Genomic DNA, 144,179 nt, shown 5'->3' on the forward strand with positions numbered 1-144,179 from the left:
TGTAGGCTTATGCATATCTTACAACCCATTACCAACTTGAAACTGTATCTTGGATGGATGTGTTTTAATAAAGATCGTATCGGGCCCATCCAGGTACAGACTGGTGTTTAGCTTAGGGAATACTTGTACAAAGGATTTGCATGCCAATGGGAGCTAGTAGGACAGGAAATATGACCTCAGATGGCTCATGGGGGGGAAGGGGAGGAAGTCTGCTGACCTCAGAAGGCTCATGGGAGGAAGGGGAGGAAGTCTGCTGACCTCAGAAGGCTCATGGGGGAGGACCAGTGATAGATAATAGGAAAGGCTATGCTCCAATCGGAATGTACATCCTGTGTATAGGCACTCCCCATTGCATTGTTCGGTGGGAGGGGATTGACTTTATTCATGTGGGGGGCATGTGTGTATTTTTAATAAAACCAGGGGCTGAGTCTGAAACCGGCCTTATGTGAATTCAACCATCATCCTGAGAGTGTCGTTTGATCATTCTAGGGTAACGGAGCTCCATCATCCCCACATTTCAACAGAAGCTAAAAGTAGTTGGATGGGCAGGAATCGTGTAGTTTAGCTACAGTCGTGGTAAGCAAGATTCGCACAGCTTTATGGGGGATTTCTGTGCATCCAACTGCGAGTACTCACGGTAAGGAGAAATTCGTTAAAGCGAATTTCCAAGACAGTTTGGCGAGCCTGGTGGATACTAACGCGTATTCTTGCATAGCTAACCAAGCACGAGGGGGGAATGGGCCATCATGAACTAGCAAAAAGTATGCCGGCACATTTCAGGTCTCTCTGCCATTAAGAGGATCGCTTTTTGCACGTTCGTGTGGCTGATTTCGCTCTTGGTTAGCTAACAAGAATTACCGCTTAGCAAGGACCTAGTTTTTTGTCCTAAACTCTTGATTTGTGGGTGAAAGACAAGGGTTTGTCTCTGCGGAGAGCAGCAGAGGGGTGGGTTTGGTTGGCTGGATTTGGTCAAGTTTAAAAATCTTCCAACCAAAAATTAAACGGGTATATGTTTTAGTGGGTAAAAGTTGTTGCATGTTTAGGTAAGTATTTGCGGGTTGTAGGTACTGTGGTGATTGCTTTACCCCCCTCCACGTGAGGTCATTATTACAGTGCTGAAAGGTTTAGGTTAATTGTTAACTGCTGTAAGATCTCTGTGTGTATGTAGTCTGTGCAATGTTTTGTGGTACTACTGCTCCCAGCAAGCATGCAGCAGGGGGTCCTTTCTGTTACATGTGCATGTTAGTGTGACATGTTGGTGTTTTATATCTGTTCTGTGATTGTGCCAAATTGTGTTGTATGTGTACTTCATATTGTTGTGCAATTGTCCAGTGTATGTTCTGTCCAAAAGTCTGTTTTATGTAAGAGGTTAGAGGCAATTTTGAGGCTAGAGTCTGCCGTGTGCTCCTCTGTGGGGGGCCATTCTAGTGTTACCATGTGCTTCCCTGTGGGGGGTCATTTTCTTGACTAACCACATGTACTCCTTTTGTTTGGTGGCCATTTTGTTAATGACCATGTGCTTTCCCTGTTGGTGGCCATTTTGTTGACTACCACATGTGCAGTAATCTCTATGCAATGTGCATGAAGTTTCCTATATGCATTTGACCCATATTGTGTTTTTAATCCAAATTTTTTACAGTTTCATTTGTTTGCTTTTAGCTTTAAATTTGCGTATTGCCAGCCAATTTAAAGTGTGTTAAGCGAGTTTTTCCCTCACGTGTTCCACATTTAGTGAGCGCAGTGAAGTCTGGGTTTTTGCACATAGATTTCTTGTATAGTGATTATGTTTTTCTTGTGTTTTTTCTTGTTAAAAGTAGTTCCTTATTGTAAAGCGGGTTTGTTTTAAAGCTGCTGCGTTGCGTGTTTTGCGTCCAGCAGACTTTTTGTGTAAACGGTTTTAGGTGGTTGCAGTGAAGATCGCGTGTGTAGCGCAGATAGTTTAGCGGTGCTGATAGGATTGATTTTCGCGTCAGCAACGGGTTATTCTTGGCGCAGTTTTTTGGTTCACCTCTGTGTAATTGTTTTACTGTGACACGTCCCGTGTTTTTCATAAGGATCCACTTTGTCCTTTTTAACAGTTTTTCAGGTTGAAAAAGGGTTTTTCTGTGTGTATTAGGAAAGTTTTTTTCTTTACACAAATTTCCTAAAGGTCAGTTAGCAGGTTTCCGGCCAACCAGTGACCCCTAAGTAACATCCAAGAACCCCTCTTTTTGTTTTGACTTGTGTTAGCTACTGTGTGCAGGGAGAGAAAAGCCACTTTCATCATTGTGCGGTGTGGCCTGCCAAACACAGTGGGTGATGAGAACCACATAAATTGCGCTGTGCGAGTGGGCTGTCCAGGGAAGTATAACACTTAGCCTGGTTACCACAAACACTTCGGGTGGTCAGGATCACATAAATTGCGCTGTGGGAGTGGGAGGTGTGCTCTCAGTCTGACTGCCACTTGATGCGCTTCGGGTGATCGATAAGTATCACATAAATTACGCTGTGCTGGGAAAGTGGTGGAATCAGGCCTCTCGGTAGGATCCCACCGAGTGCTCCAGGGGGTAAACAGGTACCCGGACGCGGGATATATACCAGTGACTAGTCACGATGGGCAGTAGTCAGTCCATGAAGAGAGAGGGGGAACCAGCCCTCTTCAGGGTAAGGACAGCTGCACAACTGATGAAGGTGAGTTTGGGGGGGAAGTCTACAGAACCCCTCAAAAGGTGGAATAAATGGTCGAAGGGTACCAGATGGGAAATTCCCCGGGAAGGTAGATTTGACGCATGGAGGTGGGAAAAATTCATCTCTGAATTTGGACCACGAATGCAGGCGTCAGAACTAGAGATCGCACAGCTATGGCTTCACAGGTCAATCCGATTAGGGAAGCAGGGCATACATAAACTGGTGTCTGTCCGGAAGAACCAGGTGATGTATACCTGGCCTCCAGAGGGAATAAAACAGGAGGATCCGGTGTCAGAGGTGGAGGAAGCTCTTTCAGGGCTGACTCTACTAAGGCAGGCAGGATCAGGGTCTGCTGGGGTTCCCGAACAACCAACAGTGGCTGAGAGAAGTATAACTGCACCTGTCTCTTCTGTTAGTGACGTCACTCTTGATGTACCTTCTGTGTCTTCTGTATCTATGCCTCAGCCTCTACCTCTACCTCTCCCTTCTTCCTGCTTCACCCCAGCTCCTTCTGTTTCCAACTATGAAGCCTACTCAACAACCGATTTGCAGACTATCTGTGAATCAAGGGGAATAGACACCCGGTTAAGAAACAGGGCGGATTGCATCAAAGCGCTACGAACCACTGATCAGACCCCTGCCCCCCAGCTATACCCTGATCTGAGGGACCTCAAACCTGAAGGTGCAGTAAGCGAGGTGGTTAATCTAAGCCCACCGATGAAGCTGGGCCAGCCCTTGCACTCTTCCCGGACCGAGGCCTATCCAGTCAGAGTGCAGCAATTTGAAGGTCCTCCCAATGCACAGGGGGAACGGACTTTAGGGGAACGGGTAGTTTGGCATGTCCCCTTCGCCCCGGCAGAGATCCGCACTATTCTGGCTGAGCTCCCGGACTATCGAGTCAATCCGAGAGGATTTGCTCGAATGTTTGGACAAAACCAGTTCAGCTATGGTATGAGCGGGTCAGATTGTGCCCAGATCCTACGGGCAAAGGTGGGCATGGAAGTGGCCAGTACAGTGATTGCAGGGTGCTCTATAACCACGCATGAGGAGATGACTTCAGGGGGCAAAGAGTTCTGTACACAGCTAAAGGCAAAGCTTCCAGAAATGTATGGTGCTACCTCTACTACGGACATGATGAAGCTCACCCAGGGTCCTAATGAGGAAAGCGCCTGCTTCTGGCGCCGTCTCAAGCAGACGGCACTGGATGCGGATCTGGAAGTTGGACCTGATGCTCCAACTGAAGGGGTAAAGGTGACCGCGACGCACATTCTGTTGCGGGCCAAATTTTTGGAAGGTATCAATATTAAAATTCGGGAAAGGCTGGTTCTGGCCCGACCCGAATATAATGAGATGTCTATCCCTGCTATCCTTTCCACTCTTGCGGCAATAGAGAGGGAAATGGATAGAAGAAAACAAGACAAGGCCAAAGTTCTTATGTCCCAGACCCCACACGAAAAACCAAGGGATCTGGGTCACAGGAAGGATAGGCCCCCACCCAGGTGCTTCCAGTGCCACCAAACGGGGCACATGAGGAGGAGCTGTCCCCAATTACCTAAAGGTCAGTGGCAGTTCATTCCTGATGAGTCCTCCGCCCCTATGACCACCATGGTAAGTAACTCCTATGAATTCTCATAGGAAGTTGACAAATCGGTGTCGGCCCAGATCCATCTTTTTCTAGAGGAATTAAAATATCCCCTCCCTTGCCTCACCGACACCGGTGCAGCAAGAACGGTCCTGCGAAAACAGGACATCCAAGGCAAGGTACCCCTCTCAGGGGAAAGCCCTCCTAACCCCTACTAACCTCACTATCAAACGATGCACTATTCTTAACCCAGCTTCTCTTCTTCCTCTGTTGGAAGATGAGAAGGGGGGGGAGGACAGCAATGACAGTGCTGAATTTTGCAACACGACTAACAATACTAACACCTCTTCTGCTAACATGTCTTCTTTGTCCACTACTAACCTCTGTTCCAAAGGACACGACTGCATTTCTTTGGTGGAACTGGAGTCAGCGGCGACACACCCCATATCATCCCGAGAGTAACGGTAAGGTTGAACGTCTTAACGGAATCCTTAAAAACAGGATCTCCAACATCATGGCCGATACCCAAAAACCTTGGCCTGAGTGTCTCCCCATTGCCCCCTATTCCATCCGGAATGCCCCTCGGCAACCACATGGGCTGTCACCCTACGAGGTGTTGTTTGGGGGACCTCCCAAAAACAGGGTTGTACTTTCCTCAACAGTTGTCGTCTTTGCATTCACAGCTTACAGGTTATGTGCAATCTCTGCAACGGGAGCTGCAGAAGATACACCATCGGGTTCGCGAATCGCTCCCCGATCCAAATGCAATAACAGGTGTTCTTTCTATTGAGCCAGGTGATTGGGTCGTCCTAAAGAAACATCAAAGAACCGGACTCGAGCCACGGTTCACCGGACCATACCAAGTCCAGCTGACGACACCTACCTCACTCAAGCTCGAGGGACGAGACAACTGGGTGCACGCAAGCCACTGCAAGAAGCTTTTCAGCTACACCAGAGAATGAGGGGTGTCATTTTCCTTTTTCTTTTTGTTTGTATGTCATACATGTGTGTGAACGGAGGAAAAGACGGCAGATACCCCAACCTTTTATTTAAAATGCACCTGCGTTTAGCCAGAACCGCCAACAAAACCAACTGTTGGGTATGCTCTAAGCCCCCACCCAGTCATCACATGTCCGCAATGGCCGCTGTTCATGCCCTATATGACATCCGCGTCGGCATGAAAAAGCAAGGGACCCCTGGTCAGCCCCCACGTAGACATTTGTCGGTAGAACTTAATGACACATTTTTAGCAGGTAACATCAGTTTTAGCACCAATATTAGCTCTAGCTCCTGTAGGACCCTCGTCAGTCCATTATGGGTAACTGGACAGCTAGGCAGCACTCAGGTGTGCTTTAACATCAGCTTTGGCACAGGTAACAAGTTTGTTGGGACTACCACCTGTGAGGGAGGTATAACTGTCAATCTGACTAACCAGACTTCCCTTCTGAGTAACCACACTGACCGACCAGACCACGTGTGTTGGAAGGACGGATGTGATGTGCAGACTGAGGGAGCAATCCCCCAGTCTGTGCAACTGTTGCTCAATGCCAGAGGCCGAACGAGGAACTCCTCCTGCTCTGCTCTGCTCTGACAGGTCCATACTATTTTCTGTGTGGTTCGGCAGCCTATAGAACATTTCCCCAGAATGCGAAAGGTTCGTGTGCCCTCATAAAGCTAGTCCCCGCATCCTATGTAGTGATGGATCATGAAGAGTTGATGGTCCACAAGAAGGTAAGGATGGCAGGGAGAGTTCACAGAGAGCTGTTCTCTGAGGGCGACCAGGCATGGGCTTGGTTCCCCTCATGGACAGGATGGGGAATAGAACTTATGAAGCGCCTGAACAATTTTTCTGTCATCGTGGATAGTATGTTTAACGAGACCGTAGAGGCTGTCAGAGAAATTGCCCAAGAACAACGGCAGATGGGAATTTTAGTGCTTCAGGAGAAGATGGCCCTTGATTATCTTTTAGCCACCAAAGGGGGGTTCTGTGAGTTCATCGGAGAGGATTGTTGTACTTGGATAGAAGACACCGATGACAAGGTCCAGGCCCATATGGACAAAGTTATTGAACTACAGGGAAAAGCTAGAGCTATAGCTAGTGAGGGTTGGAATCCGTTCAAGGGTTTGGGAGGATTGGGAGATTTCCTGTTCTCCATCGGATCTTGGTTGAAGGAAGTGGGAGTGTATGTCCTGATGCTTCTCTTTTTCATCTGCCTTTTATATGCCGCGGTGAGATGTTCCTGTTGCCTCATCGACCGTGTAAGCCAAGCTCGGGCAGACGACCACATCTCCATGCCCGCTCCTGGGATTCCACTCCAACCACTGATCGGAGGAAGACCTCACCAACCAACCACCTTCTCTACAGATTACGTCCTGGCTTCCCTCTAATTTATCTCTCTGAAGACCACATTCTCCAAGACCTTCAAGCAAGCTTCAAGCCTCATCATGGTTTGTGTCTGCGATTTGGAAAACTGTCTGGGTCGAGACCAGCCTTGTGTGGCCCCGTCTGCAGGATTTGAGAATCTATTGCTGGATCTCCCCAGACCACCGTGGGATCACAAGCCTTATTCATACCACAAGTCTGTTTGTGGTTTTTGCAAGAGCCTTCCTGTAGTGAAGGTTCCAACGCTCTTGAGGATCATTGCTTCAATCAAGCCTGTTTGCGTCGAGTCTGCGTCGGGTCTTGTTTTTCAGGTACCCCGTGGAGCTTTATTCTCAGGGACAACTACAGGAACTCTTTGAGGTTTGAGACTACACCCATCAAGCTGAAGAAGATCAAGAAGGGACACGAGGAGAATATGATAAAACAGGAGGGAATGTCATGGAAATTTTGTATTGTTGGTCGAACTTTAAATGTGTCATATATGAGTGTTATTCATATGTCTCTCGTGTGGCTTAATTAAAGCTCTGAAGGCTGCAATTGGGCCATGCGCATGTACAATGTATGTATTACAGTACTCAGCTTGGTAATGGATGAGATGGCAGATCTGCGCTTATAGACCGGCGTGTATACCACCACGGCATTCGATGCGAATGTCGCTGGCAGTAGACCGTGGGCCTGTATCCACATATCAGCAGCATAGTACCACATGGGCTTCATAACGCAAGGCGCCAAGCGGTGTGAACTCCACGTGTAGGCTTATGCATATCTTACAACCCATTACCAACTTGAAACTGTATCTTGGATGGATGTGTTTTAATAAAGATCGTATCGGGCCCATCCAGGTACAGACTGGTGTTTAGCTTAGGGAATACTTGTACAAAGGATTTGCATGCCAATGGGAGCTAGTAGGACAGGAAATATGACCTCAGATGGCTCATGGGGGGGAAGGGGAGGAAGTCTGCTGACCTCAGAAGGCTCATGGGAGGAAGGGGAGGAAGTCTGCTGACCTCAGAAGGCTCATGGGGGAGGACCAGTGATAGATAATAGGAAAGGCTATGCTCCAATCGGAATGTACATCCTGTGTATAGGCACTCCCCATTGCATTGTTCGGTGGGAGGGGATTGACTTTATTCATGTGGGGGGCATGTGTGTATTTTTAATAAAACCAGGGGCTGAGTCTGAAACCGGCCTTATGTGAATTCAACCATCATCCTGAGAGTGTCGTTTGATCATTCTAGGGTAACGGAGCTCCATCATCCCCACATTTCAACAGAAGCTAAAAGTAGTTGGATGGGCAGGAATCGTGTAGTTTAGCTACAGTCGTGGTAAGCAAGATTCGCACAGCTTTATGGGGGATTTCTGCGCATCCAACTGCGAGTACTCACGGTAAGGAGAAATTCGTTAAAGCGAATTTCCAAGACACTTTAGGGACTCCAACAGATAAAGAAAGAGGGGAGGAGGAGGTAGAATTGTAAGTGACACTGCAGAAATAGACAGGATGGGAACCAACATAAAGTAAAGTGCAGAGACCAAAGAAGTGGAGTTTTTTTTTGTTTTTTTTTGAGGAGGGGGTGGTCAACTGTATCAGAGCAGCATAGAGGTCCGAGAGTAGCATAGATTCGTAACTATTGGGTTTAGCCATTAGTAAATTGTTTTTGAGTTTTTGGAGAGCAGTTTTTGTGGAGTGTTGAGGGAAAAATCCAGACTGAAGGAAATCAAGAGGTGGTAGCTCAGTGGGTTGTAGACCAGGAGCTCAAGGAGTTTGGAGGAAGGCAGTGAGTGGGTGGAAGCAGTAGAGAACAATTTAAAGAGTTTGATATGTGTTTTAAGTGAAAGTAAATTAATTTTTTTCAAATGTTTTAGTCTTTGTTCCTTTATATAGTAAAAAAACAAGTGGTGGTTAAACACAACCAAAAGAAACTCTGTCTGTATCTAAACTTAATTTGGCTACAGTGTTGCATGAGCTAGTAATTGTCAACCAAAGTATCACAGCACTGAAATGTAAAAAATGGCCTAGTAATGAAGGCGGTAAAACATGTAAATGCAAGTTTTAATATGTCATCAGTGACTGCAGTATGCCACTGTGTAATAATAAGATGCATATATAAATTGGTACCTTTTAGGCTATTACACGTTTTACATGTTATTCAGTTTTCTTAAGCTTTGACATTTTCAGCAAACAGTTTAACTAAACGGCCACTTATTTTCTGTGAGAGCTTTATAGTTATATAAACATTGATTGTTGTTTGATATGCTCAATTAAATCTAGCAGACACTGAATTCAATACATTTTGTTGTTGGCTATTTAATACACTTTAAAACAAATACTATGTATAGTATCTGTGTTTATATATTATATAGACTATCTATAAAGTTTAATGAACAAACCACACTCTGACCTTCCATCAGCGCATTTCAACAAGTTCTGTATATTCCAGTCAATGGAAGCCTAATCACTACCCGTCAGCAAAAGAAAGCAACAAGAACAAAGCAGAAACTACTTTCCCAGTCCCTGGAGAGATCAAAGCCAGAATCCAACACAGTGCTTCATAGAACAAAATATTTGTCATATTTGCCTTATTTCAAAGCTTGGTCCAAGCTGTAATGTTGTTGTTTTCTTTCTGGTATTTTATCACAGTGTAAAGGTTATTGCTTGATTATATCTACCATGGCATTTTACTGTAAGCTTTATTTCATATTGTTTCTATGACCGTATAAATAAAATGAAGTGAGCATAATGTATTTGTGACATATCAACATTACATTTCACCTAATGCACGTCACTATGCTTTGCTATTGTAAATGTTTCTAGCAAATGTGCTTTACCCAACAGGGCTACTTTAATCCCACATCTCCAGCAGCACATACCTTTCCTTTGGTTCCTCCACAACTCTACTGAGTATCATGAGCCAATGAATAGATGGGAAAAAAGAAAGCAGTACTTAAGAAAGGTTTTGGCTTGATCTGTAGTTCTAGAGTCCAGTTTAAGGTAGCATAGTGTGATCCAGGGTGTCAAAGGTCATCATCCCTCAGAATAGCAGTATGCATGCTTCATTTCACTGGAACAGTTTAGCCGATAAGCTGTATTTGTACCAGGTTTTTTTGTGGATCACTGATCTCACCCCCATCCATTCAAACAAGCTAAGAGGTGGGAATGAGAAGTGCTGAAATAATGAAATAATAATGTTTCATCAACCACTCCTTTAACCAGTTGCTATCATGCCCACGGGCGGACTGACCATGCGGGCATTCGGACATTGTCCGAGGGCCCGGGGTCAGTAGGGGGCCCAGTGAGAGGCTCACTGGGCAAAATTCACTAAGCGGTATCTTACCACATCCGAGTATGTGGTAGGATACCGCATAGCATTTAAAAAAAAAGTTTGAATTCACCAAAAAACGCTACTAAAATACCACATGAGTTATTTTATCAAGTCATGCAGTATTTTAGTAGTGAAAACTATGCATTAATGTTTCAGCTGTTAGCGAGGTTCCCCACTGACAGTTGAATGTAAAAGAAAGAATTGCCGGCAATTAAAAAAATTATTTAAAAAAACGGCATTGGGTTCCCCCTCCATCCATACCAGACCCTTATCCGAGCATGCAGCCCGGCAGGTCAAGAAAGGGGGGGATGAGCAAAAGCCTCCCTCCTGAACTATACCAGGCCACATGCCCTCAACATGGGGGGTGCTTTGGGGCAGAGGGGGTCCCCCCCCCAAAACACCTTGTCCCCATGTTGATGGGGACAAGGGCATCTTCCCCACAAACGTGGGCTGTGGTTGTGGGGGTCTGCAGGTGGGGGGCTTATCGGAATCTGGAAGCCATTTTTAGCAATGGGGCCCCCAAACCCCCCCATGTGAATAAGTATGGTACCGCTACCCATTCACAAAAAAAAAGTATAGCGTGAAAAAAGACAGGAGACAGACTTTGACAAACCCACAGCAGAGAGATACAAAACAGCATGTCTCCCTAGTAAAACACAGTACATAATAAAAAATACACAGCACACACCTAACCCTTTGATCGCCCCAGATGTTGACCCCTTCCTGCCCAGTGTCATTAGTACAGTGTCAGTGCTTTTCATTAGCTGGGGATGTCAGTGGCAGTTAGTCAGTTCCCACCCAGTGTCAGAGTCTCGCAGCCCCACTATAAGTCATTGATCGCCGCCATTACTAGTATAAAAAGTAAAATTCCAGTATATATACCGCCATTTGTAGCCATTATAACTTTCACATAAACTAATTAATCAACACATATTGATATTTTTTTTTAGCAAAGACATGTAGCAGAATACATTTTGGGCTAAATTTGAGAAGAAATTTGACTTTTTATTTTTTTTTCTATTGGAAATGTTTTATAGCAAAAAGTCAAAAATAATGTTTTTTTTTTGTTTATAGTGCAAAAAATTAAAAACGCAGAGGTGATCAATTACCACCAAAAGAAAGCTCTATATGTGGGGAAAAATGGCCATAAATTTTATTTATGTACAGTGTTGCATGACCAAGCAAATGGCAGTTAAATAACACAGCGCCATATCGCAAAAAATGGCCTGGTCAGGAAGGGGAGTAAATCCCCTGGAGGGCAAGTGGCTGAAAAATACCTTGGGTTGTATACTTTTTAAAATGTGGTAAATTTGTGGATGTTTCCAAAAATATGATAGGTAGTCAGGACATTAGATGTATAATTTATGCTGATAGAAAGAAAGCCCGAAAGTACTTCTTGGATATTGAACTTTTCTATTTGACTAGGCTGCAAAAAAGCCTTACCTATGTGGTACCCCCATGCTTAAGAGGAGAAATAGAATGTGTTTTGGGGTGTAATTGTAAATATGCCTATGGGAGTGAGACATAACTTGTTAAAATGACAACATTGTGAAATATAATCAAATCCTGTCTACTTTCTTCGTTTTCCAAAAAAAGTGACAAAAAATTATTAGTTGATAGATGCCAAACTTTATATATGAGATGTATGAAACTCTCTGGACATTTAGTGTGACTAATTAGTCTTCTGGACCATATAATCTAATCATGTTTTACTGTCAAATTACTCTGTATTTTCTTCTACATGTGGGTGAGTAATCATGATTAATGTAGTTTAAATATAGCAGAAGTTTTGAAATACGAATAAATATTACTTTGGTAGTGAGCTGTATTGGTTCAGGAACGTTGATTCTGCTTTATAATATTTGCTAAAATATTTACAATATGTCATAAAGCTAATGAGCTGTTGACCTGGGTGATATCAATTTAATGGTTTTACTCACTTAAGCCTAAAAACTGGAATGGTTTATGATAGCAAATAAAAGGGATCTGATTTTCCAAGCTCTGTCTTAACTATATTTATGATGTCTCTGTAAGAGAGGAGCTGTTTTCCCCAGCATCTGTAATTGTTGGTAAAATGCCATGAATCCTTTACAACCACATAAAAGGACTGCCAGATCCTTATAATGGATGTGATTAGAGATGTATATCTTCTTATTCCCTGGGGTATTCTGTCTAAATCAGATTTATTTTGTATCTTAAGGTGGCCATACATGGCTGAATGAGAGAAAAAAAATGAACATATTTCTCCATCCACAAGTGAGGTGGATAGAGGAATCCTCCCTGCTAAGATATGGTATTCTGACAGCAGGGCTCCTCCAATGATTGAGAAAAGTTTTCCAATAATCCTATTCAACAGAGGTCAATCTAACAACCCTGCTGAACCTGCCAAATTGTATTCCATCTATGGCCAGCTTTAAAGTAAATGTTTGTTATATGTTTTGATTGTATGTTGTGGAGAGAGGGGGTCACTGCCTAGGCTGGTTGTAATGAGACATTATAGATGGAATACAGTGTCGTAGAGATGTGAACTCACAATTTATGAATGTGATGGTTGATCTAATTATCATTACTACTGGCCTTTCTAAGTTTTCAGGAACAAGTGACTCATGCTATGCTGTCCTACTAACGGTTAGCCCACAGCTAGCTAACAAACCAGACAGAAGCAGCATTGTGTTTCATTCTAAAACTGAATTTACTTATGCGAATAGTTCTGTAAAACTGCAATACAAACACATAAACTGAATATACAATATGCTCGTACACATGTCTCTTATAAATGCATACAAAGAACACGTTTCTTACAAACACCTACCTACAAATCACATTATATATATGGCAATGTGATCTAAATATATATGTGACTTTGACAAACACAATAAAAGAACTTACAGACATATGTGTATCCAGAGCTTTTTCTCTAAGAACAGGTGCAGGAACTCCCCCTTTCAAGTCATCCCTTGTTTCAGCCCCCAAACCACCACTTAGCACCACTCCTTCATTCCACCCTTTACCCACCTCCCAGTACCACCCCTTTTAGAGAATACAGAACCAGGTATCAGTTTTGTGGTGCAAATAATTTGTATGGAATTTGTAAACAATTTGTTTTCTTGTTTGTTAACAAGAAAAGCAGTAAAACAGGTTCCCTGAAGGCAGCATCAATACACTCCCCCAACAGCAATAGACTCCCCCAACAGCAATAGTCCACCCCAATAGGCAACAACAGACCCTCCTGCAACATAATAACCCCTCAGCAACAATAGGTCCACCCCAGCAACAATAGATCGCCCAGCAGCCAGAATCATTAGAACTTCCAGCAGCCAGCAAACAATGATCCATCCCTCAACTGTAGATCCATCCCAGCCACAACTGATTGCCCCAATATCAATAGATCCCCCAACACACCCCAGAACTCCTTGTTGTCACATGCTGGAGGTGTCAGAACTGCATTCCCCCGCATTTCAGCTGAAAAAAAGCCATGTGTGTATTAAAAGGAGAAAGGAAACCTTCACTGCTGTGTGTTTTTGGAAGCTAAACTGGAACTGGACTGATGTGTGAGTGAGACTTCCTGATTCCTGTTTCAAAAAAGGATAGAATGCAATTACAGTAAATTCCCAATAGATGGCTCCCTACTCAACACAATGACACAATGTTGAGACCATGGTTATTTAATTAAGGTATTGTATTAAAATATAAATATTTGTAATTTTTGTATGTTACTTAATTAAAAAAAGGAATAGAATAGAAAAACAAGTTTTTTATAGTGTAATTTGCATTTTTTTAAGTGGTACTATAAAAGTGCTAAGGGTTGATTTACTGAAGGCAAATAGATTGTGCGGTTGCACTCTGCAAGGGCATTTTCTCCGGAGCTTAGTAAATTAAAGAAAAGACATAAAAAAGAGTGATGATGGGTGGAAAAAAAGCTGGATCTGAACCAGCATTTGACTCTTAGCACTGTGAAAGTTCAGGTTTCTGCCCTTTCTATCTTGTTTTGGTGAACTTTTGCCTCTTAATTGGAAATTGCCATCTAAACCCCTCGGAGAAAACAAGACCATATTCTTTGCAGCCATCACCTTTGCAAGGTGAGTATCAGAGCTAGTGGCCATATATTGCAAGGAACCCTTTCTGGTTTGGGATAGGTATAAGATGGTGTGGAGGCCTAGGACTTCCTACTTGCCCAACCTTGTACCTAGTTTGTATTGCCATCCTTACCTGTGTTAGCTTGACTAGCCTTATTAGGAAAAAAAATTAAAACCTATAAATAAAAGTATTTAAAATTTGTAAGTATGTAAATAACAAAATGTACATACCTGTCACACAACACAACTTTCCATCTATGACAGCTTCTGACCACTATACCATAGAAGGAACATTGAAGAAGGGCAGGAGCATATGGTTGTAGGATTATACACTTATTCTTTGCTGATGCCTACCTTTCCCCTTCACTATAGGATTTCCCCTGTCCATTTACTGCTGTCTGTGTTGTTGAAGGGAAGGCAGTCTATGACCATTTTATTTTCTTCAGCTATGCCTCCAGTGATATACCTTGCTGCCAAGTGCCTGGGATGCTTCCAAAGCAGAGAAATTATAGACATTCTTGTCTATGTGCACCACAACCACTATATTATTAATACTATAAAAAGATATGAAAAAAAAAATAATTTAAAAATAACAAGTATAAACAAAAAAATTGTGGATAGAGGAATCTGCTACTCAGGGACAATCCAGGCTATGAAATTTCCGTCAGAATATATGGAAGGGGTTGTAGCGCAAAAGCTTAGACAAAGTGGGGATCAGACTAGCAGGTTTTCAGGTGGTTATAGTTCTGCTCTTTGTTTGTAGCTCCAGATGGCAGCTGATGTCTGCTACCATCTAAATCTGTATTTGTCAGCCACTGGTCAATACTTGTGGACTTGTGTAATGTCTTGACTCTGTCCGATTGCCACCCAACATATACCTGAAGTATATATTTTTTTGAATATTTTGGGAATAATTGAAGATACTGGAATGGCAGGGGTTTCAAAGAACATGGGGTTTTGTTTTGAAATGTTTTTGTGCTATCTGTTTTGACATTTTATTAAAATTGTCAAACAATGCAGTATGTTACCGCAAAAAAAGAAAAAAAAAAAAAGCTCACAAGCTAAACAAGGAAACCGTTGTGCCACTGGCCAATTTCTAGTTGGGGACTTTAGGTTTACTTATATTAGGTTTACTTATATTTTTTTAGGTGAACTTTTCTTTAGTTTTAAGGTCCTGCTGTGGTTGTTACTTCCAATTCAATTCTGGCCTATTACTGCTAGATACAAAATCAGGTGATCACAACCAAAGCTAGGTAAGTAGTAATGAATCAAATTGGGTGGAGCTGCTGATAAATGTAAGCTAAGCTAAATACAAAAGTTAAAAAATCAATTCTACAGCCAAATATGTGCAAAATGTGCAATCCCTGTTGCAAAGTACAGGGATTAAAGGCATCCCTCAAGCATGGTATTTAAAGAATTTGTGTATTCTCAGTGTTGTCTTCAAATCTACATGAAAATACCCTCTTCTCAAGGTTGTTTTTTTTTATGTTTTTTATTAGTACATGCCCACATGGCAGCTTCCAGCTCACCATGGCCTTTTTTTTTATAACCAATTTTTATTAACATTTTCCAATGACAAGAAGTAAAATACACAAAACAGTAAGTCAACATATATATTTTAACATGACAAAGAGGTCATAAATACAGAGGGGGCCCCCATATGACAACAAATGTAAACAGGCTTCTTGACCGTAGTTGTGCATATACGGTATAATCATAACATTTAGAACTCCAATAATTCAAACAAAAGAAATAAGGAGAAAAAAAAAAGGGAGAGAGAGAGAGAAGAAAAAAAAGGGGGGGGGGGAGAAGGGGGGGAAGAAAAGAATAGCACAGTACTAGACTTCCAGAAACATCCATTAAAGCTGTTCACAAAAGTTTTAGGGGCCAAATAGCAGTAGGAAAAAACCCATGTGCATACACTGGCACAAATTGCGAGCACTAAACAGAGAGACCACCCAGAAAGGCTCATGCATCTGCTATTTCAGAGGAATAAAACATCCATCCTTGCCAAATATCTTTAAATTTCTCCCCCTAACCTCTAATCAGGTGGAGCCAACGCTCGGCATCCATTATTTTATCTACTTACCGTTTCCAATCTGACAGTGTAGGGCAATCAGAACATTTCCAGAACCTTGGGATCATAGATCTGGCCGCACTCAGAAGATGGGGTATAACACTGCCTGTAGGCCTTCATAGAGGTTGGGTTAACATTAAAGAGTAAACAGAGAGGGGATTGTTCCAGAGGGCCCAAAGACAATTTTTGTATCCATGGAAAAACTGCAGCCCAAAAGGGCGCAATTTTAGGGCAAGTCCACCAGAGGTGGAGAAAGGTACCTACAGTAGATGACCACAATCTCTCCAGCAGAGGGGGTTAGCGGTGGGAAAAATTTGGGCCAAGTTGGATGGGGTCCAATACTATCAAGTAAGAAATTTATAAGAGGATTCCTGAATACGGGAGCTGATGGAGGAGGAGTGTACTATTTTAAAAATCCTATGTATCTGCTGAGGGGAAAAATCAAGGCCTAGTTCTTTCTCCCATTCCTTCACAAAATAGGGAGTTGATATAGAATACTCGCTCAATACCAGTTTATACATTTGCGATAATAAAGTCTAGAATTAGGAAGCGCGGTATACATACGTTCATATGCTGTAAGGGTCAGTCTAGAACGTAGTCTAGGGAGTAAAGATTTAAAAAAGTCATTCAGTTGGCGATGTCGCCATGTAGCAAAGGGAAAGGTTCCATATTTAGAGAGCAACAGAGGGAGGGGTAAAAGGACACCCTCAGGAGCAAGCTTAGCGCAGGAATAATCCCCCATCAGCACCCCAGGAACTGAAAAATCAAATGTCCTCCACAGGGAAAAACCATGGGTAGCCTCCCAATGGGGCCAGCGGAGAAGTCTCAGGCGCATACAACCCAGTCCCATTCATTCTATCCCAAACTGTCAGGGTAGTACTTGTCAGTGGGGAGGTCCAGTGGGAAAGGCCTCTACAAGTCTTCGGAACCCAGGGGGCACCCGCCAGATTTCTGCCTGCCATTTACTTCTCCAGGGCAACCCATTATTTCCTCAGGGAATCGTGCCGCCAATTAAGAATGCGTACCAAGGCTATAGCCTTGTAATACAGGGCCACATCAGGAAGTCCCACCCCACCCTCCAGTTTGTGTCTCTGCAAAATATCGTATGCCAGTCTAGGATATTTATCATGCCAAATAAAAGTCAAGAACGCTCTACGAAGTCGTTTGAAAAAGGACTGGGGTAATGAAATAGGTACGGTGTACAAAAAGTACAATATCCATGGCAATATCATCATTTTCAGAATGTTTATCCGACCAAACCAAGTCAAGGGAGGATTAAGCCATTGTTGCAAATCATGCGAGATAGAAGTCAATAATTTACCATAGTTAAGGTTATATAAAAGCTGAGTGTCATAGGAGATCTGGGTCCCCAGATATAGTAAAGAGTCTGTCCGCCATACAAAAGAAAAGGCTTGTTGTAGTGCCTTAGCTAAAGGGGGGGCATGGATCGGCAAAAGAACCAATTTATTCTAGTTAATTTTAAAATTGGAGATGATGCCGAATTGTTGAAGCTCCGCCATAAGAACCGGTACAGAAAAGAGGGGTCTCAACAGATAGAAAAAAAGGTCATCCGCATAGGCTGACAACTTATGCTCCATAGATCCTACATGGATCTCCGCAATCTCTGGGTGGGAACGAACTTTCCGCAAAAAAGGTTCCAAAACAAAAGCAAAAAATAAAGGGGACAGTGGGCAACCCTGTCGAGTTCCGTTATGTATATCAAAACAGGAAGATAGCACTCCATTCACCTTTACATGGGCATTAGGAGAATTATATAAGGCTAGGATCCAACGCATCATGGGTTTCCCCAAACTGAGGCTCCGCAATTCTCCGTCATATAAGTCCAGTCCACCCAATCAAAAGCCTTCTCAGCATCCATAGAAAACACTACACTAGGTGTCCGATCTGGGCAACTTTGAGCCGAATGCAAGATATTCAAAGCCCAAATAGTGTTGTCTCAGGCCTCACGACCCACTATAAAGCCAGTCTGATCCAGGTGGACTAGGCCCGCAACAGGGTTCTGCAGACACAGAGCAAGGATTTTGGCCAATAACTTAGTGTCAGAGTTCAGAAAAGAAATGGGCCTATAATTGGCACAGTATTGAGTGTCCTTTCCAGGCTTAGGCAGAATAGTAATGTGAGCCAGGAGTGCCTCTGGGGGTAAGGAATTGGCCAAAGTAAGGGAGTTAAGGTAAGTACATAAAGGGCCAGCAAGAAAGAAGAATTTTTTTTTTATAATATTGATTAGAGAAGCCATCCAGTCCTGGGCTTTTTCCCAAGGGAAGGGAGGCAACCACCTTCGACAATTCCTCCAGCGTAATCAGTCGTTCAAGTTCTTCAACAATCAAAGTGTTAATGTAGGGAGAGGGGAATTTTTTAGATAATTGCGTATGGAATGGAGCCGAGCTTCAGGGTCCCCACTGGGAGGTGTACCAGGGAGATTATATAGAGAGGCATGAAACTGCTAAAATAAATCCGCAATGGAGTGAGAGTCTTCTACACGACCCCCACCAGTAACCAGACTTTAAACATGGCATACGGACTGATGCTTTTTTAGTTGCCGAGCTAGAAGAAGGCCACATACAGTATGTTTAGTTTCCAGAGCATGAATCTTATCCAGCAGTTCCCCAAATTCCTTCATCTTCTTCCTCTTACGCCTAGAACCATGGGCGATCAGTTCCCCCCTAATCACTGCCTTATGGCCCTCCCAAACCACCTGCATTGATGTGCCGCTAACAGAATTAATCTCAAAATAATATTGTAAGGAGTGGGAAATTCCCTCAACCACCATCGGATCATCCAACAAATTCTCATTAAGTAGCCACACCATTTCAGTCTGGTAGGCAGCCGAAGGGCAAATAGAGAGCACTACAGAAGAATGATCAGATATGGTAATGGAGCCAATAGAGGATTTAAAACGGGAGTAAGAATCATGTGTCTTAGAATAGTAACTAAAATCTTTATCCCGAGGATGCATTACCCTCCAGCTGTCCACCAGGTGAAGTTCCCTCAAAAGTCGCCTAACATGTCTCAGCACACAAAAAAATAAGGAAGCTCTGCCAGAAGACGCATCCAGACAGGGGTCCAGGGAAACATTAAAGTCACCCCCCAGAATCACCATACCCTCTCTAAAATCTTTCAGTTTCTTCAGGATGACTGACAAAAAGTCAACAGTGTGGACATTTGGAGCATAAAGTGTAGCAAAAGTATATGTATGACCATACAAAGAACCCTTCAAAAATATAAAGCAACCTTCAGGGTCAATCAATTGGGATAAAAGGAGGAATGGACAAGATCTGCTGATAACAATCAAGACCCCCCTGGCCTTGGCCACAGGAGAAACACCATGATGCCACTGATCTAAAATCCCAAGGGGCATATGCGGGTTCAATTTGGCAATGAAGTGCGTCTCCAGTAAGAAAATCACATTTGGGGGACAGATGCCAGAATTCCTGCCAAAGGCGACCCCTCTTCTGGGTAGAGCACAACCCGCGGACATTATAGGTCGACATTCAAAGTGGTCAGTTTACTAGCCATGAGAACAATATATGAGAAAGAGCATATACAAACTGGTAATTATTTCAAAATCTCTATTTAGCCAAATAAAGCACACTGGGTAGATATAATAAAACAAAAAAAGAGGGATTACGGCTCTACAGACATAGAGATGGAAACCAGCAGAAACCATAAAAAAGGAAAAGAAAAAGGAAAAGAAAAAAAAGTATAATACAATCCGTAAAAAAGCGGATCGCCTAAAAAGATGGTCCCCGTGGGAAGGAGGAAAAGAACCACTCCACAGGGGGTCCTCCCCAACTGCAAAAAGGCAGAGTATAAGTCCTCCACCGGAGGACCAGCCTAAGGTGCAGGATGTGCCCGAGGACACAGCAGGGGTGTCACCCGGCCACCCCGGGACAAATATAAGAGAACAATATAATTTACAAAACAGTATAACCAGCAGCAGAAACAGCAGCATTATAAATATTACAGCGTACATGTACACAGACAGATACATACACATATTTAGATACATACAAGCTCATACACACGAGCACATATACATCCCCCATTATATTTCACAGAGGCCACTAAGGCTTTTTGAGAAGACTAAGTGCAAACGTTAGGGTAAATGTGTTCCACTTCTACCACAAAATGAAGAAAAAGAACACAGATCTTGATAGATCAATCAGGCAGAAGGGCTATATGAACCCTATCCAATTCAATTACGTCAGGAGCAGAGTCCCCCAAAATCTGGCTAAACAGGCCCTGAGTAGTAGGAAGGAGATCTGAGGCATGGGTAGCTTCAGACAATCTGTCTCCTGTCTCTATTTTCGTGATCATCAAGCTAGTCCAGTAAAGTATTAAACATATCTTCATGATGGAGAACAGTCTCCTGTATAGTTGGAACTGTTTGCAAAACTTCTTCATGAGCAGTCTCCTTTGCCTCAACTCTATGTCCCAGTGCCACTGTGTCCTCCCTGAACCCCTCTATGGCCTGCTTGCATGAGAGTTCCACAGTAGTAATCAACTGCTGTATATCAGCCTTAGTTGGGAGAGCTCTGATATGCTCCCTGATATCCCATTCACCCTCAGTGACACCTAACTCCGCCAGAGGGGATGACCCAGCAGCCAATCTTGGGGGGATGAGGGGCTAGGACACTGTACCTGCAAGAAGAATGATGGTGCAGGGGAGCCGCCACTATCCATAGGAGAGGAGAGCAGGGCAGCCTCGTGGTCAGGCGCCATCTTGGCCGTGAACCCGGAGCCGGCCTGATGTGTGGTGAAAAAAGTTTGCAGCTCGCTGTTCCGCGATCCGCCACCTCCGGGTGGGTGGGAGGAGGTGCGGCATTTAGGAGGCATGAAATGGGGGAAGCAAGGGAGCTGGGAGCTGCTGCTGCAATGATATTTCTGTCCCGGGTGGCCGGAGCTCAATGTCCAAACGTTTTCACACCATGCCGCTCAGGCCACGCCCCCACCACGGCCTTTTTTGACAATACTTTGTCTATTAGCCTTGCAAAGGGCCAATATTTTGTATCAAGGTTTTACCTCCTTAGGCTTCTGTTAGGTTCTATGCTAAGTTTGGGTTTCACAGACTTTGCACAGGATTCAACAAACTACGTGTGAAGTGAACCCAAGCAGATTCAGGCATCTTAATAAAAGCATTTAGTATGAGTTGTACTATTTATTACTTATTGTTTGAATTGTTATAAAACATGGTGATAACGTTGAATAACAGGAAGGATTTTTTAAAAATTGGAAGATGGAGAGATTTCTATGAAGTTTAGTGCTTATAGGAATTTTCTGTAGGAATTGGCAAATCTGAAGGTAGCGGTAATATAAATTGCTTGGAATTTGGGATCAGTGTAAGGAGTCAAAGGATTTGAAAGTCTGTTTGGAGACTAGATCTTGAGATGAGGTAATCCCATATTTTTTCCAAATTTGGAATCAAAATTTGGGATAAGGCATTCTATAGTGTCAATTGTGTTTATAATGTTTTGACTAACTGTTGAAAGGAGCATATGTAGATGAATTGTATTCCAAACATTTACAGTTACTTGTATGATAGAGTGGGAAGAGGCATTCCCAGTTTAATAGTTATTAAAAATAACTTAGGGCCATTTCCAGGGAGGAGATTTTGTTTGGAGAGGGTCTCCACCAACATTAAATCAAATCTAGCAGAGCAGCTTTAGCCTTGAATGAACAGCTTTTGGCAGGCTGGCTCAGGCAGACTGTTTGTCATCCTCCCCCATTCCACCTTCTTTGAACTACTAGAAGCAGGAGCCAAGTGCCTTGACATCATGCGCACCCTCCTAGACCAGCCCCACTGAGTCTGAGCTCAGCAGACTAATTAATGGCAGGTTCTGGAACTGCACATTTGCAGTACAGAGCAGGGGATAATCTGGAAAATTTACAGGAGCTCTTCTCATGTCAAAGAACATTTATGGATAGGAGAAAAGCAAACTTTCTTTTTTTCTTTTTACAAACTATCCATAAATTTACAGATGTTTGGAAACCCTGGGTTTGGTATGTCATTTGTGCAGAACAGACGAGGATGTTAAGAAGAACCAACATTTTGAAACTTTAATTACCTTTTATTTTTAAAGTTTTACATATATTTTACACAGAAGCATCATAAACCTAACAGTTCTGATATCAGCCTCTGAAACATTGCACTCAGACTGGTAATAGAAAAATTAGCTGCCTGGGTCAATCAGAGCTTCATTGTTTTGCACACTACTGAAAGTCAACAATCTGAACTAGATCAAATTATGACCTTATTAGTGATCACTGGACTGGCCGTGCTCTGTGGACAGGCACCTAGTCTTCACAAAGGGTTTTACTTTTAATACAATTACAAACCTAATTGCAGGTAAATATTTGGGTGTTTTCCTGGAGTTTAACTTTAAATATTGCTCCAATTTATTGCTTATTTACAAATCTTATTTCAAAAAGTCAAGCACCAATATACTATTATCTATATATTTCTTTCAAACATAAGTCTATACATCTTATATAATGAAAAATGCATTTTTTTTTATGAAGAAAATCAATAAGATAATCCTCAGGGAAGGGCTTTTGTGTTTTCATGCAATTCATATGCTTGTTTTAGTTTTCCAATTTTTGCTTCATAGAGAAACATAGATGTTGTTTGCCTTTTTTAAAGCAATTTCTTATTGCAGCCATTCTATATACATCTGTTCATTGTTCACATCACTTTCCAGTAAAATAGCCTACTGAGAGAAGAGTGGTAGCATGCTTATAATTGTGTATGAGTCTGACTGAGATTCAGCTCTGATATCTCTTGATGAAATCACACATTCCAAGTAGTGATATTGTGTTTTCTTAAATGACAGAGAAGTGTCACTTCACTTATTTCAGATTTAAATGTGCCAGACGGGCCTACCTAAGAGTGAGCCATGAATAATGTGGACTTTTTCTAAAAATACAGTCACTCCAGGTAAATTTAAGATATAAAGATAAATGTATTATATCTATATTGCTATATAATCAAATGTAACTGTGCAAGTCCACCTTTTTCAATTATTTATTCAGGGCTGTACAACATCACCTGACAAACTGTAAATACAAATAAGAGGGATTATAGAAAACACTGATGTATATTTTATATAAACTGAGTATAACAATCCTAAGATCAAAAAACAAAAAAAACCCCCAGAAAATTCAGGATAAGGTTAAGAGTGTCATGATTAGAGATGAGCGAAGTATTCAAAAATTCGATTCGACTGAATCGGCGAATTCGTGGAAAAAGTTTGATTCGAGTCGAATATATTCGCTGTGAATTTAACTTAAAAAAGGGTGTTTCTAGGCTTCAGAGAGACTTAATATTAGTGCTGAACACTGTACCTTTAATTTAAATGCCCTTGGAGTCTGCTGGGGAAGAGAAATAATACTGTCAGTCAGTATGACATGCAGATGAGTGCCGTCGATCTTAGAATCACCGCACACTTCACTCATTTGGGCAGTCACGGGGCCAAAACCAGAGTGTGGAGCCACAGTGTGGCGGTGGAGGCAGCAGCAATGGGAGGCCATACAGCACCCTATGACAAAAATGGAAACCACCAGCAGTGTGAGGAGACCTGAAAGTGGCACATGGCAGAGTGTGGCGATAGAGACAGCAGCAATGGGAGGCCGTACAGGGACCCATGACACACTCTGGACCTGGCAGCAGCGTGAGGAGGCGGTACAGGGGCCCATGGCAGATTACGGGCCTGGCAGCAGCATGAGGAGTCGGTACGGGGGCCCATGGCAGATTACGGGCCTGGCAGCAGCAATGGGAGGCCGTACAGGGACCCATGACACACTCTGGACCTGGCAGCAGCATGGGGAGGCGGTACAGGGGCCCATGACAGATTACGGGCCTGGCAGCAGCATGAGGAGTCGGTACGGGGGCCCATGACACACTCTGGACCTGGCAGCAGCATGAGGAGGCGGTACAGGGGCGCATGACAGATTACGAGCCTGGCAGCAGCAACTTGGACAGGAGGACGTTCAGCTTCTGCACTGTCTGGTGCGTGCTCGCAAACTGTTGTCTCTTGGAAACGGATTCCAAGAAAGACTGCTGACGGAATCCGTGAAGAGGAGTAGCAGGAGAAGGAGCATCTGAACGAGCGGAATATGCCAACAAGCGACAACAGGGGCCCATGACAGATTACGGGCCTGGCAGCAGCATGAGGAGTCGGTACGGGGGCCCATGGCAGATTAGGGGCCTGGCAGCAGCTATGGGAGGCCCGTAATCTGCCAGCACCCTATGACAAAAAATGGAACCCACCAGCAGTGTGAGGAGACCTGAAAGTGGCACATGGCAGAGTGTGGCGATGGAGACAGCAGCAATGGGAGGCCGTACAGGGACCCATGAGAGACTCTGGACCTGGCAGCAGCATGAGGAGGCGGTATAGGGGCCCATGGCAGATTAGGGGCCTGGCAGCAGCTATGGGAGGCCCCTAATCTGCCAGCACCCTATGACAAAAAATGGAATACACCAGCAGTGTGAGGAGACCTGAAAGTGGCACATGGCAGAGTGTGGCGATGGAGACAGCAGCAATGGGAGGCCGTACAGGGACCCATGAGAGACTCTGGACTTGGCAGCAGCATGAGGAGGCGGTATAGGGGCCCATGGCAGATTAGGGGCCTGGCAGCAGCTATGGGAGGCCCGTAATCTGCCAGCACCCTATGACAAAAAATGTAACACACCAGCAGTGTGAGGAGACCTGAAAGTGGCACATGTTTGGGGCATGATTCATGGCGGATTTAGTCAGTTGTGTCAGGAACTGGTGGTTTGAAATCCAGACTAATCCACGCCTGATTCATTTTCACAAACGTCAGTCTCTCCACACTTTGGGTGGACAGTCGTGTCCTCCGTGGAGTTGCAATACCTCCTGCCGCACTAAACACGCGCTCCGATGCCACGCTACTGGCCGGGCATGACAGCCTTTCAAGGGCAAATTCAGCTAGTTGGGGCCAAAGGTCAAGTTTCGTTGCCCAGTAGTCAAGGGGATTGTCTACCTCGGTTGGCAGGGTGCTGTCCAAGTAGGCCTAAGCCTGTTGTTTGAGGTCCTGCTCCAGGTCCACCTGATGCTGCTGCTGCTGCTGCTGCTGCTGCGGCTGGTTAGTAGTTTCCTCACTGCGCTGGTGAAGAAAGCTACTCATCATCGACTGCAGACTGAGGCAGCCGCTGCTGGTGGAGCTGCCACTGCTCCTACCACCCCACCCCTCCCCTGCTGCCATGGCAGCGGAACGCGAGCGCACAGGGCCCACAGTGTCTGAGGATGGACGTTGGTGCAGACAGGCAGAGACCAGCTGACTACATAGGTGGTTTTTATAGTACGTTATTTTGGCCTCCCTCTCAGCAGGTGTGAAAAAGGCCACCATTTTTGAACGGTAGCGAGGGTCCAACAAGGTGGACAGCCAAAAGTCATCCCTCTGTCTGATGGTTATTATTCGGCTGTCGCTACGCAAGCAACCGAGCATGCTATGGGCCATTTGTGCCAAGGAATGCGAGGGACTCCCTGCCTCCATCTCCACAGCATACTGCCACGGTGCGTCTGGGTCCTCTGTCTCCTCCTCCTCCTCCTCCTCTACCAGATGCTCCTGCTCCTCCACTCCTGTCCGCTGAGTGGAAAAACCACCCATTTCACTCAATAATTCCTGAGCACCAATGTCCTCCTCTACCTCCTCCTCTTCTTCCTGTCCTGCCCCCACAGGGGTCATGTGGCGTTGAGATCTGTGCGCCACGTCTACCGCACCCTGACCAGCCATTGTTAACAGCATTTGTTCCAGGACGTGCAACAGAGGAATGACGTCGTTCATCCCATAGTCCTGCCGACTCACGAATAGCGTGGCCTCCTCAAAGGGCCTGAGCAAGCGCAGGTGTCACGCATGAGCTGCCAATGGCTGACATCTAAGTTACACAGGGAGTACCTTTATCTGCTTTTAACATCAGGAAATCTGTGATGGCCTTTCGCTGTTCGTAAAGGCGGTCTAACATATGTAGGGTTGAATTCCACCTTGTTGCAACGTCACAGCATGAGGAGTCGGTACGGGGGCCCATGGCAGATTACGTGCCTGGCAGCAGCAATGGGAGGCCCGTAATCTGCCAGCACCCTATGTCAAAAAATTCTACACACCAGCAGTGTGAGGAGACCTGAAAGTGGCACATGGCAGAGTGTGGCGATGGAGACAGCAGCAATGGGAGGCCGTACAGGGACCCATGAGAGACTCTGGACCTGGCAGCAGCATGAGGAGGCGGTATATAGGGGCCTATGGCAGATTAGGGGCCTGGCAGCAGAGATGGGAGGCCCGTAATCTGCCAGCACCCGATGTCAAAAAATTCTACACACCAGCAGTGTGTGAGGAGACCTGAAAGTGGCACATGGCAGAGTGTGGCGATGGAGACAGCAGCAATGGGAGGCCGTACAGGGACCCATGAGAGACTCTGGACCTGGCAGCAGCATGAGGAGGCGGTATATAGGGGCCTATGGCAGATTAGGGGCCTGGCAGCAGCTATAGGAGGCCCGTAATCTGCCAGCACCCTATGTCAAAAAATTCTACACACCAGCAGTGTGAGGAGACCTGAAAGTGGCACATGGCAGAGTGTGGCGATGGAGACAGCAGCAATGGGAGGCCGTACAGGGAACCATGAGAGACTCTGGACCTGGCAGCAGCATGAGGAGGCGGTATATAGGGGCCTATGGCAGATTAGGGGCCTGGCAGCAGCTATAGGAGGCCCATAATCTGCCAGCACCCTATGTCAAAAAATTCAACACACCAGCAGTGTGAGGAGACCTGAAAGTGGCACATGGCATGAGACACTGTGGACCTGGCAGCAGCATGAGGAGGCGGTATATAGGGGCCCATGGCAGATTAGGGGCCTGGCAGCAGCTATGGGAGGCCCGTAATCTGCCAGCACCCTATGTCAAAAAATTCTACACACCAGCAGTGTGTGAGGAGACCTGAAAGTGGCACATGGCAGAGTGTGGCGATGGAGACAGCAGCAATGGGAGGCCGTACAGGGACCCATGAGAGACTCTGGACTTGGCAGCAGCATGAGGAGGCGGTATAGGGGCCCATGGCAGATTAGGGGCCTGGCAGCAGCAATGGGAGGCCCGTAATCTGCCAGCACCCTATGTCAAAAAATTCTACACACCAGCAGTGTGTGAGGAGACCTGAAAGTGGCACATGGCAGAGTGTGGCGATGGAGACAGCAGCAATGGGAGGCCGTACAGGGACCCATGAGAGACTCTGGACCTGGCAGCAGCATGAGGAGGCGGTATATAGGGGCCTATGGCAGATTAGGGGCCTGGCAGCAGCTATAGGAGGCCCGTAATCTGCCAGCACCCTATGTCAAAAAATTCTACACACCAGCAGTGTGAGGAGACCTGAAAGTGGCACATGGCAGAGTGTGGCGATGGAGACAGCAGCAATGGGAGGCCGTACAGGGACCCATGAGAGACTCTGGACCTGGCAGCAGCATGAGGAGGCGGTATATAGGGGCCTATGGCAGATTAGGGGCCTGGCAGCAGCTATGGGAGGCCCGTAATCTGCCAGCACCCTATGTCAAAAAATTCTACACACCAGCAGTGTGTGAGGAGACCTGAAAGTGGCACATGGCAGAGTGTGGCGATGGAGACAGCAGCAATGGGAGGCCGTACAGGGACCCATGAGAGACCCTGGACTTGGCAGCAGCATGAGGAGGCGGTATAGGGGCCCATGGCAGATTAGGGGCCTGGCAGCAGCAATGGGAGGCCCGTAATCTGCCAGCACCCTATGTCAAAAAATTCTACACACCAGCAGTGTGTGAGGAGACCTGAAAGTGGCACATGGCAGAGTGTGGCGATGGAGACAGCAGCAATGGGAGGCCGTACAGGGACCCATGAGAGACCCTGGACTTGGCAGCAGCATGAGGAGGCGGTATAGGGGCCCATGGCAGATTAGGGGCCTGGCAGCAGCAATGGGAGGCCCGTAATCTGCCAGCACCCTATGTCAAAAAATTCTACACACCAGCAGTGTGTGAGGAGACCTGAAAGTGGCACATGGCAGAGTGTGGCGATGGAGACAGCAGCAATGGGAGGCCGTACAGGGACCCATGAGAGACTCTGGACCTGGCAGCAGCATGAGGAGGCGGTATATAGGGGCCTATGGCAGATTAGGGGCCTGGCAGCAGCTATAGGAGGCTCGTAAACTGCCAGCACCCTATGTCAAAAAATTCTACACACCAGCAGTGTGAGGAGACCTGAAAGTGGCACATGGCATGAGACACTGTGGACCTGGCAGCAGCATGAGGAGGCGGTATATAGGGGCCCATGGCAGATTAGGGGCCTGGCAGCAGCTATGGGAGGCCCGTAATCTGCCAGCACCCTATGTCAAAAAATTCTACACACCAGCAGTGTGTGAGGAGACCTGAAAGTGGCACATGGCAGAGTGTGGCGATGGAGACAGCAGCAATGGGAGGCCGTACAGGGACCCATGAGAGACCCTGGACTTGGCAGCAGCATGAGGAGGCGGTATAGGGGCCCATGGCAGATTAGGGGCCTGGCAGCAGCAATGGGAGGCCCGTAATCTGCCAGCACCCTATGTCAAAAAATTCTACACACCAGCAGTGTGAGGAGACCTGAAAGTGGCACATGGCAGAGTGTGGCGATGGAGACAGCAGCAATGGGAGGCCGTACAGGGACCCATGAGAGACTCTGGACCTGGCAGCAGCATGAGGAGGCGGTATATAGGGGCCTATGGCAGATTAGGGGCCTGGCAGCAGCTATAGGAGGCCCATAATCTGCCAGCACCCTATGTCAAAAAATTCAACACACCAGCAGTGTGAGGAGACCTGAAAGTGGCACATGGCATGAGACACTGTGGACCTGGCAGCAGCATGAGGAGGCGGTATATAGGGGCCCATGGCAGATTAGGGGCCTGGCAGCAGCTATGGGAGGCCCGTAATCTGCCAGCACCCTATGTCAAAAAATTCTACACACCAGCAGTGTGTGAAGAGACCTGAAAGTGGCACATGGCAGAGTGTGGCGATGGAGACAGCAGCAATGGGAGGCCGTACAGGGACCCATGAGAGACTCTGGACTTGGCAGCAGCATGAGGAGGCGGTATAGGGGCCTATGGCAGATTAGGGGCCTGGCAGCAGCAATGGGAGGCCCGTAATCTGCCAGCACCCTATGTCAAAAAATTCTACACACCAGCAGTGTGTGAGGAGACCTGAAAGTGGCACATGGCAGAGTGTGGCGATGGAGACAGCAGCAATGGGAGGCCGTACAGGGACCCATGAGAGACTCTGGACCTGGCAGCAGCATGAGGAGGCGGTATATAGGGGCCTATGGCAGATTAGGGGCCTGGCAGCAGCTATAGGAGGCCCGTAATCTGCCAGCACCCTATGTCAAAAAATTCTACACACCAGCAGTGTGAGGAGACCTGAAAGTGGCACATGGCAGAGTGTGGCGATGGAGACAGCAGCAATGGGAGGCCGTACAGGGACCCATGAGAGACTCTGGACCTGGCAGCAGCATGAGGAGGCGGTATATAGGGGCCTATGGCAGATTAGGGGCCTGGCAGCAGCTATGGGAGGCCCGTAATCTGCCAGCACCCTATGTTAAAAAATTCTACACACCAGCAGTGTGTGAGGAGACCTGAAAGTGGCACATGGCAGAGTGTGGCGATGGAGACAGCAGCAATGGGAGGTCGTACAGGGACCCATGAGAGACTCTGGACTTGGCAGCAGCATGAGGAGGCGGTATAGGGGCCCATGGCAGATTAGGGGCCTGGCAGCAGCAATGGGAGGCCCGTAATCTGCCAGCACCCTATGTCAAAAAATTCTACACACCAGCAGTGTGTGAGGAGACCTGAAAGTGGCACATGGCAGAGTGTGGCGATGGAGACAGCAGCAATGGGAGGCCGTACAGGGACCCATGAGAGACTCTGGACTTGGCAGCAGCATGAGGAGGCGGTATATAGGGGCCTATGGCAGATTAGGGGCCTGGCAGCAGCTATGGGAGGCCCGTAATCTGCCAGCACCCTATGTCAAAAAATTCAACACACCAGCAGTGTGAGGAGACCTGAAAGTGGCACATGGCATGAGACACTGTGGACCTGGCAGCAGCATGAGGAGGCGGTATATAGGGGCCTATGGCAGATTAGGGGCCTGGCAGCAGCTATAGGAGGCCCGTAATCTGCCAGCACCCTATGTCAAAAAATTCTACACACCAGCAGTGTGAGGAGACCTGAAAGTGGCACATGGCAGAGTGTGGCGATGGAGACAGCAGCAATGGGAGGCCGTACAGGGAACCATGAGAGACTCTGGACCTGGCAGCAGCATGAGGAGGCGGTATATAGGGGCCTATGGCAGATTAGGGGCCTGGCAGCAGCTATAGGAGGCCCATAATCTGCCAGCACCCTATGTCAAAAAATTCAACACACCAGCAGTGTGAGGAGACCTGAAAGTGGCACATGGCATGAGACACTGTGGACCTGGCAGCAGCATGAGGAGGCGGTATATAGGGGCCCATGGCAGATTAGGGGCCTGGCAGCAGCTATGGGAGGCCCGTAATCTGCCAGCACCCTATGTCAAAAAATTCTACACACCAGCAGTGTGTGAGGAGACCTGAAAGTGGCACATGGCAGAGTGTGGCGATGGAGACAGCAGCAATGGGAGGCCGTACAGGGACCCATGAGAGACTCTGGACTTGGCAGCAGCATGAGGAGGCGGTATAGGGGCCCATGGCAGATTAGGGGCCTGGCAGCAGCAATGGGAGGCCCGTAATCTGCCAGCACCCTATGTCAAAAAATTCTACACACCAGCAGTGTGTGAGGAGACCTGAAAGTGGCACATGGCAGAGTGTGGCGATGGAGACAGCAGCAATGGGAGGCCGTACAGGGACCCATGAGAGACTCTGGACTTGGCAGCAGCATGAGGAGGCGGTATAGGGGCCCATGGCAGATTAGGGGCCTGGCAGCAGCAATGGGAGGCCCGTAATCTGCCAGCACCCTATGTCAAAAAATTCTACACACCAGCAGTGTGTGAGGAGACCTGAAAGTGGCACATGGCAGAGTGTGGCGATGGAGACAGCAGCAATGGGAGGCGGTACAGGGACCCATGAGAGACTCTGGACTTGGCAGCAGCATGAGGAGGCGGTATATAGGGGCCCATGGCAGATTAGGGGCCTGGCAGCAGCTATAGGAGGCCCGTAATCTGCCAGCACCCTATGTCAAAAAATTCAACACACCAGCAGTGTGTGAGGAGACCTCAAAGTGGCACTTGTTTGAGGCATGATTCATGGCGGATTTAGTCAGTTTTGTCAGGAACTGGTGGTTTGAAATCCAGACTAATCCACGCCTGATTCATTTTCACAAACGTGAGTCTCTCCACACTTTGGGTGGACAGTCGTGTCCTCCGCGGAGTTACAATACCTCCTGCCGCACTAAACACGCGCTCCGATGCCACGCTACTGGCCGGGCATGACAGCCTTTCAAGGGCAAATTCAGCTAGTTGGGGCCAAAGGTCAAGTTTCGTTGACCAGTAGTCAAGGGGATTGTCTACCTCGGTTGGCAGGGTGCTGTCCAAGTAGGCCCAAGCCTGTTGTTTGAGGTCCTGCTCCAGGTCCACCTGATGCTGCTGCTGCTGCTGCTGCTGCGGCTGGTTAGTAGTTTCCTCACTGCGCTGGTGAAGAAAGCTACTCATCATCGACTGCAGACTGAGGCAGCCGCTGCTGGTGGAGCTGCCACTGCTCCTACCACCCCACCCCTCCCCTGCTGCCATGGCAGCGGAACGCGAGTGCACAGGGCCCACAGTGTCTGAGGATGGACGTTGGCGCACAAAGGCAGAGACCAACTGACTACATAGGTGGTTTTTATAGTACGTTATTTTGGCCTCCCTCTCAGCAGGTGTGAAAAAGGCCACCATTTTTGAACGGTAGCGAGGGTCCAACAAGGTGGACAGCCAAAAGTCATCCCTCTGTCTGATGGTTATTATTCGGCTGTCGCTACGCAAGCAACCGAGCATGCTATGGGCCATTTGTGCCAAGGAATGCGAGGGACTCCCTGCCTCCATCTCCACAGCATACTGCCACGGTGCGTCTGGGTCCTCTGTCTCCTCCTCCTCCTCCTCTACCAGATGCTCCTGCTCCTCCACTCCTGTCCGCTGAGTGGAAAAACCACCCATTTCACTCAATAATTCCTGAGCACAAATGTCCTCCTCTACCTCCTCCTCTTCTTCCTGTCCTGCCCCCACAGGGGTCATGTGGCGTTGAGATCTGTGCGCCACGTCTACCGCACCCTGACCAGCCATTGTTAACAGCATTTGTTCAAGGACGTGCAACAGAGGAATGACGTCGTTCATCCCATAGTCCTGCTGACTCACGAATAGCGTGGCCTCCTCAAAGGGCCTGAGCAAGCGGCAGGTGTCACGCATGAGCTGCCAATGGCTGACATCGAAGTTACACAGGGGAGTACCTTTATCCGCTTGTAACATCAGGAAATCGGTGATGGCCTTTCGCTGCTCGTAAAGGCGGTCTAACATGTGTAGGGTTGAATTCCACCTTGTTGCAACGTCGCAGATCAGGCGATGATGTGGAATTCCGTTCTGCCGCTGCAGCTCAAGGAGGGTGTGCTTTGCGGTGTAGGAATGGCTGAAATGCATGCAAAGTTTACGTGACATTTTAAGGATGTCTTGCAGTGGGATGGTGGATTTTAGGAACCGCTTGACAACCAGATTGAACACGTGAGCCATGCATGGCGCATGGCACAACCTTCCTTGACGCAGAGCAGACACCATGTTCTTTCCGTTGTCGGTCAACATGGTTCCGATTTTCAGTTTGCGCGGAGACAGCCATCTGTCGATTTCTCTGTTCATTACACTCAGAAGTTCCTCCCCTGTGTGACTACGTTCGCCAAGGCATACCAGGTGCAGAACAGCGTGACACCGTTGCGCCCTGCACATGTGATATGCCGGTCGGGTAATGGGACTTGGCACGGGGGTGGCGGCTGAGGACACGGCGGAAGAAGAGGTGGTAGAGGCGGACATCTTTGCCGGACCAAGGATGTGCAAACGTGGAGGCAAAAGCGGCGTGACCTGTCCAAGTTGCTGGTGCAGCTGTGACGGCACCACGTTCACCCAGTGGGCCGTAAATGACATGTACTGTCCCTGACCGTAGTTACAGCTCCACACGTCGGCGCTGCCGTGCACTTTGGCAGAGACCGACATGCTCAAAGACTGGCCCACCATGTCTTCTACATGTGAATGCAGGGCTGGCACTGCCTTTTTGGCGAAGAAATGACGGCTTGGCACTCTCCACCGCGGCGCGGCACAAGCCATCATTTCTCTGAAAGGTGCTGAGTCCACCACTTGGAAAGGGAGGGACTGCAGCACCAGCAACTTGGACAGGAGGACGTTCAGCTTTTGCACCGTCGGGTGCGTGCTCGCAAACTGTTGTCTCTTGGAAACGGATTCCAAGAAAGACTGCTGACGGAATCCGTGAAGAGGAGTAGCAGGAGAAGGAGCATCTGAACGAGCGGAAGATGCCAACGAGCGACAACTCCCCTCAGCAGAGGTGTTGGAGCCTTGACTGGCTGATGGAGGGCGATTGACGTCGGGTGACGGAGCAAGTAACGGAGCGGGTGATGGAGCGGGGGCTGGGGCGGGCAGAACCGCCGTATCTTTATCACGGTTTTCCCAGGCCACCAAATGGCGACGCTGCATATGCTGCCGCAACGCTGTAGTCCCAACATGGGCCCCCTGGCCACGCTTGACTTTCTGGCCACATAGTCGACATACGGCTACGTTTACTTCCTCGGGCGGCTTGACGAAAAATTGCCACACCGCCGAGTAGGAAACTTTGCCCCCGATACTCCTCACTGGCTGACTGCTGCTTCCTCCGTGCACACCGGCACCACTACTGGCCGTGGTGGTAGGCTGCAGTGGAGCTGGTGCTCTACTCCGTGGCCATTTGGCTCCACTGACACTGCTTCCACTGACACTGCTGCGACCCTGCTGCTGTCTCCTGGGCAACCCACCGACTGTTTCACTCACTGCCAAGCTGCCACCCTCTTCTCCTGATGATGCGGAAGAAATTGCCTGATGACGACGAGGCTGCCAAGTGCGATCAACCTCCTCATCATCAAGTAGGGTCTCCGCCTCACTACTAGCCCCCTCGGCTGCGTCTGGGTCAGGAGACAGACCTGTCTCTAGACCGGCTACCGGGCCACTCTCCTCGCCACTACTTCTTCGCCTGGCTGCTGAAAAGGCGGATGTCTCCCCCCGTTCCTGACCGCCCTCTGTTAGCTCTTCCTCACTGTACAGTGGGGCTGAGCCCACAGCATGCGATACTTCGCTTGGTGAGGGAACACCAAAGGACAGGGGCAGGTAGAGGACACGTGATTTCAGTGGGCTTGGTCCCGGGCCATGCCAACTAACGGTTGTGTCTGACGTACCCACCGACCGTTGGCTGTAGGTGTCAGAGGTGACCTGGGAAGAGGAAGACGACCGAGCCAACCAATCGATGACGGCAGGGTTGTCGGTGGAGACACGACCGCTGGATGACACCGGGAGCACTGGCCTCTGGCTGCGAATAGTGCTGCCTCGACCCCTTCCTCTGCTGCCACGTCTGCTCGCTCCTGAAACATTGCCTCCTCTGCCACTCCTCTGCATGTTGTCTGACATACTCTTTAATTAAACGATTATGTGTCCCTGAGTAACAATTCTGTGTCCCTGAGTAACAATTCTGTGTCTGTGCGAGTAACAATTCTGTGGCCCTAAGTAACAGTTCTGTGGCCCTCAGTAACAATTCTGTGTCCCTGATTAACGTTTCTGTGGCCCAAGTAACAGTTCTGTGGCCCTCAGTAACAATTCTGTGTCTGTGCGAGTAACAATTCTGTGTCTGTGCGAGTAACAATTCTGTGGCCCTCAGTAACAATTCTGTGTCCCTGATTAATGTTTCTGTGGCCCCAAGTAACAGTTCTGTGGCCCTCAGTAACAATTCTGTGTCTGTGCGAGTAACAATTCTGTGTCTGTGCGAGTAACAATTCTGTGGCCCTAAGTAACAGTTCTGTGGCCCTCAGTAACAATTCTGTGTCCCTGATTAACGTTTCTGTGGTCCCAAGTAACAGTTCTGTGGCCCTCAGTAACAATTCTGTGTCTGTGCGAGTAACAATTCTGTGTCTGTGCGAGTAACAATTCTGTGGCCCTAAGTAACAGTTCTGTGGCCCTCAGTAACAATTCTGTGTCCCTGATTAACGTTTCTGTGGCCCCAAGTAACAGTTCTGTGGCCCTCAGTAACAATTCTGTGTCTGTGCGAGTAACAATTCTGTGTCTGTGCGAGTAACAATTCTGTGGCCCTAAGTAACAGTTCTGTGGCCCTCAGTAACAATTCTGTGTCCCTGATTAACGTTTCTGTGGCCCCAAGTAACAGTTCTGTGGCCCTCAGTAACAATTCTGTGTCTGTGTGAGTAACAATTCTGTGTCTGTGCGAGTAACAATTCTGTGGCCCTAAGTAACAGTTCTGTGGCCCTCAGTAACAGTTCTGTGTCCCTGAGTAACAATTCTGTGTCTGTGCGAGTAAGAATTCTGTGTCTGTGCGAGTAACAATTCTGTGGCCCTAAGTAACAGTTCTGTGGCCCTCAGTAACAGTTCTGTGTCCCTGAGTAACAATTCTGTGTCTGTGCGAGTAACAATTCTGTGTCTGTGCGAGTAACAATTCTGTGGCCCTAAGTAACGGTTCTGTGGCCCTCAGTAACAGTTCTGTGTCCCTGTGTAACAATTCTGTGTCTGTGCGAGTAACAATTCTGTGGCCCTAAGTAACAGTTCTGTGGCCCTCAGTAACAATTCTGTGTCCCTGATTAACGTTTCTGTGGCCCCAAGTAACAGTTCTGTGGCCCTCAGTAACAATTCTGTGTCTGTGCGAGTAACAATTCTGTGTCTGTGCGAGTAACAATTCTGTGGCCCTAACAGTTCTGTGGCCCTCAGTAACAATTCTGTGTCCCTGATTAACGTTTCTGTGGCCCCAAGTAACAGTTCTGTGGCCCTCAGTAACAATTCTGTGTCTGTGCGAGTAACAATTCTGTGTCTGTGCGAGTAACAATTCTGTGGCCCTAAGTAACAGTTCTGTGGCCCTCAGTAACAATTCTGTGTCCCTGATTAACGTTTCTGTGGCCCCAAGTAACAGTTCTGTGGCCCTCAGTAACAATTCTGTGTCTCTGCGAGTAAGAATTCTGTGTCTGTGCGAGTAACAATTCTGTGGCCCTAAGTAACAGTTCTGTGGCCCTCAGTAACAGTTCTGTGTCCCTGAGTAACAATTGTGTCTGTGCGAGTAACAATTCTGTGGCCCTAATTAACAGTTCTGTGGCCCTCAGTAACAATTCTGTGTCCCTGATTAACGTTTCTGTGGCCCCAAGTAACAGTTCTGTGGCCCTCAGTAACAATTCTGTGTCTGTGCGAGTAACAATTCTGTGTCTGTGCGAGTAACAATTCTGTGGCCCTAAGTAACGGTTCTGTGGCCCTCAGTAACAGTTCTGTGTCCCTGTGTAACAATTCTGTGTCTGTGCGAGTAACAATTCTGTGGCCCTAAGTAACAGTTCTGTGGCCCTCAGTAACAATTCTGTGTCCCTGATTAACGTTTCTGTGGCCCCAAGTAACAGTTCTGTGGCCCTCAGTAACAATTCTGTGTCTGTGCGAGTAACAATTCTGTGGCCCTAAGTAACAGTTCTGTGGCCCTCAGTAACAATTCTGTGTCCCTGATTAACGTTTCTGTGGCCCCAAGTAACAGTTCTGTGGCCCTCAGTAACAATTCTGTGTCTGTGCGAGTAACAATTCTGTGTCTGTGCGAGTAACAATTCTGTGGCCCTAACTAACAGTTCTGTGGCCCATAAGTAACAGTTCTGTGTCCCTGAGTAACAATTCTGTGTCTGTGCGAGTAAGAATTCTGTGTCTGTGCGAGCAACAATTCTGTGGCCCTAAGTAACAGTTCTGTGGCCCTCAGTAACAGTTCTGTGTCCCTGAGTAACAATTCTGTGTCTGTGCGAGTAACAATTCTGTGTCTGTGCGAGTAACAATTCTGTGTCTGTGCGAGTAACAATTCTGTGGCCCTAAGTAACGGTTCTGTGGCCCTCAGTAACAGTTCTGTGTCCCTGTGTAACAATTCTGTGTCTGTGCGAGTAACAATTCTGTGGCCCTAAGTAACAGTTCTGTGGCCCTCAGTAACAATTCTGTGTCCCTGATTAACGTTTCTGTGGCCCCAAGTAACAGTTCTGTGGCCCTCAGTAACAATTCTGTGTCTGTGCGAGTAACAATTCTGTGTCTGTGCGAGTAACAATTCTGTGGCCCTAACTAACAGTTCTGTGGCCCTCAGTAACAATTCTGTGTCTGTGCGAGTAACAATTCTGTGTCTGTGCGAGTAACAATTCTGTGGCCCTAAGTAACGGTTCTGTGGCCCTCAGTAACAGTTCTGTGTCCCTGTGTAACAATTCTGTGTCTGTGCGAGTAACAATTCTGTGGCCCTAAGTAACAGTTCTGTGGCCCTCAGTAACAATTCTGTGTCTGTGCGAGTAACAATTCTGTGTCTGTGCGAGTAACAATTCTGTGGCCCTAAGTAACAGTTCTGTGGCCCTCAGTAACAATTCTGTGTCTGTCCCTGAGTAACAATTCTGTGGCCCTAACTAAAGTTTCTGTGGCCCTAAGTAACAATTCTCTGGCACTCAGTAACAATTCTGTCTGTCCCTGAGTAACAATTCTGTGGCCCTAATAACGTTTCTGTGGCCCTAAGTAACAATTATCTGGCACTCAGTAACAATTCTGTCTGTCCCTGAGTAACAATTCTGTGGCCCTAATAACGTTTCTGTGGCCCTAAGTAACAATTCTCTGGCACTCAGTAACAATTCTGTCTGTCCCTGAGTATGAATTCTGTGGCCCTAACTAGCGTTTCTTTGTCCCTAAGTAACGATTCTGTGGCCCTAATTAACAATTCTGTGTCCCTGAGTAATAGTTCTCTGTCCCTAAGTATCGTTTCTCTGTCCCCAAGTATCGTTTCTGTGGCCCTAACTCTGTCCCTGTCCCTAATACAGAGCGGTCTGCCTCTGTTCAATGACTGCAGGCAAATGAAGAATTCCAAAATGGCCGCTATTTATAGCTCGACCATTACACAGTGCTAGCTGGCTGGCTGCTGATTGGCTGATGCGATCACATGTCGTTGAGGAATGCATTATGGGTCAGCGCGCCTTGTCTGCGCGCCTTCCCAGACATCCCCGCTCCGTCGCCGCACATGTCAGCCGCCATTTTCGGAAAAATTTCGATTCACGCGTCCGAATTAGGCTATTTTTCGGATTCGGCGCGAATCAAAATTTTTCCGATATTCGACTCGAATTCCACTTCGGCTACTTCGATTCGCTCATCTCTAGTCATGATCTATAAAACCACCACCTCCTAATCTGCTGATCCAAAGTAACCAAAGGGCCAGACTTTCCACAAAAGAAAGGAGGGGGTAGCAGCAGGTCTGTATTATCCAGTACTATCCAAGAAGAGTTGGTAGTACAGTATGTAGCATACAAAGATCAAGGAAGTAAGACAAATTAGGAGGAAGGGAAGCAAGAGCAAAAGATAGAAAGGGTGCAAGCGAAGAACAAGAAGCAAAAGTGGATCCCCCTTGGGGAAAGCTTTTCATACATATATGAACTATACCTTCCAAACACCATATTAGTTATATCAAGATTGGGAGCTAGAAATTGGAGACATAACAAATATTTGTCCATAGTCGTAAAGAACTGTCAAAGTCTTCAAGCTTTCCTAAACGTCTCCTCTGAATTATGTAGGGTGGAGGAAAGATCTTCCATAGAAATAATCTTTGCCAATTTAGTATACCAACAACTTTGGTAGGTGGAGAGGACTGTTGCTACAGTATAGGTATACAGGCGTTTTTTGTGTTTAACATATAGATAGTAAAAGAGCCTTGTGTATTGAATTCGGTCAGAGATGTACAGCTGCATTTATGCTCAAATCGACCTGCGTACGTTATTTAATCATAGTGATTACATTATCCCAAAAGTGTTGGATTTTTTAGCGAGATCAAAACATGTGTTCCTGTTTCAGTACTGCACCTCCACCATGCATCTGAGTTATGAAGATTCATTTTGTAGAGTATGTATGGCACCTTGTACCATCTTGAATCCCAACTCTTGGAATTAGTTAGCGATAGAGGATTTATGTGAAAGGTATAACATTTTCCCCTTTGCTGGATTGTTAGTTGAAGGCCTAGCTTGTATTTCTATTTTTGGAGAAAAGGGGTCAAAAATTCTGTATCCAGTATGACCAGTTGTTTATAGAAGAGTGAGTGTGTATGGGGATTAGGCTGTCTAAATCCACTTTTTTAATTGAAAAAATGATACATTGGATATTGCATTTTATTTAGATACAGCAGGCATATCTGCATATTAGCACTGTGATACCCCCAGAAAAATTGTACACTATGAATTTTTCATTTTACTGATTTTGCCCAGCACAAAGAAGCAGGCTTCAGTTATCACTTAATAGACGGGAAATAGGTGACTTCTTATATTCAGCTTTTTTAAAGCATCCACAGACATGGAAAAAGAACACATTTGTTAAAGGTTAGGGACATCTAAATATTTATAACAAATTAGTTATGCCTGGAATTCAACTTTAAGTATTGCTAAACAAAATTACTGATAATATAGGCTCTAGTCAGGCAGCTTTTAAACATACTTCTACACAAAATTCAATTGCATATATGCATTACAGGAATGTTGCAAGGATCTCATTATGCGGGAAATCCATGCAATTTAATTAAAGAATGGTCAAGTAAATCAAATTGATATAAAGTCATGCAACAAAATTGTGGTTGAAAAATAATCATAAATATTGCAAAATTATTACAATATACATATTTTTAAACTGAACCTGTGTAAGACTATGAGCACTAAAACAATTACATATACTAGATAAGCAATAAAGCATTTTAAAACAACCCTAATTTCTTTTGTAGCTGTAGGCATTGTGGAGAATTTAATCTTTACAATAGAGGCACTGAAATCTCAGCTTCTTTTCCCTTTACTTTCTATAGAAAGCAGAGTTCAGGAGACCTGCCATCTCTCTAATGTAAACACATAGGAGGTGCTTGTAGGTTTTAAAAACAAATGGAATCTGACTTTGCTATAATTGTTTGGGGAACATTATTTCACAGTACAAACAGCTAAAGTGGTCACTGATGGCTTTATTTACATTTACCTTTACTGCTTGTTAAGAATATTTAAATATTTTATTGTCCCAGGCCTGGGTATAGGTGCACTTTAAATTGCAGACAACCTGACAACCCTTATAGGGAATAATTGTATTTTTTGCAAATTCCATCTCTGCAGGAATTTCTTATGAAGGACAACGAGCACACATATTGAGCTGCCATCAGCACTATAAATAATATTATTAATTTAGATAGTAAGAATGGTAAAATTCAAAAATTCGGTGATATTCATTTTCCTTGGATATTGGAAGTGAAAGGAAAATGCATCCTATTAATGATGCTTCACACACAAACATAGAAAACATAACTGTATACCTAAACTGAAAAAGGGTTATACATAACAATTTGAACATGTGCCATTATCAGACATTCAACACAGTTTTCTTGGCAAAGTCAGAACACATTATTTCTAAGGGAAAATTATTCCTGTTATATGAGAGTGCACAATGGGAGCTCACCACACACATTACAGTCTGATGGTACAATTTCATCTTTTAAAATAGATACATAAAATTTTGACATAATTTAGACACACAAAAAGATCAAAGTGAACTGATAACACCAAAAAAGAACACGGGCTCTTTGACAGAGGTCATCCACTTGGTATGGAGATAAAAGGGGTCAAACATAGAGTACATATCAGTGGTGACAGTACATCCACCATAGAGATATCCACATACGTAGGTTTCAACACATGTGCTTCCACATTATGAACAGTTACTAAAACCATATTTGTTGAGTTCAACATGTATACTGTATACACTATAAGATGGGTACATTAGTTATTCCTAGCAAGTAACTAGCAAGTGAAGGACTACAGTCCAAAGTTGAATCTGTCTTCTAAATATAACATATGCAGTAGGTAGTGTTAGAAATGGCATAAAGGATTTTAAAAAGGAATGCACCTTACTAAAATATCATAGTACAATAATATGGGATCCATGTTATTGTATACCTAGCCCAGTATACCTATCCTTCCAAAGTCAGTCAGAGAGGCAAAAGAATGATTAAATCAGCAGTCTGCACAAAATATCAGCCGGTGCTTCTTCATATGTGTGTGTAGCCATTCCAACCACATTCTGTCATATTTATTGGCAACCCCAATGCTGTAAGTTTTTCGAGCCTAAAAGTGGAGTTGACATCCACTATCCTTATATTTAGAGTGGGAAAGAATAGAGAAATCCTCCTGGACAAAATCTTCCTGGCCAAGAATAAAATTGTATTAACAACTCTGGTGTTGCTTGTCAACTAACATTTCAAATTAACCTAATAGATTGTACAGTCTTTAAAATTACTGACAACCGTGTACTGTGAGGGTTAGGCTACCTGGTTTACAATAAACTGAACTGACTGTTTAGGTAGATTTGTCCACTGTATAGTTGTGGGTAATCTAAACATACAGTAAAATAGATTGTATAGATATTGTACAATCAGAGTGCAATGTTGATGGCCACCTTAACTTTTATAACTAAAAAGAATATATTGACCCATATTGATGCTTCAGAAAATGTAACTGTTAAAGATGAAGGATCAGGAAAAGGCATGGTAGAATACACATGAACCTAAATGGGATCACAAGTCAGACATTTTTCTACTATGTTGCCGTAGATCTACTTTAAAGGATTCCTGTCATTGATTTGAACTTCTTCTATGAGTAAAGAAAGATTGGTACTTATTTTGTGTAGCCACATTTCCCCTAACCACCTCTATATGCTTTTACACAAAGTAGAAATTTTAGGAATCTGACATTCCTGGTAGTATCAGATCTTTGTATCTTCCACCCCTACATCATTGCAATGATGCCAGCAAATTAAGTTTTCAAAGAAGTATCACAAACATGACAGGTTCAGAACCAAGTATCTGACAGTGTCCAGGAGAGACTGGTGTAAATTTCCACAACAAGGACATTGTTTGGGGGATATCCCTGATTAAAAATAACAGAATTGTCCCTTTAATTGCAGTCATATTACCTACACATGCAGAAACAACAAGAAAAACTTGTGATCATGAACATTTCTCCTAGCTATTAAATAAATGAAGATGCTTCTGCTGGCACACATTTTATTATAGAAGAATTCCAGGGATGGCATATTTTTTTATATAGTTACATTGGTCCAGCTTTACTATGCATGCCATACTTTGCCGATGCCCCTGGAAGCTGGAAATCATTAATTTGGACACTGCTACTCCAGTGATCTCCACTTGCTTCTGAGTCCCGTGCGCCAAGGGGTGTCATTCAGAGAATACCTTGCATTTTCTTAATGTTTGGAAAGCAGTCTTTGCCCTGAGAGGCAGGAAAGTGATATCACACACTCCACCTTGTCCAATCAGAGAACAATTTGGATTCATTCAGAAAATGCAATGTATTCTCTGAATGTTATCCATGCTGAGTGACCAAAGGCTGGTTACTCAGCACAGGACCCAGACGCAAGTGGAGATCACTAGAGCAATGGAATCTACTTCAGTGATTTCCAATATCCAGGGGTATATTCCAGTTATGGTATATACATAGTTATACTAGTACAAGCTGGACCACTATATCTATTACAATTGTGTGGTCAGGCAATACTGTACCCATATGACATTTTCTAATTAGTTTTTTCACACAATTAGAGCTTTCTTTTGGTGGTATTTAATCACCACTGGGGTTTTTATTTTTTGCAATATAAACAAAAAAACAGCAGAAAATTTGAACTAAAAAATTGTTTTTCTTTGTTTCTATTATAACATTTTGCAAACAGGTATTTTATCTCCTTCACTGATGTGCATTGACAAGGCAGCACTGATGGGCACTGATAGGCTGCACTGGTGGACATTGATGAGGAAGCACTGATGGTGCTGTACTGATATGCAGCACTGATGGGCACTGACAGGTGGCACTGATGGGCACTGACAGGTAGCACTGATGGGCACTGACAGGCAGCACTGATGGGCACTGACAGGTGGCACTGATAGGCAGCATTTATGGTCGGCAATGACTGACAGCACTGACTGGCAGCACTGACTGATGGCACTGATGGGTGGCACTGATCCCCGGCATTGATAATCAGTGCCCTGATTAATATTGCTGATGTCCTCTGTGACATTTGCCGGATATCGGCAGTACTTTCCTTATGCTGTGACAGCGTGAGGAAAGTGCTGCTCATAACCGGCAACTGTATTTACTTTGTGATCTGCTGTGTCATTGAGGGAGGGAAAATGTCACCAGCAGGCATGAAGGGGTCCTGCGAGACTCTGAAACATTCCCTTGCTGTAACTATGTGATCGTTCATTAAAACTTTTGGATCCATATTGGTGATCCTTGGTGTGCTGGTGACATTCTCCCTTGCTGATTCTATTCGGTTCCAGCCGACGGTCGCTGCAGCACCCACTTATACACACAGCCATTTTTAATGCAGTAACATGTGCATTGGGATTGTTCCCTTGCTGTGTCATTGATCACGTGATAAAAGGCCGCTGTGATTGGCCTTTTACCTAGTCATATGATCAGCTGTGTCCGTAGGACACAGTGATCACTGACAGTGCCAGGTGCGCGCCGCTGGGGGCACGTGGGGGGTGCATTCTGGGAGGACATCATATGATGCTCCCCCAGAACTGGACAACCACGCTGTAGCCATCATTTGGCTATAGCACAGTTGTAAAGTGGTTAAATCAGGCTCAGATATAAATCTTCAGGGGCCATGTACCAGATATAGGTTGCTACTGGTTCTGTTCCCACTACACCTTTGAATATAATGTAAAAAAATATGGAAACCATACAAATTCCCCTGATTCAAACATTAGTAAAAATCACAAAAACCCTGACACATTTAGAATCCATGTCTCATTTCAGCTAATCATTTAGAATAGGTTTTTAACCTATTTTTTGCAGTAAAATTTACTTCAAAGCCTCTCAAGTTGGCTGATGAACGAGTATAGATTGCAGTATTCTAAGACATTCTATTGTATTTGCCTCTAATTGGAAGTTTCTTGGTATAGTTAAAGCCACTTTATCACACACTGTGAACTGCTAATAATGACCTTTTAGAAGGTGCAGCTTTTTCAGACCTATATAGCTTTTTCATCTGCTTTTTAAAAAAAAGACAAAAAAAAGCTAGCCACAGTTCAAAAGAACACCAATTAGCACTTTTTGTATGTATAGTACAGTATATCTACTCATGCCAAGATGAAACTTCTTAAAGGATGACTATTGTGCAAAATTAAACTTTTGATATCTATAAGTTTAAAAATTTATATGTACATAGTAAAATAAAAAAGTGTATTTTTTTTAGGAGCCTACACTCATATATTTGAGCTTTCTCTGTAAAACACACAGCATTAAAAATTGACATGGGATATGGAGAAATGATTTTACTCTGGATAAAATACAATGGGATGGTCTAAAAGGGGTAAGGTTAAATAAAACAGAAACATAGAAAACTCACTTAGCATAATCATTTTGCTTTTCAGCTTACCCTAAAAAATAACTCCATAAAATAGTCAATGTGACTATGTAGCAAATGTTGACTCAGAAATATTGATAGTCTTTAGTGGCTGGTTGTAAAAATGACTCTCCCCCCCACATTGGTGGTCAGTAGCTGACTGCAAAAATAATTCCATAAACATCTGTGATTAGTGTCTGGCTATACAAATATCCTCACCCCCCAGCATTGGTGATTGGTAGCTGTTTGGAACAATAACTCCCTAGCATTGGTGGTCAGTGACTAGCTGTACAAAGAACTCCCCAGCATTGGTGGTCAGTGGCTGACTGGAGCAATACCCCCCAGCATTGGGTCGGTGGCTGACTGAAAAAATAACTCCCAGCATTGATGATCAGTGGCTACCTGGAACAATAACCTCCCACAGCATTAGTGGTCAATAGCTTGCTGGAATAATACTCCTGTCCCCTCCCATCATTAGTGGTCAGTGGCTCACTGGAACAATAAACCTTCTCCACTATTGGAGGTCACTGGATGCCTGGAAGGTGCTCCTTATGTTCCTAGTGGTTTAATGGGGAAATCCATGTAAATAAAAAAATCTACCTCAACTGTCCTTCATTCCTGAACAGCTTTCTCTTCAAATAGTGAAGGCACGCACCACAGTGTGCTGCCACTATGGCAACAATGCCTTAGAGCACTTCATGAAGTCAGCAACCCTCTCCCTCTGATAGCTGGAAGTCTCTTCTGGGTATCAGAGACTGCAGCAGTTCTGATGACTGAGCTGTGAGGCATCCAATAGCATGGAGAGAACCTGCAGACACAAGACTTGAGGGCAATGGCAGAGGTAGTTATTTGGGAAATATGGGAGTTCTCAGTTGAACTGGAGCAGGATTGCAGAGAGGCTGGTCATGAAATGTAATTTTGAGGTTCAAGCTACAAAGTAAGGCCAACAGGGCTGCCTGTCGATTTGCTTGTACGTAATGCAAACCAGCAGGATTCTTCCTCCAGGCTAAAAATGGGAGAGGTTTCTAATGATAAATAGAACCACAAGTTCATGTTACTGGATCAGAACAGTTAATAATTCTACTGTAAAAAAAATTAAAAAAAATTATTAAAGCATGCACATGCATATCTTGTAGGTCAGTAACCCAAAACCACTCTAGAGATAAAGAATTCCTATTTTTTTCTGATTTTCATTTGGTGTGTGCTTCTTCTGGTTCTTTAACTTCCTAAAGCCAGGTACAACTAGGCAACTCGCATTTTCAGAAGGAGATCAACAATGGCAACCCTCATTTTTCTTTTGTCACTGGTTTACATTAAAACTGTATGAAACCAAAGAGCAAACATTTATTATATTGCAGTTTACCCATTCTTAGATGTGATTGCTGCATTTATTTTCTGTTTGAACTCTTTCTTCTATTTTCACCCAGTGATCTAGAAAGTAAGTCAGCTGTTTTTCAAAATAAGGTCTCTTTCATATGTATTAGTTTACAGGAATGAGACAAACCTTTTACCACTGACAGGGGTGCTTACAATGATCCGCTGTTATTTATGTAAAACCTATATCCCAAAAGAAAAAAAACAGTTTACTGTAACTGATTACGCAGTGTTGGCTGGAGTTTGGCTCCAGTCTGTTAGTGTATCTAAATCTAACACTCCCCTTCCCAAGAGACTGACAATGCTGCTGTTCAAGTGTGCCCCCTGTGTTCCCTCATCCAGAAGGGGGACACTCAAATGCAGGAGGTGTGTTTCATACACACTCACAAGGATATTAATGTAATAAAAATGAGACATAAGGACCACAAACTATTTGTCTTTGCTGATGATATTCTACTTACTTTTATTCATTCTCATATTTCGCTCTCAAATCTACATGGCATTTTGGACAAATTTAGTGTCCTCTCTGGCTATAAAGTTAACACCACAAAAACTGAGGCTCTGCCTGTTAAAATAGCTGATGCAGCTAAAATCTCTACAAGATAATTATCCTTAGTATACACAAACTTAGGTTAGAAAAAATACTAAAATCAATACAATCTTTATCTGTGCATTTTAAAGAATGTTATAAAAATAGGAACACTTCTGGGCAGTTCCTTACCTTACACCCCAAAATATTAAATATACCTTGATATTCACTTTTATCTGTATTACAAATATACACTCACTGGCTACTTTATTGGATATACCTGTTTAATTGCTTGCTAATGTAGTGATGTGATCATTTCTTTGCCCATTTTCCAGTGTATATTTCTGTTATGCAGTGTTTGTTTTGCCCTTTTCCAATAGAGCTGCTATGCTCTCTGGGCACTGAGGATGAGGTCATCAGAGAGAGCACTTGTGGAAAAGAGAGGGGTGTGGATTTCCTGCAGATAGAAAGCTCAGACTGTAAGTGTTGCAGCCTCCCCTCAATGAGACATGCAAAAAAGACTGCTATTGCTTTAATGTTCCTGTTTGGAAGATACTTTATGTTGGATGGTTCACTGAATGTTATTTCTTCAATAAAAGGACTTTCATATACAATGCTGTGTGGATTACTGTCTATGTAGACGATACATTTCTCAGTTGGGCTTTCACTTGTTATCCACAAGCCCCAATTGAGTGGAGGCACTAGCGCTTGTTAGAGATCTTGTCCTGATCACACATAAGGACTCTGCTCCTAATTACTATACAGGTGACGTCATCATACCCCAGTAGCCGCAAAGAGTGTAAAAATAGTGATACACTAACATAATTTGCTAATCAGCCAATCACATGGCAGCAACTCAATGCATTTAGGCATCTAGACGTGCTGAAGACGACTTGCTGAAGTTCAAATCGAGCATCAGAATGGGGAAGAAAGGGGATTTAAGTGACTTTGAATGTGTCATGGCTGTTGTTGCCAGACGGGCTGGTCTGAGTATTTAAAAAACTGCTGATTTACTAGGATTTTCACGCACAACCATCTCTAGGGTTTACAGAGAATGGTCCAAAAAAAAGACAAAATATCCAGTAAGAGGCAGTTGTGTGGATGAAAATGATGATAGAAATGTTACAGTAACTCAAATAACCACTCTTTATACAACCAAGGTATGCAGAAAGCCATCTATGAATGCAACACGTTGAACCTTGAAGCAGATGGGCTACAGCAGCAGAGGACCACACCAGGTGCCACTCCTAAAAACAGAAAACGGAGGCTACAATTTGCACAAGCTCACTAAAATTGGACAATAGAAGATTGGAAAAATGTTGCCTTGCTAGTGAGTGTTGATTTCAGCTTTGATATGCAGAGAGTAGGGTCAGAATTTGCCTAAACAACATGAAAGCATGGATCCATCCTGCTTTGTATCAACTGTTCAGGCTGGTGGTGTAATGGTGTGGGGGATAATTTCTTGGCACACTTTGGGCCCCTTAGTACCAATTGAACATCATTTAACCTCCCTAGCGGTCTGATTATGTCCATATTTCTGTGCTCAAAGCAGTAAATTTTTTTGCATGGAAATATGTATTTTTTTTATTGTAGGCCTGTAATTTTTAGGAATAACTCACTGAAATCTGTCCGAACAAGAGTCTAGTAAACATTCCGGGTAGGATAAAACTTGAAACACGAAATCATAAATTATAATTAAATAAATAATCATAAAAAATAATAATAATATAATAATAATAAATTTAATTCAATAATATAATTATAATCAATTATGATTATAATCAAACCAAAAACACTGAAATTTGAACTATAGCGCCAAGTTAGCACATCACTGAGCAAAGTCGCAAAATCGTTTTCCCCACGAATCATTATCACTCAATTCTGCAAGTGGTTCTAATTTACTATCGCTGTTCTCTAGCTGGTCTAAAACCGCTTTTGACCTAAAGGGACGCTTTTTGGATGCCATGGACGTTTCTCTGTTTCCAGGCAGAAAGAACAGTAAAAATGCAGGCAGGGCACAGGACAAAGCACTAGGGACAAAATGTATGTGAAATGGTTTGATACAGGAATGTTTTACTATATGATTTTAGTGACTTTAGTGAATGTCACTATTTGTCATTTTCAAATTTCCCACCGTTCCATCCCCCGTACGTCCCGACGCTCGCAGGGGATGGAACCCAGATGACAGATGCCGGCATCCGCCGGATTACATTGCCGGGGACACTGCAGGAGGGACATCGCAGGAGCGCAGGACAAGGTAAGTGATCGAGGGATCCCTATGCAGCGCCGCATGGTATTCCCGAGTGTAGCTCGGGGTTACCGCTTGTGTTACTGAAACTTTACCCCGAGCTACACTCGGGAATACCGCCAGGGAGGTTAAACACCATGGCCTACCTGAGTATTATTGCTGACCATGTCCATCCTTTTATGACTACAGTGTATCCATTTTTTGATGGCTACTTCCAGCAGGATAATGTATCATGTCACAAAGCTCAAACCATCTCAAACTGGTTTCTAGAACATGACAATGAGTTCACTGCACTCCAATGGCCTCCACAGTCCCCAGATCTCAATCCAGTAGAGCACCTTTGGGATGTGGTGGCATAGGAGATTTGCATAATTGATGTGCACCTAACAAATCTGCAGCAACTGTGCGATGCTATCATGTCAATATGGACCAAAATCTCTGAGGAATATTTCCAACACCTTGTTGAATCTATGCCATTATGAATTAAGGCAGTTCTGAAGGCAAAAGGGGGTCCAACCCAGTACTAGCAAGGTGTACCTAATAAAGTGGCCAGTGAGTGTATCTTTGAGGGATACCTAAAATTAACTGACACTTGCATATATGTAAAGTTTTAGAATAATTTAGTTTGGTGGGACGTCATCCTACATTTATTCAGATATTAGATATAACCTTATCTAAGTTATTGTAAATTCTTCTTATGTAAATGAAATAATGCAGGGAAATGTCTTTTCTGATATAGATAACATATGTACATTTAATTGTTGCCCAATGTTTGTACTACCACACTCGGGAAGAGAAAGTGGTTTTTAAAAAGTACTGTATATATTATTTATATTCAATCTCACCCTCAAATCTTATGATATACAGTAGGTAAAATGTTTATATCTCATGGATCCTTTCATTAATAATTGAACTCCTCAATGCACCCTAACATGATGGCTTTCATTTGTTTTTCGCAGTGTTCATGCATATAATCAAATATAAATTGTTTTTGTCCTTAAATGCTTTCTCTCTGAGGAGATAGACTCTAATGGTCAAGCTATGATCTATTTCCAGAGGACATATGAGGTTAGTGAACCTCTTGTTTTAATAACTTACAGTACAATATGAGTCACGGTATAACTTGAAGGAACTGTCAGGGACTAAAAGTACAGTATATAGCTGGTGTGTAATTTACCAAGGCAGTGAAAATGAATGCTGTCAGCTTCTCCAGAAGAGAGGAACAAAAGCTGTCAAATACTTTGAGAAAGTAATATATCACTAAAGACGGTTAATCTGGAATATATGACCTCTGGTGTCCAAGAGTTAATAGCATATTGCTTGTCGAGCTCTGATTTTACTGCACTGTTTGTTGTACAATATTCTGGATGGCTATAATTTACATATTCATTTACCAGAGAAGATAATACATATTTGCATATTTGCATTAGATGAATAACAGACCAGTGTGATGTGTATTCTCTGAAGCTCCCACATACTAAACGGGAAATCACTTTTGTTATATTTTAGCAATAATGCATTTCCCATTACTTTACACACTGCAGCAATGCAGACTACATAGATCATTCTATAGGTGGAGCAGTGTGCAGAGAGTTATCTCAGTCACTACAGCCAAAAGCAGCTGAAATTAAATGGGTATTACTATTCTGTTATATTAGCTAGGGTCATGTTCAGAAATTATCTGCTGCAGTTTAATTATCTGCTGTAGTGCTGATTACCTTCTAAACATATCAACTTGGCAAGCACTGGATGAAGACCATCTTAAAGCAGAACGTCACCCAAAAGATTGTTTACATCCCCCTCCACTGCCACATTTAGCACTTTTTTGGGGGGAAAAGGGGAGGCGGGTACCTGGTTTTGACAAGTACCTGCTCACACTTCCGGTCAGATGTGCCATGAAAATTAGAGCTGAAAATTCTCCCCCTGAAGCCTTCTGGGACACTTTACAGGTCTCAGAAGACAGCGGGACCATTCACAGAGCACAGCGCTCTTCGTGCATGCGCAGTATGAAACCTTATTGAAGATGTTGGCACCTGCACCCGAAGCCGACTGAACAATTGGCTTGGGTGAGGACCTCACTGGACCCCTGGACAGGTAAGTGTTCTTATATTAAAAGTCAGCAGATACAGTATTTGTAGCTGCTAACTTTTAATTTTTGGGGAAGCCTGGAGCTCTGCTTTAACTGCATGGGAACCTTAGCCATTAATTATTCAGTCCAGGAAGCAACTTTGATCTTATTTGCCTGAGAAGGGTCTTATTTGTCTAGGTCATGGTATAGCTAGTGGTAGTTACTAGTCACATTCAACTAAACTTGCTCAGTAATGTAATGTAATGAAGACATTTTACTACCTATCCAAACAGCTTCTTCAGCTTTATTGGTTGTCAGAAATAGTCTCAGCATTCATAGCCACATGGATGCTAGTCAAATTATTTCCACTGAAATAAATTGTGTCAAGGCAGATGTTGATTGTTCAAAACATGATGTGAACTGTATAAGTCTTTGAAACCACCCTGTTCTTATTATATAATCCAATCAAGGGTGCTCTGAAGTCTGGGAGAGGTATGGAACTGAACTGTGGAAGCCCCATAAAAAGCAAGCAGAGCACAAAGAACCAGTCACCAGTATTGCCCATGGGCTTCCTGCAGCTGATCTTTTTTCTATAACTGAGATGCCTTGTTCCATACAGTGGGGTCTATTGTTAAATGATTTGTTGGACAAGCGTAACAAGCATTTACACAGCCATCATGAATTCTGACTATGATTTGCTTAATATGTTGATTGCCTATGATTGTCATGATTGTAAGCTCTGTCTAATGGACATAATGATTTTTTCTTCCTGAAATACATTAATCAGGAAAATACCAAATGATGGCCACTAGATGAAGCTGATGATCATAGGAAATACACATATTAAGCAAAACATGGTGAGATTTTCTTGATAAAGACAAGATTTGCTTTCTTATGCTCCTGATCAATGGTAGTCTGATGACTGATGAAGGAATAATCAAGCAATAGCAGGAGAGGTTTAGAAAGTGCAGATCCACAGAATAAAAGTGCAACTTCACCTAAAATGGGAATTTCCGCTTTTCCTCCTCCTCCCCTCTTCTACCACTTTTGGAGGGTTTTTTTTCCGGAAGCGGCTATCTTTTCCAGACAAGTACCCACTCCTACTTCCATTCTTCTTGTGTAGGTGAGAAGAGCAGAAATTGGCCTGCTCACAACCTCCATTTCAGTAATGGTAGCTGCAGACTTTTAACTTTTTTTTTTGCAAAAGACTGCAGCTCCTCTTGAATGAAACAGAGGCAGGTAGATTGCTGCACTGTAGAAGTATAGCTCCCCTTCCAGCAAAGAGAACAATAAACAGTATTGACAGAAGTGGATTGGTTACTGTGCACAGGTACATCAGATTCTGTGCACACCAGTTTTAATAAATCCCCCCAATGACTCCTTAATGGTTTTCTGTAGCAGTAGGCTTTACTCAATTTTTAGGGCACTTTCACCCATAACTCTTATGCTCATAGCTATGATTGTTTTTCACCCCTGACCTTATGACCTGGGCTCCCTTTTTGATTGAGGACAAAATCTTCCCTCCCTAAATTTGGTACATACTACCTCTTGTTATCTATTTGTCATAGTCCCTGGGGGCCAGTAGAGAACCTAAGTGAACCCAGTGTGGCTCTATGAATCTTTCTAGAGAACTCACACCATTGCATTGTTTATCATGTTTTTTTTGTGTATTATTGAAGTTATAATCTATGCAATTTCTAATAAGACCACTGTGCCACTTTTATGATTGGAGAAATATTCCAACCATTTTTTTCTCTGAGATATTGGCAACCATATCTCCCCAGATGTTGGGAAGGACAGGTTATTGCTTACAACATTAGCTATCATCACTTGGCTGCCCCTGATTTTGGCTGCTAAAGTTGCTTTCAGTTTGTTTACATCTCTGCTCTCATAAGTGTTGACATCTAGCATAGTCTCAGGTATGCTTTACTGACTCCACCACACCACACACCTGATTGCCAACTCTGGGAAGGCCTCTTAGGCTGCTGTTGACTCTTTGAGGTGGTCTTACTGCTCTTACCTGCAGCAAATAGTCACCTATAGCTTCTACGTACATATCACTCTTGGGCTATGCTTCAACCATGTGGTATACTATATCCTGGTCCTCTTTCCTAGCCAAGGGTGATACCATCCTTTCACACACATAGTACACATTCAGTACTTTGGGGTTTTCATACGCCTGTATACATATAATTGCATTGATTTTTTTTTCCATAAAAGTTTTAATTGGAAAAAGAACAGGGTACATAATAATGACAGCTACAGTCATCACAATAAAAATGGGGTGTTACAGACATATCCATTGATGTATTCCCCTTTTGAGTGCTGTCAAATTAACAAAGTGTGAACATAATCAACTCTTCCAAGGAGACTGTATACCCAGATCTGATATATCAACATTTTAAAAAAAATGTTATCCTGTGGAAGAAAGTTAACAGAACAAAAGGTATATCTTAATAAAATAGATGTCTCAACAGATCTATTAAAAGCAGGACACCCTTTGTGATCCTGTCTGGCAAGAGAAAAGGAGGAAGAAAGAGAAAGATTAAAAAGTGTGTGTATGTGTGGGGGGGATTTGCATAGTTGTGCATAGCTGTGTGCCACTGGGGTCAGAGTAAAATCAAAAGGGAAGCTCATAATCGAAGGTACCCATCTCCGCATTACAGCATCAACATCTTTAAAACACTTCAGAAAAAATGTTATGTACCACAGATGGTGCTCGATACCATCTGGTTTGTAGTTTAAAAGCATTATGTTGCACATTCAGAGAGCTTTTGTGAGTCATCATGTGAATTGATTTCCAATTCTCTTCAAATAGTGAGTCCAGATCATGTTCCTACTTTAGGCAAGCACCTGACCCATGTGTTGGCTGGTTGCTAAATATATTTTGGTAGTTAGGTGACATCAAAGGATTTTGGGGGGAACCCAGACATAGAGCTGATTTTGAAAGGAGTGCAGGAGCTAGAATACAGGCATCTGATTGAGGAGGCATGCAGAAAGTGCTTAATCTGGATGTAGGTCCAAAAAGGTGTCGAATGTGGTAGGTGATAAGAATCGCAATCTCATTCGGTCTGCAAAGCAGCCCGTTTAAATGTGGCCAACACGCACCATAGGTTTGGGCCAAGAATCATCTAACAGCTTACCATTAAGCTCAGAGGAAAATTCTGGATTGAACCAGAGTGATGTGAGGGGCCCTTTTACAGAGGAGATAAAGAAAATTTTACATGCAAGTTGGAAAATTTGAAGGGTGCGATTCAGCATGCGAAAGGACTGAGTCAATGGAAGCCATGGAACTATATCCAGGGTAAGTGACTAGAACATTTGCTCCACGGATACCCAGTCCATCACTTGTGTACGGACCAGACCCAATAATATTTTTTGATATCTGGAAGACTAATACCCCCTTTGTGTTTGGGCAAAGTCAAGAGAGCAAAACTGAGTTTGAGCTTTCCTTTGCCAAAGACATGTAAGCATCATGCTTTTGAGATGGAAAAGGGGCCTTGGACCGAGAAATAGGGACAGTTTGAAGTGTGTACAGCAATCGGGGTAATATGTTCATTGTTAAGATAGCTGCCCTTCCAAACCAAGAATACCAGGTTTTGTCACATGCATTGAGATCTTGATTGATTTGAGTCAGCAGGGGCTACTAAATATGACTATAAAGATTTGACATGACATATAGGAACTAGATCCTGAAGTAAATATTGGCTCTGTCTTTCCAGGCAAAAGGTAACTGACTCTTACAATAAGATCTCTCCTCAAGAAGGAGAGAAAAAAGTATTGTCTTTAAATAAGGAGTGAAGCATTTAGAGATGAGCGAATTATTCAAAAATTCGGTTCGGCTGATTCGCCGAATTCGCAGAATAAATTTGCTTCGAGCCGAATATATTCGCTGCGAATTTAACTTATAAAAAGGGTGTTTCTAGGCTTCAGAGAGCCTTTATATTAGTGCAGAACACTGTACCTTTAATTTAAATGCCCTTGGAGTCTGCTGGGGAAGAGAAATAATACTGTCAGTCAGTATGACATGCAGATGAGTGCCGTCGATCTTAGAATCACCGCACACTTCACTCATTTGGGCAGTCACGGGGCCAAAACCAGAGTGTGGAGCCACAGTGTGGCGGTGGAGGCAGCCGCAATGGGAGGCCATACAGCACCCTATGACAAAATGGAACCCACCAGCAGTGTGAGGAGACCTGAAAGTGGCACATGGCAGAGTGTGGCGATGGAGACAGCAGCAATGGGAGGCCGTACAGGGACCCATGACACACTCTGGACCTGGCAGCAGCATGAGGAGGCGGTACAGGGGCCCATGACAGATTACGGGCCTGGCAGCAGCATGAGGAGTCGGTACGGGGGCCCATGGCAGATTACGGGCCTGGCAGCAGCATGAGGAGGCGGTACAGGGGCCCATGGCAGAGTGGCTGAGCGTAAGCAGCTAAAATTGAAGGCCATACAGAGGCCTATGTTAAAAAGTCCCCCCAGCAGCAGCGTGGGGAGACGACTATCAAGAGTCCAATGGCAGAGTGGCGGAGCAGAAGCAGCTTCAATTGAAGGCCATACACAGGCCTAGGTTTAAAAGTCCCTCACAGTTAATTCCAATAACGAACTCTACTCCTCCGTGCAATCTACTTACGAGACCCTGGGCAGGTCTGGGTCCAATTTGTGGTAGAGACTGGTTTTGTTCAGCCATGCTTGAGCGAGTAATAACAGGTCTGTGCTGCCCTTTGGTGTCTGGCTTAATGCGCACAACACTGAACGTCCCAGCGTTTGTCAACGATTTGCCGTTAAGTGATGCAAACCCGCTGAACCACGTTCATGAGGAGCCGGTACAGGGGGCCATGAATCAGTATGGACCTGGCAGCAGCGTGAGCAGATGACAGAGGCACATGGCGCAGGGTGGCGGTGTAGGCAGCATTATTCTGAAGCCATACACAGGCCTAGGCTAAAAAGCAGAAGCCGTCAGCAGCGTGAGCAGACGACAGAGACACATGGCGCAGGGTGGCGGTGGATGCAGCAGTATTTGGAAGCCAAACACAGGCCTTGGTTAAAAAGCGGAAGCCATCAGCAGCGTGAGCAGATGACAGAGGCACATGGCGCAGGGTGGCGGTGGAGGCAGCAGCAATGGAAGGCCATACAGCACCCTATCACAAAATGGAACCCACCAACAGTGTAAGGAGACCTGAAAGTGGCACATGGCAGAGTCTGGCGATGAAGTCAGCAGCAATGGGAGGCCGTACAGGGACCCATGACACACTCTGGACCTGGAAGCAGCAAGAGGAGGCGGTACAGCGGCCCATGGCAGAGTGGCGAAGCGTAAGCAGCTTAAATTGAAGGCCATACAGAGGCCTATGTTAAAAAGTCCCCCCAGCAGCAGTGTGGGGAGACGACTATCAAGAGTCCAATGGCAGAGTGGCGGAGCAGAAGCAGCTTCAATTGAAGGTCATACACAGGCCTAGGTTAAAAAGTCCCCCCAGCAGCAGCGTGGGGAGACGACTATCAAGAGTCCAATGGCAGAGTGGCGGAGCGGAAGCAGCTTCAATTGAAGGCCATACACAGGCCTAGGTTAAAAAGTCCCCCCAGCAGCAGTGTGGGGAGACGACTATCAAGAGTCCAATGGCTGAGTGGCGATCCGGGAAGTCAGCGTTGTGATTGCAGATGCAATGCAGAAATTTTATGAGGTAATGCCGTGGGTGCGAAGAAGATCATATACCGTCGTACTTCCATCCATAAGACGGAACAACCTGCGAACCGGGAGCTTTATTGCCCTGACCCACTGAGCAGCTTCTGGGATACCCAAGAGTTTGGCTTCTGTGGGGAATATGGTTGAAAACTGAAACTTAAAGGCATGTTGACGGAAGGGCACCAGTGTCAGTGCTCCGGAGGGAATATAGCTTCAAAGCTGACACTTAAAGGTATATCGACGGTCAGAGACCACAGGAAGTGGAGCTTGCGTCTTAAATCGACTGAATGTGGCAGACGTGAAACGTCTACGGGCCGTATATGAAACGGGTTGTTCCTCTTTCTGGAATAAGTGTTGGAAATGGCCACTCTTTTTGGTGTGGCGTTTTGTCTATTTAATTCCGATAACGGACTCTACTCCTCCGTGCAATCTAGTTACGAGACCCTGGGCAGGTCTGGGTCCAATTTGTGGTAGAGACTGGTAGAGAGTTGGTGCTGCAGTTTGCCGATTGTGCAAAATAAACTGACTTTCTGCTTCACAACCACTATTGTACGTTCAAAGAGTTAAATCCATTTACACGCCGGCTGGCGGTAATATTTTTTGGGTGATTAGTGCATTCCAGTGACACAAACGTACAGTTTCCAGCCAACGGCAAGCTGCAATTGACCGATTGTGTACAATAAACTGACTTTCTGCTTCACAACCACTATTGTACGTTCAAAGAGTTAGATCCATTTACACGCCGGGTGGCGGTAATATTTTTTGGGTGATTAGTGCATTCCAGTGACATAAACGTACAGTTTCCAGTCAACGGCAAGCTGCAATTGACCGATTGTGCTAAATAAACTGACTTTCTGCTTCACAACCACTATTGTACGTTCAAAGAGTTAAATCCATTTACACGCCGGGTGGCGGTAATATTTTTTCGGTGATTAGTGCATTCCAGTGACATAAACGTACAGTTTCCAGCCAACGGCAAGCTGCAATTGACCGATTGTGCTAAATAAACTGACTTTCTGCTTCACAACCACTATTGTACGTTCAAAGAGTTAAATCCATTTACACGCCGGCTGGCGGTAATATTTTTTGGGTGATTAGTGCATTCCAGTGACATAAACGTACAGTTTACAGCCAACGGCAAGCTGCAATTGACCGATTGTGTACAATAAACTGACTTTCTGCTTCACAACCACTATTGTACGTTCAAAGAGTTAAATCCATATACACGCCGGGTGGCGGTAATATTTTTTGGGTGATTAGTGCATTCCAGTGACATAAACGTACAGTTTCCAGCCAACGGCAAGCTGCAATTGACCGATTGTGGTAAATAAACTGACTTTCTGCTTCACAACCACTATTGTACGTTCAAAGAGTTAAATCCATATACACGCCGGGTGGCGGTAATATTTTTTGGGTGATTAGTGCATTCCAGTGACATAAACGTACAGTTTCCAGCCAACGGCAAGGTGCAATTGACCGATTGTGCTAAATAAACTGACTTTCTGCTTCACAACCACTATTGTACGTTCAAAGAGTTAGATCCATTTACACGCCGGGTGGCGGTAATATTTTTTGGGTGATTAGTGCATTCCAGTGACAGAAACGTACAGTTTCCAGCCAACAGCAAGCTGCAATTGACCGATTGTGCTAAATAAACTGACTTTCTGCTTCACAACCACTATTGTACGTTCAAAGAGTTAAATCCATATACACGCCGGGTGGCGGTAATATTTTTTGGGTGATTAGTGCATGCCAGTGACATAAACGTACAGTTTCCAGCCAACGGCAAGCTGCAATTGACCGATTGTGCTAAATAAACTGACTTTCTGCTTCACAACCACTATTGTACGTTCAAAGAGTTAGATCCATTTACACGCCGGCTGGCGGTAATATTTTTTGGGTGATTAGTGCATTCCAGTGACCTAAACGTACAGTTTCCAGCCAACGGCAAGCTGCAATTGACCGATTGTGCTAAATAAACTGACTTTCTGCTTCACAACCACTATTGTACGTTCATAGAGTTAAATCCATATACACGCCGGGTGGCGGTAATATTTTTTGGGTGATTAGTGCATTCCAGTGACATAAACGTACAGTTTCCAGCCAACGGCAAGCTGCAATTGACCGATTGTGCTAAATAAACTGACTTTCTGCTTCACAACCACTATTGTACGTTCAAAGAGTTAGATCCATTTACACGCCGGCTGGCGGTAATATTTTTGGGGTGATTAGTGCATTCCAGTGACAGAAACGTACAGTTTCCAGCCAACGGCAAGCTGCAATTGACCGATTGTGCTAAATAAACTGACTTTCTGCTTCACAACCACTATTGTACGTTCAAAGAGTTAAATCCATATACACGCCGGGTGGCGGTAATATTTTTTGGGTGATTAGTGCATTCCAGTGACATAAACGTACAGTTTACAGCCAACGGCAAGCTGCAATTGACCGATTGTGCTAAATAAACTGACTTTCTGCTTCACAACCACTATTGTACGTTCAAAGAGTTAAATCCGTTTTTATTTTTGGGGTGCTTATTGAATTAAAGAGTATGTCAGACAACACGCAGAGGAGTGGCAGAGGAGGCAATGTTTCAGGAGCGAGCAGACGTGGCAGCAGAGGAAGGGGTCGAGGCAGCACTAGTCGCAGCCAGAGGCCAGTGCTCCCGGTGTCATCCAGCGGTCGTGTCTCCACCGACAACCCTGCCGTCATCGATTGGTTGACTCGGTTGTCTTCCTCTTCCCAGGTCACCTCTGACACCTACAGCCAACGGTCGGTGGGTACGTCAGACACAACCATTAGTTGGCATGGCCCGGGAGCAAGCCCACTGAAATCACGTGTCCTCAACCTGCCCCTGTCCTTTGGTGTTCCCTCACCAAGCGAAGTATCGCATGCTGTGGGCTCAGCCCCGCTTTACAGTGAGGAAGAGCTAACAGAGGGCGATCAGGAATGGGGGGAGACATCCGCCTCTTCAGCAGCCAGGCAAAGAAGTACTGGCGAGGAGAGTGGCTCGGTAGCCGGTCTAGAGACAGGTCTGTCTCCTGACCCACACGTAGCCGAGGGGGCTAGTAGTGAAGCGGAGACCCTAATTGATGATGATGAGGCTGATCGCACTTGGCAGCCTCATCGTCATCAGGCTATTGCTTCCGCATCATCAGGAGAAGAGGGTGCCAGCTTGGCAGCGAGCAAAACAGTCGGTGGGTTGCCCAGGAGGCAGCAGGGTCGCAGCAGTGTCAGTGGAGCCAAACGGCCACGGAGTAGAGCACCAGCTCCACTGCAGCCTACCACCACGGCCAGTAGTGGTCCCGGTGTGCACGGAGGAAGTAGCAGTCAGCCAGTGAGGAGTAGCGGGGGCAAAGTTTCCTACTCGGCGGTGTGGCAATTTTTCGTCAAGCCGCCCGAGGAAGTAAACGTAGCCGTATGTCGACTATGTGGTCAGAAAGTCAAGCGTGGCCAGGGGGCCAATGTTGGGACTACAGCGTTGCGTCAGCATATGCAGCGTCGCCATTCGGTGGCCTGGGAAAACCGTGATAAAGATACGGCGGTCCTGCCCCAGCCCCCGCTCCATCACCCGCTCCGTTACTTGCTCTGTCACCCGACGTCAATCGCCCTCTATCAGCCAGTCAAGGCTCCAACACCTCTGGGGAGTTGTCGCTCGTTGCCATCTTCCGCTCGTTCAGATGCTCCTTCTCCTGCTACTCCTCTTCACGGATTCCGTCAGCAGTCTTTCTTGGAATCCGTTTCCAAGAGACAACAGTTTGCGAGCACGCACCCGACGGTGCAGAAGCTGAACGTCCTCCTGTCCAAGTTGCTGGTGCTGCAGTCCCTCCCTTTCCAAGTGGTGGACTCAGCACCTTTCCGAGAAATGATGGCTTGTGCCGAGCCGCGGTGGAGAGTGCCAAGCCGGCATTTCTTCACCAAAAAGGCAGTGCCAGCCCTGCATTCACATGTAGAAGACATGGTGGGCCAGTCTTTGAGCATGTCGGTCTCTGCCAAAGTGCACGGCAGCGCCGACGTGTGGAGCTGTAACTACGGTCAGGGACAGTACATGTCATTTACGGCCCACTGGGTGAACGTGGTGCCGGCACAGCCGCACCAGCAACTTGGACAGGTCACGCCGCTTTTGCCTCCACGTTTGCACGTCCTTGGTCCAGCAAAGATGTCCGCCTCTACCACCTCTTCTTCCGCCGTGTCCTCAGCCGCCACCCCCGTGCCAAGTCCCATTACCCGACCGGCATATCACATGTGCAGGGCGCAACGGTGTCACGCTGTGCTGCACCTGGTATGCCTTGGCAAACGTAGTCACACAGGGGAGGAACTTCTCAGTGTAATAAACAGAGAAATCGACAGATGGCTGTCTCCGCGCAAACTGAAAATCGGAACCATGTTGACCGACAACGGAAAGAACATGGTGTCTGCTCTGCGTCAAGGAAGGTTGTGCCATGCGCCATGCATGGCTCACGTGTTCAATCTGGTTGTCAAGCGGTTCCTAAAATCCACCATCCCACTGCAAGACATCCTTAAAATGTCACGTAAACTTTGCATGCATTTCAGCCATTCCTACACCGCAAAGCACACCCTCCTTGAGCTGCAGCGGCAGAACGGAATTCCACAGCATCGCCTGATCTGCGACGTTGCAACAAGGTGGAATTCAACCCTACATATGTTAGACCGCCTTTACGAACAGCGAAAGGCCATCACTGATTTCCTGATGTTACAAGCGGATAAAGGTACTCCCCTGTGTAACTTAGATGTCAGCCATTGGCAGCTCATGCGTGACACCTGCCGCTTGCTCAGGCCCTTTGAGGAGGCCACGCTATTCGTGAGTCGGCAGGACTATGGGATGAACGACGTCATTCCTCTGTTGCACGTCCTGGAACAAATGCTGTTAACAATGGCTGGTCAGGGTGCGGTAGACGTGGCGCACAGATCTCAACACCACATGACCCCTGTGGGGGCAGGACAGGAAGAAGAGGAGGAGGTAGAGGAGGACATTGGTGCTCAGGAATTATTGAGTGAAATGGGTGGTTTTTCCACTCAGCGGACAGGAGTGGAGGAGCAGGAGCATCTGGTAGAGGAGGAGGAGGAGACAGAGGACCCAGACGCACCGTGGCAGTATGCTGTGGAGATGGAGGCAGGGAGTCCCTCGCATTCCTTGGCACAAATGGCCCATAGCATGCTCGGTTGCTTGCGTAGCGACAGCCGAATAATAACCATCAGACAGAGGGATGACTTTTGGCTGTCCACCTTGTTGGACCCTCGCTACCGTTCAAAAATGGTGGCCTTTTTCACACCTGCTGAGAGGGAGGCCAAAATAAAGTACTATAAAAACCACATATGTAGTCAGTTGGTCTCTGCCTTTCTGCGCCAACGTCCATCCTCAGACACTGTGGGCCCTGTGCGCTCGCGGGAATTGCTTTGTATATCTGTCGCCTTAGGGGCCGCTGTCTGGCGACATAATTTTTTGTCACTGTGTAGACATCTATTTATAGGCCGATGTTTGGCCACAAAAATATATTTAGTAATAACCTAGCCGTTCAGGCCGCTCCCTGAACACCTCGGGAATTGCTTTGTATATCTGTCGCCTTAGAGGCCGCTGTCTGAACAGCTCATGAATTGCTTTCTATATGTGTCGCCTTTGAGGCCGCTGGCTGGACAGCTGATGAATTGATTTGTATATATGTACTTATTGTCCGCTGTCCGGACAGCTCATGAATTACTTTTTGTATACAGCCTTCCAAACCACTCTCAGAATAAGTCATGATATTCATGCTGTGTATAGCCTTATAGGCCAATGGTCAATCAAGTCATGATTGTTATAGTGTGTATAGCCTTATAGGCCGCTGTCTTTACAACTTTATAATTCCATGCAGTATATAGCCCTATCGGCCACTTTCTGGCATCCAGTTGCTGTAGCCCCCATCACCACACTGTGCCACGGGCCCCTGTACCGCCTTCTCATACTGCTGCCAGATCCATCCTCTGCCATGTGCGTCTTTGTCGTCTGCTCACGCTGCTGGGTTCCAGTTTTAAACCTAGGCCTGTGTATGGCTTCCGAATACTGCTGCCTCCACCGCCACCCTGTGCCATGTGCCTCTGTCGTCTGCTCACGCTGCTGACGGCTTCCGCTTTTTAACCTAGGCCTGTGTATGGCTTCCGAATACTGCTGCCTCCACCGCCACCCTGCGCCATGTGCCTCTGTCGTCTGCTCACGCTGCTGACGGCTTCCGCTTTTTAAACTAGTCCTGTGTATGTCTTCCGAATACTGCTGCCTCCACCGCCACCCTGCGTCATGTGCCACTTTCGGGTCTCCTCACACTGCTGCCAGGTCCATACTGATTCATGGCCCCCTGTACCGGCTCCTCATGAACGTGGTTCAGCGGGTTTGCATCACTTAACGGCAAATCGTTGACAAATGCTGGGACGTTCAGTGTTGTGCGCATTAAGCCAGACACCAAAGGGCAGCACAGACCTGTTATTACTTGCTCAAGCATGGCTGAACAAAACCAGTCTCTACCACAAATTGGACCCAGACCTGCCCAGGGTCTCGTAACTAGATTGCACGGAGGAGTAGAGTCCGTTATCGGAATTAAATAGACAAAACGCCACACCAAAAAGAGTGGCCATTTCCAACACTTATTCCAGAAAGAGGAACAACCCGTTTCATATACGGCCCGTAGACGTTTCACGTCTGCCACATTCAGTCGATTTAAGACGCAAGCTCCACTTCCTGTGGTCTCTGACCGTCGATATACCTTTAAGTGTCAGCTTTGAAGCTATATTCCCTCCGGAGCACTGACACTGGTGCCCTTCCGTCAACATGCCTTTAAGTTTCAGTTTTCAACCATATTCCCCACAGAAGCCAAACTCTTGGGTATCCCAGAAGCTGCTCAGTGGGTCAGGGCAATAAAGCTCCCGGTTCGCAGGTTGTTCCGTCTTATGGATGGAAGTACGACGGTATATGATCTTCTTCGCACCCACGGCATTACCTCATAAAATTTCTGCATTGCATCTGCAATCACAACGCTGACTTCCCGGATCGCCACTCAGCCATTGGACTCTTGATAGTCGTCTCCCCACACTGCTGCTGGGGGGACTTTTTAACCTAGGCCTGTGTATGGCCTTCAATTGAAGCTGCTTCCGCTCCGCCACTCTGCCATTGGACTCTTGATAGTCGTCTCCCCACGCTGCTGCTGGGGGGACTTTTTAACCTAGGCCTGTGTATGACCTTCAATTGAAGCTGCTTCTGCTCCGCCACTCTGCCATTGGACTCTTGATAGTCGTCTCCCCACACTGCTGCTGGGGGGACTTTTTAACATAGGCCTCTGTATGGCCTTCAATTTAAGCTGCTTACGCTTCGCCACTCTGCCATGGGCCCCTGTACCGCCTCCTCTTGCTGCTTCCAGGTCCAGAGTGTGTCATGGGTCCCTGTACGGCCTCCCATTGCTGCTGACTTCATCGCCAGACTCTGCCATGTGCCACTTTCAGGTCTCCTTACACTGTTGGTGGGTTCCATTTTGTGATAGGGTGCTGTATGGCCTTCCATTGCTGCTGCCTCCACCGCCACCCTGCGCCATGTGCCTCTGTCGTCTGCTCATGCTGCTGACGGCTTCCGCTTTTTAACCAAGGCCTGTGTTTGGCTTCCAAATACTGCTGCATCCACCGCCACCCTGCGCCATGTGTCTCTGTCGTCTGCTCACGCTGCTGACGGCTTCTGCTTTTTAGCCTAGGCCTGTGTATGGCTTCAGAATAATGCTGCCTACACCGCCACCCTGCGCCATGTGCCTCTGTCGTCTGCTCATGCTGCTGCCAGGTCCATACTGATTCATGGCCCCCTGTACCGGCTCCTCATGAACGTGGTTCAGCGGGTTTGCATCACTTAACGGCAAATCGTTGACAAACGCTGGGACGTTCAGTGTTGTGCGCATTAAGCCAGACACCAAAGGGCAGCACAGACCTGTTATTACTCGCTCAAGCATGGCTGAACAAAACCAGTCTCTACCACAAATTGGACCCAGACCTGCCCAGGATCTCGTAAGTAGATTGCACAGAGGAGTAGAGTTCGTTATTGGAATTAACTGTGAGGGACTTTTAAACCTAGGCCTGTGTATGGCCTTCAATTGAAGCTGCTTCTGCTCCGCCACTCTGCCATTGGACTCTTGATAGTCGTCTCCCCACGCTGCTGCTGGGGGGACTTTTTAACATAGGCCTCTGTATGGCCTTCAATTTTAGCTGCTTACGCTCCGCCACGGGCCCCTGTACCGCCTCCTCATGCTGCTGCCAGGCCCGTAATCTGCCATGGGCCCCCGTACCGACTCCTCATGCTGCTGCCAGGCCCGTAATCTGTCATGGGCCCCTGTACCGCCTCCTCATGCTGCTGCCAGGTCCAGAGTGTGTCATGGGTCCCTGTACGACCTCCCATTGCTGCTGTCTCCATCGCCACACTCTGCCATGTGCCACTTTCAGGTCTCCTCACACTGCTGGTGGGTTCCATTTTGTCATAGGGTGCTGTATGGCCTCCCATTGCTGCTGCCTCCACCACCACACTGTGGCTCCACACTCTGGTTTTGGCCCCGTGACTGCCCAAATGAGTGAAGTGTGCGGTGATTCTAAGATCGACGGCACTCATCTGCATGTCATACTGACTGACAGTATTATTTCTCTTCCCCAGCAGACTCCAAGGGCATTTAAATTAAAGGTACAGTGTTCTGCACTAATATAAAGGCTCTCTGAAGCCTAGAAACACCCTTTTTATAAGTTAAATTCGCAGCGAATATATTCGGCTCGAAGCGAATTTATTCGGCGAATTCGGCGAATCAGCCGAACCGAATTTTTTAATAATTCGCTCATCTCTACTAATTATCATTAGATGGCCTGGCTCAAACCCAAGAGATGCAAAGGTGCATCCTTTGGTGTGTCTGAGGCAGGCAACAGAATATCCACCAGGATCTCAGAGGAGACCCCACATGTGCTTCTGCAATACTATAATAGTTCAACATTGCAATGCCGTCTAAAAATATGTTGCAACAAACTGACGCTAGCAAAAGTGTGGGGGTCATGTCATTAACCAGGCTCTGCTACTCACTATCACATCTAGTTTAAGGGATGATATTTGCTCAAAGGTTCAAACAATAAATGAGAGCAGGTGTCATACATTTAAGGATAGTAAGGCTAATCACTTATACATTTGACATGATGGCTCAATGTAGAGACCATAGCAGTACCTGAGTGTTGAGCAAGGAAGTAGCAGGGGAATAAGCCTTTGGACAAAGGGATTCTCACACTGGTAAAGTCATCAGCCCAACAACTTGTTAAATTCCCTTAAGGAAGGGAGTAACCTACACCCCTCTTTTCTTTCCGCACACCCTAACTGAAAACTTCCCATTGTGCAGGCTACAGGCACCATTGTTTGCTATGACATAAGTGGCTGCATAGCATAACTGATTGCAGGTTGCTGTCAGCATGGAATTCTCCATACCAGACTGGACCCTTATCTGAGCATACAGTACAGGCAAAAGGGGAAGATCGTTGTCATTGCTAAGCAAGTTCATGAAATAAGCACTAATAATTATGAAAGAGCAGCACTGATGTGCAAAGTTAATAGTGTAACAAGCAACCAGATTGGTATCAGATCACTTGTAGGTGATTTTTTCTTGGCTGTTGAAAGTTAATGCACAATGCACATTATTAATGCTCCTTCTACTGTTTTACTGAGCAATGCTAATATAACTTGTCAAAATTGCCTTATGGCCATGACCTATTTCTTTTTTACACATTGATTTCCTTTATTTTAGAGCTAATCACATTTCATCTTTAGTTCTTTTTTTCCATGGAGAAACCAACCAGAATAAAGTGTTTCTGCAAACATTTGTTAAAGAGACATCATCACCACACCTTTCAGTTTTGCAACATATTTCCCATGTGATTATTTATAAGTATTTAAAATATTTTATGTATGTCATCTACCATTGAATGCCTCCCTTGTGTAGACATTCAAATTGGCCTAGAGTCATTGCTGGGTGCTCTCATCTTGAATGTAATACCAACAGCCCCAGAAGACTCTCAAGTAATCTATAGTAATCCCAACAGCCCCAGAAGACTCTCAAGTAATCTATAGTAATCCCAACAGCCCCAGAAGACTCTCAAGTAATCTATAGTAATCCCTCGGAAGCTTCATACAAGATTATGTAGAGTATTGGGGGCAGGGGAAGTGGTGTTATGCCAGTACAGACAGCAATTAGATTAGTAACTAATGCTGAGGGCTATGACATGATAGGAGGGAAGGAGAACTGTAGCTGTGCTAAGGAATTGACACTTTCTGGAGAAGTCAAATTCCCTAGCAAGTTCAAAGGCACATTGGAAGTGGCTGAGTATTTTTTATGGTCTCAGTGCTCAGAAGCATAGATATGCAGTAAATACCATATCTATTAATTGCAAAGTTATGACCAGATGGTATAGGACCCCCATTCATGCTCTCCAATCTCTTTCCACATCACAGTAACAAATGCTGGAGGTGCAATGCCGACAAAAGCACCCTGCGACTTCTGGGACTGTCCTCCTGCTTCTATTATAGCAATAGGCAACCAATATCATCCACTAGCTCACAGAATATTCCTGTCAAAAAATCTGGAAGCAGTCATTGTCCACCTTACATACTTGTCCAGATGTGAGGATGAGCTTTTGGTTTGGTTTGAAGTTGGGTTTTCAGTAGAGATGAGCGAATCGAACTTGGCGAAGTGGAATTCGTTTCGAATATTAGGAAAATTTCGAATCCGAAAATTAGCAGACTTCGGATGCGCGAATCGAAATTTTTCCAAAAATGGCGGCGACATGTGCGGCGACGGAGCGGGGATCTCTGGGAAGACGCGCAGACAAGGCGCGCTGACCCATAATGCATTCATTCATGACATGTGATCGCATTAGCCAATCAGCAGCCAGCCAGCACTGTGTAATGGTCGAGCTATAAATTGCTGCCATTTTAGAATTCTCCATTAGCCTCCAGTCAATCAAGAGAGACAGACCACCTGTCTGTATTGAGGGACAGAGTTAGGGCCACAGAATCGTTACTTAGGGACACAGAACCGTTACTTAGGGACACAGAACCGTTACTTAGGGCCACAGAATCGTTACTTAGGGACACAGAACCGTTACTTAGGGACACAGAACCGTTACTTAGGGACACAGAACCGTTACTTAGGGACACACAATCGTTACTTTACTTAGGGACACAGAACCGTTACTTAGGGACACAGAACCGTTACTTAGGGACACAGAATTGTTACTCAGGGACAGACACAGAATTGTTACTCAGGGACAGACACAGAATTGTTACTCAGGGACAGACACAGAATTGTTACTCAGGGACAGACACAGAATTGTTACTGAGGGACACAGAATTGTTACTGAGGGACACAGAATTGTTACTCAGGGACAGACACAGAATTGTTACTGAGGGACACAGAATTGTTACTGAGGGACACAGAATTGTTACTGAGGGACACAGAATTGTTACTCAGGGACAGACACAGAATTGTTACTCAGGGACAGACACAGAATTGTTACTCAGGGACAGACACAGAATTTTTACTGAGGGACACAGAATTGTTACTGAGGGACACAGAATTGTTACTGAGGGACACAGAATTGTTACTCAGGGACAGACACAGAATTGTTACTGAGGGACACAGAATTGTTACTGAGGGACACAGAATTGTTACTCAGGGACAGACACAGAATTGTTACTGAGGGACACAGAATTGTTACTGAGGGACACAGAATTGTTACTGAGGGACACAGAATTGTTACTCAGGGACACAGAATTGTTACTCAGGGACACAGAATTGTTACTCAGGGACAGACACAGAATTGTTACTGAGGGACACAGAATTGTTACTGAGGGACACAGAATTGTTACTCAGGGACACAGAATTGTTACTCAGGGACAGACACAGAATTGTTACTGAGGGACACAGAATTGTTACTGAGGGACACAGAATTGTTACTGAGGGACACAGAATTGTTACTGAGGGACACAGAATTGTTACTCAGGGACACAGAATTGTTACTCAGGGACACAGAATTGTTACTCAGGGACAGACACAGAATTGTTACTGAGGGACACAGAATTGTTACTGAGGGACACAGAATTGTTACTGAGGGACACAGAATTGTTACTGAGGGACACAGAATTGTTACTCAGGGACAGACACAGAATTGTTACTGAGGGACACAGAATTGTTACTGAGGGACACAGAATTGTTACTCAGGGACACAGAATTGTTACTCAGGGACAGACACAGAATTGTTACTGAGGGACACAGAATTGTTACTGAGGGACACAGAATTGTTACTCAGGGACACAGAATAGTTACTCAGGGACACAGAATTGTTACTCAGGGACACAGAATTGTTACTGAGGGACACAGAATTGTTACTGAGGGACACAGAATTGTTACTGAGGGACAGACACAGAATTGTTACTGAGGGACACAGAATTGTTACTGAGGGACACAGAATTGTTACTCAGGGACACATAATTGTTACTCAGGGACACAGAATTGTTACTCAGGGACACAGAATTGTTACTGAGGGACACAGAATTGTTACTCAGGGACAGACACAAAATTGTTACTGAGGGACACAGAATTGTTACTGAGGGACACAGAATTGTTACTCAGGGACAGACACAGAATTGTTACTGAGGGACACAGAATTGTTACTGAGGGACACAGAATTGTTACTGAGGGACACAGAATTGTTACTGAGGGACACAGAATTGTTACTGAGGGACACATAATTGTTACTCAGGGACACAGAATTGTTACTCAGGGACACAGAATTGTTACTCAGGGACAGACACAGAATTGTCACTGAGGGACACAGAATTGTTACTGAGGGACACAGAATTGTTACTGAGGGACACAGAATCATTGAATTAAAGAGTATGTCATTCAACACGCAGAGGAGTGGCAGAGGAGGCAATGTTTTAGGAGCGAGCAGACGTGGCAGCAGAGGAAGGGGTCGAGGCAGCACTAGTCGCAGCCAGAGGCCAGTGCTCCCGGTGTCATCCAGCGGTCGTGTCTCCACCGACAACCCTGCCGTCATCGATTGGTTGGCTCGGTCGTCTTCCTCTTCCCAGGTCACCTCTGACACCTACAGCCAACGGTCGGTGGGTACGTCAGACACAACCGTTAGTTGGCATAGCCCGGGAGCAAGCCCACTGAAATCACGTGTCCTCGACCTGCCCCTGTCCTTTGGTGTTCCCTCACCAAGCGAAGTATCGCATGCTGTGGGCTCAGCCCCACTGTACAGTGAGGAAGAGCTAACAGAGGGCGGTCAGGAACGGGGGGAGACATCCGCCTCTTCAGCAGCCAGGCGAAGAAGTACTGGCGAGGAGAATGGCTCGGTAGCCGGTCTAGAGACAGGTCTGTCTCCTGACCCACACGCAGCCGAGGGGGCTAGTAGTGAGGCGGAGACCCTAATTGATGATGATGAGGCTGATCGCACTTGGCAGCCTCGTCGTCATCAGGCTATTGCTTCCGCATCATCAGGAGAAGAGGGTGCCAGCTTGGCAGCGAGCAAAACAGTCGGTGGGTTGCCCAGGAGGCAGCAGGGTCGCAGCAGTGTCAGTGGAGGCAAACGGCCACGGAGTAGAGCACCAGCTCCACTGCAGCCTACCACCACGGCCAGTAGTGGTGCCGGTGTGCACGGAGGAAGTAGCAGTCAGCCAGTGAGGAGTAGCGGGGGCAAAGTTTCCTACTCGGCGGTGTGGCAATTTTTCGTCAAGCCGCCCTAGGAAGTAAACGTAGCCGTATGTCGACTATGTGGCCAGAAAGTCAAGCGTGGCCAGGGGGCCCATGTTGGGACTACAGCGTTGCGTCAGCATACGCAGCGTCGCCATTTGGTGACCGTGATAAAGATACGGCGGTTCTGCCTGCCTCCTCATGCTGCTGCCAGGTCCAGAGTGTCTCATGGGTCCCTGTACGGCCTCCCATTGCTGCTGTCTCCATCGCCACACTCTGCCATGTGCCACTTTCAGGTCTCCTCACACTGCTGGTGTGTTCCATTTTGTCATAGGGTGCTGGCAGATTACGGGCCTCCCATTGCTGCTGCCAGGCCCGTAATCTGCCATGGGCCCCTGTACCGCCTCCTCATGCTGCTGCCAGGTCCAGAGTCTCTCATGGGTCCCTGTACGGCCTCCCATTGCTGCTGTCTCCATCGCCACACTCTGCCATGTGCCACTTTCAGGTCTCCTCATACTGCTGGTGTATTCCAATTTGTCATAGGGTGCTGGCAGATTACGGGCCTCCCATTGCTGCTGCCAGGCCCGTAATGTGCCATGGGCCCCTGTACCGCCTCCTCATGCTGCTGCCAGGTCCAGAGTGTCTCATGGGTCCCTGTACGGCCTCCCATTGCTGCTGTCTCCATCGCCACACTCTGCCATGTGCCACTTTCAGGTCTCCTCACACTGCTGGTGTGTTCCATTTTGTCATAGGGTGCTGGCAGATTACGGGCCTCCCATTGCTGCTGCCAGGCCCGTAATGTGCCATGGGCCCCTGTACCGCCTCCTCATGCTGCTGCCAGGTCCAGAGTCTCTCATGGGTCCCTGTACGGCCTCCCATTGCTGCTGTCTCCATCGCCACACTCTGCCATGTGCCACTTTCAGGTCTCCTCACACTGCTGGTGTGTTCCATTTTGTCATAGGGTGCTGGCAGATTACGGGGCTCCCATTGCTGCTGCCAGGCCCGTAATCTGCCATGGGCCCCCGTACCGCCTCCTCATGCTGCTGCCAGGTCCAGAGTCTCTCATGGGTCCCTGTACGGCCTCCCATTGCTGCTGTCTCCATCGCCACACTCTGCCATGTGCCACTTTCAGGTCTCCTCACACTGCTGGTGTGTTCCATTTTGTCATAGGGTGCTGGCAGATTACGGGCCTCCCATTGCTGCTGCCAGGCCCGTAATCTGCCATGGGCCCCTGTACCGCCTCCTCATGCTGCTGCCAGGTCCACAGTGTCTCATGGGTCCCTGTACGGCCTCCCATTGCTGCTGTCTCCATCGCCACACTCTGCCATGTGCCACTTTCAGTTCTCCTCACACTGCTGGTGCTGTCCATTTTGTCATAGGGTGCTGGCAGATTACGGGCCTCCCATTGCTGCTGCCAGGCCCGTAATCTGCCATGGGCCCCCGTACCGCCTCCTCATGCTGCTGCCAGGTCCAGAGTCTCTCATGGGTCCCTGTACGGCCTCCCATTGCTGCTGTCTCCATCTCCACACTCTGCCATGTGCCACTTTCAGGTCTCCTCACACTGCTGGTGTGTTCCATTTTGTCATAGGGTGCTGGCAGATTACGGGCCTCCCATTGCTGCTGCCAGGCCTGTAATCTGCCATGGGCCCCTGTACCGCCTCCTCATGCTGCTGCCAGGTCCACAGTGTCTCATGGGTCCCTGTACGGCCTCCCATTGCTGCTGTCTCCATCGCCACACTCTGCCATGTGCCACTTTCAGGTCTCCTCACACTGCTGGTGTGTTCCATTTTGTCATAGGGTGCTGGCAGATTACGGGCCTCCCATTGCTGCTGCCAGGCCCGTAATCTGCCATGGGCCCCCGTACCGCCTCCTCATGCTGCTGCCAGGTCCACAGTGTCTCATGGGTCCCTGTACGGCCTCCCATTGCTGCTGTCTCCATCGCCACACTCTGCCATGTGCCACTTTCAGTTCTCCTCACACTGCTGGTGCTGTCCATTTTGTCATAGGGTGCTGGCAGATTACGGGCCTCCCATTGCTGCTGCCAGGCCCGTAATCTGCCATGGGCCCCCGTACCGCCTCCTCATGCTGCTGCCAGGTCCAGAGTCTCTGATGGGTCCCTGTACGGCCTCCCATTGCTGCTGTATCCATCGCCACACTCTGCCATGTGCCACTTTCAGGTCTCCTCACACTGCTGGTGTGTTCCATTTTGTCATAGGGTGCTGGCAGATTACGGGCCTCCCATTGCTGCTGCCAGGCCCGTAATCTGCCATGGGCCCCCGTACCGACTCCTCATGCTGCTGCCAGGCCCGTAATCTGTCATGGGCCCCTGTACCGCCTCCTCATGCTGCTGCCAGGTCCAGAGTGTGTCATGGGTCCCTGTACGGCCTCCCATTGCTGCTGTCTCCATCGCCACACTCTGCCATGTGCCACTTTCAGGTCTCCTCACACTGCTGGTAGGTTCCATTTTTTCATAGGGTGCTGGCAGATTACGGGCCTCCCATTGCTGCTGCCAGGCCCGTAATCTGCCATGGGCCCCCGTACCGACTCCTCATGCTGTGACGTTGCAACAAGGTGGAATTCAACCCTACATATGTTAGACCGCCTTTACGAACAGCGAAAGGCCATCACCGATTTCCTGATGTTACAAGCGGATAAAGGTACTCCCCTGTGTAACTTAGATGTCAGCCATTGGCAGCTCATGCGTGACACCTGCCGCTTGCTCAGGCCCTTTGAGGAGGCCACGCTATTCGTGAGTCGGCAGGACTATGGGATGAACGACGTCATTCCTCTGTTGCACGTCCTGGAACAAATGCTGTTAACAATGGCTGGTCAGGGTGCGGTAGACGTGGCGCACAGATCTCAATGCCACATGACCCCTGTGGGGGCAGGACAGGAAGAAGAGGAGGAGGTAGAGGAGGACATTGGTGCTCAGGAATTATTGAAATGGGTGGTTTTTCCACTCAGCGGACAGGAGTGGAGGAGCAGGAGCATCTGGTAGAGGAGGAGGAGGAGGAGACAGAGGACCCAGACGCACCGTGGCAGTATGCTGTGGAGATGGAGGCAGGGAGTCCCTCGCATTCCTTGGCACAAATGGCCCATAGCATGCTCGGTTGCTTGCGTAGCGACAGCCGAATAATAACCATCAGACAGAGGGATGACTTTTGGCTGTCCACCTTGTTGGACCCTCGCTACCGTTCAAAAATGGTGGCCTTTTTCACACCTGCTGAGAGGGAGGCCAAAATAAAGTACTATAAAAACCACCTATGTAGTCAGTTGGTCTCTGCCTTTCTGCGCCAACGTCCATCCTCAGACACTGTGGGCCCTGTGCGCTCGCGTTCCGCTGCCATGGCAGCAGGGGAGGGGTGGGGTGGTAGGAGCAGTGGCAGCTCCACCAGCAGCGGCTGCCTCAGTCTGCAGTCGATGATGAGTAGCTTTCTTCACCAGCGCAGTGAGGAAACTACTAACCAGCCGCAGCAGCAGCAGCATCAGGTGGACCTGGAGCAGGACCTCAAACAACAGGCTTGGGCCTACTTGGACAGCACCCTGCCAACCGAGGTAGACAATCCCCTTGACTACTGGGCAACGAAACTTGACCTTTGGCCCCAACTAGCTGAATTTGCCCTTGAAAGGCTGTCATGCCCGGCCAGTAGCGTGGCATCGGAGCGCGTGTTTAGTGCGGCAGGAGGTATTGTAACTCCGCGAAGGACACGACTGTCCACCCAAAGTGTGGAGAGACTCACGTTTGTGAAAATGAATGAGGCGTGGATTAGTCTGGATTTCAAACCACCAGTTCCTGACACAACTGACTAAATCCGCCATGAATCATGCCCCAAACATGTGCCACTTTCAGGTCTCCTCACACTGCTGGTGGGTTCCATTTTGTCATAGGGTGCTGGCAGATTACGGGCCTCCCATTGCTGTTGCCAGGCCCGTAATCTGCCATGGGCCCCTGTACCGCCTCCTCATGCTGCTGCCAGGTCCAGAGTGTGTCATGGGTCCCTTTACGGCCTCCCATTGCTGCTGTCTCCATCGCCACACTCTGCCATGTGCCACTTTCAGGTCTCCTCACACTGCTGGTGGGTTCCATTTTGTCATAGGGTGCTGGCAGATTACGGGCCTCCCATTGCTGCTGCCAGGCCCGTAATCTGCCATGGGCCCCCGTACCGCCTCCTCATGCTGCTGCCAGGTCCAGAGTGTCTCATGGGTCCCTGTACGGCCTCCCATTGCTGCTGTCTCCATCGCCACACTCTGCCATGTGCCACTTTCAGGTATCCTCACACTGCTGGTGGGTTCCATTTTGTCATAGGGTGCTGTATGGCCTCCCATTGCTGCTGCCAGGCCCGTAATCTGCCATGGGTCCCCGTACCGACTCCTCATGCTGCTGCCAGGCCCGTAATCTGTCATGGGCCCCTGTACCGCCTCCTCATGCTGCTGCCAGGTCCACAGTGTGTCATGGGTCCCTGTACGGCCTCCCATTGCTGCTGTCTCCATCGCCACACTCTGCCATGTGCCACTTTCAGGTCTCCTCACACTGCTGGTGGGTTCCATTTTTGTCATAGGGTGCTGTATGGCCTCCCATTGCTGCTGCCTCCACCGCCACACTGTGGCTCCACACTCTGGTTTTGGCCCCGTGACTGCCCAAATGAGTGAAGTGTGCAGTGATTCTAAGATCGACGGCACTCATCTGCATGTCATACTGACTGACAGTATTATTTCTCTTCCCCAGCAGACTCCAAGGGCATTTAAATTAAAGGTACAGTGTTCTGCACTAATATAAAGGCTCTCTGAAGCCTAGAAACACCCTTTTATAAGTTAAATTCGCAGCGAATATATTCGCCTCAAATCGAATTTATTCCTTGAATTCGCCGAATCAGCCGAATCGAATTTTTGAATACTTCGCTCATCTCTAGTTTTCAGCAATCCCAACCTGTTCACAGTTGGAAAACCTGGCAAACGAATGGGTTCTTTTGCCAATACTTTTTTTTAACAATATACTAATAATGTACTTCCTGGCTTAGAATGGTCAATAATGGGGACCTACTTATATGCCAGCTCCTTACTTACAGGCTTCCCAACAGCCCTATTGAAAATGCACCTAAATGGGTTAGTGATAGCATAGGAAGTATAGCTGATAAAATATTGTAGGCAGACGCTGTTGTCTTTAGGAATCTATTGAAAATGCAACTAAATGGGTTAGGGATAGCATAGGAAGTATAGCTGATAAAATATTGTAGGCAGATGCTGTTGTCTTTAGGAAACTATTGATTTATTAGAGATATTATATAGTGCTGACAGTTTATACATCGCTTTACATACTACACATTCACATCGGTCCCTTAAGTAGCTTTTATATTAAATTGGAAGTTTAGGCTAAATCCACTTGCCGACTGCTTAACTGGGAAAATACATCATGTTTTTGATGTTTTATACTTTGGTTATGGCTGCAGCTAGATGCCATAACCCTGGTATTGTTTTTTTCCTTTCTTTTAAAAGTGATCCGAGCAGTGGATATTCCTTCCAGTGGTTCCCAGACTTACCTGCACGATCGGTAGCTCTGGGAACTGATCCAGAACTGGCGGTGGCAAGACATAGAGATACGTGAAGGAAAGATGGCCTCATCTCTATGGCTTAGGAGGACCAGAGTGACATAATGACATCACTTCCGCTTCCAGCCGAATATCAACAAGGCCATTTTTTTCTTATACAGCAAAAGACCAAAACATTTTTTTTGATCCTTTGCTTTTAAAGGTAGAGGAGAGACATCATTTCCCCCCTAAAGAGGGCCTGTTTATATTCCTTGCAATAACAATAAAAGTGATAAAAAAAATGTAAAGGGACAGTGTAAAAATAAAAAAAAAGCAATAAAATAAATAATTTAGAATAAACATTTTTAAAGTGCATCTATCTCCCCGTGTTCGGGCGCAGTGGTGAATACATACATAGATCACGCCCACATATGTAAACGATGTTCACACAATTCTAGCACTAGACTTCCTCTGGAATTCTAAACTGGTAACCTATAGACATTTTTAAAGTGTAGTCTAAGGAGGTTTTTAAGTACCGTAGTTTGGCGCCATTCCACGAGCATGCATAATTTTAAAGCATGATATCTTAGATATATGTTTATTCAGCTTAACATCATCTTTCATATTTTACAAAAAATTGGGGTATATATTGTGTTTTTTTAATTCATTAAAGTGTATATGTTTTTAAGAAAATTTTGTTTGAAAAACTGCTGTGCAAAAACCATGTAACATAGAAAATTACAACTGCCATTTTTTTCTCTAGGGCCTCTGCTAAAATGTGTATATATATATATATATATATATATATATATATATATATAAAAAATGTTTGACTGTTCAAAGTAATCTTCTAGCAAACAAAGAATAACAGAAGAAGGCCTGGTCCTTAAGTGGATATGAATCTGCTTGAAAACACTACTTCCCATTCCTCCTAACTATGCTGGATACTGTTTGTAAAATAAATGTGTGCAAATACCTTTTCTTAAATCTGCTTTGGTCCAGTTATATGATACAGAAGCTCTACCCCCCCCCCCCCCCCACCATGTCAGGGAGCACCCAACAATGGGAGTGAATATCTGGAGCCGTGATTTTCCCTGGCAGCTTCCATTGCCCCAGCCAGTCAGTGCTTCCTCTTCTCTCATGCAGCAACTACTTACTTACACCAGGAAGCCACTGCTTCTACTGGAAGGTTACTGGACCAAAGCAGATTTTAAATTCAGTATACAGCATTAATAGGAGGGGGGGTGGCAGTTTTTTTAAGCATGTGAGTAGTTGCAGCGTGGGTTGACAGCAATAAAGATACAGTCCAGGTGCCGGTAACCTCAGAACTTGTATTGCAGACATTGCCAACTACAGACAACCCCAGAGGGAGAGAACCACTTAGGGTAACACTCACAGTTCAGTTCAGTGCAGAGAGGCTGCGGGAAAAGATGAACTGACAGCATCTGTCTTCGGAGGGTGGAATGCAGCCTGGCTGGACAGGTCTCTGAGGGGAGGCTTCAGTGCAGAATTGCGAGTGCCTCTTTACGAAGATTCCTTGGACATAGCCACCCGGGTCATCTTCTGTTTCCGCTCACGCGTAATAGTGCTTGATAGACACCTAGTTTGACACCCCTGCTTTACAGGATCCTAGTAAAAAAAATAATAAATGCACATTTTTATACTTGTAAAAAGATGTGAATTCATATTTTTTTTACAAAGGCAAACTGTTCCTTTAACCACCTCCCGTCCAGCCCATGTATATAAACGGCCGGACGGTGGCAGTGCAGGGTCGGGTGGCCATTTATAAACAGCCTCCCCGCACCCTGCTTGTGTGTGCTCCCTGGGACACAGTGGAACACCAACCGTCGGACGGGACCTCTGAGCGAGGTCCCGATCATGTGATCACTGATTGGCCAATCAGTGATCACATGCAGAGTAGTAAGCAAGATGTCATTTGTGACATAATTGCTTAACACGTGTGAAATCTGTGAATGATCACAGAGGTCACATGGTACAAGGCTATTCAAAACAGCCTTGTACCATGTGACAAGCTGTGACCAATCACAGCTCACTCAGTAGTTCTCAATGGCTACAAGAATGCAGCTAGAGAGAAGGAGGAATGATTGCTTTTACAGCCTTTATGGGTGTAAAAGCAATCAGTGTAAGAAAAAAAAAAAACTTCATCAAAATCCCAGTGGTGAATAAATACCACCAAAATAAAGCTTTATCTGTCTCAAAAAAATGCTAAAAAATTGGGTACAGTGTTGCATGACTGCGCAACTGTCATTCAAAGTGTGATAGCACTGAAAGCTGAAAATTGGCCTTGACAGGCAGGGGGTAAAAGTGTCCGGACTGGAAGTGGTTAAGTTCTTGGTGCTGAGCGTATACCAGGCAATTGTTGCTAACAGTCTGCCAAGAGCTTATTTTTTTCATAATTTTAAAGAAAAAAAATATGTGCAATAAGCTTGTGCAACAAAACTCCCTTACATTACATCACTCACATTCCTTAGATCTCTCTATCCCTATAGATAAAATAAAAGTTAGACATACATATTAGACCTTTTATCCCTGATTAAAACTGTGATGATGCTGGTCAGTTTTACATAGCTGTATTCTCTGTGGTATGTTTCCTTTTATAACAAGATGCAAAACTACTGGATATAAGTGTAGAGATGTGCTGGTTGCTTTACATCTTAAACAGCAGTTGCAAAGCATTTTTTTACCTTTTCTCTCTTTGTGAGTGACCGACAGGAAAAGCAGGACTGTGCTCTAATTGGTTGTTGCTACAGCTGAAAAGGATCCACCCATAGCAGCACTGTTGCAGCTGAATTTATGATTGGATGTGGAGGAAAGGAGAGAGGAAAAAGGAAGAAGAAGCACATGTGGGGAAGCAGACATGTTCAGGGGACCGCAGGGGCTCCTGATGTAAAGTCACAGAGTCACAGAGGCTCACTCTCTGTGCTTCTGGAACCCATAAACTGGGCTGGGAGTGTGTAGCAGAGGAATTGTTACAGGAGGACAGTGTGCAAATCAAGGATTGCCCTGCCTGACACTCAGGATTACAGTCACTCAAGTGCATGTATCTCTCAAAGTCTGGAGCTGCTGAAAGAGAGATGATTTCTACTGCTGTCTAATGCTATTTAGAGGACAAACCAGAAACAGTGAGTACTCTGTGATGAAAGGGGATTGTGATATTGCTGCATTTGCTGTTCATCTCTGGAGAATGGTCATGAGAAAGCCTGCTCTCTAATTCTCAGTGACACAGATCTTCGAAAGCCCGAGCTGCTCAGAATTAGCTATTCCTGCTGCTGATTGATGAGAGAACTCTGTCTCTGTATATTACTGGTGATTGTCTCCTCACGACTTGTGCTGTGGCTGAAGAGTGTGTTTAAGTTCCAAATCCCCACAGAAGCTTGCTGCTTTGAATATACTGAGCAAGTGTCAGTATATCAGGATTTCACCTGTATGGTAAAGATTTGTTGAAGTGTTGTTTTCTTGTATTGCAATGTTCACTGGAAGATTCTGCTTAAAGAAGACTGTGCTATCCTGCTACCCCTGGATTGCAAATACTCTCCCATGCAGAGAGTGAGCGCTCTTCCATTGATTAAAGGGCCCCAACATTGAGAGACTTTAAGTTTCATCTCACTGGCCAGTGGTTAGGTAGGATATTTCTGCTCTAGATAGTACTGCTATAACAAATGTCAATAAGCTGCTAAATCTCATTAACAGTTATTGTTTCATGTGTCAATGTCACTCTCATATGTCACCCTAGTCAGTGTGATACTAGTCAGTTTTTGGAGAATTTGGCGAGTGAATTGTGACTTCTTACTAACTGTGTTATGGAAAGTGGTATCTGTGTTTTATGTACATTACCTGTGTTAAATCAGCTAGTTCTTTTTCAGGGTTTGTCTTCTTCAATAAAACCCATAAAAAATATTCTCAGAGTGTCGAAGTGTTCTGGGTATAATCGGAGGTGTCACCAGATTGAGGTGGGAGCTGAACCTATATATCTATATATCACACCCAAGGGTGTGCTACATAACTATTTATAAAGCATTAACAAAAAAGTGAGTTAGTCAGGAGCTTCCAAAATGCAAGGAGCTGCATAAGTAAATTAAATAGTTTTTATTCTTGTCTTTGTCCTAACAAAAAAGGTTATTAAAAGGTCTATAACAGGGATGGGAGAATGTTTAGCAAAGTCCACTGGTACATTCTTTCAGGTCTACTTGGCCTCCATGCAACCGCCACAACATAGTAAGCTGCAGTTAACTGGATAGAGGACCTTTTGCTTAGGCATCCAAATCAATCCTCTTTAGATCTGGAGTTCTATTTAGTTTGAGTATAATATCTTTGTTACCAACATATTGCCATAGCAAAATCAATCTATCTGTATAAATATATGAATAAATAGTGTAGCACTGCTCCTGATATTTTCCTTGTTATGGAGCAGCACTACAATATTTATTCATATATTTGTCTGACATATGTGGAGCCATATGTAAGTTGTAGCAGCAGCTCTCTATGAAGTTATTTGGAATTAAGAATTCCTGAGTGGCAGTGCAAAAGTAATACATAATCTATCTGTATATACGTCTGTAACAGCGGAAAATAGCTCTCCTACCATTAACCACTTGCTGCCCGCAGTATAGTAAAAGGGTAGGTACAGCGTGGTCATCCAGTTCTGGGAGGGCGTCATATGACGTCCTCCCAGAACCTTGCCCCCTGCGCACCCGCTGCGGTAGGCACCTGGTGATCTCTGTGATCGCTGTGTTCTGTAGACACACCTGATTACATGTCACAATAACGGCCAATCACAGTGTCCCTTTACCACGTGATCAGCTGTGTCCAATCACTGCTGATTACAATGTAAACACAATGTGAGGCGAGTACTGCCGACAACCAGCAAGTATGAAAGGAGACATCTACACTGATAATCAGGGCACTGTTAATCAGTGCAGCACCACTTAGTCAGTTTATACCCACTGCTCCATACAGAATAGAGGTTCTGATCGGGTCTGCCTGAAAAACGGGCAGGTGGACCCGATCAGAATGTCCGTGTGAAAGATCCCTTACAGAGACTCCGACAGGGAGAAAATAATGCAGGATGTCTGTGTGTTTTATCCATCCATACCTCTGCTTTGCAGTTGAATTTCCTCTGTCCAGGCAGCCCAGGTGCAGTGTACAGCCTGTCATTGACATGAATGGTTGTACGCTGCTGTATTCCTTTATACAGTGGTGCAGTCATAAACTTGAGTACAGCAGCAAACAACCATTCATGTTAATGACAAGCTGTACACTGCACCTGGACTGCCTGGGCGGAGGACAGCCATCTGTATGCAAGAGCCCTTAATCTCAATAAAAGTAACCTGAACTTTCCCTCTGTACAATCTGTCCCTCCTCATGTCATGCAATCTATTCAAAAGAATCAGCCCATTCAAAACTGAGCACTCCATGTATCTCATTCCTGAAATCTGTACATAGTACACTCCTGAATTCTGCACTCTGTACATAACATCCTCCTGAGCTCAGCACTCTGTACATATTACACTCCTGAGCCCTGCACTCTGTACATAGTATCCTCCTGAACCCTTCACTCTGTATGTAACACACTCCTGAGCCCTGAACTCTGTGCATAGCATCCTCCTGAGCCTTGCACTCTGTACTTAACCTCCCTGGCGGTATGATTATTTCAGATTTTTGGTGCTGAAAGCGGTACCATTTTTTTGCATGGAAATATGTATTTTTTTTATTGTAGGCTGTAATTTTTAGGAAAAACTCACTGAAATCTGTCCGAACAAGAGTCTAGTAAACATCCCGGGTATGATAAAATTTGAAACACAAAATCATAAATTATAATTTAATAAATAATCATAAAAATAATATAAAAATAATAAAAAATGTAATTCAATAATATAATCAAACCAAAAACACTGAAATGTGAAATAGAGCGCCAAGTTCGCACATTGCTGAGTTCAGTCGCAAAATCGTTTTCAGTGTCTGATGACGAATTTCCCCCACAAATCATTATCACTCAATTCTGCAAGTGGTTCTGATTTACTATCGCTGTTCTCTAGCTGATCTAAACCGCTTTTGACCTAAAGGGACACTTTTTGAACGCCATGGACATTTCTCAGTTTCCAGGCAGAAAGAACAGACAAAATGCAGGCAGGGCGCAGGACAAAGCACTAGGGACAATATGTATGTGAAATTGGTTGAGACAGCAATGTTTTACTATGTAAAATGTAAAAAAAAAAAAATGACATTTTTTTAAATTTTTAAATTTCCCGCCGCCGGCGGCGGCGGCGGCGCCCGTACGTCCCGACGTCACAGGGACAGGACACAGAAGCCGGATGCCGGCATCGGCCGGAGGAGATGGCCGGGGACACTGCAGGGGACACAGCACAGGGTAAGGTAAGTGAAGAACACATGCCGGAGCAGTGCTGCATGGTATTCCCGAGTGTAGCTCGGGGTTACCGCTTTTGGTACTGAAATGTTACCCCGAGCTACACTCGGGAATACCGCCAGGGAGGTTAATACCCCCCTGAGCCTTGCACTCTGTACATAGCATCCTCCTGAGTCCTGCACTCTGTACATAGCATCCTCCTAAGCCCTACACTCTGTACTTAATACCCTTCTGAGCCCTGCACTCTGTACTTAGTACACTCCTCAGCCCTGCACTCTGTACTCAGCACAATCCTGAGTCCTGCACTCTGTACATTGCATCCTCCTAAGCCCTACACTCTGTACTTAATACCCTTCTGAGCCCTGCACTCTGTACTTAGTACACTCCTCAGCCCTGCACTTTGTACTCAGCACAATCCTGAGCTCTGCACTCTGTACTTAGTACACTCCTAAGCCCTGTACTCTGTATGTAGTACAATCCTGAGTTTTGCACTCTGTACTTAGCAAACTCCTGAGCTCTGCACTCTGTACTTGGTACACTCCTAAGCCCTGCACTCTGTATGCAGTACACTCCTGAGCTCTGCACTCTGTACATATTACACTCTGGAGCCCTGCACTCTGTACATAGCACATTCCTGAGCCCTGCACTCTGTACATAGCACACTCCTGAGCCCGCACTCTTTATACATAGCACACTCTTGCGCCCTGCACTCTTTACATAAGCACACTCCTGAGCCCAGCACTCTGTATGTAGCATCCCCCTGAACCCTGCACTCTGTATGTAGCATCCTCTTGAACTCTTTACTCTGTATGTCACATCCTCCTGAACCCTGCACCCTGTATGTAGCAATCTCCTGAACCCTGCACCGTACGTAGCATCCTCCTGAACCCTGCACTCTGTATGTAGAGTCCTCTTCAACCCTGCACTCTGTACGTAGCATCCTCATAAACCCTGCTCTCTGTATGTAGTGCATTTCTGAAACATGCACTGTGCAAGTAGCATGCTCCTCAACCCTACACTGTGTAAGTAGCACACTACACACTCCTCAACTCTTCACTCTATGCATAGCACAATCTTGAACCCTGCACTCTGTGCATAGCATACTTCCGAACTCTGCACCATGTGTGTAACACACTCCTGGTTTTTAACAATGCCCCTTTAAGACCCTTCCACTGTTTGTACAGTTTGGCCAGAACCACCATTTGATGCAGCATGCTCCCCCCCCTCAGTGGGGGAAAGGGGATCATTTGTTTTGAGGTGGGAGCGTAGTGGAGATCCTGCACATATTCATTGAGAAAAATGCCCTGACCACCAGTATACAAGGGGACTGAACAGAATACAGGAGCACACTGACCCCTAGTATGCAGGGCCACTGGCTACCAATATACAGGGTACATACTGAATTAAATAAATACCGCATGACCAAAAAAATCTCAGAAGCAATAACCATAGAGACTTTTTTTCTGGTCGCTGCTAGCATTGAAATGTGTTTCCACGTCCAACATGAATCAATAAAAACTAAAAATGCAGCGCAACCCTACACTTCCTCTATGAAAATTGTACAAATAGGCTTATAAGTGCAATGGTAAAATGTCTATATGAATATCCAGTGCAAATAAACCAATGTATTGCAAAATAGTAGTGATGGTGGCATCCTCCCTGCAAAAATATGTGCAAATAATGGTGAAACCCCCTATGTACAATAATAATAGAAGAGGTGCAAATCAAGCAGTGTATAAGAACATAGTAGTGATGGTGTCACCCAGTTAAGAAATATTGCAGAGCTGCAATGTGCTAATAGTGGTGAAGCTCCCTATATATATTCATAATAAATGTAAAATCAATGTACATATTGTACATATATTATTATGATATATGGGGGTTTCATCACTATTTGCACATTGCAGCTTTGCAATATTTCCTAACGTTTGCAGAGAGGGTGACACCATCACTACTATGTTCTAATGCACTGGTTGGTTTGTACCTCTGCTATTAGCATTGTACGTAGGCGGTTTCACCATTGTTTGTACATTGAAGCTCTGCAACTTCTCTAAATATTTTTGAAGACTGGGTGACACCATCACTACTATATCGCAATACATTGGTTGATTTGCACTGGATATTCATATATAGATTTTACCTTTGCACTTATAAGTCCATTTGTATAATTTTATAGAGGAAGTGTAGAGTTGCGCTGCATGATTTTGCTTTTTATTGATATACAGAGGAGGGGCTAATTGATTGCTATACTGCTGGAGGTTTATTATTGTGCAATTTTGGTGGTTTATTATTCTGCAATGTTGGGGGTTAAATAATGAGTAGTGCTGGAGGCTCATTACTGTGCTGTGCTCGGCAATTATTATTGTGCTGTGCTGGGGTTTATTACTGTGCCGTGCTGAGGATTACTTGTTGTGACGTGCTCTGGGTTATTTATCATGCAGTGTTGGGGGCTAATTGTTGTGTCATTTTGGGGTCTAATTGTTGTGCAATGTTGAGGGTTAATTGTACAATGGTGGTGGGGTTTAATTACTGTGCCATATTGAAGGTTACGTTTTGAGCCCTGGCTAATTACTGCGCTGTGCTAGGGGGTAATTTTTTTGTCCCACTGTGGTTAATTATTGTGAAGTGCTGGCAGTTAATTATTTTGCTGTGATGGGGTTATTGCTGAATTTGACACAAGCTGGGGGGTTTTCATTTCTGACCCCAGCTGGGCTTAATTTAATCCTCAGTTCACCCCCAAGTCTTATTTGATCTATACAAAGGGGGAAAAGTGCTATACTACAAGCCATAGACCAGGAAGAAACATCCATTTGCTGATCATGCCCACTTGCTGGCCATACCCATTTTTTTTGGTCATGCCCACAAGTGAACGTTAGGCTTTGCGTTCTGAATTAGCACTGCCACTTATACTTTAAGCACCAGTATAGCATCCCCCCAAAAAATTGTATGGAGCCACCCCTGTCAATCAAGCTCAGCATGTAAGTGTAATCAGACCAACACCTGTTGCCTGAGAATAAACCTCAGGCCACAATATTATTTGTTGCATTCTTGCTTCTTTGTTTACTGACTACAGCTTGCGTCACACTACACTGTTTGTCCATCACTTTTTGGTCTATCATTCTGGTGAAGATCTGGTGTGTGCTTAGACTCTGCACTTCTTTCCTTTCAAGGGTAACACCGTTCCCATTGTGTAGATTACACATAGGGTCCACGATCCATTTTTTGTGCGACAATCTGGTTCTGTTGCTGGTCAGCTGCCATCTGCACAGTTGTGTGTAAAGGCCACAATCTGCTACACCCACCAGTAATTTCCATCACTCCCTGCAAGAGCCTCTAATGAAGCTCCACTCTTTGCCACTTTCCTTTCAGCATCAGACCCTTTCCACTGTGCAGATAACACGTAGTGCCGTCATCAGAAATGAAGTGTGCAAGTGTCCCCATGATGAACCAAGTAAGGTCGGATGGAGCCTAGTGTGTGGCATTTATTATTTCTGGTGAATCCGCATATGACTCTGTACTCTGAAAATACATCTTGAGCGGCAACATGAAGATGTACCTGCAACTGCACTTAAGAAGGATAAGGAAGAACATCTGAGAGATCAAACCTAGAGGTACGCTAACCAAGGGTGGCAGTAAGTGACTGAACTGTTTATACCGATGTAATTGGTAATCTATTAGCATCGTAGCCACCACAGTTCCTCTCTCTCACTTTGTATTAATGTTGGACTTCCTATACAAATACCTTCATCTGAATGAGCTGAGACTCCTCTTCAAATTAGGTGGACATATATGATAATTTTATTGCTGAATCAGCTTTTTGATGTAATTGAGAACTCCTGTATTTGTTGCATTATGTAGTCCAAGTCATTGAATAGTGCCACCTTCCATATTCGCCTTTCAGGGCATCTCTCATCTGCGATCACAGACAATTATATTGGATGGGATACCCGTTTTGATCTAATACTGCCCACAGTTTTACATTTCCTGCACAGCAGCTGAATATATCCAGCATAAGCCTTTTCAAGTTAACTATGTGATATTTGATTAACAGCATGTGGAACGATGACCTATACAGGACCTAATAACCATATGATATGAAGTCTCTTGAATTGTGATTCTGGATTGCTTGTCATACTGCTAGTTTTCATAAGAGGACTATTTGAGTTTTCAAGTGGTAGATATTTATATATCCCAGATTAGCCTAATTAACTGTAGGATCTATTTGCGTTCAGCTGGCCACTGTTACGTTTCATTTGACTATCATTGAAGGTGTTATCATTACTTGGGCTTCTCACTCAGTGATGTGCATTTCAATATTTTGGCTCCTTGGGCCATTTTGATTAACATCATTGACCATATGCACACATTCTAGTTTGGATTGTTTTCTTTTAAATCACTATATATGACTGGTGTATTTCTGTCCTCTCTTGCAGGGTAACATTTTTATAAATAATTTTTTGAATTTAAATTGTAACAAATTTTTGTATAAAATTTTATGTTACTCTGCATGGGTATTTTTGATTACCAACTGTGTTCAGCTGTTAATCTTTTTATATATTTATATCAGTATACACCCACATCAACATATATAGTTTTCGATGAGTCAGAGAGCAATTATCTAGGTTTCTCTACATATTTAAGTGGCATACTGTATATTTTGTTGTGTTTTATCAAAGAGGGTTCACTATCCATTTTGCCTCTGCTGCTTCATGGCTTTTGGCATGCTGATATAGGGTAGGGGTGGCTTTCTGTGAAAAGTAATGGCATGCTGGCATATTTTTTTCTGTGCCAAATAATGGCAACAGAGTACCTGACACTGTAGTGCTGTACAGTCCACAAAAAAGGAGTAAACATTGTGTTAGGCAAAGCTGGCCTCAAGATACTGGGTATAGAGTGATTTGGGGAAATTCATTTTCTTCCATGGCAGTGGTACGTGGACTGGTATCGAAGACAGCAGTCACAAAAAATTCTGCTGACTCATTACAGTCAGTTGGCAGAGATATGGTGGGATTAGCAGAGGAGAAGAAAAAGAGCACGGGGCGGTACGAGAAAAGTATATGGTTGTTCTGCACTTTTCATGAGGAGGGAAAGGACATACACTATATTGACAAAAGTATTGGGATGCCTGCCTTTACATGCACATTAACTTTAATGGCTTCCCAGTCTTAGTCTGTAGGGTTCAATAATGAGTTGGTCCAGCCTTTGCAGCTATAACAGCTTCAACTCTTCTGGGTCCACAAAGTTTAGGAGCGTGTCTATGGGAATGTTTGACCATTCTTCCAGAAGCACATTTGTGAGCTCAGGCACTGATGTTGGACGAGAAGGCCTAGCTCACAGTCTCAACTCTTATTCATCCCAAAGGTGTTCTATCGGGTTGAGGTCAGGACTCTGTGCAGGCCAGTCAAGTTTCTCCACCCCAAACTCACTCATCCATGTCTTTATGGACCTTGCTTTGTGCACTGGTGTGCAGTCATGTTGGAACAAGAAGGGGCCAAGCCCAACCCCTGAAAATAACCCCACACCATAATCCCTCCTCCACTAAACTTTACACTTGGCATAATGCAGTCAGGCAAGTACCATTCTCCTGGCAAACACCAAACCCTGACACGTCTATCAGATTGCCAGACAGAGAAGCGTGATTTATCACTCCAAAGAATGTGTCTACACTGTTCTAGAGTCCACTGCATCCGACGCTTTGCTTTGCACTTGGTGATGTAAGGCTTAGATACAGCTGTTCGGCCATGGAAACCCATTCCATGAAGCTCTCTACGCACTGTTGTTGTGCTAATCTGAAGGCCACATGAAGTTTGGAGGTCTTTAGCTATTGGCTCTGCAAACAGTTGGTGACTTCTGCACACTGTGGACTTCAGCATGCGCTGACCCTGCCTTGTCATTTTGGCTCTGTCAAGTGGCCTACCACTTCATGGCTGAGTTTCTGTTGTTCCCAATTGCTTCCACTTTGTTATAACACTACTAACTGTTGACCGTGGAATATTTAAGAGCAAGGAAATTTCACGGATGGACTTATTGCACAGGTGGCAACCTATCATGGTACCACGCTTGCATTCTCTGAGCTCCTGAGAGTGACCCATTCTTTCACAAATGTTTGTAGAAGCAGTCTGCATGCCTAGGTGCTTGATTTTATACACCTGAATCCAATTATTTGGAGGGGTGTCCCAATACTTTTGGAAATATAGTGTATAAGCAACACAGTAAACAAGTTACTGTTCTGTGCCCTTGAGAAGGCAGAGGAAAAGGTCACATTAGCAGGTCTAATATACAGGTGAAACTCGAAAAATTAGAATATCGCGCAAAAGTTCATTTATTTCAGTAATGCAACTTAAAAGGTGAAACTAATATATGAGATAGACTCATTACATGCAAAGCAAGATAGTTCAAGCCGTGATTTGTCATAATTGTGATGATTATGGCTTACCGCTCATGAAAACCCCAAACCCACAATCTCAGAAAATTAGAATATTGTGAAAAGGTGCAATATTCTAGGCTCAAAGTGTCCCACTCTAATCAGCTAATTAAGCCATAACACCTGCAAAGGGTTCCTGAGCCTTTACGTGGTCTGGTCTGGTTCAGTAGGAATCACAATCATGGGAAAGACTGCTGACCTGACAGTTGTGCAGAAAACCATCATTGACACCCTCCATAAGGTGGGAAAGCCTCAAAAGGTAATTGCAAAAGAAGTTGGATGTTCTCAAAGTGCTGTATCAAAGCACATTAATAGAAAGTTATGTGGAAGGGAAAAGTGTGGAAGAAAAAGGTGCACAAGCAGCAGGGATGACCGCAGCCTGGAGAGGATTGTCAGAAAAGGCCATTCAAAAGTGTTGGGGACTTTCACAAGGAGTGGACTGAGGCTGGAGTCAGTGCATCAAAAGCCATCACACACAGACGGATCCTGGACATGGGCTTCAAATGTCATATTCATCTTGTCAAGCCGCTCCTGAACAACAAACGTCAGAAGCGTCTTACCTGGGCTAAAGAAAAACAGACCTGGTCTGTTGCTCAGTAGTCCAATGTCCTCTTTTCTGATGAGAGCAACTTTTGCATCTCATTTGGAAACCAAGGACCCAGAGTATGGAGGAAGAATGGAGAGGCACACACTGCAAGATGCTTGAAGTCCAGTGAGAAGTTTCCATAGTCTGTGTTGATTTGGGGAGCCATGTCATCTGCTGGTGTTGGTCCACTGTGCTTCATTAAGTCCAGGGTCAATGCAGCCGTCTACCAAGAGATTTTGGAGCACTTCATACTTCCTTCTGCAGACGAGCTTTATGGGGATGCTGACTTCACTTTCCAACAGGACTTGGCACCTGCCCACACTGCCAAAAGCACCAAAACCTGGTTCAATGACCGTGGGATTACTGTGCTTGATTGGCCAGCAAACTCCCCTGACCTGAACCCCATAGAGAATCTATGGGGCATTGCCAAGAGAAAGATGAGAGACATGAGACTGAACAATGCAGAAGAGCTGAAGGCCGCTATTGAAGCATCCTGGTCTTCCATAACACCTCAGCAGTGCCACAGGCTGATAGCTTCCATGCCACGCCGCATTGAGGCAGTAATTGCTGCAAAAGGGGCCCAAACCAAGTACTGAGTACATATATAACAAATATAATGGAACGAACACAAAGAGATACAGGTCCAACCTTATACAGTGTTACAACCCAGATATAATGTTGCAAAGCTGCTAGCATAAAAGGTATACCTCATCACCTCAGTAGTAAATATAAGTCAAAAAAATGCAGCGCTAAAAATTGTAATCTTGAAATTTAGCGCTGCATTTTTTTTACTTATATTTACTACTGAGTACATATGCATGCTTAAATTTTTCAGAGGTCCCATATTGTTCTATGTACAATCCTTGTTTTATTGATTGCATGTAATATTCTAATTTTCTGAGATTGTGGATTTGGGGTTTTCATGAGCTGTAAGCCATAATCATCACAATTATAACAAATCATGGCTTGAACTATCTTGCTTTGCATGTAAGGAGTCTATCTCATATATTAGTTTCACCTTTGAAGTTGCATTACTGAAATAAATGAACTTTTGCACGATATTCTAATTTTTCGAGTTTCACCTGTAAATGACTACTCTGGGGTTGATTTACTAAAGGCAAATAGTCTGTGCAATGCAAGTGTAGTTGCTCTAGATCTAAGAGGAAGCTCTGAAATAAGGGGAAGCTCTGGAATAAGGGGAACCTCTGCTAATTTCTATAATCCAATCATGTGCAAGCAAAAGTGCTGTTTTGTTTTTTTCCTTGAATATGATTGGGTATTCTTTGTAAAGTGAAGCTTTACCTCATTTACTAAGTTCTGGAGCAAATGCATTTGCAGTACACAGTATATTTGCCTATAGTAAATCAACCCCTTTGTGTCTTTGAGGAGAAGGAGAAAGAAAGGGGCACAATAGCACCCTTGGGGGAGTAAAATGAGGAAAATGTTGCAGTAGTAGTACCAAAATAATTGGCTGCCACGCACCCTTGAGAAGGGGGAGCAAGAAAAGGACCAATTAGCTTTGTCAAAATAAATGACTTCTATGTTTCCTTGTAGAGGAGGAAAAGGAGGAAAAAGATGCATAGATATCACAGTAAAAAGCAGCTGTTCTTTGTGGTGGATAAAACTTTCCTATTCCTACAAAACATTGTTGTTATGAATTTGAATGGGGTGCTACTTATTGCTGAAGCCAAACCATAATGTACAATTTAAAAAAAATAATAATACAGATGCAGAATATGAAGCTTGATGTTGTCCATGAGAATGGTACTCTTCTATAACACTACAGGTACATGCAGCTTAAACATATTTCTCAAGCATGTGATTTAAAGGAATGGTGCTTTTCCCTTGTTACCCTTGAAGTCACATAAAAAGAGTGAACCTCTCCCCACAGTAATTTTTTGAGACAGAATTGATTTTCAAGATTTAATGAGGTTCAGATCTAGGTTAATAGTTTTTGGACTTCACAATGGGTTTGACAAACGCCCTGCAAATCTACTTCGGAAACATTCTCTCATCCTTATCCTCAAAGAAGTACAAGAAATCTGTTATAATTCACTCCCTGAAACATTCCTCCACAGTAACTGGAAACAGACCAGCCCTTCTTTGCTGAGTTAATGGTTTGCCAGAGGGAATGATATTATGTCAACGAAGAACCTCACCTCATCATTTAGAAACAAAACAGAACATACAAAGACCTGGTTCCACTGAATTTAGTTCATATGCTCCAGAAAATACTTACATAACCTTTAAATAAGACAACGATCACTTATCAACGAGTGAAATGGCACACAGGACATCCCACCTTTTAATTCCCTTATTTTTCTTTACACCATTTCTTTTTTTTTTCTTTTTACCCCCCCCCCCCTTTTTTTTCCTCCTGCACCTTCCCATTCTTTTCCCACCACCTTTCCTCCATCTTTCCATTAGCTCCTATAATTCATTTTACCCACACCCTCCTTTCCCTCAAGCCCCTCTTGTTGTGGAAAGGAAAATGCTGCCAGTAAGCATTAAAATGCTTAATTTGTATATGCGTCTTCATTTTTTAAAGTTTGTGACAGGGTCTCTTTTATCACTTCAAGACCAAACACTTTCACCCCCTTACTGCCCAAGACATTTTTCAGTTTTCAGCACTGTCACACAATGAACGACAATTACTCAGTCATGCAACACTCTACCCATATGCCATTTTTATCATTTTCTGATGCAGATAGAGCTTTCTTTATGTTGTATTTAATCCCCACTGGGTTTTTTATTTTTGCTATATACAGTATATAGGAAAAAAGACCAAACATTTTGAAAGAAAAACATAATTTTCTTAGTCTCGGTTATAACATTTTGCAAATAAATAATATTTCTTCATAAAGTTAGACTATAGTGACATTGTACTGCTCTGATCAATGAACAGAGACACTGTATGCTGTAATGGCATACAGTTTCACTGATACTAACCAGAGCAATACAAAGTCACCACAGTAACACTGAACTGTTCCAATGACAGTAATTGGTGTCCAATCATTTTTTGTTTTTTTAATACAATGCCCAGCACTGTACTACACAGTCTTCTCTTTCACAGCCAGGGTCAATTACAGTGATCCTGTACTCTAATATGTGATTTGCTGTGGACACAGTAGCCTGGGATACATGCATCAGCGCACTCAATGGGAGAATTTAAGGGTACATCCTCCCGGAACAAGGAGGTTATATATACTGGGTGAGCGGGAAGTGGGTAAGCAAATAGAAATAGCTCCGTCCCAGGAACACACAAGAATAAACTGGATGCTTCCAAGTCTTCATATACTTACTATATTAAGATAGGATGTTGGTTATCTGTCTAGAGACATGTGTCCAAGCATTTTATATACAGTCAGGTCCATAAATATTGGGACATCGACACAATTCTAACATTTTTGGCTCTATACACCACCACAATGGATTTGAAATTAAATGAACAAGATGTGCTTTAACTGCAGACTGTCAGCTTTAATTTGAGGGTATTTACATCCAAATCAGGTGAACGGTGTAAGAATTACAACAGTTTGCATATGTACCTCCCACTTGTTAAGGGACCAAAAGTAATGGGACAGAATAATAATCATAAATCAAACTTTCACTTTTTAATACTTGGTTGCAAATCCTTTGCAGTCAATTACAGCCTGAAGTCTGGAACACATAGACATCACCAGACGCTGGGTTTCATCCCTGGTGATGCTCTGCCAGGCCTCTACTGCAACTGTCTTCAGTTCCTGCTTGTTCTTGGGGCATTTTCCCTTCAGTTTTGTCTTCAGCAAGTGAAATGCATGCTCAATCGGATTCAGGTCAGGTGATTGACTTGGCCATTGCATAACATTCCACTTCTTTCCCTTAAAAAACTCTTTGGTTGCTTTTGCAGTATGCTTTGGGTCATTGTCCATCTGCACTGTGAAGCAGCATCCAATAATTTCTGAAGCATTTGGCTGAATATGAGCAGATAATATTGCCCGAAACACTTCAGAATTCATCCTGCTGCTTTTGTCAGCAGTCACATCATCAATAAATACAAGAGAACCAGTTCCATTGGCAGCCATACATGCCCACGCCATGACACTACCACCACCATGCTTCACTGATGAGGTGGTATGCTTAGGATCATGAGCAGTTCCTTTCCTTCTCCATGCTCTTCTCTTCCCATCACTCTGGTACAAGTGGATCTTGGTCTCATCTGTCCATAGGATGTTGTTCCAGAACTGTGAAGGCTTTTTTAGATGTCGTTTGGCAAACTCTAATCTGGCCTTCCTGTTTTTGAGGCTCACCAATGGTTTACATCTTGTGGTGAACCCTCTGTATTCACTCTGGTGAAGTCTTCTCTTGATTGTTGACTTTGACACACATACACCTACCTCCTGGAGAGTGTTCTTGATCTGGCCAACTGTTGTGAAGGGTGTTTTCTTCACCAGGGAAAGAATTCTTCGGTCATCCACCACAGTTGTTTTCCGTGGTCTTCCGGATCTTTTGGTGTTGCTGAGCTCACCGGTGTGTTCCTTTTTTTTAAGAATGTTCCAAACAGTTGTTTTGGCCACGCCTAATGTTTTTGCTATCTCTCTGATGGGTTTGTTTTGTTTGTTTTTTCAGCCTAATGATGGCTTGCTTCACTGATAGTGACAGCTCTTTGGATCTCATCTTGAGAGTTGACAGCAGCAGATTCCAAATGCAAATAGCACACTTGAAATGAACTCTGGACCTTTTATCTGCTCATTGTAATTGGGATAATGAGGGAATAACACACACCTGGCCATAGATCAGCTGAGAAGCCAATTGTCCCATTATTTTTGGTCCCTTAACAAGTGGGAGGCACATATGCAAACTGTTGTAATTCCTACACCGTTCACCTTATTTGTATGTAAATACCCTCAAATTAAAGCTGACAGTCTGCAGTTAAAGCACATCTTGTTTGTTTCATTTCAAATCCTTTAGGGTGGTGTATAGAGCAAAAAATGTTAGAATTGTGTCGATGACCCAATATTTATGGACCTGACTGTAAATAAATTAGTGCTATGGACTTGACATTATTATTATTCACAGCTTTTTAGTTTTTTTTTAACAAATACTTCTGAAATTTTATATGCTTCACAGTTTTATATTATCTCTTTACAATTGTGATACTTTTTATATCAACTATATGACCTATATGTCAACTCAGTATATCTTTACAATAGTTCATTTTAATATAACATAAAATAGGATTCAGATTTGTCTTTAGATATTTGTAAAATTGAGATTGAGGTATACAATCCTTTAATGATGTGTGCTTTTTTTTGTAATCCGATTTAGCATTACCACAAGGTCACAGTATTGTTAAAATTCCCTTGCTTGAAAAGCTTGGAAATAATCCACTTTTAAAATATTACAGTGACATGTTTATTTTTATCAAATGAGGTTACATGTTAAGTACTATTAACCTTCAAAGTTTTTGCAAGTATTATAATAAAGTATATTCTATTATAAGATAGAATCATAAGCATGAGAGACAAATAGATGTAATGTACATTTATTAACAAATAGAATACTTTTTTTCAGGTCCAAACATCTACATTATATAGAGTATTGGCTTTATTTGTCCTGCTGTAATAAAAATATAAATTACTACCAGTGTCTTTTGCTGGAAAGTCCTGAAAATAAAGTGCATGTATAGTCCAAATATGTTTTTCTTTTTTTTTTTAGTTTTGGCTTCATTTGGGAAGGATTGGGAACACCTGTCAGGTTTGTACTGTATTATGTATCCCCACTAGATATATTCAGCCCTCTGTTTGTTCTGGTGATCATTATCACTGATACAGAAAAAGGTGAAGGTAAACCTTCCAATGGAGATATTTCTTCTGGTAAGAACTGTCTAAGAGGGGAATTCCTTCACTTTGTAGAGTTTTCCTCTCACTTCTTGTTTTATGTATTCTAGACAGAAAGTGAAGGGAATTCTCCCCAATGAGTTAGAAAAACAGTTTCCCTTACATGTCTGATATAGATGTAGCACAGTTCTGTATATAGTTTTTAGTTACCGTCCTGAGCCTTTAAAAGAGAAATATGGCCAACTCTTTTTTTTTTTTGGCCATGCTTCTCTTGTGGGTTACAGGCGTGCATTTACGTTTGCTTTCCTTTGACGCAGAATTAGCTGAGAGAAAGCTGTTGCCTGCTTTCAGCTGACATAGAAGATCCGCTCCAGGCTCTGGAAATATTGTTGAGATTCACCTGGATGCCTGATTGGCAGCTGGCTCAGCCTCTCAGCATGCCACTGAGAGCCAGAACCAGCTGCTTCCACCCCCTCTTCTGGCCGATGCTCCAGTAAACGCTGAAGGAGCAGATTGGAGGATGGTGACTGACAGTCACTGCTCTCCACTCTGAGCAGGCTGAAAACTGAGCGATCATCAGTAATGTGATTTCTAAGTTCTCGGACTTAGAGCTGACATGAGACAGCTGAATCACTGGACTGATGCTGCAGCATAGAGATGAGTATGTGTGTTTGTTTTTTTAAATCCTACACTTCTCTTTTAAATTGAAGCTTTGGCCCACCCCCTCAGTATCCTTAATGCTATCTTCAGAGCTCTGTAACCATGCCCAACTGTCTGAGATATAAAGGTGGTATTTTCCTACAGAGAACCCTGGGATTGCACACTACTGCCACAGTCTATGGGATAAAGAAAAGTACCTGCAAGCTCCTCTAGGTCAAACACAACAAGAGTTTTCCAAGCACAGTTATCAGCTAGACAGAAAAATATGACACTGTCTAACAATTTAGGGTGAGAAATAGAGATTTTAGTTGCGCAACATTTGCAAATATATGTGAAAGCCATTCTGCCTTATCAAGGCCCTAACTCTAATCTTTGAGAGTCTAAATCTTGGTGTATATATAACAATGGATAAATTAAGGTCAGGTATGCCTGGGGGGGTGTCTATTTATCCTTAAAGGCCCAGCGTCACACCAGAAGCCCAGCAGAACAAAATGGTGGCTGAAGACGTCCAATGCGTCCCCACGTTAATTCCAGCAAGCTAAGCAAAAAAGGCAACCTTCCCACTTTATCCCACTAGTCTTTCCCAGCACACTTATCAGCTAGATCTACCGATTGAATACAGAGTGACTGGATAGATAGGAGTGTCCTCTTATTATAAAGTGATGGTAAATCTTGCCCCCAGTAAGGGGGTGGGGCCATAGTTGGGACATAAGCCTCTTACTTGTCAACACCCCTACCTGGGCACTGGGGATGCTGAATAGTGTTCTTCAGCATGGGGGCACTTGTGCTTTGGGACAGGGAAGCCCATTTTTTGTGAACCACCTTTAGATCACTACCCCAATGCTGAAGGCAGGGTTGCTGTATGGGTCCTATACAGCTTACATGAAAGGGCTTTTCCCCCCCAAAAAATATTAAAAACAGTCACTAAAAATACACTAAAATCACTATTATCAGCAGACATAAACACAACGTGTATGAATCAGTGCTGCACTTACAATGCTTAAGGAACTACAATGCAACATAATAACATAAAACATATAAAACAAAATGTAAAAATATCAGTTTACATACATGAATATGTGAATATTTCAGCAAACACAAAAATGTTTTGCTGTGTGTGACGTCATCAAAAGCACCTGATGATGTCACACACACGAAAAAACATGTTGGGTGGAACTTAGTAATCCTGGAGTGAATTAGGCTCAATGTGAGCAGGAAGAAGTGCAGTACTGTACAGCAGTTTGGCTTTGCACTTCTCCTGGACAGTGCTGTTCATCTGCCTTGTGTTGATAATTTATGAAGGCAGTTTTTGTATTTTCAAATGTGAGTGCACTTTATTATGTTTTAATAATTCAGTGTTTAGCAGTGAGCACGGTGTTGTTTTCTCGTTTTTTTTAGCATAATCATTGGGTGATTCTTCCTGGATGGCTTTATTCTGCTGGATGATTATTAAAGCTGTTCCTTGTATGCTTAATGGAGTCATGTTGCACATGTTGGCTAAGGCAGACTGGAGAGTTACAATTTCTGTGTACAGATCACTCACTGTGCTCATTCGGGAAAGGAAGGGGCTGGTAAATGTGACATATATGCCCGCAGCAGCCTTTGGAAGGAAGAGGAGGGGAAGCAGGTAGCATTGTGGAAGAAAGGGGCACATTGGGGACCAGGAGAAACAGGAAGGATCAGATGGTGGCTAGGGAGGGTGATCAGTGTTGCAGGGGACAATTACAGGAACCAATCCCACTGTGTTATTTTCCCTGCAGCAGCTAATAAAGTTATGATGAGCTGGTCTACAAGGAACTTAATGGCCTCCACTAAAATACCTGCCTGGATTTCCTGGCTTGTGGATCTTGGGCAGCATGTAGAAGTCCCCGAGTTCTGGATTGTCTGGAATTGCATTGGTTAGTTCAGAATGTAGGTGGGCTAGCAGTGGTTTTAATGAGACCTTTTAATTGCTTGGTAAAGTCCTAAGTCAAATCATAATCCAGTTTTTTATAGTAAGTAGCATTTTCCAGCTGCCTCTGGCCCGCTTGTATATATTTCTTTGCATCCATTACAACAACTGCCCCCCCTTTATCTGCTGGTTTGATGGTGATCGCCTGATTGTTGCATAAATCATCTACAGGTGAAACTCAAAAAATTTGAATATCGTGGAAAAGTTCATTTATTTCAGTAATGCAACTTAAAAAGTGAAAATAATATATGAGATAGACTCATTACATGCAAAACAAGATAGTTCAAGCCGCGATTTGTCATAACTGTGATGATTATGGCTTACAGCTCATGAAAAACCCAAATCCACAATCTCAGAAAATTAGGATATTACATGCAATCAATAAAACTAGGATTGTACATAGAACAATATCAGACCTCTGAAAAGAATAAGCATGCATATGTACTCAGTACTTGGTTTGGGCCCCTTTTGCAGCAATTACTGCCTCAATGTGGCGTGGCATGGAAGCTATCAGCCTGTGGCACTGCTGAGGTGTTATGGCAGATCAGGATGCTTCAATAGCGGCCTTCAGCTCTTCTGCATTGTTCGGTCTCATGTCTCTCATCTTTCTCTTGGCAATGCCCCATAGATTCTCTATGGGGTTCAGGTCAGGGGAGTTTGCTGGCCAATCAAGCACATTAATCCCATGGTCATTGAACTAGGTTTTGGTGCTTTTGGCAGTGTGGGCAGGTGCCAAGTCCTGCTGGAAGATGAAGTCAACATCCCCATAAAGCTCGTCTGCGGAAGAAAGCATGAAGTGCTCCAAAATCTCCTAGTAGACGGCTGCATTGACCATGGACTTAATAAAGCACAGTGGACCAACATCAGCAGATGACATGGCTCCCCAAATCAACACAGACTGTGGAAACTTCACACTGAACTTCAAGCATCTTGCAGTGTGTGCCTCTCCATTCTTCCTTCATACTCTGGGTCCTTGGTTTCCAAATAAGATGCAAAAAGTTGCTCTCATCAGAAAAGAGGACTTTGGACCACTGAGCAACAGACCAGGTCTGTTTTTCTTTAGCCAAGGTAAGACGCTTCTGATGTTGTTTGTTGTTCAGGAGAGGCTTGACAAGAGGAATACGACATTTGAAGCCCATGTCCAGGATCCGTCTGTGTGTGGTGGCTTTTGATGCACTGACTCCAGCCTCAGTCCACTCCTTGTGAAAGTCCCCAACACTTTTGAATGGCATTTTCCTGACAATCCTCTCTAGGCTGCGGTCATCCTGGCTGCTTGTGCACCTTTTTCTTCCACACTTTTCCCTTCCACATAATTTTCTATTAATGTGCTTTGATACAGCACTTTGGGAACATCCAACTTATTTTGCAATTATCTTTTGAGGCTTTCCCTCCTTATGGAGGGTGTCAATGATGGTTTTCTGCACAACTGTCAAGTCAGCAGTCTTTCATGATTGTGATTCCTACTGAACTAGACTGAGAGACCATTTAAAGGCTCAGGAACCCTTTGCAGGTGTTATGGCTTAATTAGCTGATTAGAGTGGGACACTTTGAGCCTAGAATATTGCACCTTTTCACAATATTCTAATTTTCTGAGATTGCGGATTCGAGGTTTTCATGAGCTGTAAGCCATAATCATCACAATTATGACAAATCATGGCTTGAACTATCTTGCTTTGCATGTAATGAGTCTATCTCATATATTAGTTTCACCTTTTAAGTTGCATTACTGAAATAAATGAACTTTTGCACAATATTCTAATTTTTCGAGTTTCACCTGTATAGCCCTTCGCTCCAGTGGTGAAAAATTGTACTAAATTTTCTTTTTCTAGGTGGATATCAGGGATGTAACTCGCAGTCTGAAGCTATCAATATAGGTGTCCAGTTTTGGGGTTGCGTCCTTGTGAAGTTGCTGTTCTTTTTCTTTTTGTCAAATTCCATTGTCCTGGGATTCTTTTCATTACTGTGGAAATATTTTTTAAGCCTTGGTGTCCTGAAGAATTCCTCCATATCTGACAATAATTGCAAATAATCCAATATGGTGGTTGGGCAGAATGTGAGGCCTTTGAAGAGGATGGTTAATTCTGGTTCAGAAAGTTTATGATTTGACAAATTGATGATTCCAAGTTCCTGTTATATCCACATTTTCAGTCAGGTCAGCATTTACACAAGGGATACTTTGGGATTCTGGATTGGATTCCAGGTCAATGATAGTAGGAGGTATAGATGTTGGGTTGCTTTTATGTTTAGGTTGTATCTGAAAATTCTAATTTTCTGGCTTCTCTTTTGCTACAATACTCCTTACAATACTGTCTTGGTCAATGATGCTAAATAATTTTAGAGATCCAAAAATCTGCATAATTGTTTCAGTTGTGCAGTAAAAAGTTCAGTATTTCAACTTGAATGTCACCACAACATTTAGGTAACTAGCAGTTGGGGAGTGGTCATAGTATCCTCCAATTTTATAATGTAATGTAATTATTTGAATGTACCAATGTTAGAGTGTATTCTGTTCATGATAATATACTAAATAACAGCCAATATGCTGGGAAAATTTCTTCAGTAAGGTTGGTGTCAGATTAGATTGTCAAAAAATCGGAGCAAACTCTCATTTGTCTCCAGATACCAGCTTTAACCCTTTCCCTGCCAGAACCATTTTTAGATAATAACAATATAAATTCAGCGAGCGCTTACAATAGCAGCTAGTGCACCAAAAAGGAACCACAAACCTTCTCAATAGACAATGTAGAAATAAAAAGTGCAGAGCTATAATAAAAATTCAAATAATATTCCTAAAGGCTAAAAGAATGACATGACATGAGGTATTAACATCAATGTAAACAGACCCTAATGTGGGTGACACAATTGTCCAGATAAAGTACAATCAATAATATATCACTAGGTTTAGGTGCCAAATAGTGGTAGTATGCGATATGCGACCAATGGAAAGATTGCCCACTCACTGGAAGCGCAATCTTAATGCGCAATGATCAAATAAGCCAGAAGCGGAGGTCCCTTTTAAGGTACAGCCTGGTACGAGATCACCTCCTCTGTGAAACTGGATATCAGAGATGTCAATCAGAGGGCCCCTTTAAGGGGTATACAGCAATAGGGTCTGGTCAAAGGCTTCCCTCCTCTGGTCCGGATGGATCACCTGGGGTCCTGGGTGGATTTAATTGCTCGGTGCAGACCAAGAAAATTGTATGCCCATAGTGTAGTATGTAACAAAATTTATTGGGAAAATACAAAGAAATAGCATGTAGTGCACATACATGAGTAAACTGTAAACAATTGTGGATGAAGCAGCATCCAGGCAATTGTTCAAACTGTTCAAACTACTCAATACATTACCCAACAGGGGGAAAACCCAGATTTCTTCCTCTCCCAATGGGAGTGGAACATTTTTGGGATTCAAAAACAAAGAAAATTAGGTAAATTCACATTTGTATCCTGCACTGGCAGACTCTATTGACCAAGCCACAGGGGTTCATAAACCAAATGTGGGGGAAAGCAGAAAATAACTAGGGTGTACACAGAACTCAAAAGCCTGTTATTCCAGAATAGTCATCCAACATTTTGAGATTAGTGTGATCATCTGAAACATTTCTAGAAAAAGGCATAATACGTTTTGATTATTCCAGGCCAAAAATGACAACTTGAAGCCTGAAAACAAACAGCTGAGCTTTGAGAGGGACACATTTCTGGAAAATGCAAAACTTGCAAGGTAGACAATGGTGCATTCTTGTCGTTGAAAAGATCAGGGCAGGCGCATGCGCGGCCAGGGACGATGGCGGCTGTGATTTAGCTGAGTTCCGCTCATCCCCGGCCAGCACGGACTCACCCGACATGCGCCACTGCCTCACACAGAAAATAGGGTGTCACACTTACCTGTCACCCGGTCCGGCATCAGGGAGAGACCTTCATGGGGAAGATAGGGCGCTGGAAGCCCCCCTCCCCGCAGCCACAGGATCCGCGGCCCTCGCCGCTCCGGCGGTTCCTGTCCAGGCTGCAATCCCCGGCCTTTAATATGGCCAGGAACCCAGGGAGAGATCTCAGCCCCCCGGTGGTCACGGAGGGTACTGCACCCTCATGTACTCCAGCTTCCATGCCTGCTGCTGCCCTGATTCCGCCCCAGATGGAGGACTCTGATCCCCAGCATATAATTGGGGGGGCAGTGGAATACTCTGCACCAGGGAATGATCCTCCCTCCACCCAGATATCTCAGCAGACCATTCCGTCTCCTTCCCTCACAATTTCAGCGTTAGATGACAAGTTGCAAATTTTTTTACGCAATATTACCGCGTCTATATCCGCTGAAATTGGAAAGCTGGCATTGGATCTCAGAGGGGAAATTGCTCAGATTGGAGACCGCACGGATAAATTGGAAAATGAGTTTGATGATTTGGTGCAATACGTTCATGTTCTGGAAGAGGATAACGCATATTTGAAGCATTCTATGTCCCAAATGCAGCTCCAGCAAGAGGATCTAGAAAACAGGGAACGGCGCCAAAATCTCCGTATACGCGGTATGTCCGAATCTATTGCTGACGCACAATTACAACGTCACCTTCTGTCCTTTTTTACCGCAACTGCTCCCTTGGTTCCAGAAGCAGATTGGCGTATGGACAGGGCTCATCACTCCTTGGGCCCAAAACCTGTCGAAGGCACCAGACGTCATAGTTCGCTTCCACTTTTTTCAAAGCAAAGAAGCCTTATTATCAGCTCTTCGTCACAAATCATCTCTGGAATTTAAAGGTGACAGACTCCAACTCTTCTGCGACCTGTCCCCGATTACCCTGGCCAAGCGGCGAGCCCTGAAGCCGATCACCACACACCTTCAACAACATCATGTCCCTTATCGATGGGGGTTCCCCTTCCGGTTGGTCGTGACTAGGGACAATACCCAAGTTGTGCTCCGTGATCTTCATGAGGAGGATTCCTTCTTAAAGCGCCTGGGACTTCCACCTTTGTCAGAGGATGTGTCCCCTCTGCCACGAACTCCGTCTCGTCCATCCGCCACCCCCAACAAAATCTGGACTCCAGTCCGCAGAGGTCGGAAGATACTTTCACGTACCCCACAGCATCCACGTCACCCTCGGTCAACCGATCCGCCTGTCTGAAGATTCTCTGGGATGACCTTCCGATGTGTTTCCGGTGACGATCCTTCCCTCCTGGTTTTTACATAATTTTTCCACAGGTTTCTCTTTTTTGTCCGGCCGAACCATTGTTGGGTGCATTTTTCACTTTTGTTTTGTCTGGCCGGGCATGACGACCTTTCTGATGTCTTGGTTGTCGTGCTGCTCCCTATTCTGTCTAGCCACAGGCCTAGACGACTTGGGCCAAATTGTTGCTCCCAAGTTTATATCCTCGCGGATACTTATGTCAATCTCTGTGTTTATACCTTCCTGTGTTATTTTACTGTTTTTTGTTTTCTATTCTATTACATCGATGGTATTTCATTCATTTTTTATGCTAACACATTTGCTTCAATCCTTGTTATTTTATAATGGCTTTGAGGTTTCTGTCATATAATGTCAAGGGCCTCAACTCCATTCAAAAACGGTGGATAGCTTTGAGGGAATTTCGATCCTCAGGAGCAGACATTATTTTTGTCCAAGAGACCCATTTCAAATCATCTGGCTCCTTTCGTTTTGCCTCGAGATTTCCCCAAGCCTATTCGGCCTTTGATCCTTCTGGGAAGGCTGGGGTGGCAATCTTGATTGGGTCGCACTGCTCCCTTCGGGTTGTTTCCTCCAAAGTTGACCAAAAAGGTCGCTTCATTATTTTGGAATGTATGCTTGGTGACACTCCCCTTGTTCTGTTGAATTTATACGCCCCTAATACAGGTCAATTGCAATTTCTTTCCCAAACACTCGCTGACTTAGATTCTTTTTCTACTTCGCATGTGATTGTTGGGGGTGATTTTAATTTGATTTGTTCCCCCCATAAAGACAGGAAAGTTCTTTTTGAGTCCACACCCTCAAAGCGGCAATGCTCCTCTTCAAAATCCTTTCGTAGACTGATAAGGGAGCATTGTCTCTTTGACGCTTGGCGGATTAAACACCCCACCCATAAACAATTTACTTTTTACTCCACCCCTCACCGTAGCTTCTCCCGCTTAGATCACTTTTTCATCTCTGCCCCACTGCTTCCACTCTTGGTCTCTTCTGAAATTAACCCCATTACCTGGTCTGACCACGCCTCTCTGACTTTAAACCTTTTCTTTCCTCCTGCTATACCCAAACCATGTCATTGGCGCCTTAATGAGACTTTCCTCACTACAGACCATCTTAGGGATGAATTGTCTCGGGGACTTGATACCTATTTTACCCACAATGTTGGCTCCGTAGCTTCCTCTTCAACTTTATGGGAGGCCCATAAGGCGGTATTTCGAGGACTCTGTATTTCTATGGGCTCGCGTTTAAAGAAATCTGCGGCGAGTGCTAGGGCCTCTCTTGTACATCAACTATCTTTGGCGGAACGACGGTTGATAACCAAGCCGTCCATTTCTGGACTCCGGAGGGTAACATTTTTACGTGACCGAATTACAACTCTTGACTCCAGTAAGTCTGCACAATCCCTCTTATGGGTTAAACAGAAATTTTTACGAATTTTCCAACAAACCCCATCGTATGTTAGTCAATCGACTTAAAGCTCAGTCTCCTTCTACGATGCCTGATCTTTTAATCCAACCAAACGGAAGCCCTACCTATGATCCTCAGGTCATGGCAACCCTTTTTGGCTCATACTATGAGAAACTGTATAACTGTCTGATCACAGATCTTCACCCGCCTCTCACGCAGTTATCCTTTGATAATTTTTTTGACCCCTTGTCACTTCCGAAACTATCACCCCCAGACATTGCCACCCTTAATGCAGATGGATTGCCCTACTCCTATTATAAATCCTTTATTGGTATCCTGGCTCCTCATCTCCTTTCCCTTTATAGAGACCTTTTTAAGGGGGTCACACCCCAGACTGAATTTTCACGTGCCTATATCTCGGTTATCCCTAAACCCAATAAAGATCATGCTATTGTAGACAACTACCGCCCCATTGCCCTACTTGATTCCGATTACAAGATTTTCACTAAAATTTTGGCCAACCGACTGTCCGGGATTATTTCCAAACTCATACATAGGGACCAAGTGGGCTTTGTACCTTCCAGACATGCTGCAGATAACACCAGGAGAACTATTGATCTGGTTGATCTGGTTAACCGATCCTCCACCCCTGCTGTGTTATTGAGCTTGGACGCTCAAAAAACTTTCGACCGTTTAAGTTGGCCTTACATGTTCATGGTCTTGGAGAGATTTGGTTTCAGGGGCCCATTTGTAGCGGCCTTGAAGGCCCTTTATTCTTCCCCATTTTCACAGGTCAGATTAGCCTCTTTTCTTTCCCTCCCTTTTCAGATGTCAAATGGCACACGTCAGGGTTGTCCTCTCTCTCCTTTGCTGTTTATTCTTTGCCTGGAACCATTAGCCACCTCCATCAGGTCGAATCCGGATATTCACGGGATACATTCCCATACCCATGAGTACAAATTATCGCTGTTTGCAGACGACATTCTCCTCACACTCACGAGTCCCCATACCTCTTTACCGATTTTGCTTCAGACCTTGAAACGATTTGGGGCTATATCAGGCTACAAAGTCAACACATCTAAAACTGAGGCACTCCCAATACACGTCCCACCTGTCGCTCTATCCTCTCTTCAGGAAGCCTTTCCCTACCAGTGGTGCACCCATTCTTTAACATATTTAGGTACTAATCTTACTTCCTCTTACCAATCCATATACGAGGCCAATTTCCCTCCACTATTTATAGCAATTTCTCGCTCTCTGAAACACTGGGATGCCCCGCCCATTTCTTTCCTCGGACGTATTAACGTATTAAAAATGTCAGTGTTACCAAAACTTTTATACCTGTTTGCGACCCTCCCCGTTCCTGTTCCTATGTCCAAACTTCACTCTCTTCAGAAATCTTTCCTGCATTTTATTTGGCACAACAAGCGGCACAGGATTGCACGTTCTGTCTTGCTCTCCCCACGATCTAGGGGGGGCTTGGGGGCTCCGGATATAATATCATATTACTATGCAACACACCTTCGTTTTCTCATGTCATGGTCCACCCATTATCCTCCCAACATATGGACTGAGATCGAATCTTTGCAACTGTCCCCAGCTCATCCATGCTCTCTCCTTTGGTCGACCTCAGCAGTGGACGTCTCTTCCTTTCGCCACCTACTCCTTGGTCCCATGCATTTTTCTTTGACTGTTTGGCGGAAATGTAAGGCTAAATTTACACTGGCCTCTGATTGCTCCCCACTGACAAATATCCTCTATAACCCTAATCTTCTAGACAACATGGCCATGTCCCGGATGTCTCTTTGGGTAGTAGTGTCAGGGCAGGAGCCGAGGAACGGACAGGCAGGCCTAACAATGTAACGCACTGGCTGACGACAACCACTACCCACAGACTGAAGTCCCCCAGGGCGCGGAGTCTAAGTCCCAGGCTGCCCTTCACCAGGGCCCCCGATGGTGGGGATGGACTTGACGCAGCCAGGAACCAGGTCGCGGCCCCCGAGACACCTCAGCTGCAGTAATGGCCGCCGCCAATGGCGTGTAGCTGGTGGAAGAGACAAAAGAGTAGTCAGACAAGCCGGGTCAACAACAACAGGACAAAACAGTACAGGACAGCAGACGAGAATCACAGGTCACGAGCCGGGTTCAGCAACAGAGGGTCAGATCAAGGGAGAATACAAAGAATAGTCAAGTCACAAGCCGAATCAGATACCAGGAGAGTCACGAGAGTCAGAACAGAGTAATAGCAACACAAAGACACAAGACACAAGTGCAAAGAGCATGTGCGGGCCACAGGCTTATATGTCATCAGCCACACCCCTCTGGGGATGGACCACAGAGACCTGAAGGCATAAAAGGATTCCCATCATGCACAGCAGAATCCAAGATGGACGCCAGCACATGGAGTAACATAACCTCAGGGAAAAGGTAGGACCTTGACAAGTAGCTAACCTTTTTCAATTGCGTCACTTGGTACATCCGGTGACTCGTAAGTTACACTCATTCCCAGATCTCCAGGAAAAAGCCCTTTTATCTTCTCAACACCTATATAATTATCTTCAAATACGCCACTTTTTTTTCCACTTTATCACCTTCATTGACTCTGGGGAAGCCTACTCCCTTCGAACGTTTATGCATGCAGGGTCCCCACCAAAGGGGTATAATTTCTAATATTTATAAACTTCTCATAGAAGCCCCCTCCTTTTCCAATGATACTCACCTTTACCTGCGTAGGTGGTCTCAATTCATACAACGCGATATTGATTTATTAGCATGGAAGAAAATTTGGGAAAATGCATCTAGATCTTCTGTCTGTGTGGTTTTTAAGGAAAATATTTACAAGATCATGATGTTATGGTACAAAACACCTGAAGTTCTGCATGCTTATAATCCGAGTGCTTCTCCTGATTGCTGGCGCTGTAGTAGAGACCTCGGTTCTCTCTATCATATTTTTTGGACATGCAGCTCCATTACTCCTTTTTGGCAGGATGTTCTCGCCTTGCTGAATTCATTGCTGCATGTCTCTCTCCCACTTGATCCACTACATTTTTTGCTAGGTTTACCATTCCCAGGACTACCTAAATTATCCAGGAAACTTGCTGTACATGTACTGACCGCAGCCAGGAGAAGTATTCCTATGTGTTGGTTGTCCTCTGATCCTCCTTCAATGCCGATTTTGTACAAACTTATTGCTGATGTAAGACAGATGGAATATTTGACTGCACTACATAGTTGTTCGTTTGCTGTATTTGAGATGATTTGGCTCCCATGGGATACTTTCACTTCTTCTATGCCGGCCCACATTGCAAGGCCCTGATATCCTCCACACTGTTATTTTATGATTCCGCTGGTCCTGACCCTATTTAATTTTGCCATCTATGTACTTTTCTGTTATGTTTGTTTTCTCTTTTTATCCTTGTTAAACATGTTGTTTGTATTTCACGAAAACCAATAAAAATTGTTAATATAAAAAAAAAGAAAAGATCAGGGCAGGCATAGCCAGCCATGTCTGGCAAAAGTGTTATTTCTACTAACATAGCACTCTAAGGCAAAACCAAGAAAGCAACTACAAGCAACAGTGCTCTACTGCAGGCTTCTGGTCTACCTTTATTTCTCCATCTAGCTCTTTAACATACTGCCTCCAACTCTTTTCACCTTCCAATATGCTCTCTTTAACATTCTTTTCACTATAGTCCCCTCGCTTATGAAACTCCTTTGCCCACCCTGTCCACCCTACAACCTATACATATCACCTTCACTTCTACCCTCTGCCTATTATTATACTTATCACCTATCACCTCTTGTTCTTTCTGAATACATAATGCCATAACCTCCAAGACACACTGGGCATGTGTCCTCATATAGATCTCACTCCCATCCCACCTCTCTAACCCTGGTGCCTCACCATCTCTTAACCCCACAACTGGCACCCTCAATACAGCAGCACACTATTTTCACATCCTTATTTCAATTCCCCTGTTTTCAAGAACCAGCCCCACTTCTCATGTAGAATGTGGAATGCTTCCTCAGTCTGTAACAAGCTCACTTTTTTCAATGACCTTTTATTTTCAACTCTTTTCACCTGCTTGCTGTTTTTTAAATATGGACTTACTTACCCAGACCCAGTGGATGAAAGGAAAGTGGAGTTAGACTGCTTCTGTTCTCACAAAGCACCTTCCAAGTTCTTAGTACTCCTCCATCCCTATCCTTCTTTTGAAACTCACTCTGTTTATCTTTTTTTCTCCAGTTTACCGTTTGCTGTGAATTTATCTGCCTCCTGCACCAGTGCCATGCTTCCTTGAAGACTCTGTCTGGCTACCCTATTTTTTCTCCTCTTAAAATCACTCTATCCTCTTTGTTGGCTTCAACATTCTGGTTAATGTTAAAACACTAGTGACCTCTTAACTCTTTAACCCTGTCGCTTCTTTTGACATAAAGCAAAGTATACACGCTTCTACCCACTTTGATGGCACCACTCGTGTTCCACTTCTGCACTCTCTGTAACCTCTCAAACAACCCTAATACTTTCAATGGTCACACTCTCCCTGTCTTCAACTCCTTAACCAGCAAACAATTACCCACAGAAACCTTCACCACTTTAGCCCTTCTCTATTCTGTTACTGACTACCTCTACAACAAAATCTCAATCCTATTGTGCCCTGACTTGGACACCTCTGTTTACAACAGTTAACTCTCATAAACCATTATTGTATGTGTGGCCTGGTCTTTCTGGCCATAGCGTGCGACTGTTACATTATGTGAAGACTCCATTGGCAGATGTAAATGATCATATATGGAAATATATTTCATTTAAGGCTGGTACACACAGGCTGTATATAGTCTGGCATCGACCAGTTCAACAGAAACCGGCCAACATTTGGCTTGTGTTTACAGCAGTGTGTCTGACAGAAGTTGGTCTAACGGCTGGCTTTTATCGAAATGGCATTTTGGAAAACCAGCATCTGATCAGAGCTTGCAGCCAGTGTGTTTTCAAGGAGGGTGAGGGGTGCAGTCCCCCTGTCAGAACACAATAACTTCAGTGGAGGAGGTGGCAGCACTAACATCGATTAGTTATTACAGCAACCGCTCAGTATTTTTCTTTCAGCCCACTGAGTTGAATGAAAAAAAACAAAAAATTGCCAGTGTCTACCAGGTATAAGAGTGTGAATATTATGTGTGTGTAATCTATCTGCCTATCTTGTCATAGTGTCTGTTACTGGCATGGTAGAAATGTAATTATCAGGGTATATTCTGTTAAGCCAGGTACAAACTGAAAGTTTTTTTTTGTTCATCCAGCGGGTTGAACAAAAAACACTGACAGTTCAGCATAGCAACACAAGCAATGTTGCTGCGGTGATCTGCTGTTCTGTTGAATTTTGTTCACCCGCCAGAATTCACAGATCAATGCTTGGCTGCAAGTGCTGATTGGATGCTGGTTTTCCAGTATGTTCCCTCAACAAAAGCCAGTCTTTAGACCGACTTCTCTCTGTCAGACAGCTGTACACACTGACCAAAAGTCCGATGATTCCTGCTTTTTGGCCAGTATGTACCCAGCTTTAGTTCCAGATGATATACTAAATAAAAGACAATAAGCAGGGAGAAGAACTACAATCAGGTTGGTGCCAGATTTATTTATCTAACTAATAGGAGCAACTTTTCTCTTGCCGCCAGATACCAGCTTCAAATACTTCCCAAATACTAAATTGTGGCCAGTTGTCATTAGTGGGTAAATTGAACAGGAGAAGCCTTGTAACAGCTGCACACTTTTTTTATTTCTCTCCAAACATTCTGGCTAGTTAGCTCATTACCTCTTTGCATAAAAAGGAGAGAAGATATGAGTATCCAATCCTCAGAGAAATGGTCTAATTTGATTAGGTTAGTAAAAGCAGAAATCAGTGATGTTCAATGTTGAAAGTCTATGGAAGAGAGATACTAGAAGATAGATACTTTCCTTGTATATAAATAGATATCTGGTTTGCCATATTTAGGTTCTTTTTACTTTATAGCAATACCTTTCTGTTGTGTTCAAGTTTTCACTCAAAAGTCCAAACACTATTACCAGGTTATATATACGTGTAGATGTGGAGGATTATATAGCTACCATGTCTGTATATCACTTCAGTTAATAACCATTATAAAGATATTCTATATTGGATTTTTCTTGATATATGGTTAGAATTTTCTAATGCTCGGAGGTGTTTTTGGTGACTTCTAATAGTTTTTTTTCTTTTTTGAACTATATCTCAGCAATATTGGTACATTTAATGAAGGTGCATGAAGATGTCACAGAATACAGGAGAGGATGATGATGAGGAATAGCTGAGGTAGGAATTGAATAAGAATTCACAGCATCCAAACACCACATTTGTACATTTTCATGATGTGTTCACTCACATGCTGATTACCAGTGACCGTTCTTGAAATGGAAGTCAGCAGGAGCAATAAAAATACACACAGCTAACAAACCCCACAACTGGAAGCCTGACAGACTGGCTGATCATAATAGACCATGGCTTTATTACGGAAAACCATTTCTTTGAAGACTTACATTTGACTGTTGACCTCAGCTGGATATTAAAAAAAGAAAAACACATCATTAAAAAGCACTTACAGGAACCGTCCACACTTTCGTATACTGCTTCAAGACCAGTTACTTAAATAAGTAATGTTCTTATTTGTGGCTTCTGTGTGAAGCAATAGGATCCACATAAATTATGTTTCTTGTTATATTCCAGTGTATATGTTGTTGTTTTTTTTTTTAGGTTTGGATGGAGTAGGAAGGATTAAAAACAATGTCAACTTAGATTGTTGTCTGAGTCTTGTTTAGAAGATTTATCTTTACTTCCAGAGTCCTCACTGAAAGCTGGCCATAGATGGATCTAAGTTCAGCCAGTTTAGTAAGGACCAGCCAAATTTCATTCCATATGTTACAATGTCTGTTCTACAGAAGTCGATTGTTAGATTGACTTTTGTTAAAAGTACTTGTTGGAAAATGTTTTCGATCAGCTGCAGCTGGTTGCAACCACTGATCAGTGTATTCTGACAGCAGAAATTCTTTCTTTCAGAATACAATGTTCTAGTGGAGAGGATTCCACTGATCAGTATATTCTGTATTCTGACTGCAGAAAGTCCTTCTTTTCAGAATACAATGTTCTATGTAGTGGAGAGGATTATGCTATCGATCATGCTTTTGTGAATAGAGACATTCATGAGTTTTTTTTCCTTCAGCCCACTGCCTGAATGAAATAGATGAATCATCTATGGCCAGCTTTGGTGTCACTTTTTGCTAGGGACAATATAACATTCTGACTTTCTGTCCCAGGGTTAATAGTCACCATGACAAATGCTAACAGAATATATGCTTAGACATTGACAAAAAAAAACTGAAAAAAATTGACAGAAAAAAACAAAAAACAAAAAAACTAACAAACCCCACTGAAGTTTATAGGAGGTGGACCTTGATAATAAATTCATACAGTTTAAAATAGGACTCATAAAAGCCTTATGCAGCAGGGGTATAAAGTATGGGTCCCCCAACAAGTTTTAAGAAAAAAAAGGCCCAGGTCGCATTGCCCTACATATTTTCTGTGCTGTCACCTTCAGATTCACTTACTGATTCAATGTTACCCAACATTATTCAACCTAATTCCTGTAAGCCCCAGGTATCAAGGTTCCATCCCCACTATGGGCAGCTTTTATGATTTGCCCACCTCTGGAGAAAGTAGAGGGCTAAAATGTCATCAAATTAAACCAAAGACATCTGGAAAAAAGGTATATATATTGTGGGAACTCGCTTCAACGTGGTAGAGCTTTTAAACGTAAACAGCTACTCGCTTTCTTTTTCAGGGCCTTTTTAGCCCACTTTTATTTAAATGAAAGTTCAAACAGAAGTTTCCCACACAGGGGTATCGATCATCCACAAAACAACGGTTCAGCCTCCTGGCTTACACTCAGCTTGCTGTCTGTCTCCTGCAGACTTCTTCCCAAAAATATGGCACTTGCACACCGCTGGCCTCTAGCACACAGCTAGTCTCTAGCAGCCCCTTGCTGCTTTTGGCTTCCACCTCTCCTAGGTGAAGCCCACCTGACTTCCAGGCAGTGACCTCCTGTCTTCCGAGTGGAGCCCTCCTGACTCCTATCTGCCGGGGTGGAGCCCAGAACTCTGATCCTGACTCTCTGAAAAGGCCTGCACACACCTGTGCAATCAGTCTCCTGGTCATTCCCAAAACCTGGTCCCAGGATTGGAGATTTCATCCCTCCCAAATCACTTCGAAATCTCCAGGCTCCAGATCCCAAAATGGACCTTACAAACAAAGGAGGAAAGTGAGAAGCCACTTTCCTCCATATCAAACCTTTACCCTGGAGCCCCTCAACCTGCCTTGTTGAGAATCCAGGGTGACAGATCGCCACACTGTCACATATCCCCCCCCCTTTGTTTTGACCCCGTAGGGGGCAGAATACACAACATATATCTTCCGGCACCTCTGTGCCAGCTTTCACTTACAGGGGTCCAATCTGGTCTGACCATACCTTTCCTAAAGGGGAACTCTACCCAATGATTCCTTTGGTGTCTGTCCCCAAGCCCCATTGTCTCTCTCTTGAAATCCTAACGGGGTCCCCCTGGCCTTTCCGCAGTACCAGACCATCAGACTGTGGAGGAGACACCTCAATATACATTGGTTGTACATTCCAAAGTTCAAGCATCTCCTTTAATACTTTGGTTACAACCCAACCACTTGACTCTAGACCTAAGACCTTCCTGACCATATTTAGGGCACTGGGAACGCTGAGAGACTCACCTGCTGAGACTTGATAAGTTGAAATTTTTAAAGGGACCTCCTCCAAGCTGGAGATAACCACAGCCTGGTGCTCCACCAGAGTGCTGCCATGTGCTGGGCTCACTCTCAAAGTCTCAGACTCAGCATCCACAAGCTGCCCCTGATCATTCCCACAACACAACATGACAACATCATTTTGACACTCCATGCCAACATCACTTTTGTGGGTCACTGACAAAGTCTCTGCTGTATACACACCCTTATCTATAGGCCGTTCTTTAGATCCTCCTGCTGGCACAGCAGAAACAGTGTCCACCTTATTTTTTTGCATAAAAACCTCATCTAACAACGAGATTAGCCTTTTACCCCAACTATCCCAGTCCATTGTATATGTGCTCAATTCGCCAGTGCTCCTCAGCACCAAACCATCCGCCCAAGGAGACACATAAGAATAGACGGGCTTAGTTGTAGATCCCTTGCACAAATCACTCTGGATCACATCAGACTTAGGTAACACCTGTTTTCCAACTGCAGGTTGCAATACCTCACATCCACCACTTTGCTCTGGTGGTGCTTCCTGAACTACCCACACATTTGCATTTTTGCCAGGCTGCATTAACCTGCTGTTCACCTGAACACTTTCAGTATTCGGCTGCACCAACACACTCCTATTACAAGGTGCAGTTCCACTCTGCTCCACCAGAGTGACATCGCAGTTGTCCAGGGCAACCTCCGTCTCCAATACACGGAGACCCCTGGAGATGTCTAAGGACACCTGTGCTGTCTTACCACCAGTTGCTATGGGAAATGACCCATCTTTAATTACAGCTTTTGCACTGCAAGAGCTCAGGGTTTTCCCAACAGCAGTACATTTCTCATCACCAACAAAATCAGCCTTTGTAGCTCTTGTGGGCTGTACTAGCCTACTACCAACCTGCAACTGGCACACATTGACATCACTTGCTTTTTGAGAACCAGGCACAGGTTTTACTTTAATTCCTACCTCCCCTCTGTACAAGGCACTGCACAGGGAAAAGTCACTCTCAAAAGCACATTCAGTGGCCCAACTAACCGGGGTCACTCCTACATCAGAATGGACAGTCTCATAACCAGTCCTTCTCAACATGACAGTCCCAGCCATGGTTTTATCACACACAGTCTTACCCACCACAGTAGTAGGTGTCGCCATCTTCATTTGAGTGCGTTGTCTCATAAACGCATCCTCAACTGCACTTTCCTTGGCAACTTTTCCCTTGCCCCAAGGTGAAGTAACAGATGCCCCCATAGGCTCCATGGACTCTCTGGCACCCCCTGCAGGCCCAACAGGAACTTCCTCCCTGTTGCCAGAGGCAGCCGCCAACACTTTCAAACAAGAATCTGGGCTTGATGTTGTAGACATTTGCCCAGTATCAGCGGTATTCCAGAGTCTGGGACAGGAAAAGATCCCAAACCTTTACCCTGGAGCCCCTCAACCTGCCTTGTTGAGAATCCAGGGTGACAGATCGCCACACTGTCACAATATTTATATACAATGTTCAAAAAAAATTAAAGGAACATTTTGAAAACACATCAGATCTCAATGGGAGAAAAATATCATGCTGGATATCTATACTAATGAGACGACGGATGGTGTCCTGGGGTATTTCCTTCCAGATCTGGACCAGGGCAAATAGGATATCCCAGAGGTGTAATTTTGGATTTAGGATTTGGATTTAGGTCAGGCGAGCATGGGGGCTATTCAATGGTATCAATTCATTCATCCTCCAGGAACTACCTGCATACTCTCGACACATGAGGCCGAGCATTGTCGTGCACCAGGAGGAACCTAGGACCCACTGCACCAGTGTAGGGTCTGACAATGGGTCCAAGGATTTCACCCCAATACCTAACGGCAGTCAGGGTGCCAATGTCTAGCCTGTAGAGGTCTGTACATCCCTCCATGGATATGCCTCCTCAGACCATCACTGACCCACCACCAAAACGGTCATTCTGAATGATGTTACAGGCAGCATAACTTTCTCCATGGCCTCTCCAGACCCTTTAATGTCTGTCACATGTGCTCAGGTTTAACCTGCTCTCATCTGTGAAAAGCACAGTGGCAGACCTGCCAATTCTGGTGTTCAATGGCAAATGCCAATCGATCTCTAAGGGAAATTAGCACAGGGCTCACTAGAGGACGTTGGGCCCTCAGGCCATCCTCATGAAATCTGTTTCTGATTGCTTGGTCAGAGACATTTAAAGCAGTTGTGTGCTGGAGGTCATTTTGTAGGGCTTTGGCTGTGCTCATCCTGTTCCTTCTTGCACAAAAGGAGCAGATACTGATCCTGCTGATTGGTTAAGGACCTTCTACGCCCCTATCAAGCTCTCCTACAGTGACTGCCTGTCACCTGGAATCTCCTCCATGCTCTTGAGACTGCGCTGGGTGACACAGCAAACCTTCTGGAAATGGCACGTATTGATGTGCCATCCTGGAGGAGTTGGACTGCCTGTGCAACCTCAGGTATCGCTTCTTGCTACCAGCAGTGACACTGACCCTAGCCAAATGCAAAACTACTGAAAACAGAAAAGATGAGTAGGGAAAAAATATCAGTGGCCTCATCCTGTAAAACCATTCCTGTTTTGGGGGTCTTTGCATTGTTGCCCATCTAGTACACCAGATGTTAATTTCATTAACACCATGCAGCTGAAACTGATTAGCAACCCCCTCTGCTACTTAACTAGCCAGATCAATATCCCAGGAGTTTATCTGACTTGATGCTATACTCTGAATAAAAAGTATTCCTTTAATTTGTTTGAGCAGTGTATATTGGGTACATTTTGGGAACTTCCTTATTGCACACTCAAGTCCTGGTAAAAAAAAAAACGTTGTTCCTACAGAGAACTGAATATGGAAGAATAATTACATCTCTTCCCACAAATGGAGTTACCACTTTATGACCTCTCACTAATGCTGAAGAACATAAAACTCAAGATGACATATGGATAAAATGAAATAGGCATAATGCAAAATTAACAAAGATTTGCAAGTATGCATGTATGCACAATTATTAATGTGCAACTTTGAAGTTTTTGCATTAAAAAATATTTTAGTTACATTTTAATTTTGGTTAGGGAAAACTGAGATGTAAAAAAAAGTCATTTGTTTCTGAATAAGGGGAAGAATCAATGTTGATTTAGGAAACGTTTGTTAATTTCTAACCCTTAAAGTGATTTTAAGCTCTCATGCACACTTGACGTTTTTACAGCGGCTGTTTTTGGCTTTTGACATTTTTTCCTACAGCTAGTAAACCCTCCAGCATGTTATCCTATGTGTCCATGCACACATAGACTGTAATAAATGTTTTTTGGCTGGGATGTTTTCTGGCTGGAAAAAAAACACAGGACTAGTGGGCTTCTAGAGGAGTTTTTTAGCTGTAAAAATGCTCTAAGGCTGAAAAACACGGCAAAATGCGGTAAAATGCTGCAAACCATAATTTTTTAACTTTTTTTGACCCAAAAAATGTCAAAAAATGCAAACGTGGAAAAACGCAGCTAAATGTGGTAAAATGCCACTAAACACTACTGCAAAAATGCAAAAAAAGCTGAAAAGCTCACGTTTTTAAAGCGAGTTTACACAGCTAACATTGCTAGCGTTATCAAAACATCCAGTGTGCATGAGGACTAAAGGTTTATTTTGTTTTAAGAAAAAATAACAAACATATCTATACTTACCCGCTGAGTGCATTGGTTTTGCACAGAGCAGCCCAGATGCTCCTCTGCTCGGGTCCCCTGCAGGCTCTCCTGTCCCCGCCCTCCTGTCGGGTTCCCCCACAGAAAGCATCTTGCTATGGTGGCACCAGCTGCTCCATATGTCCATTCACACACGGTGGCATAACTAGGCCCCGTCTCCTCTCTTTCTTCTCATTGGCTCACTGGCTGTGATTGACAGCAGTGGGAGCCAATGGTTCCTGCTTTTGTCTCAGCCAATGAGAAGAGGGAATCCCAGGATAGCTGAGACTCCAGTGCGCATTGCTCGATCGAGAGGGTTCTTATGTGAGTATTAGGGGGGCTAGGGGGGATGCTGCACACAGAAGGTTTTTTACCTTCATGCATAGAATGCATGAAGGTAAAAACACCTTGAACCTTTAGAGCCACTTTAAATTTATTGATAGATAAATAAGCCTAATTTAAGCAAATCAAAATCTGATTCAGATCATTCCAACTTACAAGGTCTAAAAATTTACACATTTGTCATATCTATAAAAAATCCAGCAATGTATTTATATTGTGATGAGGGAAGATAGCATCACCATCATGATATACTCCATCACCTGCTTCAAATACACTAGTTATATGCAAATCTGCCTGGATTCCAGCAGGAAGTTTGCAAACCCCAAACTTAATGCCAAACCACATCGAAGTTCATAGGAGGTGAGTCTTGATTATATATTCTGGCTAAGAAACCTGAGAAACTGGCCAGCAGCAGGATAGTTTTAATCAGGGAAAATAGCCCAACTGGTACTCACCTAACATTTAACTATGGAGATGGGGGGGGGGGGTGAGTGTTGAATATGAATGTTATATTGTGAGGTATTTTAAGTGCACACAGTTCAATCAACATAAAAAATCAAGAAACACTCAAAAGACACGAAAGCCCCCAAATACCACCCCTGCAACAAAATACCTACCTGCTTTTATCTTAACAAATAAGCCTTACTGAAAGAAAAAAAAAAATATTTAAAGACCTAAGAACATCATAAAAACCAATGCTATATACCTGCAAAACAAATGAAAACCTTGCCCATGAAACTAAAATCCCCCGTCTGCTTTAGGTAACCACTTTAGGACCGCTGGCGGCTCCTGCAGGCACAGCAATATATCTGTACGTATGTGGACAGTGGTACAAATAGATTTTAAGTAAAAAGCAGCACATAATACACACATTATTACTTGTTAGGTACACACTTAACCCTTTGATTACCCTTTCCCAGCCAGCGTCATTAGTACAGTGAAAGAGTATAGTATTATTACTGATCACTGTATAAGTGTTACTGGTGATGTCAGTGTCAGTTAGTGTCAGATTGTCACCGCACGATCACAGACTTACTATAAGTTGCTTATTACCGCCAAAAAATATTTTCCAGTACATATATCATAGTTTGTAGACGATATAACTTTCACACCAACCAAACCAATATACTGGGATTTTTTTTTTTACCAAAAACATGTTGCAGAATACATTTTGGACTAAATGTTTGAATACATTTGATCATTTTACATTTTATTGGATGTGTTTTATAGCAGAAAAAAGGTTTTTTTTTCAAAATGTTTCATCTTTTTTAGGTTATATATATGAAAAAAAACAGTAGTGATCAAATACCAGCAAAAGAAAGCTCTATTTGTGTGAAAAAATTATATACATTTTGCTGGATACAGTGTTGTATGACTGCGCGATTACCAGTTAAAGTATCGCAGTGTTAAATTGCAAAAAAATGGCCTGGTCATGAAGGAGGTAAAACCTTATGGAGCTGAAGTAGTTAAGGGAAGCCTTGAGGTGAAAAAAAATCACTATGGATGGGAAAACATAATATTAAAAAATCAATTTCTCCTGCTGGAATTCTTGCTGCCAAGCCTATACATTGCATTGACAGGCTGTCGGTGGCTGGAACTACATAGATGCCTACCACTGTCATTCACAGTGTGGCAAAACACCTGTGCAAATGGTGCCTAATACTTTTCAAAACAATGTCTTAGAGTGTTACTAAACCCAGGACCCTGCATTCACTATATCATGTCTTCCACAGTACACACAAAATGGAAATGCAATTATTTTAGTAAATATAAACTGCTAAATACCTTTTCTCAACAGCAGTTAGAGCAGTATTGTAACTTCAGCAGAACACTGGTAAAGCTTGTAGGAGGAGTTTTCTTTCGGCTCTATGAGGATGTAAAAGTCCTGACCTCTGTCTGGACAGTGTTGATTATCCCTGTGCTGATCACATGCACTCTCCCAAAAAAAAAAAAGAAAACCCTCTCTAGCAATACACACTAAACTGAGCATGTGCATGTGACTACGGATTCAGTCTGTATCAGGTGGTCATTTCAACAAGAGGAGGGGCAGAGAAGAAAGGATCAAACAGCCTTTTTACACAATGCAGAGGACAGGGGTGGAGTGACCATTTGGAAACTCGGGCACTGCCCGAGGGCCCGGGGTCAGTAGGGGGCCCCATGAGATGCCCCTGCTACCTTTTTCATAGGCTTTTTTGAGTTTGGGCAAGGAAACAGGGGCTCCATGATCCTCTATTGCCTGGGGGCCCCATGAGTTGTCAGTCTGTCCCTGGCAGAGGATTAACCCCTTATGTTCCACAGTGAGTATAACAAGCATGCTTTACTGCATATACAGACTGATTTTACTGTTGTGGGTTTAGTAATACTTTAATTTTTAAAAGTATTTGACATTACATGTGGTGAAACTGGCATTTTTGAAAACTGAAACTACATGTAGCGCAAACAAATCCCACAAGCTTTGCTGGTTAGAAGAAAGGAGGTTTAACCATAGGTCTTAGATTGTGGAAAGGGTTCTTTACTGTTAGAGTAGTTAAAACATGGAACTTGCTTTTCCAGGAAGTGGTACTCGCTGAGAGTGTCAACAACTTTACAACAACAACAAGTTTTACATGTCTTTCTTGAGGAAGTAGAATGTACAGGGCTATAGAAATTTATAGAGAATACCACTCAAACACACACACACACAGTGGTCAAACTCAATGGATTTCTATCTTCTTTGCAACCTTATAAATATATAACTATCTAGCATGTTTCACTGTGATCATTATGAGGAATAATAGTCTGGATATTTACAGTTCTAAGGACTTTGTAAATGTGTATTAATTCCCTTTGAAGAGGGCTTGTGTTCCTTGAAAATGTTGAATCCTAACAGGCTGGTGGGATATACAGATATTTTTACCATCGCTTTAAAGAATTTTTATGTTAAGTACAAGCCTGTAGTGCTTGTTTAAAGAACCTTGCTGATTATCGATGTTACTAGACTTATTTTTTTTGCTATCACCAATCTCTCTAAAAGATCATTTTGAAGTCAAGCCTCTTTCTGTTATTTGGAGCTCATGAACCGCCTGTAGGCATTTTTCATTTTTTCATGAATGTTTGACATACACAAATTACCCTGAAGCAGAAGACTTTTTAGGTGGTCTTCATTATGAATTTTATAGGAGCTTATCTTTGCAGCTCTAAACGTATTCTTGTTGCCAGTTTTTTTGGATTCACTTCTAAACACATCATAAATTGGTCAAATACTATTTTTTATATATGTTATGCCTATTCACACCTACCTTTGTGTTATTTTTATGTTATGTGAATTAATAAAGGTATTATGTGTCTTCGATACAATACTCCAGTTAAATTTCTCTTTTCTCACGTATACAAGTAACAATCGTGTAAAATTGTGAGCAGGCTTGAGGTATGTACTCTTTTTTTCAGTTTGGTAGATATGTACCATATTTACCTTCCTTTACATTTTGAATACTTTTAGTGCTAAGCCCTGGTTCACACCGATGTGACTTGTCGCAATGTGACAGTTCCAAATCCCATGACAAGTCGCACCCTATTGCCGGCAGTGAAACCGGTCATATCACCGTGATTCATGTTGCAGCAGTAATGAAAAAGGTTCAAGCACTACTTTTTCACGATTTCATTGCAACTTAGACTTCTGTTTATGAAGTTGCAAGCCGCAATGGAATCGGCGGTGCAAATTGCACTGATCTGTGGCTTTGGAATCACGCTGAAGTAGCGCGATTTCAAAGCAACATTCAGTGTCAACCAGCTGTAATGGTTTTTTAGCAATAAATAGTAAACATTCCATACGTTTACAGTATGCTTCTAAGGGCTCATGTACACTGCAGCTGATAAACTGACGTTCAGGAGCTTTTCTGTGTTTTTTTAGCAGCCCCTGAACTCTCCCCAATGTTTTCCTATGTGTCCATGTACACATCGTCGTTTACAGGCAGTTGAGTTTACAGTCATTTTTTTGAACACACCAAACTTGCGTTCAGGAGTAGATTTTATCAGCGTTTCAAACACCAAATGGTTAGTTCCAGGTTTCGCGTGAAGGAAAAAATGGCTGCATTACGCTCATGATGGGATCCATAGTGAATACAACCAGAAAAGACAGGTCATCTCAACACATACTGCTCGCTCTACTTCTGCTCTCTCTATTCCTCTCAAAATGTCTGAAATAGTTAATTTTTTACTGTTTTTCAGTGCATTCTGGGCATTTTGGAAGGTCTCCTGAGGTTATCTTTACAAAATGCTTCTAAACGTGGTATGCAAACGCAGCTAAACAGACGTTTTGTAACCTACGTTTTCCAGTAGTCAGTTTCCATCATTCAGAAGTGTTTTCCAAATGTCCAGTGTACATGAGCCTTAAAACTAATTCAGGTAATATAATGGCTTGGCAAGCAAAAGGAAGGGAAGGTACCTCTTAGGTAACTGATAGCCATACGGACAAAGAAACACATTAATCAAATTCCCTAACTATAGTGGTAAAACACAATTTATTTTTAAACATTTTTCCTGCACAGCAGCAATGTACTGTAAATCATAGGCACCAATGGACTGTGTACATTGTTTTGATATTTTGCATATTTTAACATTAGAATGCTGCAAGTTAGAAGATCACAGATCAGTAACCGCACATAAAAGTCAAAACATTTCAGGGGAACTCTCTGAAATTTCTAACCGCTGTCAGCAAAGTTGCCGTGGCAACCATTAATCTTTATACAACTGCTGCAGACCATTCAGGACCAGAAAACAGACAGGAAATCAAGGACATTGATAATGATAAAAAAATATATATATCGAGCAAATAGTGGACACAAATGGAGCATTATCTTTCCATCATTAATGCTATGCTAACAGTATGTCACAAAGAGGGCATAATCTTTATATCATTATCTTTACACTTGAGAACGAAGAATGAGACACCATAACCTTTTATCAGCTGGAAAATCCATTATCATAATTAGAATTACTTCAAGATGTACTCTATATTCTCTTCTTTGCATGTATTATTATTTCATATTCTTATATTTATTCCCTTCACTTTAATTTTCCCTAAATATTCCCTAATTTTTTTCCCTAAATACTGTACAGATGTGTACACAGGTGTATTTTTATTTTGTCCATATTTTGAATTGCTAGTTCAGAGTATAGCCTAAATTAATTTGTACTGCTTCTGCTTTTTATTGTATTTTTTGTTATGGCTTTAAGTATACTAGCCTTTGGGGTGAGCTCTCAGAGGCTCAGGGAAATTGTTCTCTTGCTCTTAAAGTAGATACAAACCCTAAATGAATACAATTTAGTTTGCTGTGCAGATTAAACATTTTTTTTTCTTAAGGAAAATAGTTTTCACTAATTTTATTTTTTTATATTTTGCATCATTTAAGCACTTCAAGGTTTCTTGTTGATGTCCGCTTGTCTGTGCCTGTACAGTTTCACAATAAACCTTAAAGTGTTACTAAACCCAAGACCCTGCATTCACTATATCTGGTCTCCCACAGTACACACAACATGGAAATGCAATTATTTTAGTAAATATAAACTGCTAAATACCTTTTCTCATCAGCAGTTAGATCAGTCTCGTGACTTCAGCTGAGCACTGGTTGAAGCTTTACACATTAACACTTGTTAGGCACACACTTAACCCCTTGATTACCCCAAGATGTTAACCCCATCCCAGCCAGTGTCATTAGTACAGTGACAGAGTATAGTATTATTATTGATCACTGTATAAGTGTTACTGGTAATGTCAGTGTCAGTTAGTGTCAGATTGTCCACCACATGATCACAGACTTATTATAAGTCACTTATCACCGCCACAAAAAAATTTCCAGTACATATAACATAGTTTGTAAATGGTATTTCACACAAACCAAATCAATATACTGGGATTTTTTTTTTACCAAAGTCATATAGCAGAATACATTTTGGACTAAATTTATGAATACATTTAGTTTTTTTTATTGGATGTGTTTTATAGGAGAATAAAAGTTTTTTTCACAATTTTCAATCTTTTTTCGGTTATATAAAAAAAACCCAGTAGTGATCAAATACCAGCAAAAGAAAGCTCTATTTGTGTGAAAAATAATATAAATTTCTCTGGATACAGTGTTGTATGACTGAGCAATTACCAGTTAAAGTAGCACAGTGCTAAATAGGAAAAATAGCCTGGTCATGAAGGGGTTAAAACCTTCTGAAGTAGTTAAGGGAAGCCTTGAGGCAAAAAAAACCCACTATGAATGGGAAAACATGCTATTTAAAAAAATCAATTTCTCCTGCTGGGATTCCTGCTGTCAAGCCTATACATTGCATTCACAGGCTGTTGGTGGCTGGAGCTATGCGTGCCTGTTCGCAAAGTCAGTGATCACCACACACGATCACAGCTGGATGCACACAGCTGTCAATTCCAGCAGCAGGACTCAGTAGATGTCTACCACTAGCATTCACAGCATGGCAAAACACCTGTGCAAATCGTGCCTAACACTTTTCAAAAAAAGTCTTAAAGTGTTACTAAACCCAGGACCCTGCATTCACTACACCTGGTCTCCCACAGTACACACAACACGGGAATGCAATTATTTTAAATAAATATAAACTGCTAAATACATTTTCTCATCAGCAGTTAGAGCAGTCTTGTGACTTCAGCTGAGCACTGGTTAAAGCTTGTAGGAGGAGTTTTCTTTCTGCTCTAGGAGGATGTAAAACACCTGACCTCTGTCTTGATTGGACCTGTGCTGATCACATGCACTCTCCCAAGAAAAAAAACCTTTCTAACAATACACACTAAACTGAGCACGTGCAGAAGGGCACGAGGGGTTGTCTGTCTTATCAGCGTGGACATTTCAACAAGAGGAAGGGCAGATAAGTCAAGATCAAACATCTTTTTTACACAATGAAGAGGGTTAACTCCTTAGGTTCCACAGTGAGTATAAGAAGCATGCTTTACTGCATATGCAGGCTGATTTTATTGTTGTGGGTTTAGTAACACTTTAAAGTCAAGCAAAGCAAACAAGGGAATGAAGTTATTTAGTTTTGCTGGAATTTTGTTGAACAAACCAGCCAAGGGCTGAAAGCCATGATCCTTGAAACATGGGCTATGTAAAGCCAACTACTTGGTGCAGCAAAGGTTTGTGCTAGTGGTTATTAATCTTGCTAAGTTAACAATGTCTGCTCCTTTAGTAAATCCATAGTAATGCACAGAAACAATCATTTCAATACTTTAGCACAGACTCATCAGACCTTTTACACTAAACTAAATTCTTCCACAGGTTTGAACTTAAAGGGCAACTTGACTTTAAGTATCATTGTCCTTTCAGTAAACACCCCGCCACCTGAGTGGAGACTGTATAATGAAATACTTAATTTCCATCTCCTTTCTGTGAAAATCACTGTCCAGTCATGTGCAGAAAGGGATTATAAGTGCCCGGTAGGCAAGTGGTTAATTGACATCTGTGTGTAAAAGAACAAAAAAAGATTTTCATTTTGTTCTTTCATTTACCAAAGACTTGCAGAAAAAATGTGGTCGGCAAAATACTCAGTAAGCCATAAAAAAGAAAAAGATAGGTTGAAGGATCTAGCTTGCAAATTGTGGCCATTTTGTGGATGTTTCTCCTGTCCTGGCACTTCAGGGTCTCAAGAAGTGCAATAAGTAGTCAGAAAATCAGATGCATTATTTTTGTTCTTTGAATGCCCAAAGGTGTTCCTTGGATTTTAGGCTTCTCTGTGAGTCTAGGCAGTGAAAATGTCTTGGAAGAAATAAAGCAATGTGTTTTGGGTGATAAAAAAAAACTAGTTTAAAGCATAACTTTGTGAAATTAAAAATAAATTGTATTACCTTTCTTAATTTTCCAAAAGAGTGACAAATGTACTACTCTAAGAAACACCATGCTTCTTGTTAAATACCTTGGCTTGTCTGCTTTCAAAAATATGTCATTTTTGGGGTGTTTGTACTGCCCTGACACTTTAAGACTTCAAGAAATTAGATAGTCAGTGAGAACATCAGGACTGATAAATTTCAAACATATTGTATATACAGTAATCTATAATTTAATACTATACATTTGTTTGGTGATTTGGTGTTTTTTTTTACCAAGGAAAAGTACAATACATTCTGGTCTAAATGCATTCCTTTTTTTTGCAAAGTTTTATAGCAGAAACTATAGAAAAAGTTTGGTCTTTTTTCATTGATATAGTAAAAATTTAAAAAAAGATGATGAGTAAATACCACCAAAAGAAAGCTTAATCTTATAAAAATCAAGTAATTAAGATTAAAATTACCTGGACAGTAAGTGGATTTAACATGTCGGTCTTCAAGTGGTGAATTGACAACATTACCTAAAAGTGAATTTGTCTTTTTACAAAGAGACCTACACTATAAGCAGAAGATTCACTGTCTTATAGGAAATATCTAGTAAAGTTACTGTAAATGTGGCTAGGCAACAACTAACTTTTGTAAAAAATGTGATGTTGTAGTTTACTTCCTTAACCAGTTGTGGACCGCGTACTGTAGCTTTACTTCTGCAGTGCGGTCCAGCTGTGCATAATCACGTTATTTTGCTTTTCCGGTTGGGGGGGCATGCGCTCCTATCCACCTACCCATGTTGTTAGGGCTCATGTACACTGCAGCTGCTAAACTCACGGTTAGTTGCTGTTCAGCGCTTTTTTCACCAGCCCCTAAACTCACCCTAATGTTTTCCTATGTGTCCATGTACACATCTTCGTTTACAGTTGTTTACAGGCAGTTGAGTTTACAGTCGATTTTTTGAACGCAACAAACTTGCGTTCAGACGTTGATTTTATCAGCATTTCAAATGCAAAACGCTTGTAAAAACGGCAAATCGCGTTTATAATTGTTTGAAATTTTGTTTACATGTTCCAGTTCCCAATGCTGTCCAGAGCCTTTTTTCATCATGAAAAATGCATGCAAAGAGTTTTCAATATGCTCAGATGGACAAAACACTGAACACAGGATGTTCCTACCAAGCTTGTCACACATTGTAATGACCAATTCACACCTCAGACCTCTCCCACCCTTGGAAACAAAAGATATGTTAATGCACATTCACACCTCAAATTCCTCATGAAGACCCCCTGCCAGGTGACCTTAATGACTCACTCCAGCAGACACCTTCCCACCCTTGGAAACAAAATAAATGTTAATGAGCTACTCACACCTAATTATCTCAACACATACTGCTATCTTTGCTTCTACTGTGTGTATTTCTCTGAAACAGTCTGAAATAGTTAATAATTTACCACTTTTCAGTGCATTCTGGGCATTTGGGAGGTTCACCTGTGCTTATCTTTAAAAATCTATTCTAAATGCAAACACGCATAAATGTGTTATGCAAACGCAGCTAAACAGACATTCTGTAACCTACATTTTCCAACAGTCAGACAGTCAGAGCTAGCTTCAGGAGTGAGATCTGTGTTAGTAAACAACACAGATCTGTCTGCTGACAGCATGGATATGACAGTTTTTGTCTTTCTGCTTTGCAGGGAGACAAAAATAGTCCCATCCCCTAGTAAAACTGTACACAGTCAACACATTACACATAGTTAGGCACACAGTTAACCATTTGATTGCCCCAGATGTTAACACCTTCCTGCCCAGTGTCATTAGTACAGTGTTGGTGCATTTTATTAGGACTGATCACTGTATTAGTGTTACTGATCATGTCAGAGGCAGTTAGTCAGCCTGCTATAAGTCACTGATTCCATTACTAGTATGAAAAAAAAATTCCAGTATACATACTGTCATTTGTAGTGTAGATGCTATCCTTTTTACACAAACCAACTCATATACACTTAGTGGGATTTTTATTACCAAAGACATGTAGCAGAACATATTTTGTCCTAAATTTATGAAGACATTTTATTTTTTTATGGGATTTGTTCTATAGCAAAAAAAAAAGTGTTTTTTTTCAAAATTTACGGTCTTTTTTCATTTATAAAAAATAAAAAAAGCCCAGTGGCGATCAAATAGCACCAAAAGAAATTTCTATTTGTGTGGAAAAAATTATATAAATGTAATTTGTGTACAGTTTAACATGACCGCGCAATTGTCAGTTAACCACCTCCCGCCCGCCATATAGTAATATGACGGACGCAAGGTGGTTCTCTCGTCCTCCCATTCTCACCGCGCATGCGTGGTTCAGGGAGCACGCAACACGGTGATCGGCTGTGCGCTGTGTCCCTCGGACACAGCGGATCACCAATCACGGAAAGAGCCGAAGATGTCGGCTCGGTCATGTGATCAGCTGTGTCCAATCACAGCTGATCACATGTAAACAGGGAAATGCCGGTTATCAGCATTTCTCTCCTCTCAAGCTGTCACGCTGACAGCTCGAGAGGAGAGCCAGTAATCGGCTTTCTGCGGAGGGGACATGTACACTGATCATCAAGGCACTGATGATCAGTGTGCCCTGATGATCAGTGTAGCCCCAGCAGTGCCACCTGTCAGTGTCCATCAGTGCCTTGTGTCAGTGCTCATCAGTGCCACATCAATGCCACATATCAGTGCCTACCAGTGCACATCAATGCCACATATCAGTGCCCATCTGAGCTGACTTTCAGTGTCACCCATCAGTGCCACCTATCAATGCCAATCAGTGCCACATATCAGTGCTGCCAATCAGTGCCACCTATCAGTGCCAGTTAGTGCGCCTATCAGTGCCAGTCAGTGCCGTCTATCAGTGCGCATCAGTGCCGCCTATCAGTGCCTGCCAGTGCTGCCTATCAGTGCCAGTCAGTGCCACCTAACAGTGCCAGTCAGTGCTGCCTATCAGTGCCGCCTATCAATGCCAATCAGTGCCACCTATCAGTGCTGCCAATCAGTGCCACCTATCAGTGCCAGTTAGTGCCGCCTATCAGTGCCAGTCAGTGCCGTCTATCAGTGCGCATCAGTGCCGCCTATCAGTGCCTGCCAGTGCTGCCTATCAGTGCCAGGCAGTGCCACCTATCAGTGCCAGTCAGTGCTGCCTATCAGTGCCGCCTATCAGTGCCGTGTATCAGTGCTGCCTTTCAGTGCCCATCAGTGATGCCTGTCAATGCCCATTAGTGCCACCTACCAGTGCCTCCTCATTAGTGCCCATCAGTGCCACCTATCAGTGTCCATCAGTGCAGCCTATCAGTGCCCATCACTGCAGCCTCATTAGCGCACATCAGTGAAGGAGAAAAATCACTTATTTACAAAATTTTATAACAAAAACTAAGAAAAATCGTTTTGGTTTTTTTTTTCAAAATTTTCAGTGGTTTTTGGTTTGTTTAAGAAAAAATAAAAAACCCAGAGGTGATTAAATACCACCAAAATAAAGCTCTATCTGTCACAAAAAATGCTAAAAATTTCATATGGGTACAGTGTTGCATGACCGCGCAATTGTCACTCAAAATGCGACAGCGCTGAAAGCTGGAAATTGGCCTGGGCAGGAAGGGGGTATATGTGCCCTGTAGGCAAGTGGTTAAAGTAGCGCAATGCCATATAGCAACAATGGCCTGGTCACACAAGGGGGGTAAATAGTTAATGTAACACTTCCTAGACACTTCTGTTCCTGTAGTTCATCTTTGGTGTAATATCATCCAAAGCAGATCTGCCCAATGTCCATTTCTGAGAAATGATCCACTGAGGTCCACTGGGAAGCCAAAGCTTTGGCAGTGTAAATCTCCTTTTTATCCTGCATCTCTCCCTGGTTTCTCCTGCTGACTTCCATATCATCATTACTGAACCCTGTGACATAGTGTACAGCAGAAAGAATCAGGGAGAGCTGCAAGGGGTGCATAAAACTGACGTCTGAATGTGTTGGTTTCCTAGTGGACTTTGGCTGACTATTTTTCAGCAACAGAGTGACATTCAGCAGCACAGGTGGCAAGAAAAGTAAGTATTCAGTCTCTTCTTTACAGATGTATGCTTTGTTGAAATGTTTTTCTTTATGTAACAGGTGCTCTTTAACTATAAAGAAGGAAGTACTGGAAGGTATGGATTATTTTCATTTAAACCTGTAAGCCATTTTAACGATGGAGTAGACATCAAAGTACACTCTACCATTTATTACAGTCTGACATTTCCGATGCCCCATCAGCAATTCACTGATACCTGCCATGACATTTACTATTAATCCATTAGATATTTCAACAGAACAGATGCAAACATAAAGTAATATTTGTATAATCCTTTTATCTCCAGACATAAGAAGCAAAAATAGACTTCTTGACTGCAGGACAAAATGTTAAAATTAAATTTGTATCCTTTGAGAGGAAACCTGAGCTAGGAAAATATGGATGCTCCGTTTTTTTAAATACCATAGACATGACTGTCATGCTGATCCAGTGGCTTAATTATTACGTTGAGTTACTGCCTACAACAGATGTGTATTTTAGGAAATCTACCTCACCCTGATTTTCATGGTTTTCTTTCTTTGTTCTGCATGAGAGTCTCAAAGTATTAGATATAGCAGGTAGAGACAGGCCACTCGTTATATGATTACACTCTTTTATGTTCGCATAATCTGTTTGCCCATGGAGCATCAAAAAGGGGCAATCTTTGTTGAAGTGAACTTAGAAAAAAACTAGGATTAAAAATTTAATTCCACTACTTAATTATCATATCTAATATTAGGCACCACAAGATACCTAAACAAACCATATAGTCAAGAAAGTAGCTCATTGATGCCTGCAGAGACCACAGACTTGGGCACAATCAGTATGCAAATCCCTGCTTGTAACATGCAATGCAATGCCCATGCCTATTTATATGTAATAGAAGTTACATAAAACTTTTCAAGCCCTATTAAACTGTTTTTTCCCTACTGCAATACAGTTGGGCAGCATAAACAGTAAAGAGTGTGTTTGTGTTTTATTAAACATTTCCCCAACATTTCATATTCCTGATATGTACAGTATTTGTTGTACCATGAACTTGTGTTAAAAAGGTCTCCTGTTCTCTTTGTATTTCTTCCTTTTTGTGAAATACCTGGTAATCCTGCCAGTCCCCTTGCTTTCCTATTTTATTAAAATATTTCTTTATTAAGGTTTTCGAGCACAAAACATAACAGCTGTGTACAAGTCACTTCACATCGAGAAGGCCCAAAGCATATAAAAAACACATAAACAAGTCAGTGTCAAAAACAGACCAACATATACATAACATATTCTAGAAGTAGGAATTGTGTTAGACATCAGATATTGTAAGAAAACATCACTGAAATGTATTACCCTGTTTATAGGATAACCAAGGTTCCCAACATTGCTGAAACTTATATAGTGTACCATCTCTAAATGCCAGTAGTTGCTCATGCTCTAGAATTACATCAAGGAGACATTTAACTTCAGAAAGATTCAGGGTCAGAGAAGATTTCCACTTTTTGACTAACATAAGATGTGCAACTGCCAGTATGTTCACAGCTATGGGTCTACTTTGGTTCAGATATTTATATTCTACATCGCCTGCTCCACATTGGCTTTAGTGAAGATCCCGGTCATTGAATTCCAATAACTCTGAATGCTGACACAGGACCAAAGCATGTGAGCCTAGGTTCCCACTCTCCCACAGCCTCCCTAAGAAGTTGTCACCCATGTTAGAGAAGTTAGCAATGAAGTACGATGTTAAATACTATCTAAGGTGTATCTTTTGGGCCATTTCCCAGTGGTGAGCACATTTAGAATAGGAGTAATTGTATAGGATGGCCTCTTCCAATGAGCTTCTGAATAAGAAACCTGCAGTTCTGATTCACATTTTAGCAAAGGGGAATTTTTAGCAAAGATCAGTCTGAAGTGGAGTTCATGGTAAAACAATGATATACCTCTGGGTGTCTGAGAGATAGAATTCCAGAAAGACCAAATCATACAGGGTAATTTTAGAGACGGTAGGGGATGCTGTTTAAGAAATGAAGCCAATCTAGTGTGGAGCAGTTATACCATGGGAGAAATAAAGGACCTTTGCTAAAAGGGATCAGTTTCTCATTTTCCAAAATCATTATTTTGAGTATGCCTTTAAATTCCCAGAGATACAGTATATCTGATATTACGATTTGAAGGGTTTCAATGGGTGTTGGGATATTAGTCACCTTAGGAGAAGGGCCACTAGCTTAAACATAGTAATCTAACACTGCTAGGGTTGCTGAAATAATCAGATGTGGATTATGGTGCACACAGTGAAGGGTAAAGGCAGCCCACACCAAAGATCATAGGCTTCCCAAGGGAACTGCTGCTTGCTCTATCATAGACCAAGTTTTATCAGTTGGAGAACTAATCCAGAATTTTACTTGGTCAAGCATGGTGGCTATGTGATAATCTTTAAGGTTAGGGAGACCCATACATGCCTACCGATCTATGTTTCATAAGGATAGTGGAAGAACACCTGGCGCTTTTACCCAACGACACAAATTTGGAAATTTTATCCTGCAATGTGTATGGGCAGGGTGCTAAAGTATAAAGAATTTGTGGGAGGAGAATCATCTTGAATGCAGCAAGTCTGTCTGTCCAGGAAAGATAGCATTTTCATTCTTTCCATTTCACATTGTATGGAGTCCATAAGGGGTGGGAAATGTGCTGCAAAAAGGTTAGACAAAGATGTGGTGATGTTATTACTTAAGTATTTGTTTTTGTATCAACATTAACACCAAGAACGCTAGATTTGGTAGCATTAAGTTTATTTTTGGAATTTTTGTAGAAGTGTTGGAAAGTTTTGTGTACCCTCGCCAGGGACATGCCATATTAGAAAGTGTCAAAATAATGTCATCTGCAAACAACGTGATCGTATGTTTAGTATGATTAGCTGTCATACCCTCTATCTGCTGGTCTGTGAGGAATCTTTCAGCTAGTAGTTCCATAAGGAGTGCAAATATTAAAGGAGAGAGGGGACAGCCCTGTCGTGTACCATTTGTAATATAGAACTGATTGGAGAACATACCCCCAGAATAAACATAGGCCGATGGTTGAGTATACAGAGATAGCTGTGTGGATCTCACCCGAGAAGCCAAATTTATGCAGTACCTGAGCTAAATATCCCCAATGTATCCTGTCTCTAGCCTTCTCTGCATCCAGTGTGAGGAAGAGAGAAGGACAACCAGAGGATTCTGAATGATGCAGGAGGTTTAGGATACATCTTGTGACATCAGGAGCTTGTCTGCTTGAAATGAAGCCTACTTGGTCTGATTTGATCAACTGGGGTATAAAACATGCAATCCTATTAGCAATGAGTTTTGCATAGATCTTTAAATCTACAGTACATAGAGGAGTGAAATTGTCCTAAAGTTTTTGGGGAAAATCCGTCTCTTTCCCAGTGTCACAATAGTATCTGTCAACATCTCTGGGGGAAAGGATGCTGAGGACACAGCTGCATTAAACAATTTCAAAAATAACTTGTTGTATTCTGCTGAATAGCCATCTGGTCTTGGAGATTTGTTATGGGAAAGAGATTTGACTATAGCTTCTATTTCAGGTACTGTAAAAGGTTGGTTAAAATAAGACAGCTCAATTAGTGTTAATGTTGGGAGAGATAAGGATTGTAATAAGTTTGGGTGTGGATTGGGCAATAAAAGCATCATCCTGCATTGTATAATTTACCATAGTAAGAGCTAAAAGCGTCTGCTATATCTTTTGGATTGATGAGTTTATCACCTGTAAGAGGATGATTAAAATATGGTATTTATTTTGTTTAAAGGACTTTTCTTTGATTTTATTGGCAAGACGTTTTCCAACCTTATTGCTCATACAATAATGGTTGGAGCTTAGCATTCTAAGATGGCTATCGTACTGGGAGATGAGCAATGACCTCAAATCTTGTCTAGCTTTAAACAGCTGGGAACAAATGGTCAAGCAAGATTTTTTTTTGTTCTCCTTCTCTAAAGTTTGGATATGGTGCAACAGATCGTTAAGCCGCTGTGTCCTGCATTTTTTAGCAACAGAGTGCATTTTAATAGGAACACCTTGTATATAGGCTTCATGGGCATTCCAAAAAGTAAAGGGGTCTGAGACCAACTTGTCATTCCGTGCAAAGAATTCTTTGCCAGAGAACTGCAATATCATACCTGGTCATGTTAAAGACTCCCGGTAATTATGATAGACAGGTGCATGGTCTGACCATATAATGTCATGTATCTTAAACTCACTAATACTTTGCAGCAGGAACTTGTGTACTAGGAAAAGGTCAATTCAAGAATAAGTTAGGTGTGCATGAGAAAAAAAATAGTCCTTTTCCGAAGCATTTTGACAACGCCATACATCAAATAGAATGGATGAGGAAATAAAACTATGAAGAAGCATCTGCAAGAACGGCTATGTGTAGGGTCAGACATGTTGAGGAGAGATTCAGTATGATGTTAAAATCTCCACGTAGGATCACATTGCCCTGTTGGACAGCTTCGGCTTTTTTCCAAGCCTTTATCAAAAAGGAAAGAGGTTTCATATTTGTCAGATAAACATTCATCAACGTGTAAATTTTTTTGTTGATTTCACAAGTCAGGATGATGTAATGTCCTTGATCATCTGTATCCAAGGAGATAAATTTAAAGGCCACGGAATCTTTAATGGCTATGAGCACTATAAAAGTTGTGCACATTATGCACATGAAAGCTGTAAGTGACATTCATTTAGTTCAGGTAACAGGTCTTCCATGTCATTTTGTCAGAAGAAAGAAATGGTCACAGTGACCTTTTCCTCTCTCCCCCTCCCACCTCCTTTCAGCTCATACAATCCAAAAAATTGTAGTTGCTGGCAAACACCCCATATTAGCCTAGTAATAGGACTGGCAGAATCTAGCCCCCAATATAAATTGCAGGGTCCATAAAAGTGTATGACATAGCCACTTCAATGACCTGAACGTTACCAGACATTGGGTCATAAATACCTTAGTTAGAAGCCAGGAGAATACACATTATTATTATTATTATTATACAGTATTTATAAAGCGCCAATGGTTCGCTCAGCGCTGTACATTACAAAGGGGGACAGAACATGTGACAGAACAATACCAATACAATGCAAAACATGAGGGGATCGAGGGCCCTGCTCTTTCGAGCTTACAATCTAGGAGGGAGGGGATAGTGGTACAGGAGGAGATAGCTGTGGGGGATGGAGTGGTAGGAAGAGTGGAGGAGGTCAGCAAGTTAGCAGGGGGTGGGGTAGGCTTCCCTGAAGAGATGGGTTTTCAGGGTGCGCCTAAAGGAGAGGAGAGTAGGTGATAATCTGATGGGTTGGGGCAGGGTGTTCCAGAGGATGGGTGACACCCTGGAGAAGTCCTGGAGGCGGGCATGGGAGGAGGAGACCAGGGAACTAGAGAGAAGGAGGTCTTGTGAGGAGCGGAATGTGCGTGCTGGACGGTACTTGGATATTAGGTCAGTGATGTAGTACAGGCCAGTATGGTGGACAGCTTTGTACGTCAGTGTTAGGATTTTAAATTTGATCCGTTGCGCAATTGGAAGCCAGTGGAGGGATTGGCAGAGGGGGGTGGCGGAGATAGAGTGGTTGGAAAGGTGAATGAGTCTGGCAGCCATATTCAGGATCGACTGAAGCGGGGATAGCCAGCGGCGAGGCAGGCCAGTGAGGAGGGAGTTGCAGTAGTCGAGTCGTGATATGATGAGGGAGTGGATGAGCTGTTTAGTGGTTTCTGGGGTTAGGAATGTGCGTATTTTGGCGATGTTGCGGAGGTGGAGTCTGCACGAGTTTGTTAAAGATTGGACTTGGGGCTGGAAGGATAGGTTGGAGTCCAGAATGACACCAAGTACTCTGGCCTGCGGGGCGGGTTTGATGGTGGCGTTGTTGGATGTGACGGAGAAGTCAATGGGGGGTGGTGTCCCTAATGGGCTGGTCAACAGCCAAGACTAAAACTTCAGCATATTCCATAATTCATGAAATATTGACAGCACAGCCAGAATATAGTCATTTTTGCCTCCCTGGATTACTGGACAGCAATTTGAACCTAAACACCCCTGTGCTAGGAGGTATCAGAGTGGGCATTCACACCCCTCCTATGATAAAAAAATATCCAAGACCTGTCATATCTATATCCATTTTGAAGCTAATTTCATGCTGGACAATAATCTGCATGGTAGCAGACTGTAAATGGTAGGTGTTCAGAAATATAAATACTTATAAGAAACTGTATTGGAGACTTGGTCATAAATGTTGTGACCTCCCAGCACCCACCCCTTAAACCAGATGATTGGTCAGATGATCTCTGTCAACAACCCTTTGATAACACAGAAAAAGGAAATGTCAGGACCTGTTGACTTCCTCTTGTATACCATCAATGAAGGAACATGTCAGGTTATGAGAGACAATAACACCTTGCTTATTGACTGAACTCTGCTAAAACTAAGGATGTTGCTAGTATTCTTCATCTTCAACTCCTTTTTATTTCTCTGTTGCATTATTGTCTCTTTATTTTCTTGTAACACCCTTTTTCTGTGAATATTTTATTTGCACCATTTGGACCTTTTCATTATTAAACCCTATTTTGAAAAGTGTTAAAACTGTCCCTAAAGCTTTTAATGCAAACTAAAGAATCCCTGTCTCTTGAAGAGTGTTACTGTATATGTTAAATCTCTGAATATACCTGTCTGTGGTGACAGTGGGGTTGATTTACTAAAACTGGAGAGTACAAAATCTGGTGCAGGTGTGCATGGTAAGCAATCATCTTCTAACTTCAGCTTGTTCAATGAAAGTGGTTCTAAGGCCTCAAGGTTTTTTACCATAATGCATTCTATGCATTAAGGTAAAAAACCTTCCTTGCTGCAGTATCCCCCCCAGCCCCCCCCCCTTTTTCTTACCTGAGCCTGATCCGATCCAGCAAGGTACACAATAGCAGCAGCTCTCGACCCTCATTGGGCAGATTGTTAGCAGCAGGAGCCATTGGCTCCCGCTCCTGTCATTCAGCTCCAGTGATGAGGGAGTAGGGAGCTGGGCTTCCTGTGGGGAGCTTGGAGCACCAGTTGGGGACCCAAAAAGAGGAAGCTTCCATTGCACAGAGCAGGTAAATGTAGAGATTTTTTTTTTCTCCTTTACAATCGCTTTAAGCTTTGACAAAAAAAACCTGGAAGCGCACTAGTTTCTATGCAGAGCTGCACCAGACTTTGCACTCTCAAGTATTAGTAAATGAATCCTTGTGTGTGTACAGACGCTTATTTTTCATATTTGTTCTTGCTAAAATCATGAGTTTGCTCCTTCTTGGTAAAAAGGTGGTGGTAGTGCCTAAAGGGTTAATTTCCTAATTAACTTAGCTTAGTGACAATCGCTGTCAGGCTGCTGGTGCCTAGATCGTGGTCCTGTGAGCTGGAAAATCTTTGTGCAGGGTGCAGGTGAGAGTGGCATTGTTACACAAGTGATAGCGCTGTGTGAGATTGGCCAGTCCTTTGTCACAAATTAATGAGAAGGGCAGGGGTCGGGCACCGCGTTCGTCAGAAGCACCCCTATCTTTTTGGAAAGAGCATTAGTAGTAGAATATGTGTGGGAAAATTTTATATTGTAGAACAGGCGGGTTGGCTTGGCAAAAATGAGTCTCTTGAATACAAAGAACATTACCCGGGAGTTTCTTTGCTTCTTTTCCATAGCATGCTCCGTTTGAAAATCTTGAGCAGCATATTGAAGCAGGATCAGTGGGAACACTCGAATACAATAGAGAAAAAAAAACTCTGATGTTAGCTGAAGAAATGTCAGAATCTCTTGGGGTTGTCAAAAGAAATGGAGTTTCAGGAGCTTGAGAGCACTGCTGGTTGATAGTGTTGCTTCAGCAAAATTGGAAAGTAGACAACATTAGTGCCAGTACAGCTGTTTCCAAAAAGGAAAAAGAAAAGATAAAGGTGCCCACCAACAATAAAGGTAAAAAAATGATTCAACTAAGAATCTGGGCAGGTACAAATCTGCTATAACTGGGGCTTCAAAAAAGAAGTAGAAGTGTAACAATAAACATGAGGTAGCACTTTGGAGGCTACCGGAGGTAAATGATGGTTAACAGATTGTGAGAGTGACAGTTAGGTGTCAGTCAGCTTCTACATCTTGCCAATCAGGTGGCTGATGTAGCTGTGGAAAAGTAGCTGTGTCTGATGTAGAGTCATCATTCAAAGTTCTCCATTTTTTCAAGAGGGCCAGGCCGTCTTCCACTGTGGTGACCACAATTGTGCCTCCTTCATGGTCAATAAGAAACTTGACTGGGTAATTCCATCTCTAGGGAATCTGATAATTTCTCAGTGGTTTAGTGATGGTCATTAAGTTCTTTCTCCCTTGCATAGTATGACAGCACAGATCAGCAAAGAGAATGAGACTTTGTAGGCAATCAGACAGGCCGTCTTTGTTTCTGTTCAGGGACAGCAGTTTTTTCTTCATGTGATAGTAATGTATTTGTACTAGAGTATCTCGAGGGAGATATTTAAGCACATGTTTAGGCTTAAGGAGCCTGTGGATAGGTCTATGACCAAACCTTCAGGAGGAGAATCTGGTAATGCCAAACTAAGGATATTGAAAAAGTAGGCCTTTAACTCTTGCAGTTTGACTGATTCTGAAATACCGTAAATTTCAATGTTGTTTCTTCATGAGCGGTCTTCCAGATCCACTAGTTTGGACTTGATCCAAGAAATATCATCTTCCCTTTCTTTGTGTGCATCTACTAGATCATTAAAATTGGTTGCAAATTCTCCCATTCTGATTTCAATATTGGTCACCCTGTTCCTGACTTCCTGAACATCGGGTCTAAATTCTTGGGCCAGATTAGGTATATCAGCATGAATAGTGCTCCTGAGGGACACTAATATATATTTTAGTGTCGTGTCCATGACAGGCTGATTATTAGTAGCAAAAGCCAAGATAGATTCTTGGAGCTCTCAAATATCATCAAGGAAGAAGTCTGTAACACTCACCTCTGCCAAAGCTGAATGAACAGGAGACAGACTTTACCTTGAATTAGCAGGGTTTGTGTTGCTTGAGGAAGCCTGGAAAACAAGGCTGCTGTGGTGAGAGGGGCCAGAGATTGCTCCCCTGCTGTTATGCCTCATGCCTGTTTTCTTTCAGCCCTGGATGTAAGGAAGCTGTAAGGGGCCACCACCACCATCTTGGCCATGAGGACAGAGCGGAGGAGAAAAGAATTCAGTCATGAGACCCGGTTGGTTAGCATCTTTCCTCTTGCAGGGCATGTTCTCCTAGTGTGGCTGATACTCTGGGGCCAAAAACTGCCACTCTTCCTTTGCTGGATGGTGCTATAATGTGCTCCGTAAGGCCACTGCTGTACACAGCTATAAAGCTAAGCAGCCATCTGCCTTTTGCACCAGTTACGTGCCTCCCTCCCCCTGAACATTCCCATTTTAAGCTGACCTTGCTAGGCATGAGATCCAATTGACCTCAGTGTGATCAGGTTTTTTTTTTTTTGCTGTGTTAGGAGAACAGCCTGCCTTTCCTCCAGTGGCTAAGACCTCTCCAAGCCCCTTCTGTAGTTGAGAAGAGAGGTTATGTGATTACTTATAAAAAAGAAAGAAAAAAGTATATATCTTTATATATACACTATATTGCCAAAAGCATTTGGATGCCTGCCTTTACACGCACATGAACTTTCTGGGCATCCCAGTCTTCATCCGCAGGGTTCAATAATGAGTTGGCCCACCCTTTGCAGCTATCACACCTTCAAATTTTATGGGAAGTCTGTCCACAAGGTTTAGGAGTGTGCCTATGAGAGTGTTTGAACATTCATCCAGAAGCATATGAGTGAGGTCAGGTACTAATGTTGGACGAGAAGGCCTGACTCGCAGCCTCCGCTCTAATTTATCTCAAAGGTGTTCTATCGGGTTGAGGTCAGGACTCTGTGCAGAATAATCAAGTTCCTCCACCCCAAACTCAATCAGATATGTCTTTATGGACCTTGCTTCGTGCACTGGTGTGCAGTCATCTTGGAACAGGAAGGGGCAATCCCCAAACTCTTCCCACAAAGTTGGGAGCATGAAATTGTCCAAAATGTCTTGGTATGCTGGTGTTTTAAGAGTTGCCTTCATTGAAACTAAGGGGCCAAGCCCAACCCCTGAAAAACAACCCCACACCATGATCCCCTTTCCACCTAACTTTACGATTGGCACAATGCAGTCAGGCAAGTACTATTCTTCTTGCAACCGCCAAACCCAGACACATCCATCGGGTTGCCAGACAGAGAAGAGTAATTCATCACTCCAGAGAACATGTCTCCACTGCTCTAGAGTCCAGTGGCGGCATGCTTTATACCACGGCATCCAATGCTTTTCATTACACATGGTGATGTAACGATTGGATGCAGCTAGTCCATGGAAACCCATGAAGCTGAAGGTCACATGAAGGTCTGAAGGTCACATGAGGCTTGGAGGTCTTTAGCTATTGACTCTGCAGACAGTTGGGGACATCTGCACACTTCACAATGCACTGACGCTCTGTCATTTTATGTGGCCTACCACTTCGCAGCTGAGTTGCTGTTCCCAGTTGCTTCCACTTTGTTCAATACCACTAACAGTTGACTGTGGAATATTTAGTAGCAAGGAAATTTCAAGTTTAGAATTATTGCACAAGTGGCAACCTATCACGGTACCACGTTTGAATTCACTGAGCTCCTGAGAGCAACCCATTCTTTCACAAATGTTTGTAGAAGCTGTCTGCATGCCTAGGTGCTTGATTTTAATTTTATACACCTGTGGCTATGGAGGTGATTGGAACACCTGAACCCAATGATTTAGAGGGGTGTCCCAATACTTTTGGAAATATAGTATGTGTATATATATATATATATATATATATATATATATATATATAAATACAGTATATGTATGAGCATATTGCCTTTCTTTTCTATTTTAAACTGAATTGGTTGTTTCACAAGGTGAGGGTTCATATATACTTTAATTTTCGAAAAGCTGTTCTGCACGTTTTGTTAAAGTGAAATTATACCCACTTCTGCTTCAGAGATGTAATGTCTAAAAGCTCCCTAACTGGTGGCAACATCTTCCCCCGGTCTTCTTCTGGGTTCAGGATCCTTGGTCATTGATCAGTGGCCTGCATCTCAAGCATGCTGCCGACACAAGTAATTTATCAAAGCTTACAGCACACTTGTTCATTAAATAAATAAATACAGAACACTCATTTTTTACTGTTTATGTAGCCTGTCTTTATTACAATAATAATAAAGAACAGTATCATTGGAATTTAAACAAAACCACATTCCAGCAGAACATCAGAAAGCTGTATGTAAAGCCAATTAGACTGAACATTTTATCTAACATGAAAGTGAAGTAGCACCAGTATTCTCTCAAAGTGGCTGTCAAAGCTGGTCCTTCACATGTGTTTTTATGGCCTATTTATTTACCATTTCTACATTTGCATGAAGCAAATATGGAGTAGAAAATGCCACAGGGAAAACATGTTGCTATGCAAATGGAGAGAGAATTATAAATAGAAAAAGAGTAGATAATGTTTAGTTAGATAATGTTGTATTCTTCATTAGGAACTGTTCTAGCCTGTAATTTTTGATGACAATAAGACACACATTGATTACATTTTTGCAAATTAAAAAAAATATACACATTTAAAATATGTAGCATTTTTGAATTAGTTCAAGAAAATAATGTTTACAATAATCACTTCAGCTTTTGTTATAAGAGTGATTATATGTTTGTTCCATTACACAGTATATATAAGCATTGTAGAACGATAAATGAAGTTTAAAACTATTCTAGATGTTACCTTGACATTTCAAAATGTCAAATATAGTTAGATATATTCATAGTTAATTTGCTGACTTTTTCAGAAGAACAGGAATTATGAGATGCAGAGCTGGTCATGGAGGTAATTGTTCGCCTGATACAGTCATTCCCTGCAGCAATACAGCATTACAGCTAGTAAAACGAAATGCCATTCGATGTAGCTGCTGGATGCACATCAATGCACAATTAAGTGAAACGCTATTTCAAACTTGTGATCGGCTTAAAGCAGAACTCCAGCAAAAAATGAATAAAAATAAACGAATAGCCCATAGTACTGTTTTACAAAACTAGATGTCCTAAATCTTCCAGGTTGAATGACAACTAGAGCCTGAAGGCCTTAGAGGGGATTTCAACCAAAATGTCTGGCTAGTTCTTTTAGCTCTGTATTTCTGTTCAGTTTTGCATGAAACATATCAAAAGGCTAGGTTGAAAAACAGCAATCTGCTACACTTTGTTGTGTCTAATGTTTTACAAGCAGGGGCGGACTGACCATTTGGAAACTTGGGCACTGCCCAAGGGCCCGGGGTCAGTAGGGGGCCCCATGAGATGCCCCTGGTACCTTTTTCATAGGCTTTTTTGAGTTTGGGCAAGGACACAGGGGCCCCATGATCCCCTACTGCCCGGGGGCCCCATGAGTTGTCAGACCGCCCCTGTTTACAAGCATTTAGAAACATAGACAAAAGGAAGATCAATGGAAACAAAAAAGTGAAAATATCTTGAAGAGCTGTCCAGACACCTTGTGCCATTCACCACAGGTAAGAATGGCCCCTTATCAATAAAGATTGATCCCTACAACAGAGATCAAGCAAGCATGTTGATATCAAGCATCCAGCTATACGGTTAAAGTCGCCAGCTTTCAGCCTTGGACATTCCATAGGTCAGCAAGTTAGGCCAGGCAGCACCCACATTCATAGGAAGGAACAGAGGCCGCATACTGTATAGTGTAAAACTGCCACATTAACGTTTATTAAAAATTAATAGGCACTTACAGAGGTAGATCAAGAAGCAGCATGTACAAACAAGTAACAGTGCCTAGCCAGTATCACCCAGTAGGCGTGATGACAACACCAGTCAAGCCCCAGCCAATGGTTTTCACCATTAAACAACGTTGTCAGGGGAACGGGTGCTCCTGCCTAATGACACTGATGACACGTTGGGCAATGCTTGACTGATGACATCATCACACCCATCAGGAAATGCTGGCTAGGCACTGTTACATTTTTGTACATGCTCCTTTATGATCTACCTCTGTAAGTACCTGTTCATTTTTAATATAAGCAATGTGGCAGTTTTACACTATGTGCAGCCTCTGTTCCTTCCTATGAATGTGGGTGCTGCACGGCCTCACTTGCTGACCTATGAAGCGCCGGAGGCTGAAAGTTAGCGACTCTAACCAGATAGCTGAATGCTTGATATCAACATGCTTGCTTGATCAGTCTTATTTGTTGAGACCACACAGGTTAGCGATGAAACTGCATGAACACCCATGGCTTCTAATGCCATTTCTATGCTGATGACACCCAAATCTATATTTCTACCCCTCAGCTCACACCATCAGTCTCCTCACACGTTTACTAACAGATAAACTGTATCACTATGGATGTCACACCACTTCCTCAGACTCAGTCTATCCAAAACTGAGCGCATAATGTTTCCTCCCCCATGTGCCCCTTACCTTGACTTCTCTGTCGAGGTTGAAAGCACAACAATTAGTCCCTCCCCACATGCCAGGGTGCTAGGTTTAACCCTGGACTCTTAACTCTCTTTTCAGCCCCACATCCATGCATATGCTTCAATTGAATGGGATTTCAAAATGCAATGCAGAGAAATGGGCTGGAATCACACAGGAACATGCACGTCCTAACTTCAACTGGCCCTTAGGAGCATACAATGAAGAGTTTGGCCCCGGCATCACCAAACCTCTGCTCACGACTGCATACGTTGCCTAATGTTCATTGGAAATGTCATATGGCAGTGATAGCGAATCTTTTAGAGACTGAATGCCCAAACTGCAACCCAAAACCCACTTTTTTTATCTCAAAGTGCCAACACTGCAATTAAACCTGAATACTGAGGTTTTAGCTTAGAAAAAACAACCTATACATTAACATCTTTTGTCTTAATTGAAATACACACTAACAAAGCTTCCACTGACCATCTGCACAAGGGGACAAAGTTCCACTGACCACCTGCACAAGGGGACAAAGTTCTACTGACCACCTGCACAAGGGGGCAAAATTCTACTGACCACCTGCACAAGGGGACAAAGTTCCACTGACCACCAGCACAAGGGGACAAAGTTCCAATGACCACCTGCACAAGGGGACAAAGTTCCACTGACCACCTGCACGAGGGGGCAATGTTCTACTGACCACCTGCACAAGGGGACAAAGTTCCACTGACCAACTGCACAAGGGGAAAAAGTTCTACTGACCACCTGCACAAGGGGACAAAGTTCCACTGACCACCTGCACAAGGGGGAAAAGTTCCACTGAGCACCTGCACAAGGGGACAAAGTTCCAGTGACCACCTGCACAAGGGGGCAAAGTTCTACTGACCACCTGCACAAGGGGAAAAAGTTCCACTGACCACCTGCACAAGGGGGCAAAGTTCCACTGACCACCTGCACAAGAGGGCAAAGTTCCACTGACCACCTGCACAAGGGGGCAAAGTTCCACTGACCACCTGCACAAGGGGAAAAAGTTCCACTGACCACCTGCACAAGGGGACAAAGTTCCACTGACCACCTGCACAAGGGGACAAAGTTCCAGTGACCACCTGCACAAGGGGGCAAAGTTCCACTGACCACCTGCACAAGGGGGCAAAGTTCTACTGACCACCTGCACAAGGGGGCAAAGTTCTACTGATCACCAGCACAAGCTAAAATCTTGTGTTAATAAAAACAAATGTATTAAAACTCACAGCCAGTCCAATATATATATCCTTGGCAGTGCACTGACCGGCCATGCGAAAACGTGGACGAGTCCCGGCTAATGAGTTTAGCTCATGATATCATTGCCTAGCACCGCTCCTTTCCAAGCATGCGCATGTCCCCTATGTGCACTGTTATCAGATGCTCAGCTGCTGGGGTGATGCTGGGGTGACTTGGCTCATGTACTAACAGAGAGGGCTCTGCATGTCCACTGCGGCACGTGTGCCATAGGTTCTCCACCACTGTCATATGATTAAGTGCTAACTTATATGCCTTTTTGCTACTATATTTATTTATTTTTTCAGCATACACATTTATGGTATGAAAGATTTTATTGCACGTGTTATACATGAATCATGCCCAACA

The sequence above is a fragment of the Staurois parvus genome, unplaced genomic scaffold, assembly GCF_062004578.1.
Source record: "Staurois parvus isolate SC_StPar_1 unplaced genomic scaffold, SC_StPar_1.0 ptg000097l, whole genome shotgun sequence".
NCBI classification, from domain to species: Eukaryota; Metazoa; Chordata; class Amphibia; order Anura; family Ranidae; genus Staurois; species Staurois parvus.